General features: G+C 39.8%; 1 protein-coding gene across 2 annotated transcripts; it reads right to left on the reverse strand.

The window, feature by feature from the left end:
* Nucleotides 1–32,021: 32,021 nt before the first annotated feature.
* Nucleotides 32,022–119,381, reverse strand: LOC124796408 (serine/threonine-protein kinase VRK1-like). 2 transcript variants are annotated; one of them, XM_047260585.1, is made up of 12 exons: nt 119,271–119,381; nt 113,846–113,916; nt 99,917–100,148; nt 96,164–96,289; nt 89,126–89,322; nt 88,812–89,043; nt 85,577–85,756; nt 71,519–71,697; nt 65,599–65,693; nt 37,241–37,534; nt 35,994–36,253; nt 32,022–32,775 (listed from the first exon to the last, which is right to left on the reverse strand). In XM_047260585.1, the coding sequence occupies exons 3-12, from the start codon at nt 100,101–100,103 to the stop codon at nt 32,687–32,689; spliced, it is 1,839 nt and encodes a 612-aa protein (XP_047116541.1). In that variant the 5' UTR covers nt 100,104–100,148; nt 113,846–113,916; nt 119,271–119,381; the 3' UTR covers nt 32,022–32,686. The 2 variants fall into 2 exon arrangements, with proteins under 2 accessions (XP_047116541.1, XP_047116542.1); XM_047260586.1 differs by lacking the exon at nt 119,271–119,381 and adding an exon at nt 118,884–118,912.
* Nucleotides 119,382–121,896: the final 2,515 nt, after the last annotated feature.

Below are 121,896 nucleotides of genomic sequence, written 5' to 3' on the forward strand. Positions count from 1 at the left end.
AAACCTTTGGTCGAGACCCTCCACTCAGCTCCAAACCAAAGGACCCCGAACAACTCTGGAAACAACGCTGCAAATCGCAAGCTCTGCCTTTACCCTGCAAGCGAAGCCAGCAATCTTCACCAGTTGCCTGTACGAACTGAGGATGGGCTCAGAAATCCTGCAACAGGAATCATGAGCCACAACTTGCAGACGACAGCACCCTGCACATCCAAAACCTGCAAGAAAGGCCACCTCCATATCTCGGATGAGGCCTCTCTGGCAGACGTACCTAAAGTGCACATTTACTTTTTTTCTAGCCTATATTCCTAGGGGGTATAACATGCCTAACACTGGAGTTCCTGATAACTAGCAAGATCCTGCCCATGTGTGCCTGCTCTGACCTTGCTGAAGGAAAGGCCATCTGTTCACTCACAGGGTGAATACGTGAAGCCAGATACCCAGCCTCTACACTGGCCCTCCACCTTGAGAAATATGAACTGAGGATGGAGCCACTGATTCGGATACGCTAGGAGGTGCCTCGACACAGAGCATGTGTGTAAAACAAGTGACATGCCATATTCTCCGCCACTGTTATACCATGAGGCAGCAGCCTGAAGGCGGCTGACCATAGCCAAAACCATGTTCAACTGTTCGCAAACTGTTGCCAGCTCCTCCCTTGTCCGCACACAACATACACATGTCCTACCTACCCTAGTGAGACTAAATGAAGAAGTAAACTAAAAACGCTGAGAGATACCTAGCTATGCAACTTGTTAGCCTCCTCACAAGTCCCCAATAGACGCTCATACCTGAACAAACTGTGCAGCTGGCTGCTCAGAGGAAATAACAACTGAGCTAGGCTGCCTCAATTTTCACTAACAAAATGTGAGATTGGACCTCTTGAATACAAAAACATACACAAAATTTAAGCAATATACACTAATAAGAAAATCATGAAAAGCTTAATACGTAACTTTCTGCCCTGGAGATGAGTCATAGTTGACAGCTAGAGCTGGACTGAGTGGCTAAATAGGAAGAGAATAGGAGCAATAATAGATTTTTAAAAAAATGAGCTGCCCTTCTTTGGGTTTTTTTGATACCATCAGTCAAGTTTGGTAATGATCCCATATCACACAGCAATATTCTAACAGAGGATGGAGAAGTACAGTGTAGGTGGTCTCTCTAGCACACCTATTGCATCTTCTAAGTGTTCTGCCTGCCAATAGAAAGCAGTCTTAGGTTTGCCTTCCCCACAACATTATCTTTGTGATCGTTCCAATTTAAGTTACTTGCAATTGTAATCCATAAGCACTTAGTTGATTCACACCATTTAGATTTGTGTGATTTATCATGTAACTGAAATTTAGCAGATTCCTTTTAGTACTTACATGGACAACTTACCACTTTTCATTATTTAGAGTCAATTTCCACTTTTCACATCACACAGGTATCTTGTCTAAATCATTTTGCAATTGGTTTTGACCACCTGATGACTTGTTGATTATAACATGATCTGCAAACTATCGGGGAGGGGGGGGGGGGGGTTTGCTCAGATTGTCTCTTAAATCGTTTATATACACTGAAGTGCCAAAGAAACTGGTATAGGCATGTGTGTTCAAATACAGAGGTAGGTAAACAGGCAGAATACGGCACTGCAGTCAGCAACACCTATAAAAGACAAGTGTATGACGCAGTTGTTAGATCGGTTACTGCTGCTACAATCGCAGATTATCAAGATGTGTTATAGTCAGCATACGAGCAACGGGACACAGCATCTCGGAGGTAGTGATGAAGAGGGGGGGTGGGGGGTCCTGTAAGACCATTTCGCAAGTGTATCATGAACATCAGGAGCCTGGTAAAACATCAAATCTCTGACATCGCTGTGGCCCGAAAAGGATCTTGCAAGAGTGGGACCAACGACAACAGGACAGAATCATAAAAAATGATGGAAGTGCAATCCTTCCGCAAATTGCTGCAGATTTCAATACTGGGCCATCAACAAGTGCCAGCGTGTGAACCATTCAATGAAACATCATTGATATGGGCTTTTGGAGCTAAAGGCCTACTCGTGTAACCTTGACGACTACACGACACAGAACTTTATGCCTCGCCTGGGCCCGTCAACATCGATATTGGACTGTTGATGACTGGAAACATATTGACTGGTCAGACAAGTCTTATTTCAAATTGTATCAAGCAGATGGACATGTATGGGCATGGAGACAACCTCATGAATCCATGAGCCTTGCATGTCAGCAGGGGACCGTTCAAGCTGATGGAGGCTCTGTAACGCTGTGGGACATGTGCAGCTGGAGCGATACGGGATCCCTGATATGTCTGGATATGATTCTGACATGTGATATGTACATAAGCATCCTGTATGGTCACCTGCATCCATTCATATCCATTATGCATTCTGACAGGCTTGGACAATTCCAGCAGGACACTGCAACACACCACATGTCCAGAATTGCTACAGAGTGGCTTCATGAACGCTCTTCTGAGTTTAAACACTTCCGCTGGCCACGAAACTTCCTAAACATGAACATTATTGAGCATGAAACTTCCTGGCAGATTAAAACTGTGTGCTGGACCAAGACTCGAACTCGGGACCTTTGCCTTTTGCAAGCAAGTGCTCTACCAGCTGGTTTACCCAAGCACGACTCACGACTCATCCTCACAGCTGTGAAGTTTGGATGGTAGGAGACGAGGTATTGGTGGCATTAAAGTTGTGAGACGGGTCGTGAGTCTTGCTTGGGTAGCTCAGTCGATAGAGCACTTGCCTGCAAAAGGCAAAGGTCCCAAGTTTGAGTCTCGGTCCAGCACACAGTTTTAAACTGGCAGGAAGTTTCATGTCAGCACACACTCCACTGCAAAGTGAAAATTTCATTCTGATTATTGAGCATATCGGGGATGCCTTGCAATGTGCTGTTCAGAAGAGATCTCCACCCCCTCATACTCTTAAGGATTTATGGACAGCCTTGCAGGATTCATGGTGTCAATTTCTTCCAGTACTACTTCAAACATTAGTCAAGTGCATGCCATGTTGTGTTGCAGCATTTCTGCCTGCTCGTGGAGGCCCTACACAATTTTAGGCAGTCGTACCAGTTTCGTTGGCTCTTCAGTGTAGATCAGAAACAGCAGAGGGCCTTGAACACTTCCTTGGGGAATGGAAGTTGTTACTACTGTTTTACTCAATTTTTTGTCAATTAGTATGTACTGTGACCTTGCTGACAGTAAATTATGAGTCTTGTAGCACAACTGAAGCGATACTCTGTAGGCAGAAAATTTAATTAGACATATCTTTTGAGGAACAATGTCACAAGCCTTCTGGAAACCTAGGAATAAATTTGAGATTACCTGTTGAGAGCACTCATTATTTCATGCAATTAGAAAGCCAGTTATGTTTCACAAGAATTATATTTTCTGAACTTGTGCTGACTGTGTGTCAATAGACTGTTACCTTTGAGGTAATTCATGAAGTTCAAACATAGTGCACGTCTCAAAATTGTACTGTAAACCAGCGTCAGTGGTATGGGTCTCTAATTAATCAGATTACTCCCATTTCCTTTCCCAAGTATTTGTGTGACCTGTGCAACTTTCCAGCCTTTTCGTGTGGATCTTCCATCAAGCACGCAGTTGTATATGATTGTTAAGTGTGGCACTTTTGTATAAGCGTACTCTGAAAGGAACCTAAGTGATACAGCATCTGGACTGGAAGACTTGTTTTATTAAGGAATTTAAGCTGCTCTGCTACACTGTGAATATCTAGTTCTAAATTACTCCTATTGGCAGCGGCTCTTGATTCCAATTCTGGAACATTTACTTCACCTTCTTTGGTGAAAGAATTTTGAAAAACTGTGTTTAATAACTCCACTTCAATGGCATTGCCATCAATAATACTACCATTGCATAGATGGCCAGAATCCCTTTAGATTTTATGTCAGATTTACAGAGACAGTTTTGTTGTGGAAGCTATTAAAAGCATCTCCCATTGAAGTCCTTGCCACTCCGATATTTTTTATCCTTTTAAATTTGACATAGCGGTGTTCTGACCCATTTTGTGTATAATGGGGGATTAGTACCAGCTTATCTTTATTTACTCAGTATAAATCTCACAGTTTCTGTAGATGCTCTTTCTTTGAATTTAAGCCACATCTGATCTATGCTTACATAGTTGATTGTGAAAGAGTGGAAAGTGTCTCTTAGGAAGGCATCAAACAAGTATTTCTCTGCCTTTATAGACATATATATTCTGGATTTACTTTTGGTGGATTTCAATGTCGCAGTGGTTAATCTCGCAACAACAATTTTGTGGTCATTAATTTGTAATGATGCTCCCTATTTGCTCAGTATTACTTGTTGCTAAGACATCAAGTATGTTTTCACAACCATTTAGAGTGGGCTCCTGAACTAATTACTCAAAATAATTTTTGGAGAAAGCACTTAGTACAGTTTCTGACTCTGTTTTATACCTACCATAGGCTTTGAACATGTATTTTTGCCAGCATATTAAGGGTAGACTGAAGTCAACACCAACTATAGCTGTGTGAGTGGGATACCTATTCGAGATGATACTTAAGTTTTTTTAACTGTTGAGCAACTGAATTATCTGAGTCAGGGAGTCAGTAAAATGGGCCAGTTGTTAATTTAGTCCACTTGTCAAATATAATCTCTACTCATACTAAAACACAGGAAATATCTACTCAAATTTTGCTACAAGATGCGAACATTATTTAGCTTATGCATAACAACAACAAACACACTGCCAACAACAGTATTCAATTGAACCTTTCTGAACACAGTCAGGTTCTACCCAAAAATTTTGGCTCTATTTACCTCTGGCTTTAGCTAGATTTTGGAACCTATGACAATTTGAGCTTCAGCGCTTTCTGTTAGTGCTCGGAGCTCTGGTTCATTCCCAGCACAGCTATGACAATTTATAACTGAAGTACTGGTTTTTGGTATGTCCACCATTTTTCTAAAAAAACGTGTAGTTCATTCCACATAGCCCTTGCTACCTGTACAGCTGCTTCCTGTGTGCAGTGGATCCCTGACATAATGCAAGGAACCAAAAGCCCCACCACCATATATAGTTGCAAGTTGAGACATCTGCAATCTACATGGCCACAAAACAGTCTGAGCCTCTGATTCAGATAAAAAAACACTCAGCTCTGTCCCACAAGTCTGAAATTGGTCCTGTCAATGATGCTAAGATGGTGAGTACTGTCTTCATCTCACAAGAAAGGCCATCTATATATATATATATATATATATATATAAAAAAAGAAAGATGATGAAACTTACCAAACAAAAGCGCTGGCAGGTCGATAGACACACAAACAAACACAAACATACACACAAAATTCTAGCTTTCGCAACCAATGGTTGCCTCGTCAGGAAAGAGGGAAGGAGAAGGAAAGACAAAAGGATATGGGTTTTAAGGGAGAAAACCCATATCCTTTTGTCTTTCCTTCTCCTTCCCTCTTTCCTGACGAGGCAACCATTGGTTGCGAAAGCTAGAATTTTGTGTGTATGTGTGTCTATCGACCTGCCAGCGCTTTTGTTTGGTAAGTTTCATCATCTTTCTTTTTAGATATATTTTTCCCACGTGGAATGTTTCCCTCTATTATATATATATATATATATATATATATATATGTGTGTGTGTGTGTGTGTGTGTGTGTGTGTGTGTGTGTGTGTGTGTGTGTGTGTGTGTGTGGGCGCGCGCGCGCGTGTATACCTGTCCTTTTTTCCCCCTAGGGTAAGTCTTTCCGCTCCCGGGATTGGAATGACTCCTTACCCTCTCCCTTAAAACCCAAATCCTTTCGTCTTTCCCTCTCCTTCCCTCTTTCCTGACGAGACAACCGTTGGTTGCGAAAGCTAGAATTTTGCGTGTATGTTTGTGTTTGTTTGTGTGTCTATCGACGTGCCAGCGCAATATTGACCATTTTGTAGTACGAGTTTTATTCTGATACTCCTGTGGGTCACAGTGCAGCCTACCCCACCAGACTAGTTGGTGGGGGTTGTTAGCTATTGGACATTACTAACCCCAGTTTCCTCCAAGCTCACGGAGCATCACGACGTGTCCCTATGTGAACCCCCGTTTGGTGGTCCAGTCCCAGCTGCAATGCAACATTCACTTGAGTAACAGCATGCAATCAAATCTGAGTTTAACTTGGGGAGTTTGTTGCTGAAACATTTCCAATGGTTGAGCAGGCGTTTGTGAACAAATGCCTGTAGAAACAGGAGTTTTATGATGAGACACTTTTTTTTTACGACTGTGTATGCAAAATTAGTCCTAAAATTTTTAACCATGACTACTAATCCAACACAGTGCTTGTTTGTGGAGAACTTCCAGAATTGTGTAGGAATGATGGTTTTTTTTTAGACAATGTTATAACAGCAGATTGGTCATTGGATTTTGAATTTGACCTCAATGAAGAGAGGTGTGGCATACCTTGCAGTTACACACCCCAAGATGATATACACAAGGAGTTTCAAAATTAAGGCAATGCTCAGTCTTTTTGTGCTAGTGATATTGTCCACCATGTTTTTGTACCTGCCAGAAAGATCCTCGATGCCTTTTATGGGCAAAAAAAAAAAAAAAAAAAAATAATAATACTGATGCGCACGTCATACCACACACTGGCAGTTCCTGGTAGCTCTACTAAGACAATACACTCAGCTATGCTGCCTTCTTGGAGAGGGATTATCCAATCAAAAACAATGTGGCAACGCTGCTCCAGCCTCCTTACAGTCCTGCACTCGCTCCAGCAGACTTTCTCCCCCTCCCCGCCCAGGTCAGACATCTTTGAAGTGACACCATTTCAAGGCCATTGACAATGTGAAAGTAGTTGTTATACATGCCCTAAATGACATTCCATTACAGGCCTTCCAGTATATCTAAAAATGCTTGGAAATCTCACTGGCAAGAATATACTGTTGCAGGGGGTTCCTATTTTGAAGTACCTTTGTTTGATACTTGATGCTGTTCTTATCAATAAATTAGTTTTTGAGGACTTACTGACATTACTTCTTAAAGAAAACTTGTGTTGTCTAATACTGCCTTCAATGAGTCTTTGTGAGATTAAGACTCTTTACCATAAACCAGGTGTGGTCTTGTTCAGCTGTCATCTGGCCTCGTATATTTGAAGTGAACCTTCAATTAGTACACTTAGGGCTTTCACAAACAGTATAGTTTTTGAACAGTCCTTTAAAATCATTGGAAGGTAATTTATATAGATTTGGATCACGACTGAACCTCAGACTTTTGTGTTTATAGCTTGACATGTATGCATTTAGTCACTGGACTACAGTGATCTTACTAGAGGCTGTATTTTTCAAACAAATATCTGATGGTGGTGTCATGAGTGTCAACTAGAGTAAACCTAATTGGTTTGTATTTGTTTGTTTATTTTCTGGTACAAAATGTGCAGCCATTGTGAAGAAGTAAGCACTGAAACTGGTGGCCAGTTGTTTCAGTTTGTAATTGTTTCCACCACAGCTATTATTTGGTTCACTTAAAAGCTCAGTGCACATGAGAGACTTATTATCACAAGTTTGCAGCATCATTTGCTCACCCATTTTAGCAATAATAAATGTGAAACAATGAACCCATGCACACTACGCAATGAAACTCTGAGCTCTTTGCCAGGACATGGCAAAAGAACTGCACTAATTAACCACTGCTCATTTGCAGTGCTCTCGCCAATCAGTGCAAAGCAGCACTCGTGGGAGAAGTGGGCAGTGCTTATGTGTTAACAGTCCTGGCAACAGCTGCTGTCAGCCTGCCATGGATGTAGCCACTTTGGAATTGGAACTGTTTATTGAAGGTGTGAAAAAAACCTCTATAACCTGAAACCCATCTTGCATGGAGTACCGTGATAAGACTAAGAAGAGAACCATACAGTTTCAAGGATGTGAAAAGTTTTACTGCAAAATGTAACTTTCATCTTCTTTTAAATCTATAAACAGTATCACAAAAGCTCATTTTAGCAGCCATGAAGTAACCAGCATGTGAGTCCAAAACCTTTGTTGCACTTTTTCATGTCTTCATTAATGAAGTTATCAACCAATACTTGCTTTCTGCTACCTACATCCACTTGGTTGCCTTCTGACTTTGTACTGTTGCATGATCACATTTGTGATGCCAGTATGTATATACTGAAACAATTTTCGACACTGTGAGCACACCTAGCTGTTTCTCGCTCATATGCATCAAGCCTTAATTTCATTTTCTTTGCTGTTTCTGAATAATAGTTTTCCATTTTTTAAAATTTTTCACTGAATATTTTATTTTCTGTCAGTAGTAAATCTATTTTGCTTTATTGATAGCAGACTGTAGCATACTGCAGTAAGACCTGCAGATAACTGATGAATGGTGCCGGGGCTGACAGTTAACCCTGAATTTCCATGCACACAAAAGAAGAAATCCACTGCTCTACAAGTACACAATTGGCAAGAAATTGCTGGAAACAGCAACTGTGATAAAATATCTAGAAGTAATCACTTGGAGTGACCTTCAGTGGAATGACCACATAAAACAAATGGTAGGAAAATCAGATGGCAGGCATTCATAGAAAATCCTTAAGGAAGTATAATTCATCCACAAAAAAATTGGCTTACAAAACATTTGTTCGACCAATTGTTTAGTACTCCTCATCAGTCAGGATTTTTACCAGGTTGGATTAATAGACAAGATACACAATATTCAATAAAGACTGGCACATTTTGTCACGATCTCCTCAAGTCAGCACAAGAGTGTTATGGTGTTATTAAAATTCCAAAAGGGCACATTCTGGGAAGAGTCTGACAACATATTACTTTCTCCCACACATCTTGCAAAACACAACATAATGATAAAATTTTAGAAATTATGCTAATATGGGGCTTTACTGAGAATCATTCTTTCCAAATATCATTTGAAAATGGAATAGGGAAAGGTGGAGGGGGGGGGGGGGGGCTTATAGTGGCGCCACAAGAATCCTTCATCACACACAGTCAGGTGGCTTGTGGAGTGTACACGTACAATGATTTTACACAAGCAGTAACTGAGTTTCAACTTGTCCTTTAAATAAAGGAGAAGTTTCTCTTCCTGATGAAAGATGCATTACTCACATACGTGATCCACCTTTTGTCTTGTTTGCATCAGTTTAACTCCCATTTGTTTCAGGGAAAACAGGACTTGAAGCAATGTTTGAGAAAGATTTAAATCTAAATCACTGGCAACACTGTCCGCATCAATAAAAACCATCCAGTGTTTTTTCTGGAGGCTTTTTCTAAAGAGCACAAAATAAAAGGTGGTTATGTTTCTACCACATACAATTTTTTCTATCATGATCTAAACCTATATGCTCAACATATTCTGCTGTCAATATATGACCAAGTGTGTAGTGGTTGCTGCACCAACAGTTTTACCTTATCCTACGAGGTCTACACTGACAATTGTATCTTTGATGTGTCACTCTCCCAAAGCATCTCTAGGCAACACTGAAGCAACAACAGACTGAAGCATACCTGCTCTGAGTTTTATTTTCTTTCTTTCTTCACAGTCATCACCACTGAGCCTCTAAAGTGATCTGGTAACTTTTCAGTTATTGGTATTTTGCTGAAGATCAGAGGTCCACTCCTTTTACCAGTACCTGAATATACAAACAGTTGAGGATATAGTTTTTTCTACATCTCATGTAATCAAATACACTGCCTGACAAAAAAGTGAAGCACCCAGAAGGACAAGAGGAAACAAAATGAAACTTCATAGGATGACAGCATATGTGATGTTATTTCAGCAATTACAAAACTGACTCAAATTTATAAAGATCTTGGCACTATAAGTCTATTTATCTGTAAGACAATGCACCATCTCTGGCCTGGAAGCTACCACTCATTCAGTTGGAGAAGGTGTATTTTCTCCTGCAGCAAGCTGGTCCTTGATATGCTGGATACTGATACCAGGACAGAGTTGACATCTGAGGTGGTCTACTGGTAACAGATCTGAGTATCTTGCTGGTGACAAGAGTACCTCAATATTACACGGACAGTTCATAGAGTAAGTGTGGATGATCACTGTCCAGTTGAAAAATACGGAGACAATGCAAAAAGTAACTGCACGCTATCAGTATTGCACACAGTTAACACGTCAGACATCTGAAACTCCTGGGAAGTGAAGATGCATGCTTTGGGAAAGTTCAGGCATACGCCAACAGTTGGCATGACCAGCTAAATATGAAAGGCAGTTGCAATAAAATGGACACATCCCTAGCTGTGTGCATCACAGAAGAACAGCGGACAGTAATATGATTTTTGTGATCGGAGGGCATAAAACTTCGACAAATCCATAGAAGGATGTAGGAAAGGTGCAGACACAGCAGTATTAGTGAGCGACGAGCGCATGAATGGGATAAGACTGGGCTGATTTTAGAGCACTGTCAGCAAAGGGATGAAGCCGTAACAGTGTCCAGTACAGCGCCATGATGGAGAATGAGCTAAGGGCAGCAATATGGAGCTGTTATAGAGGACTTCTGTCTAGAGGTGTTCTTCTCCATCACAACGCGCACCCCCACACTGCCACTGCAAGTCTACCCATCATTCGGAGATTCAGATGTCAAGCAGTACTGCATCCCCCATATAGCCCTGGACTTGCTCCTTTAGACTACCATGTGTTTGGTCCACTGAAGGACACTCTCAGAGAATGAGGATGAGGATTTGAAAGTGACAAAGTTGAAGCGATGTCCTCCTGGTTGCAGGAACAACCGAAAGTCTTTTACTCAAATGGAACAGACAAGTTGGTACAATTGTACGAGAAGTGTATTGAAAAGGAGGGTAGTTACGTTGAAAAATGACATTTGTTTGTATCTGTAAGTGAAATACATGCTTCACAAAACTGGTTTGCTGTTCTTTTGGAATCACCCTCTTAGAACCACAATACTGTCACAGAGAGGTAACCCGTGAGGATACGTGGCATCTATGCCATACTTTTGTACCATCAAACTTCCTCCAATCACCACCAGCCAAGACATGAAGTCATACTCAATGGCTCCCACACCATGATTCCAGGAATAACACGACTCTCCAAATCATTTTGAAGTATGAGACCTCTCCTCAGGCTGCCACCATACAGGCCGACGACGATCATCTGGAGTAGTGCAGGACTGCAACTCACTGGTGAACAAAACGCAACTCCATCAGCAGTCCATACTTCCCAGTCACAGCACCACTCCAAACACAGCTGTTTGTGTTGTGGTTTTAACGCCAGCTTGCACTTGGGATGGAAATTTCCTAGTCCGGCTGCTCCAAGCTGCTGACCAGTCATGTTGGAGGACTATGTTGTAGGAATTGCATTACTTAATCCTGGATGGCAGACACAGGTGTAAAGGGCTTATGATCTGCTTGGTGCACAATACAGTGATCATACCTTGCAGAGGTTAGAACTGGTTGACTAGAATCTTTACAATAAGTACTCTTTACCTCACATTCCCATGCAGTACAACATCAGGCTGCTGTCACATCTAAAAGCCTCTCAAATATAGATTCTGCATAATTCAACCAGCTAGCCACATGGAGACCCGAACTGAGGTACCTTTCGAACTCTGTCAGGTGCTGATAACACTGTTGCAAACAAATACACAACATAAATGTGTTCATGATGATCACTCACTATGCGAAGCTGTTCATGCCCCTTATACACCCTGCCAGGCCTAGTAACAGCACTCAACGTTGGCAACAGTTATGTCGTCTAGTGAAAATTCTACATGTCACAAAGAACAGGAACTCTTAAATCATTTATGTACTCATCAATGATGCATGCATGTAAAAAGTTACAATGACACCTCACCATGTCTTGTAGGTGCTTCATTTTTTTGTCAGGCGATGTATGTATTTCAGTGATAATGGTTCAAAGAGAAAAGATCAGTTTATTACACAATTGTCATAACTTCCATAAATAATTCCATTTATTTATGTATTTTCCAATGCATATAAATTTATGGTATTGCACAGTCACATGACGAGTGAGAAGCTGGGCTGGATTACAGTTTCCAAATAGTGTTCCTCACCTTCAATCTAAGCAGTGAAATCCATGTTAGCTAATTTTATCAGTCACAGAAGTGAAAATATTCATCTCGTGTGAGCATCCTTAATACAATGGTACAGGTAAGATGTCAGGATACAACCTGGTTCTGTAATAAAATCTGATCCTTTCACAAAGGGTCAGCATTAATGTATACTATATAATAATCAGAAGCAACATCTTAACAGGCATTCTGTAACAGACTGTTTTATATTTAATTCAGAATTTTCACATGCAGGGCAGCAATTTAAAAAGTCAATAATATAGTGTTATTCAACATAGCAATACAAACACAACTGGGAAGAAATCAGCAATTCATAAACTTCATTTAAAGGTGTGGTTTATATATAGTCTATAATACTCTACGAAATACTAAAGTATGTTCACTTTTGCACCTGCAGCAGATATTTCAGTGATATTGTATCAACTAATACAGACAGTATCCACTGGTGTCCAAAATTAACGCAAAAACCACAATTTCCCCGTCCTGCATCTAATCCATGATATAATAATACAAACTGTCAACAGATGTCAGTACAATTGCGCTCTGCACAGTAAGCGGCATTCCAGTCAATGGACAACCACCATCATTTTGGATTTGCTTCTTTGCTGGGTACATGTATGAAATATGAAGAGCACTCTAAGTAGACTAGGAATTGCAATGGACAATCACATCAGATTTGCTCTAGATTCCTCAAGATGACAAGCCTATCCAGAGAGCATATTAGGAAATACAACTTGGTAATCAAAGGTCTTGCCATGCATGATGATATAGTCTTCAGTCTGTAGACTGGTTTGATGCAGTGCTCCATGCCATGCACTAGAGCAGCATTTCTTCAGGAAATGATTATAGCTGTAGTATCCTCTTGCTTTCACCCATGATACAGTACCAACCAAGCAATGCCATGTTGGCTAATGTTAGAAGGGCAGACCAGTCAATCATTCAGACCACTGCCCCTGCAACTACTGGAAAGGCTGCTGTCCCTTCAGGAACCATATGTTAGTCAGGCCACTCCACACATACTGTTCTGATATGGTTTCATCCACAGTACTCCTATCTGCATCACAGAAGCACACAAGCCACCCAACTTATAGCTACACCGGTACTACCTAAGCCACCTTAAAGTATATTGTAAACGATACTCATGGTACCACTATCATTTCCACCCTTCACTGTCTCATTCAAAAATGGCACGTGGTAAGAACGACTGCCACTAAGCTTCTGTATGAGCTCTAACGTCTCCAATGTCCTCATTGTGATAATTTCACAAGACATATGTGGGAGGATATAATATGGTGCTTGACTCATCTTAAAGTCTATGCTCTATGAATATAAGTAGCAAAGACTATGTGATGCATAATGCCTCTTATAGCATCTGCCATGGGTTTCTTCAGCATCTCTGCTGTGCTCTTGCATTTATTAAACAATCCCATGGCAAAACATGCTACTCATTGGATGTCTCTCTCTCTCTCTCTCTCTCTCTCTCTCTCTCTCTCTCTCTCTCTTCCTCACCCCCCCCCCCCCCCCCCCAAAATTGATCCAACCTTCCAACCTTTTAAGATCCAAGAATGATGAGCAGTACTCAGAATCACTGTGGAAACGTTAAGAAAAAGGAAGAAATTTATCATGTCATTATCTTTTTATGTTGTAATGTGCTTCTGGGAGCATCCATATGCTTTATTTTAATGTATCTTGTTTTAAGGTATACTTAGGTAGGCACAGAATTATTCATTGACGAGTCACCAATGTTTCAATCAAATGATTGTATATAATTATTTTCATCATGGCAGCAACAACAGCAACCATTACGAAATTGTCTCGAGTGAAAAACAGCCCACAGTTGCACTAAATTATGTTTATTTTAAACCTTGACCATGGTTCCTGCTATAATAATATAGCCTTCTTCAGAAGTCCTAAAAATGATCAAAGTAGCATCTAGACCAGTGATACAATCTACACATAAACTTCAGAATTACGTAAGTGATAACATATTACTTACATACCCACTAATAAATGAAAAATGTCTCAGCCCAGCGGCTCTATCAAGACTAATAAAATAATTTCAACAGACATAACCCTGTTTCAAACGTAAGTAGAATTACATATGGCACCATATGTCCACCACCACTGCCTCTGTTATACTGGACGCACAGTTGTCAAGTCACCCTGCACGCCACAGGTGGCACTGTTTATCAGGCAACTAGTCAATACATACGACAATAAATTATGAATTAATAACAAGCCTACATGTGCACATGAAGGACCATATACTTATTAATATTAATGTCCAACAGATGAAATACTGTTGGATACGATCGTTAGACTGGTAGAACGTTAACAATTTCATATAACCAAGTTTGTCGTATCACAATTTGATGCATGATTTAGAAACGAGACTATCATATGCAAATATAACTTCAGCTTACATTATACACTCTAACAGTTTATAGGGCTAATTCTACCAGCCGAACGTAGTAGTCGTACATAGCCACACTACAATGATTGACATTAGTTCTATGACTAGCACCCTACAAATTCCTACTGGAGCATTGTCCTAAAACATTACTTTATCACAAAAGATAATAATACAAACATATGGTGCAGTCGAATATCTAGTAGTGCCTATCTGCTATGTCCAATACAGGCTAAAAACCTTCAAGGAAGCTGGAACTATTCAAATAATGCTGATCATTAAGTAAATTCCTATTGCTTTTATGTTAACAGTGGTTTGTGTTGAGACAGATTTGTTAATGTGCCCTTTGTTATCTTGTACCATGTTACCGCACTCACTCGTGCACTAAGGTGCTAGTCGTAGAGCTAATGTCAATCATTGGTAGTGTGGTTATGTATAACAACTATGGTCGGCTGGTAGAATTAGCCTTATAAGCTATTAGAGCATATAATGTAAGCTTAAGTTATATTTGCATATAACAGTCTCATTTCTGAATCATGCATCAAACTGTGATATGACAAACTTGGTTATATGAAATTGTTAACGTTCTACCACACTAATGATCGTATGAAACAGTATTTCATCTATTGGACATTCGTATTAATAAGTATATGGTCCTTCATTTGCACATGTAGGCTTGTTATTAATTTATTGTCTTACGTACTGACTAGTTGCCTGATAAACAGTGCGATGTAGCTCACTGTGGTGAGTGCCAACTGTGGTGCACAGGGTGACTTGACGACCATGAGCCCAGTATAACAGAGGTAGTGGCGAAGGACATACGGTGCCATGTGTAATTTTACTTGTGTTTGAAACAGGCTTATGCCTGTTGAAGTTATTTTATTGGTCTTGACGCAGCCACTGGGCTAGGACGTATTTCATTTATTAGTGAATATGTAAGTAATATGGTATCACTTACGTAATTCTGAAGTTAATGTGTAGACTGTATCACTGGTCTAGATGTTATTTTGATCATTTTTTAGGACTTCTGAAGAAGGCTATATTATTATAGCATAAGCCATTGTCAAGGTTTAAAATAAATATAATGTAGTGCAACGGAGGGCTGTTTTTCATTAGAGGTGATTGTATCTAACATGTCATGTGCCAAAGATTCTATTCTATCGGTAAAAAAAAAAAAAAATGTTTTGCAAGTGACTTTCTTCATGGATGAATCATATTTTCTCATGATTCTTCCAACTATTATCAGCCTCAAATCTGCTTTCCTTGCAATTAGCGTACATGATCATTCCACTTTAGGTCACACCAGATGTATTTATAGGGTAGTTAATGATCCCCATCATTTATTGTCAATAGTGTAATATATACAATCATGACAGGAGAGAAGGAAAGTTGCTACTCACCATATAGCGGAGATACTGAGTTGCGATAGACATGATAAAAAGATTCACACAATCATAGCTTTCGGCCATTAAGGTCTTTGTCAGCAGCACACACACACACACACACACACACACACACACACACGTCTGCAGTCTCAGGGAGCTGAAACTACACTGCCTGTGGGAGCCTTCAGTGCTGCACGCGCAGCCCACTGTCCCGACTGGACTACCATCTTTCCCCATACCTCCCTGCCCTACACCTCTGTATCCCCACTACCCATCCTAGCACAGGTCACTGTTCACCTGAGCTGCAGTCGGGCATCAGCACCCAGAGACAAGAGGGTGTGTGTGTGTGTGTGTGTGTGTGTGTGTGTGTGTGTGTGTGTGTGTGTCACTCAACACCACCTCTACATGGCAGCTCCCTCTCTTTTTCATATTACTGTTATACAATCCCAGTTTTTCCTTTGTTTGTATCTGAGAGAAATTTATTTAGCACTGTAAAAGACTGACTTATGGTCACATAACTAAACTGTTTCTTGCTAAACAGACCTAAAATTACAGTTACACAATTTTATCCCTTGATGTCTGTTTAATGATTCTTTAAAATTCCATGTTTCCTTCAATGTATACCAGCATTGTTTTCAAGTAGAAGTTCTCATGTATGATGAAATCATCAAGTGATTAGTGACCGGTTTCTGGATAATTGTGATTAAGGGTGAGTGAAAACTTCGATGCTCATTCAAGGATAGTGAATTCTGAACTGTTGAAAGTATATATTAGCTAATAATATTCATTGGATGTATTACTGAATTCGCTTCTTTACTAAATCTCATTGTGGAAACTTATTTTTGAGGCAATGAAAGAGTAATCGGAAGCAGTGAAAGAAAATATAGGTGGCAACTACAGGTACACTTAAAAATTACTCAGTCAAAATTAACATCAATCTATATTCCACTTCTGGGATTAGCATCTTCTGCAGTACCAGACCTCTTTCTGCACCGAGTGAGGTGGCGCAGTGGTTAGCACACTGAACTCGCATTAGGGAGGATGATGGTTCAAACCTGCATCCAGCCATCCTGATTTAGATTTTCCATGAGTTTCCTAAAACCGCTTCAGGCAAATGCTGGGATGGTTCCTTGGAAAGAGCATGGCCAATTTCCTTTCCCATCCTTCCATAATCCGAGCTTGTGCTCCACCTCTAACGACCTCATTGTCAATGGGACGTTAAACTCTTATCTCCTCCTCCTCCATTCTTTCTGCACTGTTCAAATATGAGGTTTCAGTGTTAAAATACCACATTTTAGAACTGACTCCACTACTTTCTGTATTGTTCAAGTATGACGTTTCAATGTTAAAATACCACATTTTGGAAATTACAATGAGGGCTTTCCACAATCTCCATGCCAGAAACGGATCCAGATACACCATACCTGCTTTTAAATCATATAGTACAGGACACTCACAATGGGATGGATCCACAACAAGCAAATTTACCAAGCGGCAGCAATGAGTCACAAGCTTTGCGATGTCTTCAATCTTGTTTATCACAACCACCCAATGCCTCAACTATGCAGTGAAATCAGTTAGTGTGGCAATAAAGCGTAAATAAATGCGAGTACAAATGCAGCCATTTTATGTAACTCAACAATTTACCCACTTCATTATACGTTTTGCAAAGATGTTGCTTTCACCTTTAAAAACCTTCTTTAAGCCTTTTCATGGCCATATCCACCAAAACTTGACAAAACATCACTTTACTACAACATAGAAGTTGCAAAGCTCAGTCTCAGTAAGGTTGTCTGCGAACAACTTGGCTGCTTGTAGTTGTGTACCCTAGAGGGAAGTGGAAATTGCCACTAATGGTATCCCATTTTGAAAAGTTCACCTACAAAGCCTTTTCCTGTTCAGCTTCATGAATGCACTTGACATTTTCCACAGTACCAAAAAGGCACGCCTTTCTAGGACGCATGTTTCATCGAAAATGGATCACACCAGTCAAAGTGCATAGCTTTACATCCTTGGTACAAATATTGTGTGATAGTTGACAAAAGCTATTATTTCTATTACATACACAATATAACTTTGCACTTTTCTGTGAAAGCAGTAGTCTGTGGAGGCTGAATGACTTGGAACTGGTAAGGACTGTTTCCACTCATTGCCAACTTTACCTACAAAACACTACTGCACACTTAGCAATATAGCATTGTAGTAGACACTGTGAATGCAGACTGACTGTGGCATCATACACAACCATTAAGCAAGGTCAAAGGAGATAGTGTTACTATTTCTATCCTCCACTTGAACAGTTGTTGTCTGAAGCATCCACACTACCTGTGTGGGTATCCTTCATGTCAATCAGCCGATGTGAAAGTCTGGACAGAGGACCAGCTTCACAGGGTGTAATCCTTCCTTACCACCCAAAATCCCAAACCCCTCCCTGATTCATGTTCACTGATATTTTTGTGATCTGGACTGAGGGTGGGGACAACTTGTCCACACTCCTCTGGAATCCCAACACAGTCCCAACAAACCATCTTCCTCGATCTTGGCCTCCACCTCAAGGATGGGTAACACCATCTATATAAAACCTACGAACTAATAGCAACCCTCCACTTTAACAGTTGCCACCCAATCCATACAACCTTGCCTCCTGTGGCCATTACATCTGCAGTTTCGAGCAGTCCCTCTCCAAATATACCAAGGGTCTCACTGAGGCCTTCACAGACCGAAATTATCCTCCTAACCTTTTATAGAAACAGCTCTCCTGTGTCTTGTCTCTCCAGTCACCTTCCTACTCCCACATGCCCACTGTCCAGCCATGAAGGAGGACTCTTCTTGTAACTCAGTATGATCCAGGAATGGGGCAATTAAGTCACATTTCCCACCATGGTTTTGACTACCCCTCATTGTGCCCTGAAATGAGGAATATCCTCTCCACCCCTCACACAATTGTACTGCACCATCCACCAAACCTAAACAACATCCTTGCCCATCCCTACTCCACCCCTGCTCCCAATCCTTGGCATCACGGCTCATATCCCTGCAATAGATCTAGATGTGACACCTTCCCACTACTACCAACTCCAGTCCTGTCACAGGGATCACCTACCCCATCAGAGGCAGGACTGCCTGTGAAAGCAGCCACATGGTGTACAAACCAAGTTGTAACCACTATGCCGATTTCAATGTGGACATGGCAACTAACAAGATGTCTGTCTGCATGAATGGCCACCACCAAACTGTGGCCAAAAAAAAGCTGGACCATCCAGTTGCAGAACATACTGTCTGACACAAGTAGCTTCATTTTAATGACTGCTTCACAGCCTCTGCAATTTCTGAATTGTGGGAACACTCTACATGTCCTTTGTTTCCATAATCACCTGGCCTCAGCCTTCACTAGTCCATCCAGTTACCCCCTTCTCTGTTCCCGCTCCAGCAATACACAGGCCTCCAAACCCATCAACACACCTACCAATCTTTTCTCCTTCCCAACCTCTCATCTTACCCAAAACCCCAGTGCAGCCTTCCAACACTGCATACAACAGCCCTATTCTGCTCCCAGCTTAATATTGTAGCCATCTTTTTCACTGTGCCTGTCTGCGACTGAAGGTTTCTCTATACGGTGAGTTGCAATCTATCCTTTGCATATTATTGAATATATTTAAGTGGGTGAGAGACTGCACCCTCATTGTACTCCTGTGTTAATTTCTATGGGTCTAGTTCTCTCTCTGCCTGTATTAATTAAAATTTTGTTATGTAAATACAAACTTTTTATCACTTGTATTAAATCTTATCATGAAATCATCTTTGCATTTTCTGGCATTTACCTATTCACTCTATCGAAAGCATCTTCATACTCTACAAATGCATCTCCAGTAAGAGGGCATGCCTTTTTTTTCTTACACTGTTGTTATTTACTTGTGTATACATTTTATAGCCAATGTTCAACAGACCCATTCCTCTGTAATTTTCACAAACATTTTTGCTCCTTTCTTATAGACTGATATCACTTATGACACTATCAAGATTTGGGTATCATCTTCCACTTCCACCACTCATTTAATAAATGCAACAGCCACAGTTTTTTTGTTAACCCTCCACATTGGCGAGTTCTGTGTTAATATTATCGAATTCCGCTGCTTTTCTGTATTGCATCTGCTTTAAAGCTTCCTGTATCTCCATCGATATAACATTGTCTATATAATGGAAGGAAACATTCCACGTGGGAAAAATTATATATAAATACAAAGATGAGGTGACTTACCGAACAAAAACGCTGGCAGGTCGATAGACCACAAACAAACACAAACATACACACAAAATTCAAGCTTTCGCAACAAATTGTTGCCTCATCAGGAAAGAGGGAAGGAGAGGGGAAGACGAAAGGAAGTGGGTTTTAAAGGAGAGGGTAAGGAGTCATTCCAATCCCGGGAGCGGAAAGACTTACCTTAGGGGGAAAAAAGGACAGGTATACACTCGCACACACGCACATATCCATCCACACATACAGACACAAGCAGACATCTGCTTGTGTCTGTATGTGTGGATGGATATGTGCGTGTGTGCGAGTGTATACCTGTCCTTTTTTCCCCCTAAGGTAAGTCTTTCCGCTCCCGGGATTGGAATGACTCCTTACCCTCTCCTTTAAAACCCACTTCCTTTCGTCTTCCCCTCTCCTTCCCTCTTTCCTGATGAGGCAACAATTTGTTGCGAAAGCTTGAATTTTGTGTGTATGTTTGTGTTTGTTTGTGGTCTATCGACCTGCCAGCGTTTTTGTTCGGTAAGTCACCTCATCTTTGTATTTATATATGATATAACATTGTCTGTTTGATATATTTCATTATCTTGTTCCTTGTACAGGTCTATTTTCATTAGTTCCATTTTATCATTGTTTTCTAGTCATAATCCTTGGTAGAGTTTTATATAAGTATCTGCCTATTATACGCAATCATGTAGACTCTCTTCTTTGTTGTTATTTCAGTAGTTCATTACCCACACACTGTCATCCACAAAAGATCACTTTCAATGTTTGAATCCTTCTATCCCAGGATTCTTGTTTGGCTTCTCTCATTATTTTCGAAGTACAATTACATTTTCCTTTATACTGAGCTTTTGTTTCTTTTTTATTCTGCTGTAATGTAAGCTTCCTGTTTCTCTTTTAATTGCATTTGCCATATCTTCATTCCATATTTAACACCTTTTCTCCTCCTAAATTTCTTGTTCTTCCTTATTGCCTCTATCACTGTTTAGATCACATGATTTTTGTTTTCCCATTCTGTTTTTCATATTTTTTTCATAAATTTATTTAGTAAAAAATGCATGAGTCATGGTTGTAAAAGGCAGACTTTAGAAACATTTCCGAGTTTACTCTTCATGATAGTTCGTTTCTTCCAGCTACTTATCGGATGGAAGAAACAAATTATTAAGAGCTGTGTGGAAAACTCTGTGGCAAATGTATGGCATGTTCTAAGGAGCCTGTTTTGAAGAATTTTAGTCTGAAGCAGTATCATCGACACTTTTTCAACAAATTTGGACTGATTAATTTTTATGTAAATCTCATACATTTGCTTGTATCAAATTTGTGGAAATATTTGGGTTGTATTTTATGTTCCTGAGGCTGGATATCTTGTAGCCTTCTTTCAAAACCTGTACTTTGTTAAAACGTATTTTAAATTTGTCTTAACAACTCTCAGACAAATGTGTATTTTTGTCAACAAATGCATTTTGTTTTATTACTGTGGAACATCATCATGGTCTGTAATGAAACATTTATATTTTGGCTTGCTTTTTGATCGAGAAACAATTTGTTAGTATGATTTTCACTAATAACAGTAAATATCATCTGCTTGCACATTTTTGAGGCAGTCACTTTTTTAGCAATGGAGGTTTTTGCCTACTAACACACTGCTTTGCAGCACTACACATCTCTTGATGAGGAATGTAACACAACTGCATTCTTGCACGCTTCTGCCCGAAGTGTCTGTGTATTTTTGTTGTGAGTATTGTTGCCAATAGTTTTCTTTTTCACTTAATCTATTTTCTCTCTCTCTCTCTCTCTCTCTCTCTCTCTCTCTCTCTTTCCCCTGTGCTGTCATAAATGCCACAAGAGCAGTGTCAGTTCCCAACACAGAAATGTGAATATACATGGTCTGATCAAAAAGTCCCAGAATATTCATAATTTCACACCAACGGTGCGCTGGAGTGAAATGCAGTTGGCATCTCTGCACACACCTACGTTTAATGTGTAACTGCCAGAAGTTTCACTACTGTATGTCTGTTAGTTATTCATCAGGCTGTATTGAGTAGAATGTTGTGTTGCACAGTTCATGAATTTTGAAGTGGCACAGTTAGAGGAGCAATGCGTCAGCATTAAATTTTGCTGAAACTCGAGAAAGTCTTTACAAAGACACACCAACAGATACAGGAAGCTTATAGTGATGTGTGCTTAAGACATACTAGGTGCTACAAATGGTTCACATGGTTTAAAAAGGGTTGGACAGAAGTTAAAGATGACCCTCGTTCATGATGCCCTCCAACGTCTACCAATTACAATCATGTCAGGAACGTCAATGAAACTGTGTGTGCCAAATGAAGACTGGCTGTCTGAGAGAGTGCAAAAGAATGTAACATTTCAGTTGGATAAGGTCATGAAATCTTGACACAGCATCTTGCAATGCATCACGTTGCCACCAAGTTCGTCCCACAGCTCGTTAGTAGAGACTAGAAAGACCTTCGCCCCACAATCTGTGAAGAGCTTTTGGATCACACAAATGGGAATGAGGTGTTCCTTAAGAGAATCGTAACTGGTGATGAGACGTGGGCCTACGGTTATGATGCTGACATCAATGTTCAATCTTCACAACGGGTTGGGAAAAGTTCTTCAAGACCAAAAAAAATCTCGTCAGATCAGGTCAAATGTCAAAGCCATGTTCATAGTTTTCTTTGACTTTGAAGGATTAGTTCATCATGATTTTGTGCCACAGAGACACACTGTTAATTGATGGTACTATTGGTACATATTGCGATGCCTGTGAGAAAATGTGAGAAGGAAACAGTCTGAAATGTGGCAAGACAATTCACGGCTCTTGCATCACCATAACACACCTGCACATTCATTCCTGCTGGTGCCTGACTATTGCACAAAAAACAAAAATCACTGTGCTGCCTCATCCTCCATACTCTATAGACCTGGTCCCTGTGGACTTTTTTTAATTTCCAAAGTTGAAAACCCCATTAAAAGGATGAAGATCTGCAAAAACAGACAAGACAAAAGAAAATTCACAGACAAAACTTTGCGTGATTCAGCAAGCAGTGTACCAAGACTGCTTCTTGAAGTGGAAACGGCATTGGGAGCAGTGTATCAATTGTGGAAGAGAGTACTCCGAAGGATATCATGCACAATTATTAAAAAATAAGCATAGAAAAATTTTGTGGAGACAGTTACAGAATTTTCTGAGCAGACCCGGTATTAAGTGTAATGAAAGAGCTGTGTACAACAACTCAACACATACACATTAAAGACTAAGAAGAATGCAGTAAATAACAATAAACTGACCACTGAAAATGTTTTAGAATAAAGCGAAATATGTCTGGTCTTAATAAGACTTTTATTACAATTGCAAAAGACAGCGATTAACCTATACAACCTGCATATGTGCAACTGTCAAAAGAGAGACCAAAAAAACAAAGACAAAACGTAAAATATGTTTCATTATAGACAACTGATTATTTTTTATACCAATAAAATTAAACACATCTGGTGACAAAAATATGCATTTTCTTGTCGCTGAACAGAGAGATTTAATCTTTTACAGGACAAAAGATCTTTTTCTAACATAACAATTAAATGTGCACTCTTTGGGAATAGCGATGAATGAATCTGCTCAATTTATTATATATTCGTCAGTCTATAATGAGGCTCACACCAATGAATCGATAGCAAAACAGTTGTACATAGTTCCAAATAATACCAGTGGTATATACATTTACCAGTGTTACTTAATGAATTAAAATACCTTCAATAATTATAAAGCAAACTACAAATAATACTGTTACACAAGCGAATTTAATTGCACTTTAATTCTGGAAATTTCCAATACCGTTATTTGTGTAGCTTGTAATACCATGGTCATACAGCAAACAGATCTCGAAAGTAAGTATACTCCTTCATTGCGTACCTGACAATTTACTCATTACGTCGCATACATTATCTTCAGTCAAGACAAAAAATTTCAGTGAGCATTCAGAAATTCTTCTGTAAACTTAAGTGTTTAAGAATTCAGCATTTGTGCTTACCTTTTGGTCTCGTCCTCTATAGGAGATCCCGTTTTCAGATGAGCAGTAACATTTAACAAATGCCTTCACTAAACTTGCATGCTAAATAAAGTAAAACTCAATGTATTAAACATTCTTTTCCATATCTGCCATCAAGCCTAAACAGCAATTTATCAATTCAATTATCACACAGCGCAACAGCTCAGTCACAGAAGCTTATAACACTAATAGTCCACTCCACAAAGGAAAATTAGGGGAAAAATCTGTATAGTAAAATTTTCTGTATAGTGGTAGGAGTCCCACGAACAACACAGTAAATGTCCTTACCGATGAGGTGTGAGATTGGGATTGGGGGGGGGGGGGACATGCCAATGCCATCTCTGTAATGTTTGCAGCGAGCGGAGGGGTACTTTATGGGGCGGGGGGAGAGACGAAAAAACTTGCAAATTGTTGCTGATTTACAATCAAAACATACTTTATGAAAGCCAGAAAGAGGTTTTCACTCTTCAGCGGAGTGTGTGGAAGGTAGGCGACCAGGTACTGGCAGATCTGAAGTTGTGAGGACGGGACGCGAGTCATGCTCGGGTAGCTAAAATGGTAGAGCACTTGCACATGAAAGGCGAAGGTCCCGAGTTCGAGTCTCGGTCCGTCACACAGGTTTAATCTGCAGGGAAGTTTCATAATTTATGAAGTTATATAGATGTATAAGAAGGGTCCTGAATCTAAAAATATGAGTAGGACATCAGATGCAAAAAGTCACATTCGCTGATAAGACTTAAATTCTCAGTTTAAGTTTTATTGAAAAATTTAAAACATTTACAGAGACTGATGTAAGAAATCATTACAAACAATAAATATTTCTTTAAACATTTTAACCCTTAACTACTCTAGTGAAATGCTCATTTGCTAATACTCTAGTGTGGTCTCTGAGTACCCCAATAAGTTAAACGAAACTGTAATTTAAAGAAATTTTATTTTGAACTGGTTTCAGCACTGAATATTATAAACATTTTTATGCATTTGAGATATGATTACAATTTTGGCACGCTGAAAATCTGTGATTGGGACAAACATGTTTTGAGTATTTTTCACACACTATTTTGGTTTCTTTGTCCGCATTTCTTGCACACATGTAGCAAGATGCTACATGTGTGCAAGAAATGCGGACAAGGAAACCAAAATAGTGTGTGAAAAATACTCAAAACATGTTTGTCCCAATCACAGATTTTCAGCATGCCAAAATTGGTTGTGGCTCTGAATATGTTGAATCAAGAGGAGTACCACAAAGTTTAACAATAACATCTCTCAGTTCATGAGAAAAGGGTAGGACATCTCAGCATTGTATATGGGGTTTTACTAAATCCATTCCAAGCCTCTGTAGCAATTCTCTTCATTTTAAACCATCAGTTTGCTTAAGTCGTTTGGTGCACTGAAGTAAAACAGCAGCATTGACAGCTACTATGTATCAACTGGCATAAAGTACACACATTGGCCATCTGCGTGTTCGCCATGATACCGAATATTTGGCGCACATTTGGTCCAGTTCGTCCACTCCTTTTGTGGTATTGTAATCAATGATTATTTCAGGTTCTCTCTTTTGAGTAGTAATTTTGTGATTGTGATGCATAGATGAAAGCAACACAACAGCTCAAGCTTTCAGAGGAACATAAGAACAAATTGTCTTTCCTTCGTTATGCCCTAGTAATGCAGATTCTACTGGGCATTTTGTGTTTGCTTTGAATTCTTCTGAGATGTGCAGTTTATTTAGCTTTAGAGTGCCTAAGACAGTCAACTTTTTGACTTTCAGTTGATCCAAGAGTTAAAGTGACATGAACCAACTGTCTACTGTCACATTTCTATTGCTTCACTCAATTGGTGTTATTAATTTCAAAACATCCTCTGTTGGAATTGATAATATACTTTTATTTGTCCCTTCGTCTGTGACGACAAATGCAATGCATAAATAGAATGTTCACGAATCACAAAGGCACATAACTTTGAGGCCAATTTTGGCTGGCTTCTTAGGCATATATATGCGAAATTTGCACCTACCACGAAAGGGTACTATCATTTCATCGATTGTCATGTTCACTCCTGGAGTATAATACTTCTATAAAGAGTTCCCAGACATTTCTACTAGTTGCAAGTCTGTCGTCAGCCTTCCTAGCATCTCTTGTAGCAGCAGAATTGAAACACGAATAAGACAGAAAACAACATTTTTGTGATTAGATTTTTCGTTACTCCAGATAAATAAAGCAGACCTAGAAATACTCTCAGTCCTATTATATCTAGCGGTTTTATGAATACTGGTTGAGAAGCTTTGTATTTGTTTGACTTGCCATGTATCTTGATGTTTGTATTGATGAGTATTAGCTGTAATAAATCTTCAGTAATGAACAATTCCCAAGCAGATAATATTTCAGTTGAATCGAGCAGTTTTGCTTCACATCTAACGCCCAGAAGGTGACTGACTATTGTGAGCACAGGTACGAGTTTTAGGAGCAGCTTTTTTTTGACCACTTGCAGCACTGCTTTTTTCCAAAAAAATAAAAAATTGTCGGAAGGAAGGCCTAATACATGTCTCTTCATCTGATTCTTCACAACTACTTTCTGATGTAATTTCAGAGGTGGAATCGTAATCACTTAGTATAAATTCATCCTCATCTGCTATGCTCTTCTTATCAGATTGCAAAAACATAGGATCATTCACTATTCTTTCCAATTCATCATCTGTTAATGACTTCGATGATGCCATTCTGAAAAATAATGCATACATACTCATAACATAAAAAATTGACTTTATCACTGAAATTTTGCTCTTTTTGAAGTACTCTTAAGACTTCAGTCACGTAAAACATTAGTTGAGATTTAATATAATCCATTATGGAGTCGAGGTAGCAGTTGTCGTTATACTGGTTATCACTGTTAGCATTGAACCGCGATTCTTATACATGTATTTTAACAACGCGTTTCAAGAGACAATGCTCCCATCACCAGGTTGTAAAGTCTATGTCATGAAATTAAACGGACTAAAAAGACAAAATACCATCACAAATAGTTGGGAAGTCCATAGAGTAAAACACAATTAGAAGTATATTGGACTGTGGGTCCTCGTTTTACATTGAAGTTGTTGACACAAGTCGATGGCCGTCCCATAGCTACCAAATATGCTGTCGCACTGTGCCGGCTCGGGAGCTGTTGTGGACTGACGTGCCTAGGTGTTGTGGCGTGGTTACAGCCGTGTGCTTGACAGTTACGCTATGCTATTCGGCGCCTTATTTCCTTATTGCATTGGTCTGCCATCGTTAGCCTCTCGCAACTCCGTCAGTGACATGCTACAAGTTTTAAAGTCGCATACCTACCCTAAAATAATTCTAAAAACCTGCTAAAAAATCTCATTTCTTTAAAATTATCTTGTGCATTTAGAATATTGCTTTGCTTCTTTTCATGGATTCCTCTAGTAAATCAAGTTTCCTTTCTTTCTTTTCTACATGCAATATTTCTACGTTGTCTTCTATGCTATTAAGGGGATGGCCTATTTCATATATATGGTTCGCAACAGCTGATTTGTCAATTTCCTAACCTGAACAATCTTTATGTTCTTTATACCGGATCGCGACTGATCTTCCTGTCTGCCCTATATATTTTGCATCACAAGTTCTGCACTGAATCTTATAAACTCCCGATCTTTCAAACTTATTTCTCTTCTCGCCAATATCGTGCTTAAGGCTATATCTCACTAGGTTATTAGTCTGAAAAGCTATTTTAACATCGTATGGCTTAAGAATATTTGCTATCTTTTGTGAGACTGTTCCGTAGTATGACATTGTGATAATTTTCACTTTCTCTACATCAGATTTTTTCTTTTTGCGCTTAATACTTTTCCATAACAGTTTTTTAACCATATCTATTCTGTAACCGTTATTCATTGCTATTCTCTTAACGGTATTAATTTCAGTCTCCCTATCTTTTTCGCTCATAGGTATATTGACTGCCCTATGCACGAGACTACGGAAAGCAGCTTGTTTATAAGCCTGCGGATGGCATGAATCATTCGGGATCACGGCATCAGTCGTAGTTTGTTTTCTATAAACGGAGAACGCATGTTTGTTGCCCTGCTTTTTTTTATTCAGGTCCAGGAACTGTAAACAATTGTCAGTTTCATACTCCATGGTAAATTCTATTTTATTATGTGCATCGTTGAACTTTTTTACTATTTCCTCAATGTCCTCACGGGAACCATCGACAAGTAACAGAGTGTCGTCAACATAACGTTTGTAATAAACAATTTTATCCATAATGTTATCGTCAGAATTTAGAACTTTATCTTCAATGTCGTTGATAAAAATGTCCGCCATAGTTCCTGAAATACTGGACCCCATAGCTAACCCATCGTCCTGAATATAAAATTTGTTATTGAACGTAAAATAATTATAACTTGTAATGAGCTGTAGGAGGTCAATAAATTCAATTGTCTCTTGCGTTGAAGTTTTACCGTAATTAAGGAAATTTCTCTTAATGATATCTATAGTTTCGTTAACCAGAACACTGGAGTATAAGTTCTTAACATCCAACGAAACCAAACGGGAAGTGTCAGTGACTGGCGTATCTTTAATTTCACCTATCATGGTCATACTACCACGCACCGAATAGTTATTTTTATACACGTAAGTCTTTTTCAGAATTTGGTTCAACAATTTCATTATTTTATATGCTGGACTATTTCGACCGTTAACCATCAGACGAACCGGATGCAGATCTTTATGTATCTTCACCTGTGATCTTAATTTGGGGGCCGTTGGATTCATGATAACACATCTTTTTTCGGCTTCTGTCAGCAGGAAATTAAAGATACGCCAGTCAATGACACTTCCCATACTACGGAACAGTCTCACAAAAGATAGCAAATATTCTTAAGCCATACGATGTTAAAATAGCTTTTCAGGCTAATAACCTAGTGAGGTATAGCCTTAAGCACAATATTGGCGAGAAGAGAAATAAGTTTGAAAGATCGGGAGTTTATAAGATTCAGTGCAGAACTTGTGATGCAAAATATATAAGGCAGACAGGAAGTTCAGTCGCGATCCAGTATAAAGAGCATAAAGATGCGTTCAGTTTAGGAAATTATGACAAATCAGCTGTTGCGAACCATATATACGAAACAGGCCATCCCCTTAATAGCATAGAAGACAACGTAGAAATATTGCATGTAGAAAAGAAAGAAAGGAAACTTGATTTACTAGAGGAATTCGAGATAGCTATCCATGAAAAGAAACAAAGCAATATTCTAAATGCACAAGATAATTTTAAAGAAATGAGATTTTTTTTAGCGAGTTTTTTAGAATTATTTTAGGGTAGGTATGCGACTTTAAAACTTGTAGCATGTCACTGACGGAGTTGCGAGAGGCTAATGATGGCAGACCAATGCAATAAGGAAATAAGGCGCCCCATAGCATAGCGTAACCGTCAAGCACATGGCTGTAACCACGCCACAACACCTAGGCACGTCAGTCCACAACAGCTCCCGAGCCAGCACAGTGTGACAGCATATTTGGTAGCTATGGGACGGCCATCGACTTGTGTCAACAACTTCAATGTAAGACGAGGACCCACAGTCCAATATACTTTTAACTCTGTTTTACTCTATGGACTTCCCAACTATTTGTGATGGTACTTTGTCTTTTTAGTCCGTTTAATTTCATGACATAGACTTTACAACCTGATGATGGGAGCATTGTCTCTTGAAACGCGTTGTTAAAATATATGTATAGAAATCGCGGTTGAATGCTAACAGTGATAACCATTAGTTGAGATAATGAAAAACAACTTACATTAATACTCTTGTGGGGTATCCTTGACACCTGTTTCTCTTTATCTTACAAAATATTACTGGACACACCGCATCCAACACTCCACATTAAACGGCATCACTTCACTGCTGTTCCGTTCACATACTATGTATTGTATTCATATCGCCTCGGGTTCTAAAGGACCCCACTACAGCAGTTAAGGATTAAAATAAAATATACAAGTTTAGGTTATGATACTTTCAAAAAGGTGGGCACAAAGTTATTGGTAACTCATACCTACATCCCGTGTAATGCTAACACATTTTGTGGGAAATAAACATCCCCTGGGCATATCCGTGCTCCGTGTCAACAGTGATTCACAAGACGCACTGTGGAGAGTCAGTGTAACTTTGCGAAGCACCATGGAGTTTCTTCTAGTGACGTAGTGGGGGGTAGAGAGTGGGTAATCACCTGCTCAGTTTTCAATTTGCAGACATATGAAGAAGGGAAGAGCATGAACAAAATCCAGTGAGCTACCTTCCCCTAGCCCTTCTACCCCACAAATCCCCTCCTCCTCCACCCTGTTACAACCTCAGAACACAATTTATCCCTCAATGTGGTTCTACTGCACATTTAATATTTGTTGTTAACCCACTTCATTTAACAACAAACATCAATTTCTTACCATTAAAAGAGCATTATTAATAATCTGGGATTTTTCTATTCCCTGCAATGTGGAAACAATGAGTTGTATACCAAAAATGAATAGGAATAGGGCTGGTTTTGTAGGAAATTTAATGTAGTTTAAGCTTGTAGTGGGAAACATTTTTGCTACAAGCCATAGTTTTTTCGTTATTTTAGGAAAGAAACTTTAAAAAGTGTGACCTCACATCCTGTTAGTCACCGTTCATGACACTATCTCCTACCACTGTACAAAAATCTGCAACTACACAAATTTTATCCCTTAGTTGACTTTTTTGGTCTTCATTGACTGGGCTATAAATGACCTGAAAAAAACTATATGTAACATAAAAAAAGAAGAGCTGAAGGCAAAGGTATAAACTTTGTAATGCATTTTCAGTCTACAAGTATCTGTATACACATGAATCATACTTTCTGAGTGAGATGAACAAAATGTTTTGAGAACAGTAAAAACATGAAGCAGGTATGCAAACATATATTATGTTAACAGAATCTTCCATCGGTTCTTGGCAGAACAACATTATAATAAATGAAAAGCACCTGTTTGGTTTTGTTCTACAATATTACTTTTATTGTTAACCGGTTTTCGGCTTACAAGGCCATCTTCAGACATTTAATACTCAACAAATGTCTGAAGATGGCCCTGTAAGCCGAAAACCGGTTAACAATAAAAGTAATATTGTAGAACAAAAGTAAACTGGTGCTTTTCATTTATCAAACAATTTTTTTGAAATGAATCATTTTTTCTAATTATGCACTGAAATGGTGAAACTCAAATGAGATATCTTTTGAGAGCAACAAAACATACTGATTTCTACTGTAGGTAACAACGAAGATGTTAAGACTATGAAACTGCCACGAACTTCAAAGTATTACACCAAAGGGCAAAATTCACTGTGTTCATGGACTAATGTACAAGAACACTGCTGTTTATTAAATGAACATTTTAAAAAATGTGGTTAGGACACAGAGCACGTAACTGGTTTACAGATTGTAGAATGGAAATGAAATCATTATGTTTCTACATTGATATCCAACTTTGACATTTTAGGACAAGACTACCAGCTACCTACCTATTTTGTAAAACACATCCTGAGATATACAAACCAAACTGAACTGTATTCTCATCTGTATACAAGGTATGAAAAACTGTAAATTTCTCAGAAAATATGGTAATGACACTTCAAATAAAGAGAAAACACACGGAAGCTATTTCATCCCTGTAGCCTCACTTACTTCAGTGTAATTTCAACATATATCTAGCTTTCTCTCCAAGAAATGAGACAGTAAAGAACATTTTATATGAAATATAGGAAAGTGTCATGGGCATAGAGACACTGGGTATATACTATCAAGTAAAATAAAGAACTTAAGTACAGTAATATATTATTAAATGTAAAATTTATTCTGAATATATTAGACAAAAAAGTAAATTTATTACTTAGTCCACAATTTAACTATTTAGCTAACATAAAGCTTACAGAACACACAATAAAATGCAGCAGTCATGAATTCTTTTCCTTTTTGATGCCACAGTTTTTGTTTGTTTTTGTTACAGTATATTGCACAGAATGCCTCCAGATTCCTGCATTTCTGTAATGCAAGCAACCCAGGAATATAAAAATCAGGACGCAGTAGAGCGAAAGAGCATTTAATGCCAGAATACTGTTTTACATGATAAATTACACAACTGAATATACAACAGCACGCACTGGTGTATACGTGTGAACGTATGCGTGCTAGTCTTTAAATATTCCTAGTTTTAGATTTGTACAATAAAAAAAGCCCCCTAACCCCCCCAAACAAACACACACACACACACACACACACACACACACACACACACACACACACACACAGAGTTATGTCAAGTTTAACAGCGCATTTGGTTAAAGTCCAAAATGCTGCTGAAAATCTCACTCGGATCACTCACTTATTTGTCCATCATATAGTACACATATTTCAAAACTAGTGACACTTTATAATGTATGTAAATATCCACATCACATACCACATTCACAACACACAGTAGTCAATGGAGTGCTATCAACAATCAGTTTTTTTTTATAAAAAACTGGACTACATAAGTAATGAACCATTTCTTAACACACGGGGACGTATAGGCAGTCTGCTTCTCTTCTGTGATATATCGAACAGTTTCTTCTCACCTACAGAAAAAAAGAAGAGTACACATACATCATTGACATTGTGGAAGGTAAAACAAAAACCCAAAATAGCAATTTACAAATAAACATTGACCTTTTGTTTTTGTTTCCCTAAATCAGGTATGAAATGACTACTCACTTGTGTATAAAATAGGTGACATCTGTACACCTTCAAAAGAAGTCCTTTTGGGGGTATCAAACAATATTGTCCCTATTCCCATTTGTGGTGGTGGTGGTGGTGGTGGTGGTGGTGGTGGTGGTGGTGGTAGTGGTGATCGTGGTGGATGTGGGGCACTCTACCATTCCCTTTTCTGTTTGCTGATAAACAATTCAAACCAGGATAGAATTCAAGAAGAGGCAAATTGGTGGAAAACGTTTTGTTACTTGTGTCTTTATAAATGAAGAGGTTATCTTAAGACACATACAAATTGTCACATCCAGCACCACAGAAATGCATGCTGCAATAAACCAATGTTTTACAGATGGAATACAGTAATAACTCCATATGGGTCAGTGACCTGGTATAAGTCTTTCAACTGGATGCCACTAGGCGAGTTCTTTGTTCCTAACCTATCCTGGCAGTCTTACCACGAATTAGGACCCACAGTTTAACAGGAAACCGAATCATGGGGGGTTCCTGGTGAATCTTCAAATCACTGAGAGATGATGTCTATGTTAACAGTGAACAAACGCTTCCATAGATCGATCTGAATTTCAGTTTTCAGGCAAGCGCTTTACGATTAGACCATCAGGCCTCACAAATATAGTAATCATATTTGTGTGTCTGCTTGTCAATCTGTGCCTCCTATACAAACCATTTTTAAAGAAGAAAGGTCAATATTCACACCAAAAAAATTAAAAATTTTCCCCTCTTCAAAACAAAATACTGTTCCCAATTGATCTTTTGTGATCTGTTCTGCAATTGGCGTATCAAATCACCAACCTTTTTTTTTTATTTCCTATTATTATCACACCACTTACAAAAGATGTGCTAATCACTTGGGAGCTATGGTGATACTGGAGGTAACAAACAGAAATTTAAAGAATTTTTTCATCTCTAATGAATTTTCATTGTAAAAGTGTAAGGTATTTTAAAATTATGTTGCAATCAGTATGAACCACATTTTAACTTTCTGAAGCTTACAACATAGGGAGTATATGACAAAATATTTAGCATTTGTCACAAACTTCTGCTGCAACATACTTCAGATGTATGGGGTGCGCAAGGGGAGGGGCAAACTGATTTATGAAATGTAAGAAAGCAAAATTTTAAGTCATGGATGAAGATTCATGAATAGCCCTTGCCTGCTGACTGACTGAGGGGGAACAGTAAGAATAGTTGACATTGGCAATGGAGGAAGGAGAAAAAGAACATTTCTAACATTTCAAATTTGCTATTTATGCAGTGATAAATTTACACATGAAAAAGAAACGAAACATATGAAAGAAATTACACACGTAAGATACAGTTTCAGCTCAAAGCACAACCATCTGACACAGGATGTGGGGAGCAGGGGGCTATGCAACACTGCACAAGTGAGGCAACCTGTAGGAGATGACAACAGTGAGGGTGGTGTAGAACAACCAGCAGTAATGATGATGGCATAGTTGACAGAGGGGTTGGGAAGGAGGCTGTGGTGGGGGAGGAGGGGGTGGGGGAGATGCAATCAGGATAGACTGGTGCGCAAGTGCTGCAGGCAGCAAAATGTGTTATTGAAAAATAGATGAAGCAGTGCACGAGGTCTCTCCAAAAAATTCTGGAACTTTGTCCACAAAATTTTTCTACACTTATCTTTTACTTATTGTGCATGGTCTCCTTCGAAACATTCTCCTCCACAGATGATACACCACTCCCACCACCATTTCCACTTCCGGAAGCAGTCTTGGTATACCGTTTGCTGGATCGTGTGGACCGCCATCTGTGAATTTTCTTTTATCTTGTCTATCATTGCAAATCTCTGCCCTTTCAAGGGGTTTTCAACTTTGCAAATAAAAGAAGTCAGAAAGGGCCAGGTCTGGAGAGTAAAGAGGATGAGGCAGCACAGTAATTTCATGTTTTGTGCAATAGTCATGCACCAAGAGGAATGAATGACTCAAGAGCCATGGGACGAACTTGGCGACAACACGATGCATTCCGAGATTCTGTTTACGGATTTCATGATATGATCCAACTGAAATATTACATTGCTCTGCAATGTCGCTTATAGTCAGTCTTCAATTAGCCTGCACAATTTTGTTGATGTTCCTGACTTGAGCGTTGTCGGTAGATGTCGAAGGGCATCCCAAACGAGGGTCATCTTTAACGACCGTCCAACCATTCTTAAACCATGTGAACCATTTGTAACACCTGAACCATTCGTAACACCAAGTATGGCTTAAGCACTCATCACCGTAAACTTCCAGTGTCATTTTGTTTGTCTCTATTAAGGTAATCTTGAGTTTCAGCAAAATTTAATGCAGACGCATTGCTCCTCTAGTTTTGCCATCTCTAAATTCCCGAACTGTGCGACAACATTCTATTCAATACAGCAATGAACAATAACTAACAGGCATGCAACAGTGAAACTTCCGGCAGTTGCAGATTAAACACGTGTGTACAGGGATGTGAACAGCATTTCACTCCAATGCACTACTGGTGCGAAATTACGAATGTTCCAGAAATTTTTGAACAGACCTCTTATTAATGTTTTAAGAAGATTAAAAATTATGAAGATGTGTGTTAAGGTTTAGTAGCTATTTACAAATCCAAAGAGGTCAAATGGAGCCCTATGTGGCATACAGTTACAACAAGGTATTGTATGCATTCAAAGTACAGTGTAACCACAACATTTCTTGTCAAGCCTTGATGACATTTCTACAACAATCTAAAAGGCATCATCCAGCTCCAAAAGACTTCTCTGTTCCACAGTTTTGGGAAAAAGACGATCTGTTTACATTTTCTCTGACTGCAGCCCACTTACAAAAGACTTATTAAATACCTGTCCCAGGGGCATATCTTTTGTCTTCCCCAAAAGTTTGAGATTCAGACTACTGTATAAATTTGAAGATTGTGCTTTGAGATAAGGTGTAGGAAGTGATAAGGCAAACAGGAATTTGCATCTTAAATTTTTATGCTGCCTCTATTATGGCAAAAATTTTCAAAAACAACTCTATACCATACACCAATAAAAGACATAGGTTAGAGACCGTAATCACAACACTTTTACACACAGGAAACTCACCATTACAATTCCCGTCAACTAAAGACAGGCTGTACACTGCCTTCCTCTTCTTCTTCTTCTTCTCATTTGATTTGTAGGAACTGGAAGCTGCTCTGGATCGTGTTACTCGCATACATTCTGTGCTTTCATCTGAGTCACTTGAAGCTCTCATTCTCTCAATCTCTTGTTGCTGCAACTCTTCTCGTCTCCTTAACACTTGTTCCATTGCTGGTGTTAAAGCAAATGGATATACTGACTCTTCTGATGGACTGCTACAGCGGCTGTAGAAATGAATTGTTAATGACAACTAACTTTCTACCATAACCATAATGTTAACCAAAAAGTGAAAGTATCAACTCAGTTAACTGCACTGATCTCAAGTATCTATTAAACAGGTCAGTTTCTCTAAACCATCACTGAGAAACAAATGACAAAATTTGTATTTCCACATGCAGACTTCTGGAATTCCCTAAGTTTTATGGCCAATGCTAATCTGAATCTTATTTCTGTCCCCATCTATTTATATTTTACTATTTGCCAGAAGCTACTTCTGTTTCTAACAGCTTTATAACGTCTGTACATATTATCCTATAAAACTAAATTGTATGTTTCTAATCATTTCTTTGTGATGCAAATCAAATCAGAGTTTAATGTTACCATTTCACTAACATCCTTCATAAATACAGGATGCCCAAATCAACTGAATTTACAAAGTACTTCAGTACCTTTAACAGCCTCAGTCACAAAAATTAGACAGTATCAACTTTTCTGCTGTAATTACAGCTATTTTCTGTTCTACTGCAATACAAATAAAAACAGTACTAAGAGGACTGTAGTAAAATATTCTAAATTTTGTGTCGGTAAAATTGGCATAAAAGGCTGTTTTAGATAAATAAAGTAAATACTGCGTACTCATCCTCAATATTTAGCTTATTATCAATATGAGTGTTAAAAAAATTTCCTCATTCTCCCCCCCCCTCCCCCCACCACCGCCAAACAAGCAACTACACAAACAAATCATTTAATGGCAAAGTGTTAGCCAAATGGCTCTAAGCACTATGGGACTTAACATCTGAGGTCATCAGTTCCCTAGTCTTAGAACTACTTAAACGTAACTAACCTAAGGACATCACACACATCCATGCCCGAGGCAGGATTCGAACCTGCGACCATAGCAGCAGCGCAGTTCCGGACTGAAGCGTCTAGAACCGCTCGGCCACAGCGGCCAGCCAAAGTGTTAGCCGTTTAAAGTAAAGCATTCAACTTACCTATCACTTCGGTTTTTCCTAAGCACTCCAGTTACTTGCGATGAAGTTCTTTCTTGCATTCTTGCCATTACCTCAAGCATAGCTGGTGTTGGAATACCTGGGTCTTCAGTCTTGATTGACACCTGCTGGTCAAATGGCTCAGGATGCCTAACTTTAGGAACTTCAAGTTTTGTCACATTGTTCATATTTTTGCGAGCTATCTGTGGTTTCTTCTCTGGATGTGAAGAAAGGATTTTCTCCCAGAAAAACTGATGAGATCGTAAAACAGGTGCTGCTGTTGAATTTCGGGTCATTCTGCAAGAAAAATATTTTTCTAGTCATTTTTAACCAAACACGAAGTGTTACGTGAAATGACCATAAACATACGAAAAATCAAATCAGACTGCAAATAAATTAAAGTACTAGCACCTAACAGTTAGACCCATAACAACAAAATCTGGCTCAAGCAGTGGCTAATGTCACTACTTTCACAAATGCAACATGACAGTTGTTTCAAAGATGAACAATCGGTCAAGGTTCTTAAATGTAAATTAAAAAAGAAATTAGGGAGGGAGGGGGGGGGGGGGAGAGAGAGAGAGAGAGAGAGAGAGAGAGAGAGAGAGAGAGAGAGAGAGAGAGAGAGAGAGGAAACTACCCATAAAATGAGGCATAAAAGGGGGATACAAAGATATCCGAAGATAGTATAAGAAACCCAGGAGAATCATGTGGAAACACTAGTGTTACATGGATACTGGCACCATCAACCACACACATGTGGAAAAAGTAGTGTTACATGTATACTGGCATCATCAACCAGATACAAAATGTATGCTACAGAGCTCCCCCAGCACGCTGGCACTCACAATAATGTGTTTGGTACATTATAGTTTAAATGATGTCTACACACATTTCTGTTACTTCTACAACAAAAATTATTTTTTTTAACAATGATGACAGGATTAAACAATCTACAGCAGTTCCACAACCACCTAAGCAGGTGGGTGCACGTGCACTGCTCACACACACACACACACACACACACACACACACACACACGAATGATGATGAAACTGTACTATGGGCTAATGTGATTAATAGCTACATTTTTTACTAGGACTGTACTGCTTAACAGATCATTTCACAATTACACGCTTCTAGCCCCATGAACCATGGACCTTGCCGTCGGTGGGGAGGCTTGCGTGCCTCAGCGATACAGATAGCCGCACCGTAGGTACAACCACAACGGAGGGGTATCTGTTGAGAGGCCAGACAAACGTGTGGTTCCTGAAGAGGGGCAGCAGCCTTTTCAGTAGTTGCAAGGGCAACAGTCTGGATGATTGATTGATCTGGCCTTGTAACAATAACCAAAACGGCTTTGCTGTGCTGGTACTGCGAATGGCTGAAAGCAAGGGGAAACTACGGCCGTAATTTTTCCCGAGGGTATGCAGCTTTACTGTATGATTAAATGATGATGGCGTCCTCTTGGGTAAAATATTCCGGAGGTAAAATAGTCCCCCATTCGGATCTCCGGGTGGGGACTACTCAAGAGGATGTCGTTATCAGGAGAAAGAAAACTGGCGTTCTACGGATCGGAGCGTGGAATGTCAGATCCCTTAATCGGGCAGGTAGGTTAGAAAATTTAAAAAGGGAAATGGATAGGTTAAAGTTAGATATAGTGGGAATTAGTGAAGTTCGGTGGTAGGAGGAACAAGACTTCTGGTCAGGTGACTACAGGGTTATAAACACAAAGTCCAATAGGGGTAATGCAGGAGTAGGTTTAATAATGAATAGGAGAATAGGAATGCGGGTAGGCTACTACAAACAGCATAGTGAACGCATTATTGTGGCCAAGATAGATACGAAGCCCACACCTACTACAGCAGTACAAGTTTATATGCCAACTAGCTCTGCAGATGACGAAGAAATTGAAGAAATGTATGATGAAATAAAAGAAATTACTCAGATAGTGAAGGGAGACGAAAATTTAATAGTCATGGGTGACTGGAATTCAAGTGTAGGAAAAGGGAGAGAAGGAAACGTAGTAGGTGAATATGGATTGGGGCTAAGAAATGAAAGAGGAAGCCGCCTGATAGAATTTTGCACAGAGCACAACTTAATCATAGCTAACACTTGGTTTAAGAATCATGAAAGAAGGTTGTATACATGGAAGAACCCTGGAGATACTAAAAGGTATCGGATAGATTATATAATGGTAAGACAGAGATTTAGGAACCAGGTTTTAAATTGTAAGACATTTCCAGGGGCAGATGTGGACTCTGACCACAATCTATTGGTTATGACCTGTAGATTAAAACTGAAGAAACTGCAAAAAGGTGGGAATTTAAGGAGATGGGACCTGGATAAACTGAAAGAACCAAAGGTTGTACAGAGTTTCAGGGAGAGCATAAGGCAACAATTGATAGGAATGGGGGAAAGAAATACAGTAGAAGAAGAATGGGTAGCTCTGAGGGATGAAGTAGTGAAGGCAGCAGAGGATCAAATAGGTAAAAAGAAGAGGGTTAGTAGAAATCCTTGGGTAACAGAAGAAATATTGAATTTAATTGATGAAAGGAGAAAATATAAAAATGCAGTAAATGAAGCAGGCAAAAAGGAATACAAACATCTCAAAAATGAGATCGGCAGGAAGTGCAAAATGGCTAAGCAGGGATGGCTAGAGGACAAATGTAAGGATGTAGAGGCTTATCTCACTAGGGGTAAGGTAGATACTGCCTACAGGAAAATTAAAGAGACCTTTGGAGACAAGAGAACCACATGTATGAACATCAAGAGCTCAGATGGAAACCCAGTTCTACACAAAGAAGGGAAAGCAGAAAGGTGGAAGGAGTATATAGAGGGTCTATACAAGGGCGATGCACTTGAGGACAATATTATGGAAATGGAAGAGGATGTAGATGAAGATGAAATGGGAGATACGATACTGCGTGAAGAGTTTGACAGAGCACTGAAGGACCTGAGTCGAAACAAGGCCCCCGAAGTAGACAACATTCCATTGGAACTACTGATGGCCTTGGGAGAGCCAGTCCTGACAAAACTCTACCATCTGGTAAGCAAGATGTATGAAACAGGCGGAATACCCTGAGACTTCAAGAAGAATATAATAATTCCAATCCCAAAGAAAGCAGGTGTTGACAGATGTGAAAATTACCGAACAATCAGTTTAATAAGCCACAGCTGCAAAGTACTAACACGAATTCTTTACAGACGAATGGAAAAACTAGTAGAAGCCAACCTCGGGGAAGATCAGTTTGGATTCCGTAGAAACACTGGAACACGTGAGGCAATACTGATCTTACGACTTATCTTAGAAGAAAGATTAAGGAAAGGCAAACCTACGTTTCTAGCATTTGTAGACTTAGAGAAAGCTTTTGACAATGTTGACTGGAATACTCTCTTTCAAATTCTAAAGGTGGCAGGGGTAAAATACAGGGAGCGAAAGGCTATTTACAACTTGTACAGAAACCAGATGGCAGTTATAAGAGTTGAGGGACATGAAAGGGAAGCAGTGGTTGGGAAGGGAGTAAGACAGGGTTGTAGCCTCTCCCCGATGTTATTCAATCTGTATATTGAGCAAACAGTAAAGGAAACAAAAGAAAAATTTTGAGTAGGTATTAATATCCATGGAGAAGAAATAAAAACTTTGAGGTTCACCGATGACATTGTAATTCTGTCAGAGACAGCAAAGGACTTGGAAGAGCAGTTGAATGGAATGGATGGTGTCTTGAAGGGAGGATATAAGATGAACATCAACAAAAGCAAAACGAGGATAATGGATTGTAGTCTAATTAAGTCGGGTGATGCTGAGGGTATTAGATTAGGAAATGAGACACTTAAAGTAGTAAAGGAGTTTTGCTATTTGGGGAGCAAAATAACTGATGATGGACGAAGTAGAGAGGATATCAAATGTAGACTGGCAATGGCAACGAAAGCCTTTCTTAAGAAGAGAAATTTGTTAACATCGAGTATTGATTTAAGTGTCAGGAAGTCGTTTCTGAAAGTATTTGTATGGAGTGTAGCCATGTATGGAAGTGAAACATGGACGGTAAATAGTTTGGACAAGAAGAGAATAGAAGCTTTCGAAATGTGGTGCTACAGAAGAATGCTGAAGATTAGATGGGTAGATCACATAACTAATGAGGAAGTATTGAATAGGATTGGGGAGAAGAGAAGTTTGTGGCACAACTTGACCAGAAGAAGGGATCGGTTGGTAGGACATGTTCTGAGGCATCAAGGGATCACCAATTTAGTATTGGAGGGCAGCGTGGAGGGTAAAAATCATAGGGGGAGACCAAGAGATGAATACACTAAGCAGATTCAGAAGGATGTAGGTTGCAGTAGGTACTGGGAGATGAAGAAGCTTGCACAGGATAGAGTAGCATGGAGAGCTGCATCAAACCAGTCTCAGGACTGAAGACCACAACAACAACAACAACAACATAGCCTACAACCCACGTAGCAAAGCCCCCATGCATAACTGCAGAGGTCCTCTGCACAAACACACACCTTACCACACAGGTAACTCCCAGCAGTGCATACAAACTAGTTCTATGAGCATATTGACCATGTTTCACAACAAATAATTCTATGATATTTCCCAGATACTTTTCTACATTAAAGATGAACAGTGTTAAAAATATGCTGTGATATATAAAACTGACAAACACATAGAAATAATGCTGGTTGCCCTCATGCTTGATAATGTTTTTAATGTTGAATTAACATAACTTTACGTAAAAACAGATAAAGTATACGTAATATTTTGTTATCATCCCCATATCTTTGTGGGAAAAAAAGATTTCTAGATTTCAATAAATTAGGAAAAAGGAGGTCATTTAAACAATTTTTATTTATAGACTATCACCCACTCCCATTCAGTAAGTCTTATTTACAAAAATGGACAAAATCCTTTTCCTTTCCTCTAATTGTCCTGTGGTGCAGTGCATATTACCATAACATGTATTACCCTGTGTACTGCAGCAGGGAGGTGTCACATGTTTATAAACAGTACTAGTGTGACTGACTACACCATGTAAAAGCTAGGACCTAATTCGCAAGCTCAAGCTAAAAGTGGCTTTCTAAGTAAACCGTCCAAAGGATACAAAAGTGCCAGTAAGTTGCGTACTATGCATGTGTAAGTGTTTCTGAGAGACACCGGTCAGGGATTGGCTAAATGATAGAAGACACTTGACCAAGTTGGCAGATAAAACAAGTGGGATGGAACCAATGTCAGCTTTTACTTAGACAACAAGCTTGGCAATTACACTGTCAGAAAAACAAATTGCAAAACCAAGGAGGAGTTGTGCGAAATTAAAGAAGGTAAAAATTTGGTGTGCATGTTTCCAAACCTGAAAGATAGTGTCTATTCCAATTTCATGACAGTTGCATAAGAGTAGTGCTAGTAGCTATACTGTAAGGAAGCAAATCGGGTGTGCTTTACATACACGCTGTATGGTCGTGAGCATTAGTTAACTATAAGAGTGGACATGGTGAGCTGAAATTAGTCAGGAATGCCTTTAAAGCAACAAAAACGCCATTAACATCTCACTGAGTTTGAAAGAGGTCATGTAATAGGGCTACCAGACACTGGATGTTCCTTCTGCTTTTACTGCAGAGAAATTTGGCAGGAATGTAGCCACTGTACACGATCCCTGGCATTAGTAGTCACAACAATGTATGGTCACAAGAAGACCAGGCTCCAGATGGCCATGTGGCACTACCGAGAGGAAAGACCTTGGCGTTCAGTGTATGGCTCTGGCGCACCATACTGCGTCAGCATCAGCAATCTGAGCAGCAGTTGGCACCACAGTGACACAACAAACTGTTACAAATCAGTTACTTCAAGGTCATCTCTGAGCCAGATGCCCTGTGGCATGCATTCCACTGATCCCAAACCACCACCATTTGCGACTTCTACTATGTTGTGCAAGAACTCACTGGACGCCAGGAGTTATGGTCTGAAGTGCGATTCTGTATGACAGGAGGAGCACACTCATGGTTATCCCCTTGCACCATGACTGCAAATTTGTACGTCAATCCTGTGATTTGACCTGTTGTGCTGCCATTCATTAACAGCATTGCAGAAGGTGTTTTCCAACATGGTAATTCTTGCCCACAAACTGCTGTTGTAAATCAACATGCTCTACAGAGTGTCAACATGTTGCCTTGTCCTGTTCAGTGAACAGATCTGCTTGTAATTGACGACACATGTAGGACATTGTCAGACAACAACTTTAACACCAATGCAACAAGCATTAGCCACCAACTTATTGACCAATCAAGTGCAGTAGGCATGAGACTCCATCCCATAGACTGACATACAGCACCTGTACAACACAACGCATGCACATTTGCATACTTGCATTCAACATTCTAGTGGCTACACCAGTTATTAATGTACCAGCATTTCGAATTTTCAACAGCTTATCTCGCACTTACATTAACCTGTAATATTGCAATGTTAATCATTTAATATGTTACCTACACAAATGTATTCCTGAAATTTCATTACTCTGCATTTTTAGTGTTGCAATGTTTTCCTTCAGTGTGTTTCTGATTCACAAAGAACAGTTCAATTATGTGAAAGAAGTTTTATGGGAAATTAATAATGTAAGGCCAATTGATAGCTGGAGTCAGTACAGTTTTACATAGACAGCACTCCAGAGGAATTACACTAATTACATCGTTTGACAGATGCCACCACAACAGGGCACTCCACGTGACGCAAGCACACCGAAGCAATGAGAAAAAAGCTGCAAGAAGCCTGACTGAATCTTACACCAACTATTGACAGATGCGAAAGACCATCAACAAATCACATCTGTAATCCGAGAGTGCACATAAAAGAAATTATATGGAGTTTCTGACAACCATCAAACTGTAACGCAGATACAGGAGATAGCACCAGTTATTCAAGAACAGATGCCCCAGTCTTTCACCCCAATCTCTCTTGCCAGGCAAACCTGTCTTGCAAGTTGAAATCGGACACCTCAGAGTTATGCCACAGACTTCTCAGCAATCCCCAAGCAACTGACTCTACTGCCAAGAATAATGTCACAGTATAGAACAGATATTTTGGGAAGGTAGAATAATACGTGGAAGTTTCCTTAATGGTGTGCTTCTGGATGTACTGCCAAATTGTTTCCGTGTAAGGCACAATATTTTGAGAACCGACACATCCGTCTTCTTAAGGAGCTGCAAGTCTTGGTGTTATGTGTACTTGTTGCCTGAACACCTACCACAATGAACTATTATTGGGCTTATTATTTTCCCATGCCACTTCGTCTTCTATATCTCTTTTTCTCACAGCATGCTTTATCCCATCTTACCATGCAATCTTCAGTTTTCTTCTCCTCCTCCTCCTCCTCCTCCTCTCCTAAGGACAGTATATCAAGATCTTCTTCAGCCATCTGTCATTTGCACTGTACGTCCATACCTTGTGATTTGCCGTTCTCTTTGTGATTCTTTCTTATGTCTGGGTAATTTCCCTGATCATTTTATTTCTTACATGGTCTCACTGAGATATTCTGCACAATATTCTGGGAAAGACCATTTCTACAACTCTCAATTTGTTTTTATTTTTCCCATTCAGCCCCAGTATTCACATCCATAGGTCGTTACAGGCTCTACAATACTTCTATGGAACATCATCTTTACTTTCCAACTTACCTTAGAACACCATAACAAGAGAGTTTAGCTTCTGCATTGCTGCTCTTCTGTGGGCTATTCGTTGCTGTATTTACCAATTACTTGTTCCATCTCCTGAAAGGATGCTACCCAAATATTTAAATTTTTTTTACATCTCTTGATACGCTGGCCCACTAATGGTGGGTTTCCTACTTTTTGTCCACTGCATAGGAATCCAGTCTCTTGAAAATTTTCTTTTAATCCTCACTTATTATATTATACTAATAATTTTCTTAGCATAAAGCAATGTAATCTTCTGCACTGGGCACCACTACCCAACCATCTGCGAAGTACAAAGCATACAAATATGAATCCTTTTTTATTCAACTGTTTATTCCTGCTCATTTCCTACTCCACAGGTCTTAAGACTTTCTGGATGTGTATTTTGAACTATGTACGAGATAACCAGCATTCTTGTTTTTAATCCTTTTCTTACATGGCCTCACTGAGATATTCTGCGCAATCTTCTGAGACAGATTGTTTCTTTTATAATCCTGAAAGGCAGTAAAAAAATTTTATTCCCCACTTTGATTAGACATGCTTTAAACTTCTACAGTTTGCATATACCGCTAACACAACTTTTCGATCACGTTCCCCTCAGAACTTTAAATTTTATTGAGCAGCACTGTGCCATAAGCCTTCTGGAAATCTATGAACACCAAATGCTTATTCAAATTCTTTTTCAGTCTCCCTGCTATTAGTTTAGAAAGTAAAAAGGTTGTCATTACATTCTTACTATCTCTGTTATGAATTTGACTTCTTGTTGTGGTCTTCAGTCCTGAGACTGGTTTGATGAAGCTCTCAGTGCTACTCTATCCTGTGCAAGCTTCTTCATCTCCCAGTATGTACTGCAACCTACATCATTCTGAATCTGCTTAGTGTATTCATCTCTTGGTCTCCCTCTACGATTGTTACCCTCCACCCTGCCCTCCAATGCTAAATTGGTGATCCCTTGATGCCTCAGAACATGTCCTACCAACCGATTCCTTCTTCTAGTCAAGTTGTGCCACAAACTCCTCTTCTCCCCAATTCTATTCAGCACCTCCTCATTAGTTATGTGATCTACCCATCTAATCTTCAGCATTCTTCTGTAGCACCACATTTCGAAAGCTTCTATTCTCTTCTTGTCCAAACTATTTACTGTCCATGTTTCACTTCCATACATGGCTACACTCCATACAAATACTTTCAGAAACGACTTCCTGACACTTAAATCAATACTCGATGTTAACAAATTCCTCTTCTTCAGAAACGCTTTCCTTGCCATTGCCAGTCTACATTTGATATCCTCTCTACTTCGACCATCATCAGTTATTTTGCTCCCCAAATAGCAAACCTCTTTTACTACTTCAAGTGTCTCATTTCCTAATCTAATTCCCTCAGTATCACCTGACTTAATTCGACTACATTCCATTATCCTCGTTTTGCTTTTGTTGATGTTCATCTTATATCCTCCTTTCAAGACAGTGTCCATTCCGTTCAACTGCTCTTCCAAGTCCTTTGCTGCCTCCGACAGAATTACAATGACATCGGAGAACCTCAAAGTTTTTATTTCTTCTCCATGGATTTTAATACCTATTCTGAATTATTCTTTTGTTTCCTTTACTGCTTGCTCAATATACAGATTGAGTAACATCGGGGAGAGGCTACAATCTTGTCTCACCCCATTCCCAACCACACCACTGCTTCCCTTTCATGTCCCTGGACACTTACAGCTGCCATCTGGTTTCTGTACAAATTGTAAATAGCCTTTCACTCCCTGTATTTGACACCAGCCACCTTCTGAAATTGAAAGAGAGTATTCCAGTCAACATTGTCAAAAGCTTTCTCTAAGTCTACAAATGCTAGAAACGCAGGTTTGCCTTTCCTTAATCTTTCTTCTAAGATAAGGCGTAAGGTCAGCTTTGCCTCATGTGTTCCAACATTTCTACGGAATCTAAAATGATCTTCCCCAAGGTCGGCTTCTACCAGTTTTTCCATTCGTCTGTAAAGAATTCGCGTTAGTATTTTGCAGCTGTGACTTATTAAACTGATATTCGGTAATTTTCACACCTGCCTTCTTTGGGATTGGAATTATTATATCCTTCTTGAAGTCTGAGGGTATTTCGCCTGTCTCATACATCTTGCTCACCAGATGGTAGAGTTTTGTCATGACTGGCTCTCCCTAGGCCATCAGTAGTTCTAATGCAATGTTGTCTACTCCCGGGGCCTTTTTTCGACTCGGGTCTTTCAGTGCTCTGTCAAACTCTTCACACAGTATTGTATCTCCCATTTCATCTCCATCTACATTCTCTTCCATTTCCATAATATTGTCCTCAAGTACATCGCCCTTGTATAGACCCTCTATATACTCCTTCCACCTTTCTGCTTTCCCCTCTTTGCTTATAACTGGGTTTCCATCTGAGCTCTTGATATTCATACATGTGGTTCTCCTTTCTCCAAAGGTCTCTTTAATTTTCCTGTAGGCAGTATCTATCTTACCCCTAGTGAGATAAGCCTCTACATCCTTACATTTGTCCTCTAGCCATCCCTGCTTAGCCATTTTGCACTTCCTGTCGATCTCATTTTTGAGACGTTTGTATTCCTTTTTGCCTGCTTCATTTACTGCATTTTTATATTTTCTCCTTTCATCAATTAAATTCAATGTTTCTTCTGTTACCCAAGGGTTTCTACTAGCCCTCTTCTTTCTACCTACTTGATCGTCTGCTGCCTTCAAACTTCATTCCTCAAAGCTACCCAATCTTCTTCTACTGTATTTCTTTCCCCCATTCTTGTCAACTGTTCCCTTATGCTCTCCCTCAAACTCTCTACAACCACTGGTTTAGTCAGTTTATCAAGGTCCCATCTCCTAATTTCCCACCTTTTTGCAATTTCTTCAGTTTTAATCTACAGTTCATAACCAATAGATTGTGGTCAGAGTCCACATCTGCCCCTGCCAATGTCTTACATTTAAAACCTGGTTCCTAAATCTCTGTCTTACCATTATATAATCTATCTGATACCTTTTAGTATCTCCAGGATTCTTCCATGTCTACAACCTTCTCTTATGATTCTTGAACCAAGTGTTAGCTATGATTAATTTATGCACTGTGCAAAATTCTACCAGACAGTTTCCTCTTTCATTTCTTATCCCCAATCCATATTCACCTACTATGTTTCCTTCTCTCCATTTTCCTACTCTCGAATTCCAGTCACCCATGACTATTAAATTTTCGTCTCCCTTCACTACCTGAATAATTTCTTTTATCTCATCCTACATTTCATCAAATTCTTCATCATCTGCAGAGCTAGTTGGCATATAAACTTGTACTACTGTAGTAGGCGTGGGCTTCGTGTTTATCTTGGCCACAATAATACGTTCACTACGCTGTTTGTAGTAGCTTACCCGCACTCCTATTCTTTTATTCATTATTAAACCTACTCCTGCATTACCCCTATTTGATTTTGTATTTATAACCCTGTATTCACCTGACCAAAAGTCTTGTTCCTCCTGCCACCAAACTTCACTAATTCCCACTATATCTAACTTTACTCTGTCCATTTCCCTTTTTTAATTTTCTAACCTACCTGCCCGATTAAGGGATCTGACATTCCACACTAAGATCCATAGAACGCCAGTTTTCTTTCTCCTGATAACAACGTCCTCCTGAGTAGTCCCCGCCCAGAGATCCGAATGGGGGACTATTTTACCTCCAGAATATTTTACCCAAGAGGATGCCATCATCGTTTAACCATACAGTAAAGCGTTTAACCATACAGTAAAGCTGCTTGCCCTTGGGAAAAATTACGGCTGTAGTTTCCCCTTGCTTTCAGCCGTTCGCAGTACCACAACACCAAGGCCGGTTTGGTTAGTGTTACAAGGCCAGATCAGTCAATCATTCAGACTGTTGCCCCTGCAACTACTGAACTACTGAAAAGGCTGCTGCCCCTCTTCAGGAACCACACGTTTGTCTGGCCTCTCCAACAGATACCCATCCGTTGTGGTTGCACCTACAGTACAGCCATCTGCATCGCTGAGGCACGCAACCCTCCCCACCAACGGCAAGGTCCATTGTTCATGGGGAGTGGGCGGAGGGGGGGGGGAATTTGACTTAGATACACCAAATTCCACTCCTTGGGCACATCTTCCCCCTTTAAACCCCTTTAATATGCATGCCTTAAACAACTTACTCAAACATTTCCATAACACATTCAGACCACATTTCATTAATTCTATTTACATGTTTCCTGGTTGGGAAATTCTTTCAACTTCTGCTGTAGTACTGAGTCTGTATTTCCCACAGATAATTTATTCTTGCAGTCCAGTTCTATATCCCCATACCCAAATTTCTCTTTTCCGTTTGCTGTATCGAAATTATTTTTCCTATTATCTCCCCTTAAAACTCTTCACTGTTTTCCATGCTTCTAGTACCTTTGTACCTCTCTCTCTCTCTCTCTCCCCCCCCCCCCCCCCCCCTCAATCATCCATATATCTGATATTCTGTAAAATGCACATTCTCTAGATGTTTTCCAGCTCTGGTAGGTGTGATGTCTGGCAAGATCTTAATAAGCTGAGTGCCATACCCAGGACAGCATATTGAAGTTTTGACTGTGGATATGGTGATCACATTATAGTCTAAAAAGGAAAAGTGTGTAACAAGTGTTTTGTCATAAGGCTGCAAAACCCCTGAAGAAATGTCATCTTCCTTGGGCAAGGGGTCAATCAGCCGATCAGCTCCAGTCATTCCACCAGGAAGGAGGTATACGGCTCGTGTTGTCTGTAGCTCAACCACACCTAGACGGTCAATACCGCAGTTCACGTCCACATTGTTACTTTGTGACAGGAAGGGCTCTCAAGAAGGAAGTGTCCAGGCATCTCGGACTGAACCAAAGCGATGTTGTTCGAACACAGAGGAGATACAGAGAGACAGGAACTGTCAATGACATGCCTCATCAGGCCACCCAAGGGTACTACTGCAGTGGATGACCACTACTTACGGATTATGGCTCAGAGGAACCCTGAAAGCAATGCCTCCATGTTGAATGATGTTTTTAATGCAGCCACAGGACGTCATATTACGAGTAAAACTGTGCGCAATAGGCTGCATGCTGCCCAACTTCACTCCCGATGTCCATGGTGAGGTCCATCTTTGTAACCACAACACAACAACATGCCGAATAGACCGCTCAGGATTGGCATCACGTTCTCTTCACTGATGAGTGTCACATATGCCTTTAACCAAACAATCATCGGAGATGTGTTTGGAGGCAACCCGGTCAGACTGAATGCCTTAGACACACCGTCCAGTACTTGCAGCATGGTGGAGGTTCCCTGTTGTTTTGGGGTGGCATTATGTGGGGCCGACGTACACCACTGGTGGTCATGGAAGGTGCCGTAACAGCTGTACGATACATGAATGCCATCCTCCGACCGATAGTGCAACCGTATCGGCAGCATACTGGCAAGGCATTCGTCTTCATGGACGACGACAATTTGCGCCCCCATTGTGCACATCTTGTGAACGACTTCCTTCAGGATAATGACATCGCTTGACTAGAGTGGCCAGAATGTTCTCCAGACATGAACCCTATTGAACATTCCTGGGTTAGATTGAAAAGGGCTGTTTATGGACGATGTGACCCACCAACCATTCTGAGGGATGTACGCCAAATCGCCGTTGAAGAGTAGGACAATTTGGACAAACTGCCTTGATGAACTTGTGGATAGTATGCCACGACAAATACACGCATGCATCAACGCAAGAGGATGTGCTACTGGGTATTATGAGATACCTGTGTGTACAGCAAACTGCAGGTCTCGCTCTATGGTGGTACAACATGCAATGTGTGGTTTTCATGAGTAATAAAAAGGGCAGAAATTATGTTTATGTTGATCTCTATTCCAATTTTCTGTACAGGTTCCGGAACTCTCGAAACCGAGGTGATGCAAAACGTTTCTTGATGTGTGTATAACAGCTAATCTCTCAGGCCATTAGTTGACAGTGGGATTTCTCTTCCACAAAGTCAGATGCCAATTGTTGCCGGCCAATGTGATACCACTTTGTCCTCCCGATCTCAATGGGTGTTGTTAGTACAGCCTCACCATTCAGAATGTCAAGCCACTAAACAAAAATCTCTTTGAAGAATTATGAAGAGAATGGATTTATATTTTGTAACTGACATTAATTATAGTTGTAAATATCTTGTTCCAGGTATTGGACGATGCCTGAACAAGATGTGGTGTTAGCAGAGCCACCTACCGGATAGAACCAGGATCTCAGATGCTGCTGGGAGATGAAGATATCACACCGTAGAACTCTGGCCAAAAACAAGGCGACAGCTAATTCTTACCATAAGTGTAAAGAAGAGAATTAAATTAAGCTGCTTGGTCTGTATGGGTTTTCATTTTGTGTATGAAGTCCAAGCCAGACTTGAGAATGCTGTAATGTACAAGACTGTCATCCTTCGTTGTAAATACAAGAGAAGATATTAAAGAGACTAATTCCCAGCTTAGATGTGGTGTGAGTACAATTAACAGAACTGTGGACAATACCATCTTGGAGGATGTTTGAGAATAGTTATGTGGCAACACCTGAAGAGGATGTAATGGTGGATTGTAAAGTGGTGGTGCCAAGAAGGGATAGCACTGACATCTGTTTTAATTTTTTCTCAAGTATAAGTTTAATTTGGAAAGTAGGTAGGTAGAGACATATTTTGACTCAATACCACACCAATGAGTTTACAAATTGTGCAAAATAAATGAGTGGTCCAGCAGCAATTATTTTGCAAATATCTAGAAGAATCTCTCTCTCTTGCTACCTTTTGCAATTTTAATGTCAACATACTTCCCTGAAAGCAGTAACAATATTTAAATAGCAATAGGCCAAGCAATGAAGAGAGAAAGTGAGATGCTAATCAGTTTAAAAGACCAGTTGATTTTGTTTAATATATCCTTCCGAAATATTAAAAAAAAAATGGTTTTTCTTGTACCACTGTCTATGCTTCAATATCTTTGAAGCAGAGATACTTTTTTTTTTTTTTGTTTTCGGGCGCACAGCTACAATGGTCATTAGCGCCCAGACTAAGTTAGGAATGCACCGCGAGGCACAAGGTTAAAACAGCAACTAAAAGGGACAATACTATAAAAGACATAGACAGGCAGAGGATTTTAAAAAAAAAGAGGAAACAGCATAATCAAATGTCCTTAGACAGGTTTGTCAAGTTGATAAAACGAAGAACACGATCAGCTGCTCCTGGGTCATCCGCTAAAATGGCATCCAGAGTACATGGCAGGCCAAGATCAAGACGCAGTGTATTAAAATCCGGACAGGACGTTAAAATGTGGCGGACTGTCAGCAATTGCCCACATGGACAGAATGGCGCCGGCACAGCCGTAGGCAGATGGCAATGGCTGAACCGGCAGTGTCCAATTCGTAACCGGGCCAAAACGACCTCCTCCCGCAGAGAAGGGCGTGAGGATGACGTGAGGAGAACGTCCAAGCCGTGGGAAGAGGTTTCAAGGCCAGAAGCTTGTTGTCCATAAGTGCAGCCCAATCGGCATGCCACAGCGATAAAATGCGCTGACAAATGACCCTACTACAATCTGATGAAGGGACACAACAAGAAGCTGTCCGAGGCTGGAGGACCGTAGCCTTGGCAGTGGCATCTGCAGCATCGTTCCCAGGGATACAGACATGGCCAGGAATCCACATAAAGCTAATCGGAGAACTGTCGTCCACCAGCTGCTGAAGAGAGCGTTGGATCCGGTGCACGAAAGGGTGAACCGGATACGGATCACTGTTGCTCTGGATGGTGCTCAGGGAATCGAAGCCCCGAACCAGGGGTAACCTCCTTTGGGAGCGAGCTGAGGTCAAAGTGAACGCGAACTTGAGCCTGGAACCAAGGTGGCGTGTGGCTCTCGCCCACTCTAAAGGCTGCAGGGAGTGAAAAATCAAGGTGTTGAAGGAGGCGACGAAAGCGAACTCCAGGGGGTAGCAGGGCAGAGACATACAACCCGTATTGGCGGTCGAGAGAGTTGTCACAAAAGGAACGATAAGACGGGTGGTCGGGCATTGACAGTAGCTGACAGGCATATCAACAAAGCAGTGTATCGCGCCGGTAGGTGAGTGGCAATTCACCGGCTTCAGCATGAAGACTCTCGACGGGACTAGTATAAAACGCTCCGATCGCAAGACGTAAACCCCGATGTTGTATGGCGTTGAGGCGGCGTAAGATGGACGGCCGTGCAGAGGAGTATACGAAGCTCCCATAATCCCGCTTGGAGCAGACAATCGACCGATATAGGCGAAGTAGGACGGTTCGATCCGCTCCCCACGACATACCACTGAGAACACGGAGGACATTTAGAGAACAGGTACAACGGGCAGCCAAATATGACACATGTGGAGACCAGCTAAGTTTCCTGTCAAATGTAAGACCTAAAAATTTTGTTGTCTCCACGAATGGGAGAGCAACGGGACCGAGTTGTAAGGACGGTGGGAGAAACTCTTTGTAGCGCCAGAAGTTAATACAGACCGTCTTCTTGGCAGAAAAACGGAAGCCATTGGCGACACTCCAGGAGTAAAGACGGTCAAGATATCGCTGAAGACAGCACTCCAGGAAACATGTAAGCTGCACGCTGCAATAGATGGTAAAATCGTCCACGAAAAGGGAGCCTGATACATCAGCTGGGAGACAATCCATTATTGGATTGATCGCTATGGTGAAGAGAGCGACGCTCAAAACTGAACCCTGTGGCACCCCATTCTCCTGGCGAAAGGTGTCTGACAGGACAGAACCCACACGTACCCTGAACTGTCGATCCCTTAAAAAGGAACGAATAAAAAGAGGGAGGTGACCGCGAAGGCCCCGCATGGTGCGGAGAATGCCCGCCCTCCAACAGGTGTCGTAAGCCTTCTCCAAATCAAAGAACACAGCCGCGGTTGAGCGCTTCCACAAGACATTATTCATAATGAAGGTCGACAAGGTAACCAGATGGTCAACAGCAGAGCGGCGCCTACGAAATCCACATTGTACATTGGTAAGTAGGTGTTGAGATTCGAGCAGCCAAACCAAACGAGAGTTAACCATTCGCTCCATCACCTTACAGACACAGCTGGTAAGCGAGATGGGTCGATAACTGGAAGGCAAGTGCTTGTCCTCCCCTGGCTTAGGAATCGGTACAACAACAGACTCGCGCCAACATGCGGGAACATGTCCCTCAATCCAGATGCGATTATAAGTACGAAGAAGGAAACCTTTACCCGCAGGAGAAAGGTTCTTCAGCATCTGAATATGAATAGAATCAGGCCCTGGAGCAGAGGACCATGACCGGGTAAGTGCATTTTAGAGTTCCCGCATGGTGAATGGGGCATTATAACTTTCACGGTTCGAGGAGCGGAAGTTAGGTGGCCTAGCCTCCTCTGCCTGTTTTCGGGGGAGGAAGGCAGGATGGTAATGAGCGGAGCTCGAAACCTCTGCGAAAAAGCGGCCGAAGGCATTGGAGACTCCCTTAGGTGCCACAAGGACGTCATTCGCGACCGTCAAGCCAGAAACTGGTGAGTGGACCTTAGTGCCAGATAGCCGGTGCAGGCTACCCCAGACAACAGAAGAAGGAGTAAAACTGTTGAGGGAGCTTGTGAAAGCAGCCCAGCTGGCTTTCTTGCTTTCTTTAATAATACGACGACACTGCGCACGTAATCGTTTATAATTGATACAATTCGCCACTGTAGGGTGGCGTTTAAAGTCGCGTAAAGCACGTCGACGAGCACGTAAAGCGTCTACATGCTGCGGGCCACCAGGGGACCGGTACGCGACGTGGAGAAGAAGTAGTCTGAGGGATGGAATATTCAGCAGCAGTGAGAATGACTTCCGTGAGGTGTGCGACCTGACTATCGCAGCTTGTGAAGGTTTGATCCTGAAAGGTCGCCCTGGAAGAGAAGAGCCCCCAGTCTGCTTTGGAGATGCTCCAACTAGTTGAGCATGGAGAGGGGGTATGATGCAGGAGATGGATAACACACGGGAAGTGGTCGCTCTAATATGTATCAGAAAGTGCATTCCACTTAAACAGGCGTGCAAGTTGGGTAGTACATATAGAGAGGTCTAAATGGGAAAAGGTGTGAGTTGTGTCCGAAAGAAAAGTGGGGGCGCCAGTATTGAGGCAGGCAAGATTGAGCTGGTTGAAAAGGTCTGCTAACAGGGAGCCCCTCAGGCAGGATGCTGGAGAGCCCCAAAGGGGATGGTGGGCATTGAAGTCTCCAGTTAACAAAAATGGTGCAGGTAGCTGAGCAATAATTTGCATCATGTCTGCCCTGGTAACGGCAGACAACGATGGAGTGTAAATGGTGTAAATGGTACAAATGTAAAAGTGGGGAGAGTAATTCGGACGGCAACTGCCTGCAGGCCGGTGTGCAATGTGATGGGATCATAGTAAATATCATCCTGGACCAGCAACATAACCCCTCCATGAGCCGGAATACCTGCCACAGGGGGGTAGGTCAATACGCACAGAGATGTAGTGTGTCAACGCAATTTGATCGCATGGGCGTAGCTTCATTTCCTGGAGGGCTACGACGAGCGGACGGTGCAAGCGGAGCAGCAACTTCAAGTCCTCTCGGTTGGAGCGAATGCTGCGAATATTACAGTGAATAAGTGCCATTGTGAGTAGAAAAAGAAAAGGAAGATGCAGGAAGGGGTCACCTCAAAGGCCGCTGAGGGCCTGGCTTCGAGTGAGCACTGCTGCCGCTATCAGTAGGCGGACAGTCATCGTCCATTGGTTCTATAGGTTCATCAGCCATCTTGTTAAGATGGCCGGGAGGGGGAGCTTCCTCCACCGGCAAACGGCCAGATGTTCGGCTACCAGCGGGGCGGCCAGGCGAAACGGATGACGGCCTGGAGCGACAACCGCTGGGTGGCGCAGGAGAAGAAATGTGCCGTGGCGGAGAAGGAGAATTGTGCTTCCTATGAGCCTTCTTGGAAGGTTGCTTAGTGGAAGTACTGGTCAATGGCTGGGAGTTCAAGGTACGTAGGAAGTCTGCATGGGATGGTTCCTTCTTGAAGGCCCGTGTATCTGACTTCTTGGTCTTCGTCTTGGCAGAAGCTGATGAAGGTGCTTTTGTCTGAGGGGGGACGGGAGGAAGAAGAGACGTCGACTGGGCGATCTTAGCACTGGCTGAATGGACGACCGTAGTGCTGAAGGTCAGATCGCATGTCTGCGTCGCCACCTCCCTGGTAGTCCAAGGAGAGGCGAGGACAGTACTGTATTTCCCCGCTGGGAGCAGTGTGGGCTTCCTACTAGCAAACAGCTTGCGAGCAGCCGAGGTGGACACTTTCTCTTTGACGTGAATTTCCTGTATACAGCATTCTTCCTTGTAGATGGGACAGTCGCGGGAGGACGCTGCATGGTCACCTTGACAGTTCACACAATGAGGAGACGGAGGTGGACAGTCACCCTCATGGGCATCCCTGCCACAAGTGACACATTTAGCCACATTGGAACAAGACTGGCGAGTGTGACTAAAATGCTGACACTGGTAGCAGCGCGTACGTGTCGGGACATAGGGGCGAGCAGAAAGAACCTCGTAGCCCGCTTTGATGCGCGATGGCAGCTGAACACTATCAAAGGTCAAGAAAAGTGTCCGGGTCGGTACAAGATCATTGTTGACCTTTTTCATGACCCTATGGACAGCCGTCACACCCTGCTCAGCGAGGAAAGACTGAATCTCCTCGTCAGTCAATCCGTCGAGTGATCTAGTATATACCACACCACGAGACGAATTCAAAGTGCGGTGAGCCTCCACCCGGACAGGGAACGTGTACAGGAGTGTGGCCCGAAACAGTTTTTGTGCCTGAAAGGTGCTCTCAGTTTCTAGTAACAAGGTACCGTTACGCAACCTGGTACACGACTTGACAGATCCGGCTATGGCATCCACGCCCTTCTGGATAACTAAAGTGTTGACAGAGGAAAAATCCTTTCCGTCCTCAGATCGAGAAACCACGAGGAACTGTGGGGCAGGCGGTAGTACTTTTGTCACTGGTGGCAGAAGTCTAGAGAGAAGAAGAAGAAAAATCCATTGCGGAGGAATCCCCCATGATTGCCAGCGTCTCCGATGGTGTGCTCCTTCCTTGTGGGGACCCTCTCAGAGGGCAATCCCGCCTTAGGTGAATGTTTACACCTCAGGTCACACCTCCCGAGAAACGGATGGAGGGACCAATCGGCATGGTCGGAAGGTGTCAGCTCAGGCAATCACCCCTCCCTGGGCCTGGCCTTTACCAGGGGGTACGTGCATGCCTTACTTGTCTACCCAGGGCGGGGATTGGTTGGTTGGTTGGTTGGTTTGGGGAAGGAGACCAGACAGCGTGGTCATCGGTCTCATCGGATTAGAGAAGGATTGGGAAGGAAGTCGGCCGTGTCCTTTCAGAGGAACCATCCCGGCATTCCCAGGGAGGGGAATTATGCGTTACCCCATCACCGGCTACGCGTGCGAACGCGTGGGTCGGCCTTCAGGCACGCACAGGGAGGAAGGAAGAAAGGGAAAAAGAAGGGAGAGAGGGAGAGAAAGGACAGACTGCCTCAAACGCCGAGGCGGAGGCAAGGAGGAGGAGGCAAGGAGGAGGAGGCAAGGAGGAGGAGGCAAGGGAAAGAGTAAGTAAGACAGTGAGATGGAGAAGAACAAAGAAAGGAACCAACCAAAGGAAGGAAGAAACCAGAAGAAGTGAAAAACCAAAATGACCGCAAATATAGGTCGTGGAACCGTCTCCGGACGCAGGTGCTAACTACCCCCTTGAGGGGGAATGACTCCTTTTAGTCGCCTCTTACGACAGGCAGGAATACCTCAGGCCTATTCTAACCCCCGGACCCGCAGGGGGGGGGGGGGCAGAGATACTAGGGCAGGCCACAGCATATTAAGGAATTTTTGCCATTTGACGCTGCTTATCAGTTCTACTAAAGTTATTACTGGCTAATTAATGCCATTCATGGCAAATTTATTTTGTAAGATTGTTGCAATGAGGAGAAATAACAACGAAAGGAAACATACATGTTTTAATTGATGGAGTGAAGAACACAGGGCAGAACAAAATACTAAACATGATATTTCTTATAATTGATGCAGACTTATGATCAATGTCATTTTAGGACAGAGGTTGGACTTCCATTTACTTGTATTCTGTGACTATTTTATTCGGACGTTAAACACAAAAATACTGGCTATCAACAAATACTAATTATTTTGCTTTTCACTAAACCATCAGTGTCTCACACCGCTATCTGAGCACTGCTAATCTGAAAGTAAGCTTTTAAGTTGAAGTCTGTCAGTGAGCTTCTGTGCCTAGATTTCATTCTCCTCACTGCAGAAAAAGTTGCTTGCTCATGACTGTAGATGCCAACATCAGCGTAATCACAGCTGCAAACTTGTGTAAAGGTGTGAAACTTACAATGAGGAAACTTTTTATACAATTCTATGAGACTTATTTTATTAAGAAAGTTACTTTGCAACTGTCTGTCACACTACAAGTGTATCTAGTAATTACGCTGCTATTCATCAATTTACAATGAACTACTCTCCACTTTAAGCAATGTGCTGAAAGTATATATGCTTCAAGCTAAGGTTATGGCGATCTTAACATATGGTCATTTCTCGTAAGTCCATGCATAGTTTGCACTTCCCCTTTATTACATAATGACATTTGACCACCCAATTTTACTGCGAGTTCTCACTTCCCAGACAACAAGAGAGTGCAAGCATTCATGCCTGCCTAGCCAACTCCTCAACATGTCTGCACTACAGCATGACCCGAGAGACCTTTGTGCTTGTAACAAAGATTGGAATCACTCCCAGGTCATTGCTTCCCTACCTCTCCAGCTGTTTCTCAAATACACTGTTCCTAATTTTCTATACTTTAAGGGCTGGGTAAAAAATTCTGAATAAGAAAGTGAATTCATTAGAGAGCTTGCAGCACACTGGAATAAAGCCTGTCATTTAAAATTGAATATAGTGAACAAATTGAAGGCTAATGTGAAATATGAGTTACTTGACATCTAAAATCTGTATGTTTGGGACAAATATACTAGTACAGTTCTGTCAGATTGTAAGTAATTTAGAAGTAAAGAAGACCACTCACTGAGTGCAGAATCGTTGTCGACAGGCTTTTCATTCTATTTTGTGTGTGCTTGTTGATGACTAAATGCTTCTATTCGGTGAGAGGTCTCTCTTACTCCTGAATTATTTACGTTAGGAACAAACTAAACAATGGAAAATCCAGGATGGAATGTAAAAATATTATCGAAAGGAAAGTTCCTTTCCATAATTATGTTACGAACAAATGTTCCTAACTGTCATTCACATCTGCGTTGTTAGATGTGTAAACACATTATGTTTTTTGTTTTAGATACTCTGAACTAATGGGTTTGTTAATAAGCTCATGGCGTTTCTTCATAAGTTTAATAAACACAACAGGTACACATAACAGAAACTTTAATCGTCAATAAGATATTCTCCTTCACTATTTACACCAGTCTGCCAATGCCAGGGTAACTTTTAAATTCAATGATTGTAAGAAATCACATGGTTTTGAGGCAAAGAAATCATTGAGCCATGTTTGGTGCGCATTTTCATCCGGAAAGAAGTTCCTTCAAGGTTGTTGGATAGAGAGCATTAGAGGCGAAAATCTGAGGGTGCAAGATCAGGTGAATAAGGTGTGTGTGGAATGACTTCACAACCCAACACCTGTATAGTGTTGTTTGCACCTAGCAAAATGCAAGCAAACTTTTAACGTGCAGTAGCAGACTTCACCCAGTCTTCCTGGTTGTTGATCTTGGATTGCACTTGCAAGTTGTCTCAGTTGTTGATAATAAATGTTAGCAGTGATGGTTACACCTCAAACGAAGCAGTTCATAAGTGCACCCCTGTCACTGATCCACCAGATGCATAACAATGTCTTTTGTGGATGCACACAGATCTTTGTCCAGTAATGCTACATGATAGGGATAGTCTGTGTTGTTCACATGCCAGTCACCAATTTTTGTGATTTTGGCTTGGAGGATGTGGTACCAAGTCACCCAATTTCTGAACCTTCCCAATTACATGAAAATCTCTCACTGTGGTGGAATGATCGCAGTTCATCAAATTTGCCAGCTCTTGAATACACGGACATGGAACAATGTGGATTAAATGATCTTCATCAAACCGTGAATGTTTTCCTGAATGTGGAGAGTCAATACTGTCAAAATGAACCTCCTTAAAACAAGAAAACCATTTTCTTGCCTTGCTCTCAAGCAATGGCTACATCCCCACACATGGCGCAAATGATTATGGCTGCTGGCATCCCTCACTGAACTCAAACAGAAGAATAGGTTGGTAATTTCTCCACTAGGCAATCCACTCACTATCTCCAAATGACGAAATGTAAACTCAAATAGCAACAGTGAACTAAACATAAAAAATGACAGTCGATAAGTAAACCCACAGCAACCAGAATACCAACATGCAAAACAAAAATTCTCAAACTTATGCACAAACCTAATAAATTAGTTTAGATGTAATGCCAGCAAATGAGCTATCTAAGTTTGTTCCTAGTTTTCATTTTTAAATTGATTTCAGAATAGTTAAATTGAAGCTTTTGTTGTCTGTTTAATAGTAACAGGATATGAAGTAGTTGACACACACACACACACACACACACACACACACACACACACACACACCTTCATACAAACTGGGAGCTAAGGCACTTACAGATTATGTAGGTACCAATTTTAACATGAGATGCAATTGCAAGAAATTAACTAATAAGAATAGCCAAAATATGTGACACACACAGAGAATTAGAATGATAATTAGTACAAATGAAATATTTCTGTACAGTCATTCTTAATGTCAGGTGGACAATGATCAAAGGTCCATAAAAATCAATAGCAATACCAACCTGTAAAACGAAGTATGTGAACAGAAAAAACCATTTACACAATAATTCAGTTAATGTATCTGGATGTCATGGCTTCCATAATATCGGTAAAACTTTTGAAGTACATTGTGGTAGCATTCACATGTATCATTTATTAAATCAGATCACATGGATGTATTTATTGAGCTAAAAGTTTGAACTGAAATACCACAACCACAAAGACAAAACATAACAGAAATACTTTGAAATATTTAAGACAAAATGCAATGTTACACACAAATCATGTAATTGAATTGCTAGGTCTTTACTTAGCTGGGAACAATTTCAGAGTGAGTAGCAGTGTCGCAACAGCCAATTGATCATTATGTGATGCCCAATATCAACATCAAAATATTGTCACTAAAACTTTATTTATTTCATCTTCAAGCATTTTGCACGCTATCGATGTTAATATACTACACAAACTGAGTAATACGTATCACTGCATATAATAATGAAGAAAACAGTTAAAGCACGTAAACTTGCATACAGACACATGATGAATGTAAGTTAGAAATGTAGATCTTTCTTTGCACAATCAAAAAATTTCTCTTGGCATAGAAAACTTTCTTCTTAAGCCAATTTTGTAGAAGATTTCCAAGAGAGTTTCATCAGGTGGTGTGTGCTTCTGGCAGCAGTGCATTGTACAGTTATGGATAGCTACTGCGGGTTTTGCTTAGTCTTGTAAAGAACTGGTCAATCATTTCCTTGTAACATGTAGTGCAGCAATGAAATGATTGCCTTAATCTGTGTAGACTATGCAACGAAGTATAAATAACAATGGTACTGTGCTAATACCCAGTTTCTTGGGGGGGGGGGGGGGGGGATGTGGCCTGCAAGATTCATTAAGATACCTTGTCTTTGAAGATACCTGATACACATCTGAGTCTTTTCTGCCACACAAAAAAACTCATTTTGCCCCAGTGGAGCTGCCCCAAAGCAATAAGCAGTATGTACTGTGGTTGTAAAACATGTGTAATAGGAGCTGAGCACCATGTTCTCTCTCTCTCTCTCTCTCTCTCTCTCACACACACACACACACACACACACACACACACACACACTCACTCACTCACCTCACTCACTAACTCCAAGTTTATGTAACAGGTACATGACTCTTCAGAATTTAGTGCATATAGAACTGTGAGGAGCTTCCAGATTAATTTAGAATCCAAGTATACACCAAGAAATTTAACGGACATACAATCATCGTTGGTATTGCATATAAAAATTACATTTTCAATCTTATTTTGATTTGCAGAGAATTCACTGTCTTTAAACCAGTTTCTAGAAATTCTTAGGTTGGCTTTGCTTTGTTTTTTTAGATCCTCTATGTTGTTTCAGTTACAATGAAAGTGGTTATCATCAGCACCCAGAACAGATTTACATGGTATGATACTTGGTAGGTCATTAACATAGATTATACACAATAACGGTCCCAGTATGAAAGCTTGAGGAATGCCTCTTCAAACATCTAGGGCTCATAACACTGAAGTGTACTTTTTGCTTCCTACTATCAAGATACGATTCTATAAGGGCGAGTTCTGTATCTCGAATGCCATAGCACATCAGGTTATCTATTAGAATCTAATACCTCACAGAGTCAAATGCCTTACTTAGGTCAATCAATAGGGCATCAGCAGATAATTTTGCATCAAAGGCACTGAGTATTGTCAAAACATTTTCAACTGCTGTCAGTGTAGATGAAATTTCCCTGGAGCCATACTGTGTGTTTGTCAGTGTTCCATAGCAGGTGAAATGTTTGTAAATTTGTTGGTGCATGCAATGTTCAACTATTTTCGAGAATATTGGTACAAGAGAAATATGACTATAGTTATCAATGCATCGCTTGTCTCCTTTTCTATGCCCAGGGATAACTAATGTTATCTGTAAGGAAGCCAGAAAACAACAGCTCATAAAAATCCAGTTTATTAGTGCACAGAGTAGTTGTAGAATAATGTCCACTAACATTTCAATAACAAAATTTGACACATCATTCATGTCTTCTGATTCTGAATATCTGAATTTTGCTACAGTTACTGCAACACTAGTGACAGGAATTTGTTCCTTACTTGAATGAGGATGATGCAGGTTTGTTGTGGGATATGTATAACTGTTTTTCCTTCCTAAATGGTTATAAATCCCCAATTTGTAGTTTCCATTTTGTTGAGTTGGGTGTCCTTTGTTGCCAGAATTAACTAAGAAGTCATTCAGTTCATTGGGTGTACACTGGTAACATCAGAAGTGGTTCCATTAGCATTGCTCTCTTCTGCTTTGATGATTCTCCATGCAGCCTTGCATATGTTTCTTGATTGCTGAATATAGTTGTAATTTGCCATTCACTTCTGTCTTATAATTTCTCATCTGTACCTTTTCTTTAGTTGAACATACTGAAGTATATCTTATTCACTGTTCTTTGATATGTTACAGAATTTGATAATTCATGTTCTTAATTTTCTGAGGTCAGGTGTGAACCATCGATGTAAACTTCTACATTTACTTTTGCTTGGTTTCCCCTTGTGTCTTTTAATACAAGGGAGAGTCAAATGAAAACCTTAAATATTTTTTAATTATTATTTATTGTGCAGAAGTGGTACAAAGCTGTGTCACTTTTCAACATAATCTCCCCCACACTCAATGCAAGTCCTCCAGCACTTACAAAGTGCATAAATTCCTTTAGACAAATATTCTTTTGTTAGTCCACGCAACCACTCGTGCACCGCGTGACGTACCTCTTCATCAGAACTAATCTGTAAACACGCTGCAATGTCATTCAGTGTCACTCGGCAGTTTTCCTTCACTATGGCTTCAACTGCTGCAATGTTCTGTGGAGTCACAACTCATTGTGCCTGACCTGGACGAGGAGCATCTTCCACTGAAGTCACAGCAGTTGCGAACTTCCTACTCCATTGGTAGAATTGCTGCTGTGACAAACATGCATCACCGTACTGAACCTTCATTCGTCGATAAATTTCAATAGGTTTCACACCTTCACTATGCAAAAACCGAACAACAGAACGCTGTTCTTCCCTGGTGCAAGTCGCAAGTGGGCAGCCATCTTTATACGGATACTGAGACGGTATGTGTGCATCTGCACTGTTGTGCCATCTACAGGCCATTCTGCACGCTGTTTATAGCACGCTTACCAACTTACAGGATAATGGCGCGAAATTTCTATTTGTTATTACAAATTTAAGGTTTTCATTTGACTCACCCTCATACTTCAGGACAGCACTGATTAATCATAATAGAAACAAGACTGGCAAGGTGTCAAAAGCTTCATAAACATTTGTAAACTGAGACAGGGCATTGGACCATTCTATAATACACAGCTGTGATCTGAAAGCATTGATATGAGAATCATTAACAATTCTAACATATTTGAGTTGTTCACATTGATCTGTGCGATTTTTGTCAGCAATTTTAACCATGTCCCTTCATGATCTGATTGATACATGGATTTAAAAAGCCCTATTTTAAAAATTTTTCTTTCTATACTTGTTGTAACATGGTCCAGACATGATAGCTGTCTTGTTATTTGTGCAAAACACATTGTGTGACATGAGGACATTAAGCAAATATTAAGTGGATCTTAGGCAATTTCCCCTCATCCGAGAAGCTGAACACTGGGCTGGTACTCAAGTCTCAGTTACACAATTCACATACCTTTCAAAAAGGTTAACACACTTTCTCATTGGATAACACTAGACACAGACAGAAGAAATACATAAATTCTGTCCCTGGGGGAAGGCTTGGCAGCAAGAAGAGCATCCAGACACCCTCTACCAGTAGCATTGCCAAATTGAGATTGACGTACTGATTCTACGAAGACACAGGATAAGGCTAGGAAAAAGAATAGTTTAGTTGCAAACAAAATGTGGCTGAGTTATTGTTATTTGTCATACAGATATACGTATACAATTAACAACAATATATACATACAAATGAAGTCCAAAAGGAGTATGCAAGAGCTCTGTCTCAACTGACCTTACAGAGTGATGTCGAGAGAGAGAGAGAGAGAGAGAGAGAGAGAGAGAGAGAGAGAGAGAGAGAGAGAGAGAATCAACTGCAATGTTGTTAGAGTGGCAACATCTCTTGGGACATTCCCCTACAGCATGGCCAATAGTCTGCTCTGGAACTTCACAGTCATGCAATGAGGTGCCCGAGGAGCTACACAGTCACACAATGGGGTGTCCAAGAGTTCCCACTTGTACGTGAAGGAGTTAGTTCTTCTGTGTACACTATATCAAGTAAACTTAACACTTCTGTGACAAATTGCAGGAAGCAATGATTGTCACATACCTGCCAGTCAATATTAGTCAAGCGATACCTTCGGGTTCACTACATTTTTCCTCTAGAACATGTGAAATGTCAAATTTCCCTGTACACTACTGAATGAGTCTTCAAAAAAGAATAAAGTTACACTAAGTGGAAAGAGATGGGGAGGCAGCTGAAACGGGACACATACACTAACTCATCACTATCTGCCCTTGCACAAACATATCTAACAATAAGTTGGGTCAAGCTAAGTTATTCCCTCCACCATGAAGTATTTATTACACTCTTTTCTTGAGCCGCTGACTTCGAATGCTTTAATGTATATCCTTCAGTAGTGTTTATATCCATCACATTTTCGTAAATTTTGCATGTCCTATTTATATGAACAACAGTAACAATCCAAACAACAATAGAATACACAATTTCATGTAAGACTACTATCCGCTCCATAGCAAGAATTATACTCTAACATTACATACCTGTTGAAATTGTGAGCAACACATGGTTGTCTGTAAATGTTTCTGAACGGCTTCTTTGGTTTAAAACCAATGTTTTCTGGTTCTTCAAAAGAGCACTGCAACAAACATTTGGAACTATAAAACACATGCAGTTGCGATCACAGTTTGCTATCTCAATAATTAGCCTTTTTATTTTATACGTCTGAATTCACTTCTGAATAGAATAAAAAGCTTCGCAAGTGTTCCACTGAGCACCAGGATTGGATTGAAGGCCACTCAAAGGGTATGTACAAGTATTTAGGCATCATGATACAAAAGCTCCAAAGTTGAAACCATAATGAAAAAAATAAAATAAAATAATGTGAACACAGCCTAAAAGGAGTAAAAATGATCACTGCAGGTAATCACAAACAAATTCATTCATACATCATATAAAGAGAGACTTCAGGTATTCTAGATTACTTTGTACAGTGATTCAAAATTATGTTAACAATTAGTATGCTAATATACAGGATGGTCCATTGATTGTGACTGGGCTAATATCTCATGAAATAAGCGTCAAACGAAAAACTACAAACAACGGAACTTGTCTAGCCTGAAGAGGGAAACCAGATGGCGCTATGATTGGCCTGCTAGATGGTACTGCCATAGGTCAAACGGATATCGACTGCGTTTTTTTAAACAGGAACCCCCATTTTTTATTACATATTCGTGTAGTACGTAAAGAAATATGAATGTTTTAGTTGGACCACTTTTTTCGCTTTGTGATAGATGGCGCTGTAATAATCACAAACATATGGCTCAGAATTTTAGACGAACAGTTGGAACAAGTAGGTTTTTTAAATTAAAATACAGAACATAGGTATGTTTGAACATTTTATTTCAGTTGTTCCAATGCGATACATGTACCTTTGTGAAGTTATCATTTCTGAGAATGCATGCTGTTACACCGTGATTACCTGTAAATAACACATTAATGCTATAAATGCTCAAGATGTAGTCCCTCAACCTCAATGCATTTGGCAATATGTGTAGAGACATTCCTCTCAACAGTGAGTTCGCCTTCCGTAACGTTCGCACATGCATTGACAATGCGTTGACACATGTTGTCAGGCGTTGTCGGTGGATCACGATAGCAAATATCCAACTTTCCCCACAGAAAGAAATCAGGAGATGTCAGATCCAGTGAACGTGCGGGCCATGGTACGATGCTTGACAAATGAAACTGTCATTAAATATGCTATTCAATACTGCTTCAACCGCATGCGAGCTATGTGCCGGACATCCATCATGTTGGAAGTACATCGCCATTCTGTCATGTAGTCAAACATCTTGTAGTAACATCAGTAGAACATTACGTAGGAAAACGGCATATATTGCACCATTTAGATTGCCATCGATAAAATGGGGGCCATTTATCCTTCCCCCCCACAATGCAGCACCATACATTAACCCGCCAAGGCCGCTGATGTTCCACTTGTCGCAGCCATCGTGGATTTTCCGTTGCCCAATAGTGCATATTGTGCCGGTTTATGTTACCGCTGTTGGTGAATGACGCTTCGTCACTAAATAGAATGCGTGCAAAAAATCTGTCATTGTCCTGTTATTTCTCTTGTGCCCAGTGGCAGAACTGTACACGACATTCAAAGTCATCACCACACAATTCCTGGTGCATAGAAATTTGGTACGGGTGCAATTGATGTTGATGTAGCATTCTTAACATGGACGTTTTTGAGATTCCCGATTCTCGTGCAATTTGTCTGCTACTGATGTGCGAATTAGCTGCGACAGCAGCTAAAAACACCTACTTGGGCATCATGATTTGTTGCAGGTCGTGGTTGTCTTTTCACATGTGGCTGAACACTTCCTGTTCCCTTAAATAACTTAACTATCTGGCGAACGGTCCGGACACTTGGATGATGTCGTCCAGGATACCAAGCAGCATACATAGCACATGCCCATTGGGCATTTTGATCACAATAGCCATACATCACCACGATATTGACCTTCTCCGCAATTGGTAAATGGCCCATTTTAACACAGGTAATGTATCATGAAGCAAATACCGTCTGCACTGGCGGAAAGTTACGTGATACCACGTACTTACACGTTTGTGACTATTACAGAGCCATCTATCACAAAACAAAAAAGTGGTCCAAATAAAACATTCATATTCCTTTACGTACTACATGAATATATAATAAAAAATGGGGGTTCCTACATTAAAAAAAAAAACGCAGTTGATATCCGTTTGACCTACGGCAGCGCCATCTAGCAGGCAAGCCATAGCACCATCTGGTTTCCCTCTTCAAGCTAGACAAGTTTCGTTCGTTGTAGTTTTTTCGTCTGATGCTTATTTCGTGAGATATTTGGCCTGGTCACGATAAATGGACAATATTTTGTTTGAAACATTAGATAAAAACAGCATCTCATTGGAATTAGAGGAAGGGCAGTGGCTCGTTTCAGTGTGTGTATATTGTTACCAAATGAGAAAGCGATGGTATGTTGATGACACAATGAAAAACACACAAATACACACACAAATTTCAAGCTTCCGCAACCCAAGGTTGCTTCATCAGGAAAGAGGGAAGGAGAGGGAAAGACAAAAGGATGTGGGTGTTAAGGGAGACGGTAAGGAGTCATTCCAATACCGGGAGCGGAAAGACTTACCTTAGGGGGAAAAAGGGACAGGTATACACTCACGCACGCATGCACGCACACACATATCCATCCGCACATATACAGACACAGGCAGACACATTTAAATGCAAAGAGGTTCGGCAGGGATGTCAGTTGAGGCAGAAGTACAGAGGCAAAGATGTTGTTGAATGACAAGTGAGGTACGAGGGGTGGCAACTTGAAATTAGCAGAGGTTGAGGCCTGGGGGGTAATGGGAAGAGAGAATATATTGAAGGGCAAGTTCCCATTTCCGGAGTTCTGATAGGTTGGTGTCAGTGGGAAGTATCCAGATAACCCGAACAGTGTAACACTGTGCAAAGATGTGCTGGCCGTGCACAAGGCATGTTTAGCCACAAGGTGATCCTCATTACCAACAAACACTGTCTGCCTGTGTCTGTTCATGTGAATGGACAGTTTGATGCTGGTCATTCCCACATAGAAAGCTTCACAGTGTAGGCAGGTCAGTTGGTAAATCACATGGGTGCTTTTACACGTGGCTCCGCCTTTGATCGTGTACACCTTCCGGGTTACAGGACTGGAGTAGGTGGTGGTGGGAGGGTGCATGGGACAGGTTTTACACTGGGGGAGGTTACAAGGGTAGGAGCCAGAGGTTACAGAGGTTATGTGGATGGCGGAAAGACACTCTTGGTGGAGTGGGGAGGATTTCATGAAGGATGAATTTCATTTCAGGGCAGGATTTGAGTAAGTCGTATCCCTGCTGGAGAGCCACATTCAGAGTCTGATCCAGTCCCGGAAAGTATCCTGTCACAACTGGGGCACTTTTGGGGTTCTTCTGTGGGAGGTTCTGGGTTTGAGGGGATGAGGAAGTGGCTCTAGATATTTGCTTCTGTACCAGGTCGGGAAGATAGTTGCGGGATGCGAAAGCTGTTTTCAGGTTATTGGTGTAATAGTTCAAGGATTCAGGACAGGAGGAGATTCGTTTGCCATGAAGATCCAAGCAGTAGGGAAGGGACCGTTTGATATGGAATGGGTGGCAGCTGTCATAATGGAGGTACTGTTGCTTGTTAGTGGGTTTGATGTGGACAGATGTGTGAAGGTGGTCATTTTATAGACAGGTGCTTTCTTCCACCTACCAAACTCAGTTTTTTGTTAGAGTGATCTATAGTACTCAGTCAGTCAGTCAGTCTCATGTTCCATGAATCATTTTGCACGACATATCATAATGACGTGGAATTAGTCATTTTACATTCACATTGAAAATTAACGTGTAAATATGGTTACACGCTGAACAATCATAATTTTTTAAAAATGATTTACAGATGTGACTTACTAATTCCTATCCACCACATTTTACACATTACAACAATACAAATTCTTCTACAGAATAGGAGTTATCAACGAGAAAATTTATCTGTTTGCTTTACATTTTACTTTGCAGCCTGCCAGATATTTTATGTCACTAGGTAAGTGATCAAAAATTTTAGCTGCATCACTGTGTGCCCCTTTTATGCTGAAGACAACTTAATGTGGAGTAATGACTATCGTCTTTCCTTCTGCTGTTGTACTTGTTTACATTATTGTTCCTTTTGAACTGCAGTGGATTATTTACAACAAACTTCATGAGGGAATATGCCGTGAAGCTGTAATCAGAATGCCGAACTCTAACAGATGTCTATAATGTGATTGAGGGTTAGCTCCACGTATTATTCTTACAGCATGTTTTTGAGCAATTAAGACTTTCTTTCTTCAAGAGTAGTTACCCTAGAACATAATTCCATATGATATTATTGAATGAAAATACTGATCTGTCTGTTCTCAAGATTTGCAATGATTCTAAGTGTAAATGTAGCTGAACTAAATTGTTTTAGGAATTGCAAAATGTGCTATTTCCAGTTTTAATTTTCATCAATATGGACAACTAATAATTCTGAAGTTTGCACCCTATTTATTATTTCCTCACCATGGGTTACACGTACTACTACTGTAGTACCCCCTTGCAAAACTGAATACGTTGTCTTTTTTAAATTGAGCTGAGGACATTTGCAGAAAACCAGTAATAGTACTTTTACGAATACTGCTTACCATTTCTTTCTTTTTGTACGCTTGGATTGATTACAATACTAGTATCATCTGCAATGTTAACTAATTCTGCTTGTATATTACACAGAAGATCAATTACATAAATGAGGAAAACTAATGGACATAATGAGCCTCGGGGGGAATCCCATGTGTGATTTCTTCCCAGTCAGAATAATATCACCGGATTACATTTGCTGATTCCTTTTTTTTTTTTTTTTTTTTTTTTTTTTGTTAAATATGACATAATCCACTGGCTGGTTATACCATAAAACCCACAAACTTCAATTTATCCAGTAGAGTAGTGTGATACACACAGTGAAGTGCCTTAGATAGAGCCAGTTGATATTTCCTGTGACCTATCTTATTATTTAATTATTATTGCAATTATTTTAGCAGATTATGGTTATGATATGAGCTAACTCAGCTGAAAATTAAGTACAGAATCCTATAATTCCATTTCACTCACTCACCCACTGTAACCATTTAGGCTATGTTTTACACCTATTATGCAGTAATCTATTTCTTCTGCAGTTTGTTTACAATGGTTGTATCCCATGAAGGGTCCCTCCCACCATGAACTGTTGTTCCCAGTATTTATTTATCAACTGCACGGTCAACTATTCTTCCAAACTTCAGTCACAGTTGTTCTGAATGCTCTTCTCCAGAGCTAAATGTTTGTAACTGCTTACTGACATATGACACTACAACATTTTTAGTTTGGTGAACGTACGAAGCCTTCTACTTTTTTAGTTGCCTTTTTACATTGGTAATCACTGTTGTTTCAACTGCCTATTGGTAACTGCTATCAGTTTCAATGTAGTTGATTTGTCTAGAGTCCATTTGTTGCTATTCAATCCCATATTTTTCCATCATAAGTGAGGTTCCAAACCATGTGTGTTACATAGTTCTCAGGGAACACATTCAGTAATATTTTGCAGTACTACTTTTAATACCCACCACTTATGAAACCTTAATTTTCCCTTTTACTGTTTGATGATTCAAGTTTCCTCCTATGATGACTGTATAAACTGAAAGCTTATGTACTAGTAAATTTACACACACACACACACACACACACACACACACAGAGAGAGAGACAGAGAGAGAGAGAGAGAATTTTTACAGAAACAATTTTTCAAAGAAAACGAACTGACTTGAGGATTAGTGACTATAACTGTGAAATTCATGGCATATTAATAAATATCGTAGACAAATAAGTTACCTTTTTCTTTTTGATCTGTTTCATCCTAGGAGAAACAGATAACCCAAATTCCAGTTTCCCATCATCCACATACCCCGCATCTGTAATGCCTTTACGCAACAGTTTTCGGCAATAACTGTAGTCAGGACGTGTGTCAAATTCCAAACTTGCAACGTATTTTAGATACTGACTTATTACAGCTGAAACAGTAGAGAAGTACATGTTAACTGATTATCTAACATTACTTTAAAACATAAAACTTCAGTCACACGGCTCTCCACGATGACAATAAAATCAGCTAATAAGATATACACCCTAATCAATGGACGTGCACCAACTAACATCACTAACAAAAACAAAATAGAAGAAGTAGAAGAATTCTGGAACCAATTAGATAATATTCTCCAAAAAATCCCAAATAAACATGTCAAAATCCTTATGGGCGATTTCAATGCACAAATCGGTAAAGAAAAGAAATATCGATATTGGGTAGGTAAATGGTCAGGGCATACACAGACCAACCGGAATGGCATGCGACTCATTGAAATCTGCAAAAACCGTGACCTATTTTTCAAATCAACATTTTTCAAGAAAAGAGCCTCGAAAATGAAGACTTTGATCTCACCTAATCCATTACTAGGTGAATATTAGTTGGATCATGTAATGATCTCCCGCGTAAATACAGTAGAAATCATGAAACTTAAAGTCCTTAATGGACTAGACCTAGATTCCGACCATTACCCAACAAAATTCTCCCTAGATGTCATTCCAGAAAAAAGAAAATTCACTAAGAAATCTCCACACCGTAAATATGATGTACAAAAGATAAATGACAATGAACAATTTACAAAAGAAACGCAAAATTTAAAACCACAAAATTGGGAACAACTGCAAGCAGGACTTCTAAATGCAGCTGAAACTGTAGCACCGCAAACAAGAACACATAAACACCCATCATGGACAGATGAGTGTGATCAACTGATAAATCTCAGACAACAGGCATGGCAAAATTGGTTGTGCAACAAAAATCAAAAGACCCTGGAAGATCTCAAAGATACCAGGAAAACAGTCACAAAAGCAATACGAACAGTCCGTAAACAACATGAAGACAAAAAATTGCAAGACATAGAAAATGATTTCAAGAAAAACAATTCCCGAAATTTCTACAGAGTATTCAAACAAAAATTAACAAAGTACTCTCCTCCATCACTCCAGTTCAAAAATGACCATGGGGAAATTGCTCATACCAACACCGAAAACTGTGAAATTCTTGCAAAATACTTTTCTAAATTACTGAATTGTGAAAAGCCTGCAGAAAAATTTGAGTTCCATCGTACACAACGAAACCCAGACTCAAAGCCACCAAGTTTACAAGAGATTAAAGAGATAATTCAGTCACTGAAAAATAACAAAGCATCAGGAGAAGACCAAATCATCGCAGAATTATGGAAAAATGCAGGAGAAAATCTTATTGCAAAACTCAAAGAAATTATACATGAAATCTGGAAAACTGAAAAAATCCCCACAGATTGGAAGACTGCAATCATACTTCCTCTGTACAAAAAAGGAAGTAAAACAGACCCCAACAACTATCGTGGAATCTCTTTATTGTCAATAACATACAAAATTCTGTCTAGAGCCCTACTAAACTGCGCAGAGCCTCAGCTGGATTCAAAACTAGGCGAATACCAAGGTGGGTTCAGAAAAGGTCGATCTTGCATAGAACAAATCCTTAACTTGAAAAACTCAGTGAAATATTTACATAGTACTTCAAACAAAAGTTATGTCATCACGTTTGTTGACTTTAAAAAAGCATATGACAGTATAGACCGAGAATCCCTTTTTGAAGTATTAGCAGAATTTGGACTAGATCAAAAGACAACAAACATCATAAAAGAAACATTCACAGAGACCAAATCCAAAGTAAAATTTATGGGAGAATTGAGCACAGAATTTGAAATAGACACAGGAGTACGACAAGGGGATGTACTGTCCCCAGTGCTCTTCAATTGTGCTCTTGAAAAAGTTGTTAGAGAATGGAAAAAAGCAGGTGCGCCAGCACACAGACTGGGACCAAGACATAAGGGCATAGAATTACACTGTTTAGCATTTGCTGATGACATGGCAAGACATAAGGGCATAGAATTACACTGTTTAGCATTTGCTGATGACATGGCACTGATCGCACAGGACATTACTGATGCGCAGAAACAGCTAGAATTATTACAAGAACAGGCAGCTAAAATAGGATTACAAATTTCATTTGAAAAAACAAAATTTATGACTGACGTCAAAGATGCACCTTCTGATCTCAAAATTGGTAATAACTACATCTCTCGAGTAAAAGAATTTAAATATTTAGGTGAATGGATTGCAGAAAATTGTAATGAAAAGAAATCTGTCAGATCAAGAGTCCAGAAAATGGAGACGGCGTTTCAGTTAACAAACATCATTTACAACAAAAAGAGTCTCTCGTGGAACTGCAAAATACGACACTACACAACAGTAATTAGACCCGAAGCTCTCTACGCATCGGAGACACTACACCTTCAACACAGAACACTAAAAGAGGAATTAGAAGTGAAAGAATGTAAGATAATGAGGAAAATCCTAGGACCAAGAACTAAAGATGGGGAAGAATCCAATTCATTGGGCACTTAGAAGGAATGGACTCAAACAGGTTAACGCACAAAATCCATACATTTTTAAAGAACAAAACTACAAGACCGAACTGGTACAAACAGATGGAAAAAGACCCAAGAGAATTAGGGTCTCCAAATCTACATGATAGAAATTAAATCAGAAAAAAATCACAAACACACAGGGTTTTGAGGAAGAAGAGAGAAAAACTAACCGACATACATGGTCTACGCAACGAAAGCTAGCCCATTCGTTGTTTATGAAGGAATACTGGGTGAAAAGGAAGGCCAACAAATGTTGATTACGCGTGGTCCTAAGTGATCCATCCGCGAAGAAGAAGAAAACCAAATGTTTGGAGTACAGTTTCTTATAAGTTAAAGTAAAAAAGCACATGTAAAAAATACTTCACAGGAAAATACCAACATTACGGCAATTTCATCTCAAATCATACAGGTCATGAGTGAATGTGTCACATCACTATTTCAAAGTTTGTTGAAAAAAAAAAAATATGTTGAAGTTTACATAATACCTCTCCAAAACTACAATATTTTGACTTTCTGATCTGTTAAAACATTACAGACCTCTCTAATGAGAGTATTTGTGAAAATATCATAACAAAAGGAAAAACTGAAAAATTGTAATAAAGAAACCAGAAGTGATAAGAGATCTGAATTTATTTTCAATAAATACTCAGTTCCCAAAACTTCTGATCTTTTTCATTTTTTGGAAAAATAAACTATGGAAATTTGTAGTTATCTGTGAATTTCAAAATTATGTTTCGAAAATACGAAGTCATAGGATGTTAACTGTCTTGAGAAATGATAAAAGTGGAAAGACTGCTAACTGTCAGCTATGACATTAATGCATGAACTTCTTAAACTGTCGAGATATTTGTACATAAAGATGAAAGAATCTGAAATTTTTTGGTTATTTAGAAATTATTTTCTCCAAAACCCCCATCATAAAATACTCTAAAAATTTCACGATACATTAGTTGGTTATTGTACTTAGGGAATGTACAATCAGAGTGGGCTATATTGTCTGTACGAAATGTGAGAAATTTTTTAGGTAGACCTAGCTTTATGGTATTTCTGTATCAAAATAATTACTTTACAACATTATAAATGAGTAGGAAAGCAATTCACAATTTTGTTCGAAAACATTTTATAATAAAAATGAGAATAGAATATTTATACCCTTTTTCTTTTTGTGATAATACAAATTGTAACAATATTATTAAAAGGAAAGTTGCTACTCACCATATAGCAGAGATGCTGAGTCGCAGATAGGCACAACATAAAGACTGTCACAGTTGTGCCTATCTGCGACTCAGCATCTCTGCTATATGGTGAATAGTAACTTTCCTTTTCATAATATTGTTACATTCCATCCTGGATTTTCCATTATTTGACATTCACAAATTATTATTGTCTTCTGTCATGATTTTACTTCTTCATGACTTTCCATGAATTAAAACTGCCTAAAATGTAACAATCAACACTAAACTGTTGAAAAGAGGTTATTTGTATTTTTTTCATCTGCTTCTCATTTAACTCTTATAGCTGAGCTGAATTTGCATACAGACAAGCATGATCCAACAAGAGCAGTACTTGGGAAATGGGAACAGCACACCGACCTTTTGATGATGGCCAATTGTAAGCATTAGCAAGACCGTGGGGTGTCATAAAGGAGACAGAACTGTCTTGCAGTTCATGAGACACACTTGTTATCTGTCCTACCCACCACTGATTGTCATACACACAAGAAATGAAGTAGCTAACTACAAAGTCTTCTAATGTATATCGTGGTCTCTGAATTTCACACACAGTAACAGGTTGCATTTTGTGGAGAACCATTCTTGCAATGTACATGCCACTCCAGGATGCAAACCGTAGGCTTCATAAAAAGACCACTTTTCTCTCTTTTTTAAATGGAATTCCCTTAATGTACTTTTATTTAGAATTGAGAGTTTCATGTTTGTTACCAATGTTGATATGGTGTATACAAATCCAGTAGCATCTCTTCTAGCATCAACAGCATCGTGCTGGAAATTAAATCTTGTTGCAAGATGTTTATAGATACCTCCTACCCCTTCACATGCACTTTTTCCATGATCGCTTGCTGAAAATATCCATTTTTTGTCTTAATTTGTGTACTACAGTGTTGACCAAGCTCATATAGTTGAAAGCAGTTTTTAAAATGAGATGTTGCACCCTCAGTCACATACACATGCTCAGGAAATGCATGGCCTCCAGATGCTGTGTCATCAATTATCATGCTGACAGCATAGGGTGCATTGCACTGTGAGATCACCAATGACAACAGCAAAGCACTGTCATCCAAGGAAGTGAGCAACACATGTGAAGATTGATGTCTGTGATGTGTGCCAGTGGTAGCTTTGAATTTCTTTCTGCAAAGCAATAGATCAGTTCTCAGCAAAGTCAAAATGAAGAACTAATGTGTCAGTATTCTGGGATGTGGCTGATTTTACTTGTGCTATGGCCTGTCTCTGAATCCTCCAGATATGATTGTGAGCTATTCCTTTCATGACCCAATGCCCCTCTAACCTCCGCAATGAACTTCTCTGGCTCTACTATCTTCTTCACCAACCCTCCTCCCTCCCATAATGCATAGGTTAAATCACTGTCAGTATCCTGAAGGTGTAATGCTTCAACAGTCATCACTTCAGCATCAGGACACATTGCACACTCCTGCAATGAACATTTATCTAGCAGCTCTTTACTTCTTTCCTGTGACACTGCTTATGGCAAAACAAAGAAGTTTCAAATTCGTGCAGTAAATACATGTGCATACTTCCTTCACTGGCTGGCATTTTACCCATTTTGGTCATAAAGAGTAAAATTTTGTGAGACCTGTTTTTAAATTCAGGTTCTCCTTTTTCATTAGGAGATATGCTTCTGTTATTGATCTTCTCATGTATCTTCTCATCTTTCTTTTTCACTAACAGAGATAACAACAACCTGGTTAGGACTTTGCCTGCTGCAATCTTTGTCATCACTTACATAATTTTCCAGAGCAGTAGACGCATATCATTTTGCAATGGATGCCCACAGCCAGAATCTGAGCATGCCCAAATACCTTGCTCATTCTTTAGTTTACAAGCCTTTGAACTCAAGTAATTTGAGGAGGTGGGTATGTATTTCTGTACCTGCTGCTTAAATTAGTTACCTTTTATCAGTCACTGGATCTTTTCAGCATACTTGTCTGCTGAGACAGCAGTATTTAGGTTTAAAAACCACACATCACATTTCATGCACATATAACTATCTTCAGGTTCTGCACCAAGTCCATCTACATTATACACTTCACAAAGTTTTGAAGATGATGTTTGTGTAACACTTTTTTCAATTTCTTCCACTTTTCTTTTTACATGCGGTTTTCTTCTTGTGCTTCTCTTTCCTGGATGTTTAAGAGGGGATATAGTGGGGGCTACAGCAGAAATGCTAACATTCAATGCATTAACTTCTCACCCAGGAATATAAACATCTGCACTATCTTCTTCAGTTTCAAATTTGGGTGATGGTGATCGTTCAGGTGGGTTGTCACTAAATTTATTCTTGTTGTGAATGTAGCAATTCCTGCACAAATAATGTGATGCTAATACTGTTACCTGAGGACCCAGATGTTTCTGCAATACCTTTTACTGTTTTAATAGTTATTTACAAATACACATTTTATTAAAAGGCCATACTATTTACAAAAATTAAGATAAAATGAAAATACTTTATTTCTTAACACTTATGTCATAGAGGTCTAATACGTATTTTTTTTACAGTGAAATTCATGACCACGAGTTGCCATGACCTGTATGATTTGAGATGCCATCACCCATTAGCACAATGAATTAACTTAAATCAAAGGCTATGTCACTGCTTATGATCTTTCCAAAACCCTCTCTATTTACGTGCTCAAACTGATCTGCATACGGTATATACTTTAATTTATTGCATAGTACTTCTTCCAGAGTTTACCATACTTTTTTCAGTCAGTTCAACATGAAAATAAGGGATGAAAGGACACTGCTAAATCCAAGTAACAAGGTACCTCAATATATATTTTTCACAGCAAAATTACTGAGTCCCAAATATATCTCTAAGAACACACACATTTTTACAGTACCGTTAACAGTTGAATGACAAAATTTGTTATTTGGAAAATTTTTGGAGAGTATTTGCTACAATTGGCAATTATTTCTAAAATTATTTGGAACCTGTGTGTGAAATGTCTAATTTTAAGACTAAATACAATAACTGGCATCAAATATTGTGTGGTGTCAGAAATTTGTAATGCATTTCCACATGAGAGTAAGAAGTTCATCCCATGTTAAAATGTAATGTGGTTAAGCATCACCATCACAAACCAACAATGAGACAAAGATATTTGTTTTATAGTATCACGTACTTTTCCATGCTGTCCTATTGACTGGGAAAAATCAAACAAGCTAGTCGTCAAGAAGATCTCCAAATGACAAACTGACACCTGAAAGTAATTTTTCGTCTGCAGTTGTGGACTTTTCCTACACTTAAACTTTGAACAGAAGAGCGCCACTATGAAATCAAATGCTGAATGATGAAGTCATTGAGACAAGAGGAATATAATGTAAATACTGAGGTCCTAGACGTATTATTTACTATTTATTCTTTGAAATATGTGCAACAGTAAGGAAGTGTTGTATTTTGCTGTGAAAATCAAAGAAGTGAATTAAGTGAGCTACTGTGGACAAATGAAATTGCTCCAACAAATAAAAACCTGCAAGACTGGAAAAACTGGACAACCTGTCCTATGAGATCTGGCATTCAACCTAACATATAAATAATCACAATCGAATCCAATAATTTGATTTTTGCACATCCTACTGTCTGACATCTTCAATCAAGAAAAGACTTTTTTTTAATATGCCACAGTTACTGCACTGCATCAAATTAAGATATGCAGAGGTAAACACATCACACAAATTATGTGTACAGTTAATTTTGGCTTATACTTTGCAGTGAATGAAATGCACATAAGGCATCAAAATTTTATTTAAAATTTAGAGCAAAATGATATGTAATTTCATTCTCGAGTTACTGGGTTTTATATGCAAAGGACAGGCACACGTGACGTGTCCATTTACATGCTTGTGCCTCATGAATCCTGTGGTCATTTTATATCATAAAACAATTCCAGATATCGAATGAGGTTTTCTGCAAATGACAGCACACAGGGAGGCACATATACTATATGATAAATGCTCTAAAACTTTTTTCACCGAGCCATCGAAGTAATTCATCCACAGATGTCCATAACACTGTAGGAAAACCCAAGTGGTGCATGTGTACACGTCCACACAGCACCTGGAGAACAGTGTAGCAGGGCATGTACACACACCAACAGCAGTGAAAGGGTCAAATATGCCCATCAACACACTATTAAACCCCTCACAGTAATTGTGCATATTCTCATCTCTTGATTGTTACAATATACATTCATTCGGCTAACTACAACCCACACTGCTTTTGTGCACTTGCTACCTATTCATATTGTCGGCACAACATGACAATACTCTTCCCATTGGAAATGTGATACCATTACAGAAAGTTCTACATACTGTGTTACTTAGGTCATGAGATCTGATGTCATAAAAGTCACAAAGTCTACAATGTGCAAGGAATTTTGTTGTTTGTTCATTGAAGCATCGAAGCTATCAGTTTTGCTTTTGTGGTGTTATGGTCTGCAAACAAAGACAGCTTACAATTCAGCAAAAGCTCACAACCATCCACCACATGTAAGACAATCTTAACATAAGAATTTCATAAATGAGGAAGAATCACGATCTAGTGCGCAGCTTATTCAAAACGAAACAAGCTTTATTCAATTCCAAAGCTAATGATTACTCTGGATCCAAATTCACATTTCTACATTCGCTGACATGGAAATATTCTTTGAAAGGGTTTCAAGTAACTCCTATAAGCAAGTACGTACTATGTGAGAAGGTTTGTGAAACTGCCTTGAAGATTAAAACTAAAATTTTCTTTGCACTGAACAGCAGGCTGGGGGAAAGGGGGGGGGGGGGGGATGTCACTTCTTAGCGAGGATACACATGCAGAAATTGTAAGATATTTGAAAACATTACATTTCCATGGGTGATAAAGTGACATTTTCAACATTGATGAGACTCGTTTCTTTTATAATATAATGTATTTACACGAGTACGAGATGACCCTGAATACATGAAGAACTCTTTTTTTAAGAAGCTCCCTCAGAAAAAAGCATTTTTTAAATTTATTCTGATTAACCAAGATTACAAACTTTTACTGACTTGAGCATCTGTTACCATAACACCAATCCTAATCTTATGCCATTTACTGGTTGTCTATGTTTTGATAATAGAAGAAGAAATAATATAACAAGAAGCTTTTCGTATTAATTTTTATCTTCACTGCCTCCTTTGTTTAGCCTGTGTTCTGTGGTACCATGTTTTATAGTCGTCATCATCATCATCATCATCATCATCTAAACAGGGGAACTGTTAAACATACATCTTCATTGTCACAAATATTTGGCTATTTCTTCCAAGTATGCTGCAATTTATTGTTTATTTTATTTATACAAATGGATTCAGACAAACTGCAGTTTAAACATGGTAGATGTTCATAAAAAGCCAAAACATGGAGTATAGATTTCAATGGTTGGCAGCAACACGAAATTTGTTGCTCATTCACCACTCCCCTCTCAACATTCATAGTTCTCAACTAAACTGGTGTCACTGGCCCACCTCCAGGTCTTCCTTAGTGTTGTGCTTGAGCAACATTGAAACATGGGCATCTATATATTCTAGGGTGCAGGACGTATGTAACAGCAACAACTAATACATAAATAAAAGACTGCAATCACAACTGAATCCAATTCTTGAACTTTCACTGGACTAATGCCATCTGTTGGTAATATCACCTTAATGAGTCTTTCTGCTGTAATTTATTCTTGCAATAACAATTGAAGTCAGTTTAATGTGATGTGTTTCATTTGTTAGACATTTAATTCTGAATTTTTTCTTTCTCGTTTCATCTGAATTTACCCCCTTGTTCCAAAGCTGATTAAAAGCTGGTAATTTTTCTCCCCAGTATTCTAACATGTGAAAAGCTATCAAATTTTCATTTGCAATACACCTCTTAAATCATTAGTTTTTCATAACCAAATAAAACACTAACTTTGGTTCAGAATCAAAATTGGTTTTGAAGGACAAGATTTTCAACTTTCAATGTTACCTTTACTAACAAAGCAGCACAAATGTATGTGTGCAGTATCCATACCTGTATTTGACCTATTTGCAGAGCTTTAGATAGCTGTAGTGCATAGTTCAAAGTGTCTCATGTATCTAGTACTGTGAGTCAAATGTCACGTGACCAACTGAACAAGTTCAACATTGCATCAAGTGCTTCTATGTATCAGGAAATCTTGATCCTATTCAAATGGAAGTATTGTTTGCTAAACTCTACCCCTCAGAACTCTTCAAAATAAATTTGTGCGAAACCTCAATAGCCAAAGCTTCATCTGTAAATGCAAGACAACCTCGATATTTATCTATTGAACACTGTCAAAATGTTTATCTCGGCAGCAATAGTTAAATCTGCGAATATAAGATGACCCCGTATTTTTCAAATGACGAATTTGGCAAAAAACCTTGTCTTACAATCAAGTAAATAAAGTACTTCCTGTAAAAACATAATCTATTAAAGTTAAATCGTATTTATTCTTCTGTCTCAGTTGCAAATTTTAAATTAGATTACATGTTTCAATCATTCTGGATCACCTTCAGATCTAAGTAGCTGTGTAAGCATACTGTCTTGTCTACTCAGAACCACTATTTCATCTCAGAACCGTTACTTGAAGTAGTGGTTCTGAGTAGACAAGACAGGTTGCTGACACAACTTCTTAGGTCTGAAGATGATCCAGAGTGATCGAAATATGTAATCTAATTAAAAATGTGCAACGGAGACAGAAAAATACATGAAAATTGTCTTAAATATCTAGACAGTTGCTGAATCTCTCAAGACGATTATGTCGGCTACAGTGATATTCCATTAAGTTATAATAATTCTATGGAAGTAAAAGGAAGTAAAGAAAGGATGATTACACTGTTGTGTGTAAATAGTGATGGAAGTGAAAAGTTGCTTCCGCTAATAAAAGGAAAATTTAACACTCCCATGGGGTTCAAAAACATAAATATATTCTCTTGTATCTACAAATATAACAGCATTGCCTGGATGACACCACACGTCTGAGATTTCTCAGGCACTTATATACCGAGATAGGTGCAAAAAAAAAAGGGGGGGGGGGGGGGATTGTACCTATTACTGACCGATTCCCTTTACAGGCTTCTTCAGAAACACTGCTTCTGAGTAATGTAAATGTTGTATTCCTTCCTCTAAACTGTACAAGTCATCAGCAACCTCTGGACATAATACACTTCAACAAAGTCAGACACTGAGTAACAACTGTGCAGAAGTCAAATTTCATTCACTTAGAGAAAGGAAATGATGAGTCTCAGAATTCTACAGACTATGAATATGTTCTTTGTTACCTGGAATTCTGTAACATAACAGACTGTTATATGGTTTCACAAAGAGTAGCTATTTTCTGAGGCCACATTATTCCAGAAAAAGAATGGAATAGGACCACAGATATTTCTGAAAATTTGACATTCCAGGACTTTCTGATGATGATGATGATCTTGCCTTCCATTGTCAAAATGAAAGTAAGTGAGATGTGTGAAATTTTTGTGAAGGAACACTGTGATGGAAGAGCCAAAAGTGATGCTGGTAGCAAACAACAACAACAACAACAAGCACAAGCCATTGCACCAACTTTCATTGTTGCTGAACAAGAACCTGATACCATTAGGAGTTTCTTTTCCTCCTTTAATGTTAGATGAATCAATTCTAACTAATACCAACCAACTGGAGTGACAACTTCTTTCCCTACAATACAATGGAAGGATAAACAATTGGTAATTTGTAGCCGGGTCCATCTTTCCTCGTACTCGGGCAAAACTCATTTAAGAAAAATTCCTGTTTAGTGAACTTACATTTAGGTCCCCACGGATTCATTGAAAAGGGTTTTCACTGTATGTGCAACAACCAGATACACAACAGCTCTAAGCACACAAATTGGAACCGAGTCTAAAGATATCTGTTCTCTTACGTAAGACAGCTGATGTACATTATACTGAGGGCACTCATCCATTGTTTTCCAAATACAGTGCACTTGAACTACTACAAATGCTTCAGAAAGTTCAATAACTATGTTTCACTAAATTCTGTAATCTGTAGTTGAGATACTGTCAAAGTAGCAGACACTCTTCTCTAAGTTTTGAACAGTTCTTTTTCAGCAGTGAAACAATAAAAAGCACACATTAAGTTATGACATTAACTTTGCGCGCGCCCACACACACACACACACACACACACACACACACACACACACACACACACACACACACACACACAGACAGACAGACAGACAGACAGACAGAGAGAGAGAGAATTGCCAAGGAAACTAGTATAGGCATGTTTATTCAAATACGGAGATATGTAAACAGGCAGAATACGGCACTGCTGTCGACAACATCTATGTAAGCCAATAAGTGTCTGGTGCAGCTGATAGATAATTAAGTTGAGTCTGAATGTGGTGTTATAGTCGGCACACGAGTGATGGGACACAGTCTCTGAGGAAGCGATGAAGTGGGGATTTTCCCGTACTAGAATCTCACGAGTGTACCGTGAGTATCAGGAATCCGGTAAAACATCAAATCTTCAATTTTTGCCGCGACCAGAAAAAGATCCTGCAAGAACAAGACCTACAACGACTGAAGAGAATCATTCAACATGACAGGAGTTCAACCCTTCTGCAAATTGCTGCAGATTTCAATGCTGGGCCATCAACAAGTGTCAGCGTATGAACCATTCAACAAAACATCATCGATATTGGCTTTCGGAACCGAAGGCCCACTCGTGTACCCTTGATGACTGCACGACACAAAGCTTTATGCCTCGCATGGGCCAGACGACACTGACATTGGACTGTTGATGACTGGAAACATATTGTATGGTTGGACGAGTCTCAATTCAAATTGTATCAAGCAGACGGACGTGTACGGCTATGGACACAACCTCATGAATACATGGACCCTGCATGTCAGCAGGGGACTATTCAAGTTGGTGGAGGCTCTGGAATGGTGAGGGGCATGTGCAGTTGAAGTAATACAGGACCCTGATACGTCTACATATTACTCCGACAGGTGACATGTACATAAGCATCCTGTCTGATTACCTGCATCTAGTCATGTCTATTATACATTCCAACAGACATGGGCAATTTCAGCAGGACAATGCAACACCCCACTCAACCAGAATTGCTACAGAGTGGCTCCAGGAACCCTCTTCTGAGTTTAAACACTTCCACTGACCACCAAACTCCCCAGACATGAACATTATTGAGCATATCTGGGGTGCATTACAACGTTTTGTTCAGAAGAGATCTTCACCCCCTCATACTCATACAGATTTATGGATACCCCTGCTGGATTCATGGTGTCAATTCCCTCCAGCACTACTTCAGACATTAGTTGAGTCCATGCCATGTCGTGCTGCAGTGCTTCTGCGTGCTCACAGGGGCCCTACATGATATTAGGCAGGCGTACCAGTTTCATAGGCTATTCAGTGCATATCAGCTGCAGTGTAACACATTCTATTTATTTTTGAGGTTGAATACACAGTGAAGTGCAGTAAGAAACTTGTCTTACATACAACACACAGACAACTTCAATGTGTAATAATTGCTTCCTAATAAAAGCTTGAGCAATCAACACTTCGACAGCCGATGTCCACTTTGTTACAATAAAAAAGATAAGTAACCAAAATCCTTACATCTGGCGAAATTATTTATATGGAAATGAATCATACAAGATACAAACTACTCTGTACTGGATTTCATATCTTACATCACCATCTACTAGTAGGGAAATATTTTTTTAAACACTCTTTTTAATTTTGTCAGATTCAATTTGCAAAGAATATTATAAAATTCAAGCCTCTAATTCTGTGTCAACATGCAAAATAAATGTAGACTGTAATGTTTAAAATCCATTTCATAAACTACATAAAATACAAGTGCCTACTATAAATGTATGAAATATGCCTACAATACAAGTTGAACCACGATTATAAATCTTTTAGGGAGGTAACTCAAAAGTAATAGTGAAAACTATGTAACAATTTTAAGTTTTGTGAACCTGATGTAACACACATTATTGATTACGACTGAGGTGGCAATAACTGCCATGATAATCATTTTTTAATGTCAACAAAGGTTGAAGATCATTTTTATACCTCAGTAAAACTGACAGATGCTCCACCGATAAAATAAGATTACAGATACCTGGAGCGTCTCCATTCGGAAAGCAGCACTTCATCAATAGTGGAATATTTGACATGAATGCTTTTTTCTGTTCATGAACGTAATCTGGATCAGCCTGTTCATCTTCCCAAGGTAACTTGCTACAAAGCCACTGTAATAAATTGTAGCCCAGAATTTCAAGATCCCCTCTTCTTGAGTGTGCTTCAAACAAAAACAATGTCACGTGAAATTAGTTACTTTACCTGAAAACATGCATATATAAAATAATGTCATCAGAAGCAGCGTTACTGTATCAGAACTGGTAGTTTCATTGATATCAGGTTCAGAATTATTTATCACTACATTGTCTTCGAAATATTTAATGTGCAACCTTACTCAGTACCACAATAAATGAGCACGCCTATTTTCAGCTACTGGCAATGACTTCCTTTTGTATAAGTGACATACACAATGGTTTGTGTGGAATTATCCTGGAACATCGTCCCCAAAACAATTACATAAGAAAGTTTACTATGGAAGTATCTTAAATCCACTGGCAATATTGATACAATCCACATAAGTTAGGAATCAGTAACAACAGTACTTTGACTGGAGAAGTGATAAGCAAGATTTATTTGTAAACATAACAGAACCGTCACCAAGGGATGGAGAGGCTGAGGGTGAGGGATGGAGAGGGTGAAGATAAGGGATGGAGAGGGAGAGGGTGAGGGATGGAGAGGGTGAGGGATGGAGAGGGTGAGGGATGGAGAGGGTGAGGGATGGAGAGGGTGAGGGATGGAGAGGGGGAGAGGGTGAGGGATGGAGAGGGGGAGAGGGTGAGGGATGGAGAGGGGGAGAGGGTGAGGGATGGAGAGGGGGAGAGGGTGAGGGATGGAGAGGGGGAGAGGGTGAGGGATGGAGAGGGTGAGGGATGGAGATGGTGAGGGATGGAGATGGTGAGGCAAAGGCAAAGGCAAAGGAGGCAAAGGCAAAGGCAAAGGCATGTGCATGGGCATGGGCATGGGCAAAGGGTGAGAGAGGGAGAAGGAGAGGGAGGGGGTGGAAGAGGGGGGCGGTGGGACAGAGAGGGGGGATGCGGCAACACAGGCGGGGGGGGGCGCGACGAGACAGTGGGAGGGGGCGGGGGGGCCGCGACGAGACAGTGGGAGGGGGCGGGGGGGGCGCGACGAGACAGTGGGAGGGGGCGGGGGGGGGGGCGCGACGACACAGTGGGAGGGGGCGGGGGGGGCGGTGCGCGACGAGACGGGGGGGGCGGTGCGCGACGAGACGGGGGGGGCGGTGCGCGACGAGACGGGGGGGGAGGGGGAGCGCGACGAGACGGTGGGGGAGGGGGAGCGCGACGAGACGGTGGGGGAGGGGGAGCGCGACGAGACGGTGGGGGAGGGGGAGCGCGACGAGACGGTGGGGGAGGGGGAGCGCGACGAGACGGTGGGGGAGGGGGAGCGCGACGAGACGGTGGGGGAGGGGGAGCGCGACGAGACGGTGGGGGAGGGGGAGCGCGACGAGACGGTGGGGGAGGGGGAGCGCGACGAGACGGTGGGGGAGGGGGAGCGCGACGAGACGGTGGGGGAGGGGGAGCGCGACGAGACGGTGGGGGAGGGGGAGCGCGACGAGACGGTGGGGGAGGGGGAGCGCGACGAGACGGTGGGGGAGGGGGAGCGCGACGAGACGGTGGGGGAGGGGGAGCGCGACGAGACGGTGGGGGAGGGGGAGCGCGACGAGACGGTGGGGGAGGGGGAGCGCGACGAGACGGTGGGGGAGGGGGAGCGCGACGAGACGGTGGGGGAGGGGGGGCGCGACGAGACGGTGGGGGAGGGGGTGCGACGAGACGGTGGGGGAGGGGGTGCGACGAGACGGTGGGGGAGGGGGTGCGACGAGACGGTGGGGGAGGGGGTGCGACGAGACGGTGGGGGAGGGGTGCGACGAGACGGTGGGGGAGGGGGTGCGACGAGTTGCGGTGGGGGGGGGGTTGCGGTGGGTGGGAGGGGGGGTTGCGGTGGGGGGGGGCTGCGGTGGGTGGGAGGGGGGGGTTGCGGTGGGGGGGGCTGCGGTGGGTGTGGGAGGGGGTTTCGGTGGGACAGTGGGTGTGGTGAGGGTAGGGGTTGCGGTGGGACAGCGGGGCGGGGAGGGAAGCGGGGTGGCAGGGGGGGGTGCCGTGGGACAGTGGGGCGGGCGCCGTGGGACAGTGGGGCGGGCGCCGTGGGACAGTGGGGCGGGCGCCGTGGGACAGTGGGGCGGGCGCCGTGGGACAGTGGGGCGGGCGCCGTGGGACAGTGGGGCGGGCGCCGTGGGACAGTGGGGCGGGCGCCGTGGGACAGTGGGGCGGGCGCCGTGGGACAGTGGGGCGGGCGCCGTGGGACAGTGGGGCGGGCGCCGTGGGACAGTGGGGCGGGCGCCGTGGGACAGTGGGGCGGGCGCCGTGGGACAGTGGGGCGGGCGCCGTGGGACAGTGGGGCGGGTGCCGTGGGACAGTGAGGCTGGTGCGACTGTGGGGGATGCAGGGGACAGTGAGGGTGTGTGTGCCGTGGGACAGTGGGGGGGGGGGGGGGGGGGGTGCGTTGGGTCAGTGGGGGACACGGGGGGGAGTGCCATGGGACAGTAGGGCGGGTGTTGTGCGACAGTTGGGGGGGGGGGATGGTGCGGTGCGACAGTGGGGGGAGGTAGTGTGCGACAGTTGGGGCGTGTGCTTGGACAGTGGGTGGGGGGCGGTTGCGGTGGGACAGAGGGGGTTGGGAGGGCGGCGGAGGGAGGGGGACGGAGGGAGGGGGACGGAGGGAGGGGGACGGAGGGAGGGGGACGGAGGGAGGGGGACGGAGGGAGGGGGACGGAGGGAGGGGGACGGAGGGAGGGGGACGGAGGGAGGGGGACGGAGGGAGGGGGACGGAGGGAGGGGGGGTGGGAAATTATGATCGAATTAATTGTTGCATGGCACAGAAAAGCTATTATGTGACAAGATAAAGTAAAAAGTGTCCCGTATTTGTCAAATTATGTATTTTGAATCAATAAAAAAGAGGGGGTGGGACAGAGGTGTGCAGGAAAGAGGGGGATGTGGGAAGGAGAAGGGGGAGTCCTCTTCTTACTAATACGGAGTCCACATAAGGACATAGCACCAGTACTGACAGAATATGTTTACTCTAACCAGATGAAATGAGTACTACCTGCATCTCTCAGGTGCAGCAGAATTTTGCAGACTACTTTCAAATATGTCATCCAAAATTATTTTACTTGAAGTTGAAAAAGAAAACAGGTAACCTACCTCCAATGTGAGCATCTCTGCTTGTATATTCGATTGTGCCATTATGTGCTTTGCGCAGATCAGAATGATATTCTTTATGCCTGCCATCTCGCCCCATGTAACGACAAGCAAGACCAAAATCGAGTAAGTACACATTATTTGTTGTACCATGTCTATGACCAATAAGCAGATTAGAACCTTTAATATCAGCATGAATGTAGCCTTGGCTGTGGATGTATTCAAGAACATCTAACTGTAAGAAAGAATTAAGATGCTCAGTATATTATTTACAAGGCTAGGAGTAGTTAAAAGACTACAGATATTGCTGAACTTACTATCTGGATGCCCAGGTACAAAACAGTCTTTAAATGAAACTTCCTCTTGTACTTCAAAAACAATTTGTTCAAATCCAATCCAAATCGTTCCAAAACAAGGAATCTATATCTATCACCTTTATACATATGTGATCCTGCACCCACATAAGGAGACATTCCTAGATGCTGAAGCCTCTTTCTTCTTTGCCACTCCAGAACTGTGCAAAGAAATAAGTATTGTCACATAGCATCATTATTATGTTACACCTTGCTTCATTAATGAAACAATTACAAATAATTCCCATTATGTACATATTCTCTACATAAATGAAACATCTAATAAGACACACATGTTAAAACTTAATTCCACAAAAATTCTCTTTTACTTATTTTATGAATTAAAATCAGTTCTCTGTTTCAATTTTTCATTTCATATACATAATTTGGAATACAATTTTTTTAGTATCACTTGTTGTTTTGGGTGTTTCTCATGTTCTCCGCATTCTTGACACTTTTTTTCACAACTGTCTTTCTTCTCTGCCCTGTCAACAGCTGTTCATATGCTAGCAGTTGGATTTAAAAACAGGACTGAACAAACACATATATGTAACTGCACATACAACCATTATACAAATTTATAATTACACAATCCAGATTTTACATGCAGTTCTGTTCAGAACTTGCAATAAACACTGTGAATGATTCAGCCACACAAAACCAATATTGTAGTGAAATATATTTCACCATGTTAAAGTTTAACAAACTGTCCTATATAAATACCTCAGCTTTGCACCAGAGACTAATTTTGCAGTGTCTTTACAACCCTTTACATTCTGCAAAGGAGGCTTTCGGTGGGAATAATTTACAAATATTACACTTCAAAATTATTTAACTTATTTTCTGTACAGTTCAATTACAAACACACTTGTATTTGCATGTATTTGTATGCAACAGGTCACTCTAGTAAGAAACATGTAAAAGCTATTATTTCTCCATAGTTGAGTTTCACTCACCTTTCGAAAGCTTGTAGGGTACATAATGTTTTCTTATAATTTTTGCTTAATAAAAATGACTGTGTCAATCTGATTTTAGGTGGGGAGCAACAGTAGTCTACACAGATCCAAGCAGAGGCTGCACTCACAAAAAAGAAGTGAACAAGGAGTGTGGACATAAGAATGGTGTGCACTTCCTTTACTTTATGTGAACACAGCCCCAAAATCTAACCCGAAGGTAAAATGGCAACAGCAAAATATGTATCTTCATTAATTTCTTCAATGACTGCCATTGCACACACAAGGGGGGCCAAATACAATGCAACAATGATGACCATACCGCAGAAAGCAAGCTTACAGAAAACACATTAAAGAAAACCCATGCCCACAGATGGCAGTCACTGGTATTTAAGAACAAAGTAACCCACGAGCAAAAGACATTCTGAGCACAAAGGAGTACAAGGAACATAAATAAGAGAGAACATCCTACAAAAAATTATGACAATCCACTGCAACTACAGATAAAGTCAGCCAGCAAACCAAGCCTAGACGAACTTGCTTCATAGTCAGCACTGCTATATTTCATTGTTCACCCCCTGCCCCCCCCCCCTCCCCCAAAAATATTGTTTTATGCAAAACATCAGTGCCAAAGTGGAAAATTCTAATGAAACATGCTTGCAGACATCACAGTGGAAGGATGCATCGCACAAGAAAACCCTACAATCAGCAATGTTTTAATTGAATAAAATTAAACATGTATCATGACAAAAATCAAACATGGTATCTGCAGCTGTTCTATAACTTAATTTGAAACTGGTACTAAATACACACAAATGAAAAATCTGACCAATATTCCTTAAATATCAGTGTGCCGAGGAGGTAATATGATTTAATGTATTTACCCTAGCCCCAACTGACATCTGCTTGTCACTGCTACTGGCAACTTACTTTATGTTGCCAATACCCCCAACCACTTCCCACCATCTTGGCAGCACTTACCATTTTCCCCATACTTTGGTTAACTAACAAAACCTTTTTTTAATTTTTAAACAATGGGTCACTATACAGAGTGGCTAGACAGTGTTTATACCCAAATTAAATGTGTGTAACAGTATAAGCTGGTAAGATATTTGAAGCTGGTAAGATATTTGAAGTTTGAACCTTTCATGCTGATCACTGATTTGGTTACAATGCTCCTCACATGAATTGCAATGTGGTTGTTATGTGGCTGCAACATGACTGCCTTGGGAGGAGAAAAATGTCTGTGGATTGGCCAGTTCATTGTTTGCCTCTCCATGTTTGGTGCAGATGCCAGTGACTTCACTATAGAGGAACACTTAGTGATAACTGTGTGCATCAGGTGACAGGTAACTTTGATAAATGGTTCAGTAAGGAGCCACCAAGTTGTTGGACTGTGACCATAGGGGAGAGGAAAGCCTTTCCCCTGGAAGTGTTTCGAACACCTCCCACTCTGGCCCTCCACCAACCGGGAGGGAAATGGGTCAAAATTAGTGCATTAGCGACACGTTAACCCTGCAAGTCAACCAGAAAGTGTGCTGCAGAGCTTGAAATTGAAAGAGGCACAACGCAACTCCACAGGAAAATGGACTTAGATCTGTAAGCATTCCAGCCAACGAGCATCAATGAACTACTGGGCAAAGACGAACAGCCGTAGGGTTTATCAAGCTGTGCGGGGATAATTGCCATGCACATACAGACATTTTGGACAAATAACTGTGTTATTAAAGATGAAATGAAGCAACTGTGCTTGTAGAGGGACACAATGTCCATCCTGTATTCTTCACATAACTATTAGTACTTTAAAGACAGAACTTCCAAACAAATCTATAGTACTGCCATGGTCATTGCCATGACACTATTCTATACCAACATGTTATGGACCATCTACAGATAACTTTAATAGACACTTATAACTCTAAATCCCCATCTAGTGTAGGTCCATTAAGGCCAATATTAAGATTCCTCCAAAATATCAAAACACACTTCCAATTGTTTCAGCTGAGCCTCACTGCTGAATGCTGAGCACGTCAGTCATGCTTTCTTAGGAATCAGTTCACATTCAACCTGCCAATCATCCAGAATAGCTCCATATGAACTGCTGGGTTAAATGTTTAAAATCCAAACTTGCTCACCCACACACATTTGCCAGCGGTGGAAATAGCATCTGCAACGGTTAATAGTTCCTATCTCAATATGCTGAAGATTTTTTTGAGCCTGTTGCATACAAACACCACCGCCATTACGTCAACCGAAAACAAATCTTCCACACCCCATGCCCATGCACACCCACTGATTACTAACAAAAAGGAGTAACCTCTTTATCACACAATATTGTGCTGGACCAAACACTGGAAACTCCAGGTAAGAATATCACCAATACAGGAAAAGACAAATTGCTACTTACTGTAAAGAAGACACGTCAAGTAGCAGACACTTACTTAAAGCTTTTGGCCACAGCCTTCATCAGTGAAAAACACACACACACACACACACACACACACACACACACACACACACACAAGCAAGCATACCTCATGCACATACTATCGCCAATTCCAGCATTTCGTGCCGGAATGCAACTATCACGTAGGATGCAAGCAGATGTCTGAAGAGGGTGGGGATGGGAAACGGATAGTTAATATCCGGGTGGGGAAAGAAAGAGATGAACACTGCCTGGCGGAGTATGCAGGGACTAGACTGTCAACAGGCAGAGCATCAGCAGGTTGTGTGGTAGGGAGGCGGGGAAAAAAGCAGAGGAGAAAGGAAAGATGGGCAGATGTATTGGCAGAGGGCTGCGCATACAGGTGGGAGAGGAGAATGGAGAAAAGATGATAGGACAGATGGGATGGAAACCGTTGGATGGAGGGTGTAGGGACAGTGCATTACCATAGCTTGCGGCTGGGATAATTACTGAAGCGGAGAACATGGTGTAAGGGAAACCCCATCTGTGCAGTTTAGAAAAGCTGGTGGTGGAGGGAAGGATCCGGATGGCTCACGTACTGAACCCACCATTGGAATGAAGTGTGTTATTTTCAGCTGCATGTTGTGCCACAAGGTGGTTTCCTTTGTTCTTGGCCACATTTTAGCGGTGTTCTTTCATCCTGGTGGACAGCTGGTTGGTAGTCATCCAATATAAAAAGATGTGCAATGATTGCAGCAGAGATGGTAAATGACATGGCTGCTTTCACAGGTGGCCCAGCCCCTAATGGGGTAATGCCTGTTTGCAACTTGACATGTCTTCTTTACAGTAAGTAGCTATCTGTTGTTTCCTACATTGTTAATATCATACTGGTCTTTAATAACAGAAAAACTCTCTCTCTTACAGATTTAAATACCTCTCATTGTGTAATGAAATTAGAAATATCCTACTAATTATCTCCTCCTGCCTCTCACACAGGAATACAGTCAACCCAACCTACACAATATGCTCACAACACCCTAATGAATGGATCTTATTCCTGTGGAAGAACTAACTGCAAGACCTGTTCCACATCTCTTGCCAGCACCTCATATTCCTGCCCTGTCACTGGAATTTCCTATCTAACTGGAGACAATAGTAATCACATCAATCAACTCTTTTGTGGGTCAGTTGCACACCATACTATTGCAGTATGGCCACAAGCCAACGATGAACCAAGCATGGTCACAACTAATCTGTAACTAAGGGCACACTGCACCACACATCTGTTGCTTCTTAATCGACGCAATATGGATGCTGCCAAAGCTTACAATTTTCTGGATTACACACTTGGGAACAGGTTCTTCAACATTACACGTTTTGTCTCCCTCTCATAGATTCAATCATCTCAAATTGTTGCCGTACACCTCTAATTCCCCTTTCCTTCCGCCTGCACCCATTTTATCTTCCTGTTTGTATACCATAAATACTCCTAATTACTTTCCTGTCAATTAATGGTTGTGTTCTGGGTACACAGCTGAGTTGTCATTCTCTCCCCCCACCCCCCACCCCCCCCCCCCAACACCCACCCACCTGTCTGTCTGTCCAGGTTCTCAATCTTTCTCTACAACGTTATCTTAGTGTGAATCCTTAGGTACCAGATACCTCTCCATTTGTGCCCCAACGTATTTCACACTTGGAGAGCCTCATCATCTGTTTTTTTTTCTTTTCTAATCCCATCCCACATCTCTAAAATATACTCAAGAACAGTCATTTCAGTTGAGAATTTGTTCTTGTGTGGTTGCCACTATTACAGATTTGTGTGCCTCATTCAAGTGTTTGTGATGTCTCTCATATACCTGACTTATGGGTAATATTTCTCATTAAATACTCTCAAGAATGTTACACAATCTGTTACATTTTTTTATAAATTTTATCTTCTTATACTCCCTTCATTTTACTTTTACATACTTGACATTATCTCCAACCCTTAGTAAAAGGTTCTGTGCCAGCTTAGGAATGATGCATTGCTGTTTTGGGGGACTTAAAATGATGCCTTCATATTTCATTTTCTTAGGGAAGAAAAATGTTAAATCAAAGCCAGGCATATTGCAAGGCAGGAGCTGGATCAAATGCTCTAGAAATTCTCAAGTTTCAGCTGGTAACCATCTTTCTCTACATGACTGTCTTATTAAGCACCTTCTGTTTTCAATTAGGTACGATCTATCTTCATTTAAAGATCTTTAGAGATTTCTAGAGTCTCTAACTTCAGCAACCACCTTGCAACACACATCTGGCTCTTTTTGCTTTATGCTAGCTGCAGACCAGTAGTATGCACTTAACATACAGGGTGGAGAAAAATTGTGTCACGAAATTTTAACCCTGGATGACCGATGCCAGTAGGAACCAAAACTAATAGTGTTGTGTAGGTCAACAATGCACAATTTTTAAACTACAGAAACTTGGTGCCACATGCTCTGATTGGCCGCAGGTTTGCCCTGTTGCCAGATGGTCTGCATGCAGGATCAAATGTAATAATATTATGAAAAAGGATAGTTGCTACTCACCATATAGCAGAGATGCCGAGTCGCAGATAGACACAATAAAAAGCCTGTCAGAATGTGTGTGTGTGTGTGTGTGTGTGTGTGTGTGTGTGTGTATTTGACAAAGGCCTTATGGGCCGAAAGGTTACTTTCCGATAGTCTTTTTGTTATGTCTATCTGCGACTTAGCATCTCCACTATATGGAAGTAGCAACTATCCTTTTCATAATATTGTTATAAAAGAAACTTTAATGGAAATCGTGGACTGTCAGCCAAGCTGATAGAAGAATTGAAACTGGGAAACAGAACTACTCTATCCAAACAATCCCAAACTTTAAACCGGCTGGGGAGGTTCACCACACATATTTTTAAGGTTACTTACTAAATCTTTACCCAAGCAACGTAATGAATTTAACTAAGTTATTTGTAACATAATATTCAGGAAACACACACACACCGTTTTTAGAGCATCACCTGTGACCAGCTTTGTGAAAGAAGCGGCAACACTTTCAGCTCAAACCGTTTCTGCTAATTTTGCACAAAAATGTGTGGCCGCATACAATGCAAGCTGTGGCTGCTCTCTTTGGTCAATGGAACTAGGAAGTACTGTACCATCTATCATGCTCTCTGGACTTAAGTTCTTGTGACTGTGATTAGATTCCAAAGATGAAGGAACCACTTTGTGGCATTTGCTTCAGAACTGTTCCAGAGATTCGACACGCAGCAGACTGTTCCATTCGCACCATCAACAGAACAGGCTCTGCTAACAGTATACTATGCCTTCCACATTGCTGGCAACAGGTTCTACACAATGATGGTGACTACTCCGAAGGACAGGAACAGGCGCAAACATGTAGCTCTTTTGAATCAGTTGTGAATAGATAGTTACCACTATTTAAGTTCCAACCCTCATATTATCAAAGACTGCACATTTTGTGTACAATATGCAAGTTAGTCTAAAAGTGAACAACAATCAAAGGACACTAAATACTACTGATAAACTATTCAAATATTATGAACAATGGGCTCATTAACTGAGAACAATAGAGTACCAGAAGCAAGACGACAAAATGCAAAAAGCAGTACAAGCAAAAGTAAGTACTTACTCATCTCAGGTTTTGCAGCTCTTATATAAAAGTTCATTTCCACAAAAAGTGGTCCATTTTTATGTGGCTCTACTTTCACAACATGTTCCACATCTGTACCAACTGCCCTGCCGATTTCATGGGAAGCTACACAGCACATAAACAAACGAAAATATCAAATATGAAATTCACTTTCTAAAACATTTGCAAATGTTAGGAACATTTCAGTGTGCATACGAACACTGAGTGGACCGTAACATTGCTGCACATTCACATAAAGTTACTAATTTCTTTCAGACAAAAAGAAGTGTGATGCAGCTCTTAACATTAAATATTTTTTGAAAGGGTGAAAGTGAGTAGTTACTTGCAGCCATCACATTAAGGATCTGAAAAGCTTTAGCACAAATTTAACATTCTTAGTACATACATACTGAAAGGGTACTGCTTCGGTTTTCGCTCCTGAAACAAAGTTATAGATTTTGGAGTCAATCAAATACAAAAGCTTTGGTAGATTTACTGCCTAAGCATAAATAAATAACTGTGCTGTATGACAAACACATCCCCACTACAAGGAAAAGTCTCCTATTAGTTTTGACAAATAGTGTGTACTCAAGAGAACGTTACTCTGCAAGGTTGTTTCCCTTCTAGTTACAAAACATACAAGAAAAGCTTCACTTTGTTACAGTCCTAACCAATATACAACCAATGAGTTTACATACTGTAAAGAAAAGCAACATGACATGTCCTAAATTCAATTGCTAAGTACAAATTTTTGCAAGACATCACTTTTTGGGTCATTTGCTGATACATACAACAGTAAATACATGAAACTTTCACACCATAATGGCAATTACTGTATATATGAATGCTGTGGGAATTAAAGTTTGATAACTGTGATTATGAATAAAATTCCACAAGAAACTGTGCTGAAGGAAAAAGGGATAGGAAGCAAGGAGAACATCTGAGCACAAGTATTGAAGCAACACTGGAAAAAAACATTCTTGGGCAATTCCAGATACTGTACCTGTCATAAGGCTATCATGATATAACCATATATCCCTGCTAAAATGAATACACTGTATAAAAGTAGCTACCTAAAGTGTTTTAAAAAATCAAAACAATAAATTTTTGCTAACTGACAGACCACAGATCCAAGGGTCTGGGGGTTGATCCCCAGTTGGCCTTAGGATGTTTTCTGTCAATTATCACTTCTTTCACCTCTGGCATCAATTTTTGATGTGTAAATTCCCAAGTTGCACAATGGTTCGGAGTCCATATTAAACTGTGGGTCACTATATAACTGAGCAGGTCAGTCAGTTCAAAAGTCAGAGGAAGGCAAGGGCATAACACCTCCAATAACAACATACCTAGTAAAGCACTTCAAACAAACCTTCAGGTTGAGAACAGCTTTACTTTCAAGTACTGAATAAATCCCAATGAGTAAGGTGCCTTGTTGGGTTGCTCATGTGTGGGAGTGAATAAATAAAAAGACCTCTTATAATACATTTGTTTTATTATCATAAAGAACATACAATTAAACACACACACACACACAACCAACAACTATATAACTTGCATTACACAATAGTTTCCTTATCTCTGCATAAATATCTATCAACAAAATATTCAGTTTGTTGATTTACAGAATGATAACAATTAAGTGATTAGCTGTACCATAAAATTCCACGAGAAGTGTGCCCAAAGCGTAAGTTTATCAGTCCATACATAAAAAAATCCTTGTGGTCCTTTGAGTGACAATTCCTTTCATTGAAGCATTTCCATAACCCTTAAAATACACACTTTTACCCATCTATTTTATATTTGGCTATGGTGATTAATTTTGTGACAGTTAGGACATATTCACGAGTGATCTGTATTCAACATTAACAACAAACTGGGAGTAAAAGAAGTACTGCTTGAAATTAATGACAACTAGTTGCTTTAAGTATGAATTTACAGTCAAAGAATGTGTGTACATTTTTAATGGTGAAACAATAAGTATTTGTAGTAGTACTATTACTACATCTTCCACATACGTAGGCCTCCAAAGACAATGACAAAATGAGGTATTTGATGGAAAAAGCTAATGTTAAATCATTACAATTTCACAATGAAGCTTGAAAAAATTTGCACCTCTGAAATAATAACACAGAAATGCAAAAACTTTTGAGATGACAAAGCTAACATTCATACAGTAGACACTACATTTTATACTTTTCTTCTTTGTAGTGTATTTTTTGATGAAACATTTTAACACACCAAGATGACTGTACAATATTCTCAGGAAACCACTATCAACCCTCCTCCTCTGAAAGAGTTTCTTTTATAGAGCTGGATATTCAAATATATTTAAAGTGATATGAAATTGGCTCCAGTCTTAGGTAACAAATCCTACCAGTTTGTGTTTAGTGAAATGTATGGAAAATAGAGTTTGCTGGGAAAAAAAACTAGAAATTCATGCTGTGCTAAAGCGAAAACAAATTGTGCATACTGAATTCCAAAGATTTCCTTGTATTTGGCGAACCAAGTAAAATGATCGGAATGGAATATTTCATCAAATTTAATGTAAATAAAAATGCACATATACTAATAATATTACAATTTGGTTGTAGTTTAGTACACTGAATGAATTTCTTAACATGTACGAGAACACATCAATACTTTAATATCAGCAATATAGCTGTGTTTAGAAGTCCAAGATGATCATGCATTGTGAAATTGGCAGAATGCTCTGCACACAATAGAAACTGGATTTGATTTACTTACATCACAGCTCTGGTGCTAAACTTGATTTCTTAACCTTTTCGAGATGGTACCTGAAGATAGAAACATACTGCATGCTGTTGCCGGAGTAACACTTCCAATGCCTCTCAGATTGGTATTTTTGTACAATACTTACATATGAATTGGGAGTAATGTGACACTAAACTATTTAGAGATGATTGTAGCCACTCTAAAATCTACTTATTGAATATAATTACAAGATAAACTTAAACTGATACATATTTTCTTCATAGTGTAACACTTTACCTTGTAATTCCCAGATACATATTTCAACTTGCATCACTAGCTTCCAAAGTCTCTGTGCTATTTACTAAAATTCATACTAAATTTAACTGTAGAGAGTATATAGCTTGCCTCTCATCTTCCATACTATAACTACCACAGTGCAAATCTCACTGAAGGCATCACTGTAGAGGTGGGGATGGTGAGACGCACACACAAGGAAATGATTATGTCTGCTTACAAGTAGCAGCAGACACAGGTAGTGGCGAGGACAACTTCCAGCATGTTGCCAAGCTTTATTAAGATTTGTTCAGACATCAATTGATAACACAGCATCACCACTGAAAAGTCTGTCACAGTATGGAGGGGAGTATTTATAGCTGTTCAGAACAGTTCACAGCAAGGCATTATGAGGAAGACTAATGTTACTGGTTACTGAGGGTTTGGGGGGGGAGGGACGGGCGATGCAGAGAATAGTTAAAAACTGGACTACGTTCCACCAAAAGGTGCTGTATTATAATAATACTACTACTACCACCACCACCACCACCACCACCACCACCACCACCACCAACAAGAAAAACAAAAACAACGACAATGAAATAATAATAATAATAATAATAATAATAACACAAACTCCAACTAATACAAACGAGAAGAGTAAATTAAAGAAGATAGAGCTCCAGCTTCACTGTAATGTGATAGTATTGGAAATATTTTACGCCTATAACTAATGCTCACATACAAAAATTGATTTCCATTACTTACCCAGGTATATTTCACCAAAACCTCCAACACCTATTGATCTTCCAAGTCTCCAACGTTTTCCTAACACATCTGTGAGGATCTCCCCCTCTCTTATTGGATCAGGCAATTTATTACCATTAGAAGCTATTCTCTTTTTGGGAGGCTCAATTTCTGGAGGTAAAATTGCATCTGACATCCGGCGACGCATTGCGCTCACAGGAAAACAGAATTTTGTAGCAATTCAGAATGGCAACTGTGGAAGATCATATCATTAAGTATGAAACTTAATTTAAAAGAGAGTAAATAGTTTTACAACTGAAATGCACTAAGATTAAAACCCTTACAGTACAAACGTACTTTTCATAACGCACAGTACCAATGGGGGACGGGGAGGGGGGGTACTTTGTGCCCACCAAAAAATTTTTACAATTTAATTTTTTTTAAATTTTTATCGACCTTTATCAGCAAAATATTGTATAAAGAGCTACTGATGTGAACTAAAAGCCCAGAAATTTTAAATTTCTTTTAGCACACTATACAAAAAGTATTTAGAATTTTTCATTTTTTTCGTCATTTAAATTTCTTTAGACCTATTTTCTTGAGCAGTATTTCCTTGCACTGATAGTAACAGTCATTACAGATTTATAAAGTCTTCATACTTGGAACATGTACCAGTTTTCTTGCTGTGTTTACTGCATGTAACTCTTACAGCTTCACAGATCATTCCTGTTTTGTCCACTTTATTGTACTTTACTGCTTTTGACTGGCTTTCATGACAACACAAATGACATCGTCCCCTCCCTCCTTTAGCTTCCTTTGCAACGAACTTCTGCTTGATATTCCATCCGAGAATACCTCCAATGGCTGAAACCACACACTTCTGGAGTCTTCTATTATACATAGTCCTTTCTTCACTGTATGATTTCGTGAGCTGTAGTCCCCAGTTCTTGAATAGTAAGCCGTTGCTTATTAGATTTTGTCTTATCCCACAATGGGGAGATGAGCTGAAACAATGTATAACCATTTAATACTGCTATGTCCACAAGAGTATAGAAAATAGATAGCAGCCATCTTCTTGTAGCCCTCTTAATGGAAAATTTTGTCACCATTTGATTTTGAGATGTCTCAGTTCTTGTGGTATATGCTTCCTATTAACTTGTAATGTTCCCACAAGAGTCAGCTTGTGATTCCTCCAAAATCTTTGGCCAAATCAACTGAACTGTAATATATGTCTGTGGTGGCAACACATCCTGAAATATTTATAGGAACAACCAGGCATTTCACTACAACTGAAGTTGAATTTGATTGTTGTGGACTATCATTTTTTCTCCCTGCATACTACTCCATGCTGAGAACATATCTGGTTTTAAAAGAGTTTGAGCATTCATACAAGCATACCATACTTTCCCAGTTTCTCCTTCATGAAGACCTTGAAGGGACATCTGCCACACAACAAAGGCAACATTTCATCAATAACGGTGTCCACCCCAGCAGAATAATATTTTGATAGTAGTTCAATCATTTCCTCAAATACGTCTCATACTGCAGCGAACTTGTCATGTTCCCTACGCTCATTTTGTGTCTCTGTCATCAAATCTTACTATTTTAATAAGATGATGGAAGCTAGTTCTATTCATAGTAGCAGTATAAGCAAATCTTCCTGAGGTGTTGGACCATACATCAAAGACTACATGACTGACTCTTGCTCTCCTTCCCCATAATACGAAACCCAACATATGCCACGAATTCAAGTCAGCCTGTTCTGAATAAATTCTGTCTCCATGCTTATTCATTGGTATGCTTTATTATGGTGACAATTTCTGGAGAACAAATCTTTTCAAATGATTCTATTATTGTTCCGACTTTACCTTCTTTTCTTACGCCTTCTCACTCTTTCACTATGTTTTGTGCTACGCGCCTTGCGGTACGATGAGGCCTAAATGTAAAAACCTTTCCAGTCTTGTCAGTGACCTCACCAGCTGTGTTATCATTCTCTGCAGGTGCACAGAGTTCCTCTTCCGAGTGTCTCTATACCATCACTGTCCAAATCCTCACATACAACACATTCCTCTTTAGTTTCACTCACCAAATTCAATTTCCAAATCTGCAGATTCTTCTAAAATTTCTAATACTTCTCTCTCAGTATGATAGCGATGGTACATTTTCAATCACAGTTGTCTCTAACACTGGACAAAATGGCACTCAATAAGAAGGAACAAGAAACAATCAGAAATCATACAGAAACGAATTGTTATTGAGATTACTGTTACTACGTACACAGAGAAATTCAATGCACTGAGGTACTACACTACCAAAATTTTATAATTTATGGAATAAGACAATCCTTGTCAAATCGTATCTACTGCTAAGGAGGTACACTTAAATTAACAGATTAAGTTTAACAGAAAAATTTATACATTTATAAAATCTGGTATAGGAAATAATAAAAAACAACACACATTTTATAAGAATTTTAAAATATGAAATATCAATCTAAATTACAACATTTACAGAAGGTGGGCACAAAGTAGCACCCCTCCCCCCCCCCCCCACAATTGCCCAAATCTGCCATACGTTTCTTCCTCTTCACCCTATCACCTCAGGTTGGCATCTCTCTCTCTCTCTCTCTCTCTCTCTCTCTCTCTCTCTCTCCCCTCTCCCCCCCCCCTTCCCCTCCTTCACTAACATTCTCTTTTCAACTGCCTCTCCCTTTCTCCCTCTTCATCTCCACCTCTCTCCCCTCCCCCCCCCCCCCCCTTCCTCAATGTCTTTTAGCTGTACCCAATGGATGCTTCTTATCTTGTTGTACAGCAGCGGATTCATCTGTCAGAAGATCCACCTCTTTCCCACTACTCACTACTTGCATCCTTCCCTACACTCAATAATAGAATGTCAACAATTAGTCTCTCTCTCTCTCTCTCTCTCTCTCTCTCTCTCTCTCTCTGTGTGTGTGTGTGTGTGTGTGTGTGTGTGTGTGTGTGTGTGTGTGTGTGTGTGTGTGTGTGTCTCAATAATAGAATGTCAACAATTAGTCTTGCTGTGTGTGTGTGTGTGTGTGTGTGTGTGTGTGTGTGTGTGTCCTTAGGCTACAAATAAAGTTAGTGCTCAAAAACTACTGTGAATGCTGTCTTGTATTATTTTTCTTTGCTTCACACATTAAACTCTTTATTTGCTACATGAATATTGAAATGATGTGAATACTAAAATTTACATAATACACAAGATGGGGAAAAATTAGTATTATAGTTGCATGTAAAAAAGGAGCACATATACATAACTGTATAAATAATATACCGAAACACACTAGCAGCACATTGAAAATTTGTCAAATCAAGTATTCAAAGTTTCAAGCATTTTCTTTGTCAAAAAGTGTCATACAGAAGATAGGGAAAGCAAAGGATGGTAAAGGAACAATCACTTTTTAGAATCAATTAAGATTTCAGATAGTTACTATTAAAACAATATGACAATATTTTAAGCTTAAAATGTGTGTAGATAAAAAGAAGAATGAGGCAAAGTTACTGGTCTGGGAGTAGTGTCTTCATTTAGTAATCAAAATGTCCTCAGTGACGGGTTCGAAACCCACCACCACTTAAATTTTGAACAAAAATCATTAGCAATGGTAGTCGAAGGCTTCCAACACAAGAAGTCGTTCCGTTCAGCCAAAGGCCCTGTCAAAGACAGTGGAGGAGCAAACAGAGATTCAGGGCACTTCCTTGCCCTTGGTTGGGAAACTGCCCCTAAAGGCAGAAGAATCAGCGGTGATCAACAGCACAAGGATGCAGATGGCAATGGAAGTCACTGAATTAAAGAAACATGATGTGCACCCACAGGACAGGCATGTAACTGAAAAAGTGTCACAATGATCTCTCCACTGGCAAAAGGTTCAGACTAGCCCTCCATTCAGATCTCTGAATAACCAACATTCTATGAGTCGGGGCATGGAATGTCAGATTTTGAACATGGTAGGGAAGCTAGAAAATCTGAAAAGGGAAATGCTAACACACATTCTAGAGGTAGTGAGAGTCAGTGAAGTAGAATGGAAAGAAGACAAGGATATCTGGTCAGATAAGTATATGGTAATAACAGCAGCAGAAAACAGTACGATGGAGTATGATTCTTTATTAATAGGAAAGCAGGGCAGAGAGTGCATTAGAGCGAACAGATGGGTGACGGGTTGTTCTCATCAGAATTGATAAACATTGACAAAAATAGTTCCGGTACATATGCCAACGTCGCAAGCCAAAGATGAAGAGAGAGAGAAAGTACATGAGGATATTGAACAGGTGATTCAATACATAAAGGGAGATGAAAATCTAATAGTCATAGCGGAGTGGAGAGTGGTTCAAGCGGAAGGAGTAGAAGAAAGGGTTACAGAAGAACATGAGCTTGGTACTAGGAATGAGAGAGGATAGAGACTAATTGAGTTCTGAAATAAATTTCTGCTAGTAATATTGAATAATCTGTTCAAGAATCACAAGAGGAGGAGGAGGAGGAGGAGGAGGAGGAGGAGGAGTTATACTTGGAAAAGGCTAGGGGATACAGGAAGATTTCAGTTAGATCACATAGTGGTCAGGCAGAGATTCCAAAATCACATACTGGATTGTAATGTGTACCCAGGAGCAGATATAGGCTCAGATCACAATTTAGTAGCGACGATGAGTAGGCTGAAGTTTAAGAGACTAGTCAGGAAGAATCAATATGCAAAGAAGTGGAATATGGAAGTACTAAGGAACGAAAAGATATGATTGAAGTTCTCTGAGGCTACAGATAATGCAATGAGGAACAGCTCAGAAGGCAGTTCAGAGGAACAGACAGACATCTTTAAAAAGGACAATTGCAGAAGTTGGAAAGAAAAACAGACACAATGAAGGTAATTTTGATGAATCCATGGATAACAGAAGAAATATTTTAGTTCATCGATGTAAGAAGTACAAAAATTTTCAGGGAAATTCAGGAATACAGAAATGCAATTTGCTTTGGAATGAAATAAATAGTAAGTGCAGGGAAACTAAGCCAAAATGACTGCATGAAAAACGCGAAGAAATCGAAAAAGAAATGATTATCAAAAGCAATAACTAAGCATACAGGGAAAAGAAACCTGAGTGAAATTAAAAGCAAGGGTGGTAACAATAAGACTGCAATGGGAATTCCGCTGTTAAATGCACATTGTCCGATGATCTGACAGAAGAGGAAACAGGAGTCAATATACAAGAGTTCGGAGATCCAGTATTAGGATCAGAATTTAAAGGGCTTTGGAAGACTTACAGTCGAATAAGGCAGAAATAATAGATATCATTCCATCAAAATTTCTAAAGAGATTGGGATAAGTGGCAATGAAGTGCCTATTCACGCAGGTGTACAGAATGTGAGAATTAGGTGATACTCCATCAGACTTTCATGAAAATATCATTCACAAAGTTCCGAAGATTGCAAGAGTTGACAAGTGCAAAAATTATTGCACAATCAGCTTAACAGCTCATGCATCAAGTTGCTGACCAAGAATCACGTACAGAAGAATCGAAAATACAGTTGAGGATGTGTTAGATGACAATCAGTTTGGCTTTAGGAAAGGTAAAGGCACCAAGGAGGCAATTCTGACATTGTGGTTGATAATGGAAGCAAGACTAAAGAAAAATCACAACATGTTAACAGGATTCATCAACCTGGAGAAAGTGTAAGACACTATAAAATGGTGCAAGTTGTTCAAAATTCTGTGAAAAACATGGGTAAGCTATATGGAAATATAGGTAATATACAATATGTACAAGAGCCAAGAGGGAACAAAGAGTGGCACAACAGGAATGAATCACTCAGATTAATATGAATGGAAGACAGGGATGCAGTCTTTCACCTACTGTTCAATCTCTGCATCAAAGAAGTGACTGAGGAAATTGAAAGAATGGTTCATGGAGGAATTACAGACTAGATTAGATTTACTTTCATTCCAATTGAATACTGCTCAGCAGTGTGGGATCCGTACCAGATAGGGTTGATAGAAGAGATAGAGAAGATCCAACGGAGAGCAGCGCGCTTCGTTACAGGATCATTTAGTAATCGCGAAAGCGTTACGGAGATGATAGATAAACTCCAGTGGAAGACTCTGCAGGAGAGACGCTCAGTAGCTCGGTACGGGCTTTTATTGAAGTTTCGAGAACATACCTTCACCAAAGAGTCAAGCAGTATATTGCTCCCTCCTACGTATATCTCGCGAAGAGACCATGAGGATAAAACCAGAGAGATTAGAGCCCACACAGAGGCATACCGACAGTCCTTCTTTCCACGAACAATACGAGACTGGAATAGAAGGGAGAACCGATAGAGGTACTGAAGGTACCCTCCGCCACACACCGTCAGGTGGCTTGCGGAGTAAGGACGTAGATGTAGATGTAGATGTAGATCCACAGTGAGGAGGTCCTCCAGAATGTAGAACATGTCAGAAAAACAACAATACATGACAAATATTTACAACTCAAACAAATAAGCTAATGTACCATTCCACAGGTCCCAAGTGGCATGGTCGTCATTTTTTAATGAACACTATATGAAAGAATCATTTTACAATTACTAATGCACTGAATTTAAAATTTTTTTTATTTGTTTATAAGGTAATAAACGTGTAATACAACTACTAAGTACTTATTTACAATGAACACATTACTGCACTGAACTGGTGCAGAAGTTATACTGTACTTATATAGACACACACACACACACACACACACACACACACACTTATTTACAATGAACACATTACTGCACTGAAATTGTGCACAAGTCATATACACACACAAATCAGTTGGTTCTACTGAGAAATTCATCAATGGAGTAGGAGTTGGCCACCAATAAATCCTTTAGGCTTCTCTTAAACTGAATTTCTTTGGTTTTTAAGCTTTTTATGGCTGCTGGTGAGTTATTGGAAATATGTGTTCCTGAATAATGCACACCTTTTTGTATAAGACTAAGTGACTTTAAATCCTTGTGAAGATTATTCTTATTTCTAGTATCGATTCCATGAATTGAGCTGTTGGTTTTAAAAAGTGATATATTTTTAATGACAAATTTCATTATGGAATAAATATATTGGGAAGCAGTAGTTAGTATCCCTAGTTCCCTCAACAGGTTTCTGCAGGATGTTCTTGAGTTCACACCACATATAACTCTTACTGCATATTTTGTGCCTGGAAAACTTTAGCTCGGTTTGATGAATTACCCCACAAAATAATCCCATATGACATTATGGAATGAAAGTAAGCGTAGTGTGCCAGCTTTTTCATTTTTATATCCCCTATGTCTGACAATTCACATTGCAAATAGAGATTTGTTAAGACGCTTCAGCAGTTCTGTGGTGTGCTCCTCCCAGTTGAATTTATTATCAAGCTGTAATCCCAAGAATTTAGCACTGTCCACTTCTCCTATCTGCTTGTCATCGTATGTTAGGCATATACTCGTGGGACACCACTTACAAGTTCTGAACTGCATGTAGCGTGTTTTTTCAAAGTTTAGTGACAAAGAATTGGCTAGGAACTGGTGATTAATGCCCACAAGTATTTTATTAGCTGACCTTTCTAAGACTACACTTGATTTGCTATTTATTGCAATGTTTGTATCATCAGCAAACAAAACGAACTTGGCTTCTGGTAATGTTACTGACGAAAGGTCACTGATATGCACAAGAAAAAGGGCCCTAAAGTGGAACCTTGAGGGACGCCACACGTAATTAGTTCCCAGTTGGATGATGCCTGATAGCTTGATACATGTCTCTTTCCTAATAACACCCTTTGTTTCCTGCCAGAGCTATAAGCTTTGAACCATTTTGCAGCATTTCCTGTTACACTATAATATTCTAATTTACTTAAAAGGATACTGTGATTTACACAGTCAAATGCCTTTGATAGATCACAAAATATACCAGTTGCCTGAAATTTTTTGTCTAATGAATTAACCACATTTTCACTGTAAGTGTAGATAGCCTTCTTAATATCAGAACCCTTCAGAAATCCAAACTGTGACTCTGACATTAGGTTATTTGAGATAAGATGGTTATAAAGCCAATTGTACATTACTTTTTCTAAAATTTTGAGAATGCCAGCAAAAGTGAAATTGGACGGAAATTTGATGCCATTTCTTTATCTCCCTTCTTAAACAGTGGCTTAACTTCAGCATATTTCAACCATTCAGGAAATATTCCACTGATAAATGACTGGTTACACAGATAGCTTAATATGTTACTTAACTCAGAATCACATTCTTTAACTTTGTTGACATTTCATCACGTCCACTAGATGTTTTTGATTTTAAAGATTTTATGATGGATATAATTTCTGCTGGGGTAGTGAGAGTCAAATACATATTATGGAAATTACTTGAAATGTCTGGTCTGAAGTATTCCATAGCAGCATCTACAGAACCTGACAACCCCATCTTGTCAGTAACAGTTATAAAATGTTTGTTAAAAAGTTCTGCAACACTATACATGTCTGCCACCAATGTATCATTTACTCTTAATGCTATTTGTCCCTCTTCATGTCTCATTCTACCGGTCTCCTCCTTCACTATTTTCCATATAGTCTATTTTGTTTTCTGATATGACTATCTTTTCCTTGTAATATATTTGCTTTGATATCCGTATTACAGTCTTTAATATTTTGCAGTATTTCTTGTAATGTGCTATAGCATCAACATCAGAACTGTTTCAGATTGACAGATACAGTTTTCTTTTTGTTTTACAAAATACCCATATTCCTTGAGTAATCCATGGCTTCTTTGTAGACTTTACTCTAACCTTGGTAAGTTTAGGGGGAAAACAGCGTTCAAATAAAGTAAGCAGTTTATTAGCAAGAGTGTTATATTTTTCATTCAATTTAAGGTGAAAGGATATCAATGATACATTCACTGATGACACTGCTATCCCCAGTGAAAGTGAAGAAGAATTGTAGGATCTGCTGAATGGAATGAACTGTTTAATGAGTACAGAATTTGGATTGAGAGTAAATCAGCAAAAGATGAAGGTAATTAGAAACAGCAGAAATAAGGATAGTGAGAAACTTCACATCAGGAATGGTGATCACGAAGTAGATGAAGTTAAGGAATTCTGTTACTTATGTACCACAATAACAAATGACAGATGAGCAAAGAGGACATAAAAAGCAGATTAGCACTGGCAAAAACGGACATTCCTGGCCATGAAAAGTTTATTAGTGTCAAACACAGGCCTTCATTTCAGGAACATATATCTGATAATATATGCTGAGGCACGGCACTGTATGGTGATGAAACATGGACTGTGCGAAAACCAGAAACAAAGAGAACCGAAGAATTTGGGATGTGGTGCTACAGAAGAATGTTGAGAAGTACGTGGACTGATAAGGTAAGGACTGTGGAGATTCTCTGAAGAATTGGCGAGGAAACGAATGTATGGAAAACACTGATAAGGAAAAGGGACAAGTTGGCATGACATCTGTTAAGACTTCACGGAATGGCTTCCATGTTACTAGAGGGAGCTGAAGAGAGTAAAAACTGTAGAGGAAAACTGAGACTGGAATGCATCCAGCAGTCAACTGAGAATGTAGGTTGCAAATGCTGCTCTGAGAATGAAAAGTTGGCACAGGAGAGGAATTTGTGGTGGGTCGCATCAAACCAATCAGAACACTTAAAAAAAAAAATTATAATTTGATTAGGTGGACTGAAGCAGCCTGCAAATAATGTAGGTGTGCATTTCTTATCATCATTTGACCTCCAATACAGGAATGCTCAATACAAATGGATGTAACTTAGCATCCTGTTACTACATACCTATTCCAAATATATAATGTAATTCCTTGCCATTTCATAGTGTTTTCCCTGTATCTTTCAGACCATCATGGTCAACTAGTGACATTTACTATTAGGGTATGTGACAAAAATGACTGGAAAACTACAAGGATGATAAATGAAAAGGGATTCAGGAATTCAAGAAAAGTTTGCAAAATACAGACTGGAAAGCTTACAAAACACCCCTTGTGTGAAAAATATAAATTCTGGAAGATTATTAGGCTATTCAGAAAACCTGTTTTCCTATAATCTAACCAGAGGAAACAGATCAAATGCATCTAAACTCTGGATTACTAGTGGAATCACAATATCAAATAGATTTAAGAGAAGATTACTTTCCATCAAGGGACACTGAGGATGACAGGGTTCAATCAATTTACAAAGTGCTATGTAAAATTTTAAGCAATGGCATCAGAACATCAAAATTTATGTACAGGGTGATTATAAATCAATATTGGGGTTTTAATGCTTTATGATATTTGTTATATTAAACTTACAGTTATAAATGATGTCAAATGAAAGAGCCACACAAACAGTTTTACCAAGAACCTTATAAATGTTCAATGAGAGCACCATTTGTCACATGGCACACATCAAGTCTATAGCCGAGTTCTTCCCAAACGTTGATAAGTGTGTTTTCAGTGATTGTAGCAACAGCTGCTTCAATCCGGTTTCTTAATTCAGGGAGGTCTGCTGGTAGCGGAGGCAGGTACACATGATCCTTGATGAAGCCTCAAAGGAAAAAATTGCATGGCGTTAGGTCAGGTGAATGTGGAGGCCATGCAAAGCAAGCCCTGTCGTTGGGCCCCTTGCGTTTAGGAGGAACTCGACTGTAGACTTGATGTGTGCCATGTGACAAATGGTGCTCACATTTAACATTTATACGGTTCTTGGTAAAACTGTTTGAGTTGCTCTTTCATTTGACATATCATTTATAACTGTAAATTTAATCAGGTAATAAATACGAGGGCAGTTCAATAAGTAATGCAACACATTTTTTTTCTCGGCCAATTTTGGTTGAAAAAACCGGAAATTTCTTGTGGAATATTTTCAAACATTCCCGCTTCGTCTCGTACAGTTTCATTGACTTCCGACAGGTGGCAGCACTGTACGGAGCTGTTAAAATGGCGTCTGTAACGGATGTGCGTTGCAAACAACGGGCAGTGATCGAGTTTCTTTTGGCGGAAAACCAGGGCATCTCAGATATTCATAGGCGCTTGCAGAATGTCTACAGTGATCTGGCAGTGGACAAAAGCACGGCGAGTCGTTGGGCAAAGCGTGTGTCATCATCGCCGCAAGGTCAAGCAAGACTGTCTGATCTCCCGCGTGCGGGCCGGCCGTGCACAGCTGTGACTCCTGCAATGGCGGAGCGTGCGAACACACTCGTTCGAGATGATCGACAGATCACCATCAAACAACTCAGTGCTCAACTTGACATCTCTGTTGGTAGTGCTGTCACAATTGTTCACCAGTTGGGATATTCAAAGGTTTGTTCCCGCTGGGTCCCTCGTTGTCTAACCGAACACCATAAAGAGCAAAGGAGAACCATCTGTGCGGAATTGCTTGCTCGTCATGTGGCTGAGGGTGACAATTTCTTGTCAAAGATTGTACAGGCGATGAAACATGGGTTCATCACTTCAAACCTGAAACGAAACGGCAATCGATGGAGTGGCGTCACACCCACTCCCCTACCAAGAAAAAGTTTAAAGCCATAACCTCAGCCGGTAAAGTCATGGTTACAGTCTTCTGGGACGCTGAAGGGGTTATTCTGTTCGATGTCCTTCCCCATGGTCAAACGATCAACTCTGAAGTGTATTGTGCTACTCTTCAGAAATTGAAGAAACGACTTCAGCGTGTTCGTAGGCACAAAAATCTGAACGAACTTCTCCTTCTTCATGACAACGCAAGACCTCACACAAGTCTTCGCACCCGAGAGGAGCTCACAAAATTTCAGTGGACTGTTCTTCCTCATGCACCCTACAGCCCCGATCTCGCACCGTCGTATTTCCATATGTTTGGCCCAATGAATGACGCAATCCGTGGGAGGCACTACGCGGATGATGAAGAAGTTATTGATGCAGTACGACGTTGGCTCTGACATCGACCAGTGGAATGGTACCGTGCAGGCATACAGGCCCTCATTTCAAGGTGGCGTAAGACCGTAGCATTGAATGGAGATTACATTGAAAAATAGTTTTGTGTAGCTAAAAGATTGGGGAATAACCTGGTGTATTTCAATGCTGAATAAAACAACCCCTGTTTCAGAAAAAAAAGTGTTGCATTACTTATTGAACTGCCCTCGTATTATAAAGTGTTAATACCCCGATATTCATTTATAAACACCCTGTATTTTCAAGAGAAAATAAGTTCTTCAATCAACAAGATAATGATTGTTTGGAATAAAATGAAAAGGAGACAGGAGAAACAAATCAAGAAAATTAAGAAGTTTCATGAAAGGTAGATAATGAAATGAAAAAAAAAGTCCCAAAACTGCAGATACCTTTAATAACAGTTTTATGGCAGAGCAGATAATTTTACTTTCAAAACTTCCTTAATAGGTATTGTATAAACCTTAATAAATAGCCTATAGTTTCTACGAAAAGCCTTCCAAAACAAGTTGTTTTGAATTGAAGTGCTTCCTACATCTCCAAAAGAAATTTTTATTATTATACATTGTCTTAAAAATATATGTTTCAGTGGTTACTAAGGGTGAAATCAGTCATAAAATAATGATATGTTCTCAGACGAACTTAGTAAAACACTGACATACTTATGTAATGAATTTTCCCATAACAGTTCTATCCCAGAGACAAAAATATCCCAGAGCCACTTCGCAAAAGAGGGTAACAAAGGATCAGTAAAAAATAATTGACCCATCACATTACTGTCTATATTTTCAAAAATTTCTGAGAAGAAGCCTCTACAAGAATTTAAATGAGTTAGTATTAGTCCAGATATGAGACTGGTAGACAGGTATAAAATATATCACTTTAAATGTCATGCAGATAATGTGGTGGAGTTTTGAGACTGAGGGCAACTTCTGCTCCAACACTGAAGACTATCTTCAAATTAACTCTTAAATTTAATGTTTAATGTTGTTTCATAGTTAGAATTAGCACTGTAATCCAACAGTTTTTTCACAATGTTAAGTTGATGAACTGAACTGCAGTTCAATGCACATCTTTGACTTCTTTCTAAATTTCAGGCACTATGTAGGATCAATTAGTCATATTCTATGACTAATCATGAATAATAAACCACCAATAAGGGAAGAGAGAGAACACAGGTTTGAATTGTGAAGTCTGTAAATAATTGTTATTCCAATTTCAATGTGTACTTGTCTTCTGACCCAGGATTTTATCCATTATTTCTATCTACCTTTATTCAGTCACTATACAGCTTTCCTATTTCTTGCCCACTTTTATCTCACAATCAACTGTTTACACATTAAAAAAAATCTTCTGTTTCTACATTGTCATTCCAGTTCCACGCAGTTTTGTTTGAATCTGATAAATAGTAATATTTTATTGGACAGTCTTTGAACATAATAATTTATCTTAATTTATAAGTAACTGTTTCAAATTATCAGCAAACTTAATTGAAAACACTGTCTCCTGTTTTATGAATTTGTGACTGCTTTCACTGCAATTCCTCTCAACCTCACTACTTCCCACAAAACATGTCTAAATCTGATGTATGCCATGTCATTACGTTAAAATTATTGCAGATTTTTCTCAATTTCCGAGTATATATACATTCACATTTATTAAAAAATTTAATAGAAAAGGAGTAGTTAACTCCAATGTACCAAGCACACTTTTAGTATCAGTAATCAAGCTTTTGAATATAACTTGTGCTCTATATTGAGCTCCTGTCCTTTGAGCTGTTTTCTCAGTTCATTCTTATATCTTCGCTTATTTCCAATTTGCAACTCTTATACAATTACTCAATTTTTCTCGTTTTGTACCACGGTGGTTACCACACCAATAGTCTATGTACATAGATCTTTAGCAGTATTACATCACACAGTCCACATTTCTTCTTTTACAATGCAAAATATCTCCCACAGCATAAAATGCATTAATACAATACAGGGTAAACAACAGAAATATCTGGTAACATGAAATGGTAATTTACCTTGCAAAGACAACTACATTAACTCTAGACTCTTCAGATCTTTCTCGATACTTGAATGGTCCTAAAGCCACCTGAAACATTAAAAAAAAAAAACACAATTTTTTCAACTGGAATAGAGTTATGGCAATGTCACATTACATGATTCATACAAACACACATATTGCGAAGTGAGTTGTCGACAGGAACTTACTTAATTGAAATTTATAGCATACACAGCATGTTACATAGCAGGCATAATGGTGTGGCAGAAATAATCAGCTAAATTATTGGAAATATTAAGCATAAAGGTCTAATTAGACATAGTTATCAATCAAGATATTATGTAACTATTTATAAACTATGTAACAATGCAGAACTGTGTAAAATCACAAATGGAGGGACACTGTACATAGAACACAATGAACGGTCTAATGACTTTACTTAAATTTCTGTATACAAGCAATGAAAATGTATGGCACCATAGTCAACATAAAAACAAACTAATTTCCAAAAGGTAAAAGAATTGTTCAAACATCTCTAAAAATTGGTTTTATTTAGCAGTGAATTCGACAGCAAAATATTGCATCAAAATTTCTTTTATATTTGGCATGACTGCTTCACAAATCAGCCGAAATTTGTCTATCTGCCAAAAATACACACCAATTGCCACACCTATATTGCCATACAGTTTCATATTTTGAGTTTTAAAGGGACACACATCATTTGAGAATTTGTTCCAATTTTCTAATGACATTCCTGTATGATATGTATATTTAAACTACTGTCCTACAATATTAACCAGAATGTTGTATAGATCTTTAATTTCTTTTAATTGGGTTGTTGGCTCCATGTGTAAATGCATAACTACAGATTTTCACTTTCTGGTACTGAAGACTTCAATCCTTGGTAAGGCATATATGCCCACACTTTGGCTGCAGTTGGGATTGGATTCCACACTGAACACAGCTTTGACCATAACTGTCTTGGTGAGTCAGTTTACTTGCACCATTTGGTCAATGCACTGTCTCAAGTACCATATAAACTGTAACAAACTATCTGTAAGTCTGTTTAGGTAGTGACATCAATAGAATGTATGACTGAATTCATGTTCCTACAAAAATGTGCACAACTTACGTAAATATAAGATTTCATAAGTCACCGAATTCAGAATACACTCATAAAAATGTATTGTTTGTTTTTCCCCAGCATGAATTTATTGCTCGACTATTTGGAATATGTTTATCAGCCACAACACCCTTTTCAGATAGGCATACAGGAAAACAATTAACTACTAAAGGTACAGTTGCAGAGAGCTCATCTACACAGGCAATTTTTCACAGTCAGAAAATATATTGTTTATTGTTGTTTGCTTTCTTGGAAGTCAAGTGCTCTCATTCTCAAATACTGGAGGAATGTAGTCCTGGTATTTGCATACCATAGTTTACATTGCCTCAAAACAGTTTCATGTCGCATGGATCATTTTGCACAATAGATTGTGATGATGTGGGACGAGTCATTTTACATTCACATTGCAAATTAATTCATACATATGGTTACATTCTGAACATGTCTAATTTCCTTTCTTTGCTTTCGTAAAGCAAGGAAAATAGAGGTCAGAGTTAAGTTCTATCTACCATCTTTTTACACATTACAGTAATAGAAATTCTTCTCTGGAATAGAAGGAGCTGTCAAAGAGAGACTTTTTGGTGTGTGTGTGTGTGTGTGTGTGTGTGTGTGTGTGTGTGTGTGTGTGTGTGTGTGTGTGTGTCTTCCAAATTTTACTTCGCAGCCTGTCAGATACAACTAGGTAAATGATTAAAAACTTTTGTCGCAGCATTGTGCTCCCCTTTTTGTACTAAAGACAAAGACCATAATGTGGAGTAATTATGTACAGCATTGTTCCTTTTGAACTATAGTGGATTACTTGCAATAAACTCCACGAGGGGATAAATATACTATGAAGCAGTAGTCAGCATGTCCAACTGAAACAGATGCCTACAATATGATTGTGGGTGAGTATCGCACATTATTCTTACAGCATGTTTTGGAGCAAGAGTTGTTACCCCCCACAACATTATTCCATATGACATTATTGAATGAAAATAAGCAAATCATGTCAACTTATTGATTTGTCTCTTCTCAAGATTTGCAATGATTGTAAGTGCAAATGTGGCTGAACTAAGTTGTTTTAGCAGTTCCAAAAAGTGCTGCTTCTAATTTAAATTCTAATCAATATGAACACAAGAATTTTGAAGTTTCCACCATATTATTTCCTCACTGTGTGTTACCCTTATCACTGGTCTAGTACCCCTAGATGTGCAGAAATGAATATGTTGTCTCCTTTGAAAATAGAGTGAGAGACCACTCGTAGAAAACCAATCGATTATACCTTTACGAATTTTGTTTACTATCTCTTCTGTTTCTGTATGTATATTTGGATTGATCAATAGTAGTGTCACCTGCAAAAAGAACTTAATTCTGCTTCTTGTATATTACACAGAAGATCTTTTACATATATGAGGAGCAACAGTTGACCAAAGATTAAGCTTTGGAGAACCCCTTACATGATTGCTCCCCAGTTAGAATAATGTCCCCAGACTAGATTGGTTAATTTACTAAGTACAACTTCCTGCATTCTTTTGGTCAGATATGACATTATCCATTGGTTGATTATACCATCAATCCCATAAAACTTCAATTTACCTAGGAGAATACTGCACGTCACATTCAAATGCCTTAGATACGTCACAGAAAACACCAAGCCAGCCTATTTTATTATTTAATGCTTGAAAAATCTGGCTAGTGAACATGTAAATTGCATTCTCAGTAGAGCAACCCTTCTGGACCCCGAATTGTGATTTGCTCAGGACATAAGGCACTCTGTTATTTATCCTGACTGTGCATCATGAACTGAGAGAGCTTTTGTTACTGGGTGAACAGTTATTTTCTCACACTGAGCTTCATCAAATGGAAATATTGTCAATTAGGGTCCTACTGTATTTATCAAACTGTTTGGAAAGTTAACTAATGAGATCAAACTGTAGGATCCACGTTAAGGTTTCCATATCATTTTTGCTATCACAATCCTTTAGAATATTTACATTGAAGTCACCAAAGACTTAACAGCTTGCTGCTGTCTGACAAATAGTGCAATTAAGAACCCAGATTTCTCAAACAGTTCAGAATTTCTCAGTTGGAATATATATACATTTACAATTAACAGTGATCTGCTCTGTCTTAAATCCTTTTCCCATGTTAGTTGTGCATGAGTAATATGCTACAGTGTAATCTTTTATATGTAACTTATCTAAACTTGGGGTTACGTTGTGTTCAGACAGGCAAAGGATGTCATCTTTTCAGAGCTATCTATATTTTCCAAACGGATAAGAAGCTCTTCTGCCTTATTACTCAATCCTACAATAATTTGATGAAATAAAACAACCTTGCTTTTCTGTATATTTGTATCATTTTGAAAGGGGCTTCTACTATTTTCACTTCTTTCTGGACAGGGTGCCTGAATCTAGATTCTAGTGCCTCTCAGACACCAGCAACCAGAGAGATACACAGTTTCTATCTGTAATACATACTTGTCTTTTTGAGTTAAACTTTTAACATAACATTATACCTCTTCATGATTAGAATACAACAGCAATTTAAATTTTTAAATTCAGTCAATAAATATATGCAAATTGGAAGTCAAATTACTGCTGCCCCTGGAAGCTGTAAGTGGCGACCTACAAATGGACTTGGGTTAATTTGTCCTAGGTTAGTCACTTAGTGATATTGATCTACAAAATCAGGCACCACTTCGTCAAATAAAATTTCCTGGAGCAACAAGATTGCATTATTACACAATCCTCACTTTCCAAAATTTCTAAAACCAATTAAATGAAAGTGACCTGCAGCTGGTTGGTGCACATTTACCACCACCCAGAGGTACATAAAAATGTTATTCCTCATTTGTCAGTTAAAAAACTGGCAAAATCTCAAAAGCGGCTCCAGCCCTGCAAAACAACTGCATACACAATTCTATATAGAGCCTAACAAGCACTCATATGTTCCTGGGTTTATGTATTTTTATCCTAACTGCAACATTATATGGTTAAGTCTGTAGCATATGTGGTCACTTTCATACTAATGCCTTACATCAGAAATTTCATGAAAGAGCTGATAATGTTATTTCAACTATTCCATTAGATGGCACTGCCTTCTTGCTAATAAAGTAAACTGGTTAGCTCATACAACAAACACATGATTATAGAGTGACATCAAAAGCAGTTTTGGCTGAAGTCAACTTTCGGTCACTTGAAAGCTAATCTCTTCTTAGTACTCAGATACTGTCCATATTCATTTCTAATACTTATTCTGTGACAAAACTGCATTACTGTGCTCCATTTTTGGCCCCGGGCACACACAACCGGTAGTCCACTATTTTTCGTTTCTTCCTCTCTAATGAAAAAGCTTAGGTTGTCACAAGGTTGCTTTTTAAAATTCATGTCAGTCAATAGAGTCAGTGCTATTCATAAAGGGTCACATCCCTAAGAGTGATCCGGCACTTTTTCTCCAGTATTTCTATTTCTGTGGTTGTTTTCAATTTGTTTTTTATGGGTATGTAGTGCTGGCCAAACTAATACCACTTATGGCGAGTTTTGTTCAACTATCCAATGGCAAAATACTGCTTTATGTAAACCCCAAACTATATCGTACGAAATAAACGTGCATAATCGATCATTAAAAACTTTAGCAGTACGCCTTTATTAACAAAGAAAAAAAAACAGCAATACAGAACTGACACTATTTTTTTTATTTTCTGCCTATTAACACTAACAACACTTCAAAGCAGGTCTGTTTTTCACGCATACAAAAAAAAAAAAAAACTGTTGAAACAGTAGCTTACAAATTAGCTTGTTTCTACGATTCACTACTCCCAAATGTTTTCTGAAGTTCACTAAATACAAGCGTCGGTGCCGTAAAATTTATGGAACGATTCAATACTGCAAAGTAATTTATACCTATACGTTTACTGTAGTTTAGTAAATACAGATTGAAAATTGCGTACATTTATGGGGCACTAGACATTCAAACTATTTACACGACGCAAGCAACAAGCAGGCACTAATGAAATCAATTTATTCAACAGTTCCATACACCGCCTGCGCAGGATAGCGAAAGCAGCCACAGTGGAATGACAAAATGGCAGTAACTTTCTCCTTGATCTACGTGACATTTTCGATAATTTGGATATAATATAACCAGCCTACTTGAAGTTGCAAGTCTTTAAAAGAACAAACTGTAAATGCTGACACGAAATACTTAGGTATAAATTCCAAAATCGTTTTGACACTTCGACTGTCAACACCAACAAACGCAAATCAAACATGATCACAGTAAAATATAGGTACTATTAAAATAATCTTATTTGAAAACAAATATATCTTTTTCTTACCGGAACACTGACAGCATTACTACACTTAAAATTTAAATACAGCATTGATTAAAATTCTACCATAAAACACACAGCCATATTTAATGACCTTGATTTTGCCAAAGATGTCGTTTACTCAATCACTGTCCGACAGTCTCATTCGATGACTAACTATCGATTGTAGAAGTTATTACTTTTATTTTTATATTACACGGTCTTTCGTACTATTGAGAGATAAAGCTGTGATAAAGCACGATCGAGAAATACGCTAACTACAGTGTAACATGGGTGTGCACTGTACGATGGCAGTTTATTCACCAGCTAGTTATGCGGTCAAGTTGGTAACGCAAATCGAACTTGTGGGTTATTTTTGCGCGCGAAAGTTACGATATTCAGTTGATTTCGGTCTCAGCTGAGGCAACGTCGGTTGTAAACATGTGTGCGAAAAGTTGAAAATGTCAGAACTACGATCTTTTGGATACTGACTCTAGTGGTCATCGTTATGGTCTTCAAGAAATTTATGGAAAACAGAGTTGATATTGGTACATTTAATGAAAATGTTAGTGGCAAACAGTTTACCAGCTTGAAAACAAAGTGTCAAGGTAGCACGATATCCTTATCTTATAGTCAGTTCAATTAAGATTCAGATTTGTATTGTTTGGTCAGTAAGAGATATGTGTTTAGGAAAATGATTAGAACAACAATGTCAGTTTTTCAATTTCCAAATAGCTGCATGCAGATTGGTGTAACAGTTAAGGCAGAAGTGTGACGCTCTTACAAAGAAACAACGCAATATTATGCCTAGCAAATGTAGTAGCGGATGAAGACTGGTGGTGCTTGGTTGGTACATAGAAAATAAATCTCGTATGTGAGATAATAAAGTTCTAACGCAATTTAAGGTACGCTAACATATCTGCCATCTAATACAAAGAGCTGGGTGACACATGATGTCGCAGATACTGTGATTATTATAATTTGTTGCTCTGCAGTAATGATTTTAAAACGATAATTTGTTTGTCAAAATGTTATTTTGTATTGCGTTGTATTTTCAGAGGGCCCTTCGTTCTCCGACAACGTAGAAGTCTTTGAACAAAATGTACTGTCTGACAATTGTGAGGCACAAAATTGTTAAGGCCTTCATGGCCACTTTTTGACAAATTACCAGTTGGCCTCAATGTCAGGTGCTTTGGGTGACGTTTGCTTACGATTTTTCTGACGTTTCACACTGTGCAAACTGTAAAATCACCACCTGTGAGAGAGAACAGGGATGATCAGTATGTTCATAACGCATGCAAAAGGAATATGTGAGATGCAACGACTCAGACTCGAGATGCAACACGTGGAAAGCGTTCTGATCAGCAATGGGTACTCCACCAGTTGCATAAGAACTGTTACGAAATCTAATATTCGTCTAAATGATGCACAGAAGCAGTGTCGGGTTCAGACTTTCTGCCACACATTTCCATGGCGAGCAAGGCTTAAAGACCATTTATAAATCGACAAATAAGATCAATAGGTGTCTCAAATTGGCAGAGGACAAAAGGGACCCACTTACAACATCGAGAATATAATGTATATTCTGCACTTGTGGAAAAATCTATCTTGAAATGATTGGAAAAGCAATCAACACCAGTATTTCTGAATATAAGAGGCACTGCAGGTTGGGATAGGTGGAGAAATGAGCAGTGGCAGAGCATGTATCATGTGAGACCGACCACATAATAAAATTGTCCATACGAAAGTTTTTGCTGTGGAGGAAAGCTATCTTGCCCACATTCTTCACGGAAGCAATAGAAATCCACAAACACGATAATAACCTTAACAAGAAAGCGCAAAGCCTCAAGGTTAATGGATACTGGATTCCCATGCTGCAGCAAACACTCTTTGCAGGTAGCAAAGACCACAGTGGTAATGACCACGTAAAAGCCTTCTGATGTTGGCAGGCCAGGTATGAGGGTGAGTCAATAAGTAAGTCGCAAACTTTGATTGAGATATCGGAGTCGCATTTACAAGCCTGATATTTATTTTCCTTTCAAACATACTGCCCTTGCAAACTTAAACAAATATCCTATCATTCTAAAAGGCATTAGAAGCCTGCACCACAGAATTCTGGTGTCTGTGTTCGTATCTAATGTGTCATTTTTCTGCACCTAACAATTTTATTTTGTTCTTTAAAACGTTGCAAATCACAAGACCGACGTGTCTGGGGTAGCGAAATACCCCTATATGGGGAAACAACGTGTAATCACTGGATATCCAAGGCGGCCAGGATGATCATTCCTTATGACCTTTGCTTATCCTTTGCTCAATTCTTATATCCAATTGAACACAAATTTCCATGAAATACAGTTCTACCAATAAACGGGACGAATTTCATTATGGACGTGCTCTGCAGACAGTCCCTTGGCTCACAAACATCGCATTGTACAAGTCGTGTACACACTCATAGCACACCTGCCATGTTGGTCTGACTGTAGGTCATTAACGATTGGCTGCGGATTGCTGTGTATTGGTTACCTTGCACTTAACTGCCACTGTCTATGGGCGAAATTTAAAACGACATGTGGTGTTCTGGCGTTAGCGTCTTTTTGATTGACTCACCCTCATATCAGCAATGGAGGGTAAAGATTTGATAATGCCAGCCACT

Source organism: Schistocerca piceifrons, chromosome 4 (genome assembly GCF_021461385.2).
Source record: "Schistocerca piceifrons isolate TAMUIC-IGC-003096 chromosome 4, iqSchPice1.1, whole genome shotgun sequence".
Classification (NCBI taxonomy): domain Eukaryota; kingdom Metazoa; phylum Arthropoda; class Insecta; order Orthoptera; family Acrididae; genus Schistocerca; species Schistocerca piceifrons.

Bases quoted from the DNA above. Each gene is read 5' to 3' on its own strand.
- LOC124796408 (XM_047260585.1), bottom strand. From the start codon at position 100,103: ATGCGTCGCCGGATGTCAGATGCAATTTTACCTCCAGAAATTGAGCCT. The intron at 71,698-85,576 runs GTATCTGTAATC...CTACTGTTTCAG, and splicing joins TCCGAATGGAGACGCTCCAG to CTGTAATAAGTCAGTATCTA. The intron at 65,694-71,518 runs GTAACTTATTTG...TGTTTGTTGCAG, and splicing joins AACAGATCAAAAAGAAAAAG to TGCTCTTTTGAAGAACCAGA.